This window comes from Prionailurus bengalensis, chromosome B4 (genome assembly GCF_016509475.1).
Source record: "Prionailurus bengalensis isolate Pbe53 chromosome B4, Fcat_Pben_1.1_paternal_pri, whole genome shotgun sequence".
NCBI classification, from domain to species: Eukaryota; Metazoa; Chordata; class Mammalia; order Carnivora; family Felidae; genus Prionailurus; species Prionailurus bengalensis.
In genome coordinates this window covers 83,241,859-83,354,096 of record NC_057358.1, presented here as the reverse complement: position 1 = coordinate 83,354,096, position 112,238 = coordinate 83,241,859, and the positions used below count along the sequence as shown (strand labels likewise).

The 112,238-nt window shown below is 48.2% G+C and overlaps 6 protein-coding genes across 11 annotated transcripts in view; 5 read left to right on the top strand and 1 right to left on the bottom strand.

The window, feature by feature from the left end:
• Positions 1-11,774: 11,774 nt before the first annotated feature.
• STAT6 (signal transducer and activator of transcription 6) lies at positions 11,775-25,768 on the top strand. Of its 2 annotated transcripts, none has more exons than XM_043564527.1 (22): positions 11,775-12,400; positions 15,088-15,227; positions 15,631-15,769; positions 16,078-16,161; positions 16,599-16,737; positions 16,856-16,908; positions 17,116-17,264; positions 17,823-17,954; positions 18,081-18,269; positions 18,581-18,668; positions 18,806-18,928; positions 19,511-19,603; positions 19,976-20,182; positions 21,416-21,510; positions 21,606-21,742; positions 22,071-22,217; positions 22,435-22,498; positions 22,604-22,714; positions 22,909-22,992; positions 24,043-24,108; positions 24,198-24,326; positions 24,415-25,768. In XM_043564527.1, exons 2-22 carry the CDS (start codon positions 15,112-15,114, stop codon positions 24,602-24,604), a joined length of 2,535 nt encoding a protein of 844 aa, XP_043420462.1. In that variant the 5' UTR covers positions 11,775-12,400; positions 15,088-15,111; the 3' UTR covers positions 24,605-25,768. The 2 variants fall into 2 exon arrangements, with proteins under 2 accessions (XP_043420462.1, XP_043420463.1); XM_043564528.1 differs by having other exon boundaries at positions 11,777-12,400; positions 15,091-15,227.
• Positions 25,708-31,791, bottom strand: NAB2 (NGFI-A binding protein 2). Of its 2 annotated transcripts, XM_043564529.1 has the most exons (7): positions 31,453-31,791; positions 29,135-30,008; positions 28,573-28,706; positions 28,195-28,246; positions 27,968-28,100; positions 27,571-27,762; positions 25,708-26,582 (listed from the first exon to the last, which is right to left on the bottom strand). In XM_043564529.1, the coding sequence occupies exons 1-7, from the start codon at positions 31,533-31,535 to the stop codon at positions 26,473-26,475; spliced, it is 1,578 nt and encodes a 525-aa protein (XP_043420464.1). In that variant the 5' UTR covers positions 31,536-31,791; the 3' UTR covers positions 25,708-26,472. The 2 variants fall into 2 exon arrangements, with proteins under 2 accessions (XP_043420464.1, XP_043420465.1); XM_043564530.1 differs by lacking the exon at positions 27,571-27,762 and having other exon boundaries at positions 31,453-31,776.
• Positions 31,534-63,177, top strand: NEMP1 (nuclear envelope integral membrane protein 1). The gene is made up of 11 exons (XM_043564279.1): positions 31,534-31,639; positions 31,734-32,263; positions 40,972-41,227; positions 50,658-50,782; positions 52,042-52,261; positions 54,004-54,076; positions 55,170-55,263; positions 55,719-55,833; positions 56,744-56,969; positions 57,761-57,934; positions 58,672-63,177. The coding sequence occupies exons 1-11, from the start codon at positions 31,534-31,536 to the stop codon at positions 58,850-58,852; spliced, it is 2,100 nt and encodes a 699-aa protein (XP_043420214.1). The 3' UTR covers positions 58,853-63,177.
• Positions 63,178-68,807: 5,630 nt separating this feature from the next.
• On the top strand, positions 68,808-87,397 carry MYO1A (myosin IA). 2 transcript variants are annotated; one of them, XM_043564526.1, is made up of 27 exons: positions 68,810-68,977; positions 69,105-69,220; positions 69,483-69,577; positions 69,770-69,874; positions 70,073-70,119; positions 70,255-70,318; positions 70,524-70,622; positions 72,919-73,022; positions 73,137-73,284; positions 73,888-74,006; positions 74,085-74,171; positions 75,952-76,017; positions 76,169-76,273; positions 78,247-78,309; positions 78,506-78,706; positions 78,874-79,100; positions 79,439-79,639; positions 79,900-79,993; positions 80,484-80,633; positions 80,946-81,014; positions 81,419-81,493; positions 84,736-84,870; positions 85,571-85,677; positions 86,047-86,179; positions 86,296-86,448; positions 86,626-86,753; positions 87,049-87,397. In XM_043564526.1, exons 1-27 carry the CDS (start codon positions 68,864-68,866, stop codon positions 87,170-87,172), a joined length of 3,129 nt encoding a protein of 1,042 aa, XP_043420461.1. In that variant the 5' UTR covers positions 68,810-68,863; the 3' UTR covers positions 87,173-87,397. The 2 variants fall into 2 exon arrangements, with proteins under 2 accessions (XP_043420460.1, XP_043420461.1); XM_043564525.1 differs by having other exon boundaries at positions 68,808-68,977; positions 69,483-69,874.
• A 5,187-nt stretch (positions 87,398-92,584) lies between these two features.
• TAC3 (tachykinin precursor 3) lies at positions 92,585-100,101 on the top strand. Of its 3 annotated transcripts, XR_006294714.1 has the most exons (8): positions 92,585-92,759; positions 93,347-93,465; positions 96,287-96,395; positions 96,590-96,619; positions 97,112-97,165; positions 97,562-97,636; positions 99,272-99,327; positions 99,802-100,101. XR_006294714.1 is itself a non-coding variant. In XM_043564524.1 (7 exons), the coding sequence occupies exons 2-6, from the start codon at positions 93,352-93,354 to the stop codon at positions 97,633-97,635; spliced, it is 378 nt and encodes a 125-aa protein (XP_043420459.1). In that variant the 5' UTR covers positions 92,588-92,759; positions 93,347-93,351; the 3' UTR covers position 97,636; positions 99,802-100,101. The 3 variants fall into 3 exon arrangements, 2 of the variants coding, with proteins under 2 accessions (XP_043420459.1, XP_043420457.1); XM_043564524.1 differs by lacking the exon at positions 99,272-99,327 and having other exon boundaries at positions 92,588-92,759; positions 96,290-96,395; XM_043564522.1 differs by lacking the exon at positions 99,272-99,327 and having other exon boundaries at positions 92,589-92,759.
• Positions 100,102-104,337: 4,236 nt separating this feature from the next.
• Positions 104,338-112,238, top strand: part of ZBTB39 (zinc finger and BTB domain containing 39) — an 8,033-nt gene continuing 132 nt past the window's right edge. Inside the window, exons 1-2 of the mRNA XM_043564521.1 lie at positions 104,338-104,489; positions 105,991-112,238. The exon at positions 105,991-112,238 is cut by the window's right edge and continues 132 nt beyond it. Of these exons, the coding sequence (XP_043420456.1) occupies positions 106,035-108,170 (2,136 nt within the window). The 5' untranslated portion in view covers positions 104,338-104,489; positions 105,991-106,034 and the 3' untranslated portion in view covers positions 108,171-112,238. The remainder of the gene's footprint in view (positions 104,490-105,990) is intronic.

Sequence of the window (112,238 nt, the reverse complement as noted above, 5' to 3'; positions counted from 1 at the left end):
ATTGGTTTTTTAAATGTTTATTTGATTTTGAGACAGAGCAAGCGGGGGAGGGGCAGAGAGAGAGGGAGACACAATCTGAAGCAGGCTCCAGGCTCTAAGCTGTCAGCACAGAGCCGGACACAGGAACCGCAAGATCACGACCTGAGCCAAAGTCCGACGCTTAACCAACTGAACCACCCAGGCGTCCCTGTTTTGGTTTTTTAAAAGTAGGCTTCACACCTAGCGCAAAGCCCAACACAGGGCTTGAACTCATGACCCTGAGATCAAGACCTGAGCTGAGACTGAGTCAGATGTTTAACAGACGGAGTCACCCTGGCGTCCCACTAACTTTTTAATGAATGCCTAGGTTGGTTCCTTCCTTACCTAGGACCCTGCTCCTAATACTGTGGTCCAGGTGAAATCAGGTGAAGCCGACTTCAGGCAGTTCTGAAAGGAAAGAGCTATCTGGAGTGACCATATGTATAGCCCAAGAGAGCTGTGAGGGGCATCTCATTCCTTCTTTCATAAAGGAATCTTCCTAAAATTGCTTTCCCTATGTTTCTTCCTGGCTGGCGAACCTCTCTGCTCAGTATCTGTAGACAACCGAATCAAATGTGAATTCTTTACATTGTGAAACATGGTAATACTTAGTTAAAAAAAAAAAAACTCAAAGAGTATAGAAAAGTACAGAAAGAATATAAGAAGTATAGGAAGGTGGGGGCGTTAAGCATCCAACTTCAGCTCAGGTCATGATCTCATGGTCTGTGGGTTCAAGCTCTGCAGCTGGCTCTGTGCTGACAGCTCAGAGCCTGGTGCCTGCTTTGGATTCTGTCTCCCTCTCTCTCTGCCCTTCCCCTGCTCATGCTTTGTCTCTCTCTCAAAAATAAATAAACATTAAAAAAAAAAAAAAGCCTAGGAAGGTGAAAGTAAACTTGCCATGCTCCAACATCTTATTCTTTAGTCCTGCTCTCACAGTAACCACTACCAAGAGTTTCTTGGGCTTCCTTTGGAAGGTTTAAAAAAATTTTTTATTGACAAAAAAATATAAATAGACATCCTTTAAAACCACAAATGAGCTCATACACTATATACTGTTCTGTAACTTGCTTTTTTCAATTAACTAATTTTGATCCCTTTCCACATTAAACATACACATCTAGCTCACTCCTTATATTGGCTGGTTGGAATCTCCTTGCTTGATTACTTCACAATCTACTGGGATTGTTGGGCTCTTGGGTTATTTCCAGTATGTGAACTGCTGAGGGTGTCTCTGTAAGATGAGAGAATGCATATTTCTACCTGAGCCTTTAATTATACTGTTCTCGCAGCTCCTCCCTACCCTCTTCAGAAAAGCTCTCCTGTCCTCTTCCAAGCTTGCACTCAACATAGCCTCAATACCTAGAATTTAGCACTCAATTTTGGGAGGTCTGTGCCCACCACCAGACCATAAACTCCTTAAGGGCAAGGATCATGTCTGTTACTTCTTTGCATCCACCCAATATGAGGAACTCTTGACTGGAGGAGGCTAACAGGACTGTTAAAACTAGGGGCGCCTACTCAAGGAAAGGAGACAGCCTAACCACTGTCAAATGAGATATGACTATTAACATCTTCTTTCCTGTATTTCTCCTATTGCACTCATTATTCAGTCCTTCTCTGCTTCAGCTTCTTTTCACCCCACTCTTATGCTTAAAAAAAAATTATATTCAAGTAATCTGTACTTCCAACGTGGGGCTCGAACTTACAACCCCGAGAGATCTAGAGTGTCATGCTATACCGACTGAGACAGCCAGGCGTCCCACCCACTTTTATTATTAAGACGTTTCTTCCATCTTTAAATCCTTGTGTTGGAATTATAACCCAAATATGGGAAATCAAGGAGGAATTCTCTGCAATTCATGATTGGGATACCTAGAATGGTGGCAGTAGGCAAAAAAGTTGGTGTGTAAAGAGGATATCTTCCTTTTGCATCTCCCAGCAAGTTATTAAATATCTCCTTTTCCTGCCTAAGATGGGGTATTAAAGAAGGCAGCTCTGGGACTGAATGTCAGGCCAGAGACTGATGCCACCTAGTGGTCAGTTAAAGAAGGTTAAAGAAGTGTGAATAGGAAGGGTGTCTCTGAAGGGTCTGGTGGAAGGTAGGAAGAGAACCAAGATTTACTGAGCACTTACCATGTACCAAGCCCACTCAATGTATTTTACATGGATTAAGTCACTTCTATCTCAGAACCACCTGTGGCATAGGTGTTATTTCCAGTTTGTAGATAGATATGGCGTTAGAGGCTCAAGGAGATTAAGAAATCTGCCCCAAATCACAGTGCAGATTGGAGCCCAGTTCTCATTCATTTAATCAACATTTATTAGGTACCTTATTTGTGCTGGACACATTTCTAGGTGTGCACAAGGGACAAGAGATGAAAGCACACAATCTCAGCCTTCAAGAAGTGCACAATTTAGTGGGGTTGCTCAACCTGATGATTGATAATCACAGCACAGTGCCTAATGCCTGTGATAAAGGAAAACACAGAGGGAACCAGAGCCAGATAACTATTCCAAATAAAGAGATCAAGGCAGAGCTGGGCGTATGATGCCAAACTACATGTTGAAGAGAGAGGAAGAAGATGACAAGCAATGACAAGAGATGCATGTTTTAGGCTGAAGGACAGGAAAAGGCATAGAGACATGAAGAAGTTTAAAACACAAATGGCCAATATGGTATGGCTGAAGTTCAAGATACTTGTTGGGCAAGGTAATGGAAGAGGTATCAGGGAACCTAATCACAAAGGGTGGTTTTGGCCACATGAAGTACTTAGAACTTTTTTCCTAAAAGTAGTGGGGAGCCAGGCAAGAAATTGATGAAGTCCTAATGTATCAGCCATAGAACTGAGGAGGAAGAGGACTCCAGACTAAGAAGACAGGATCAAGTATGTTAGTTGATTTATCATGTCAGCCTAGAGAATAGTGACAGAAAGCGAGGACTGGAAACTTTGGATCACATTAGAATGTTCTCAAAGTTCTCATATCTAGACTGCACAATAGAATAACCTGAAGAGCTTTTAAAATTCCAATGCTAGAAGACTTATATCACTTGGCTTCAAGACTTGTAAGCTACAGTAATCAAGACAGTGTGGTACTGGCATTAAGGGTCGACAAACAGATCCATGAAACAGAATAAGAGGGGTCAGAAATAGACTCACACTTAAAGGTCACTTGATTTTTGACAAAGGTGTCAAAGCAATCCACTGGGGAAAGGAATAGCTTTTCAACAAATGATGCAGAGAAAACTGAATACCTATAAGGAAGAAATAAGTGAAACTTGACCCCTCCTTCATACTATATGCAAAAATTAATTCAAAATGGATCAAAAGGCTAAGGCATACGAGCTAAAATGATAAACTTTTAGGTGAAAACATAGAATAACTTCATGACTTGGCGGTAAAAAAATTCTTAAGTTATAGAAAGCAATAACTATAACAGAAATATCAAGATTTAGGGGTGCCTGGGTGGCTCAAATGGTTAAGCCTCTGACTTTGGCTCAGGTCATGATCTCACAGTTCGTGAGCTCAAGCCCTGCATCCGACTCTGTGCTAACAGTTCAGAGCTTGCAGCCTGCTTCAGATTCTGTGTCTCCCTCTCTCGCTGCCCCTCCCTGCTCACACTCTGTCTCTCTCTCAAAAATAAATAAATATTAAAAAAACAAAAAAGAAATATCAAGAATTAAAACTTTTGTTTATCACCAGACGCCATTAAGAAAATGAACAAATAAGCCAAATAGGTAAGGAAAATACTGATCTGACAAAGGACTGGTATCCAGGATAGGTAAAAAAAAAAAAAAAAAAAAAAAAAAAAAAATCTATAACACAGTAATAAAAAGACAACTTTTTAAAAAATGGACAAAAGATTTGAACAGATACTTCACAAAAGAACATGTATGAATGGACAATAAGCACATGAAAAGTGTTCAGCATCTTTAGTCATCAAGAAAATGCAAGTTAAAACCACAATGGAAAATTTTCCACACTCATCAAAATGGTTAAACTTTTAAAAACTCACAATACCAAATGTTAGTGAGAAGTAGACCAACTGGAACTCACACACAGTGTTGAGAATGTAAAATGTACTATCGGTTTGGAACAATATGTAACATTTCTTATAAAAGTGAGCATATACCTATGACCCAAAAATTATACTCCTAGTTATTTATTCAAGAGAAATGAAAATGTATACAAACAGATTTGAAGAAGAATGCACACAGCAGTTTTCTTCATAATAGGCAAAAACTGGCTACAGCCAGGTATTTGTCATTTTTTAAAAAATGATAGACTACAATGAGATGCTACCCAGTAATGGACAAACTATGTTGTGTTACACACAACAACATGGGTGAGTCTCAGAACATTCACCAGTGAGTAAAAGAAACCAGACGTATAAAAGCACATCCCATTTTACTCCATTTATATGAGTTCCAGAAAATAAAATCAGAACAGTGGGGATGGGGTAGGGATTATGATCTATATCTTGAGAGGGGTTTAGATGTCACACAGAGGTGGAGTGGTATGGCAGGGATTTGAACCCAGGTGCCCTAGCCCCAGAGGCTCTGGTTTAAGCCACCATATTACATTGCTTTGCTGCTGGGATGCTTTAGCCTTGGGTCTGGATGAGATTACACAGGAAGAGTAGCCTTGTGAAGGCGGGACTGAGAAGGAGCACCTAGAGACATAGAGGGAGGACTAGGAGAGAGGAAGCAGGAAAACCAACAAGGGGAGGGCTTAGTCAAGAATGGCTAACGGTGTTGAATACTGCTGAGGGGTCCAGCAAAGACGGGGGTGGGCCAGTGTCCTGAGTACATAGGTAGGCAAAAATGACATGGGCCTGAACAGTTTCATTGGACTGGTGGGGGCAGCCACCGGTTGGCAGTGTCCTGAGGAGGTGAGGAAGGGAAGACCATGAATGTGAATAACTTTCCCAAGAAGCTTGGCTACACAGGGGAAGAGAGAGAGAGATAAGACAGTAGTTAAAGGGCCAGTTAGAGGCCTGGGATTTCCTTGCAGAGGCTCAATCCTGACCACAGTTGGCTCCGTCCAGGGATGCTCGCCCACCCACCAAGGTTGCCACTTTTTCTTCTGTGAGGTGAAGATCTATTGGCCACAGTAAGCCTCTGACAGCCCCAGGGCTCTATTTGGAAACTTGAGATCAGCTGACCCTACCATTGCTCACATCCTGTCATCCTTGGCAAGCCTCAATGGGCGTCTACCCTTCTCCACTTAATCCAGTGCTTCCTCTTCCTGACCACCCTTGCACTGCTCCCCATACCCCTCCTTGCACAAAGCCTGAAGCCACACTTGGCTCAGATTGTCCTTGCCCCTCTTTGCTTGTCTGCAACCTGCTTCTTCCCTGAGGACATTCTTCTTTTAATGAGCTATCACTTATTCTCCCAGGTGCATAAGATGGGTGGTATGGGAACATGGGCATTCAGATGTTCTGGGCTCTCCATTTCCAACAGTCACCTGGCTCCACTGAGGTCTCAGTTAGGGATACATCTAGAAGCAAGTAACACAAGACCCAATTAAAGTAAATGGAACAAGGTGGAGTTCTAGAGCAGATCCAGGGCTGGTTCGACAGTTTTCTACCTCTTCACACTGCTTCTCTATCCTAAGTGCTCTCCTTGGTCGCAACTGTTTCAGTCCTCACATATGGACTTAGCTTTGAAGAAGAACAGAATCTTTCCCAAGAACCCCCTAAGGTCCTAGTGGCCAGGGGAATGGGATTGGCTAGACCAATGAGATTCATCCCCTGAATGCATGGGAGGGGAACACCTGTACAAAATGCAGACTTTGCCAGCAAGGCAGAAGGGCTTGCTACTGAGGCGCTACCATAAGTGCTCACCTTGATAGTCCTATAAATCCCTCTACATTTTAAGGGCCAACAATTCCACCTTCCACTGAGAAGACGTGTAGCATACTGCTCCCGGGCAACAGTCATCACACCAGACTGACTGGGTCCAAATCCCAGCTCTCTCACTTGCCAGGCCTTTGGCTTTAGGCAGGATACTTAACCTTTCCACACTGCAGTTTCCTCATCTGTAAAATGAGGGCTATCAACGCTATCCGGTAGAACTTTCTGTGATGATGGTAATGTCCCATGTCTGTGCTAATATAGTAGCCATTAGCCATATGTGGCTATTGAGCGTTTGAAATGTGGCTAGTGTATCTGAGGAATTTATTTATTTATTTATTTATTTACTTACTTACTTATTTATTTACTTATTTATTTACTTATTTTTGAGAGAGAGAGAAAGAGAGAGAGAGAGAGAGAGAGAGAGAGAGAGAGAGACAGAATGAGGGGAACAGAGGATCAAAAGCTGTTCTGAGAGCAGCGAGCCAGGCTCAAACTCATCAACCGCAAGAACATGACCTGACCTGAAGTTGGACGCTCACCAGACTAAGCCACCCAGGTGCCTTATTTATTTATTTTGAGAGAGAGAGAGAGGGAGAGAGAGAATCCCAAGCAGGCCACACACTGTCAGCGCAGAGCCGCACGTAGGGCTTGAACCCATGAATCATGAGTTCATGACCTGAGCCCAAACCAAGAGTTGGACACTTAACTGGCTGAGCCACCTAGGCACCCCAGGAATTGAATTTTTAAATTAAAATTAAATAGCCACATGTGGTGAGTGGTTACCATCTTGGGCACATAGTTCTATCTCACAGTATTGTTGTAGGATAAAATGTACAGTGTTTAGAATTTTAGGTAGGAATTGAAGTGACACATAAGCTCTCACTAAAGGTTAGTTCTTGTTATTTTTGCTGTCATCCACTGATGATGTCACGATCACTTTTGCCCACACTCCCTGAAGACTTCGGCATCTGACCTACTGTATTCCTATCCACCTCAGGTCTTTGCAAACCCAGATGGCTTCAACTATGCATGCGGGTAGTCCAGCCAGCACCCTGGCTTCTTGGTTCCTTGCCCTCCTCAACTCCAATGACTCATCAACCATCATGTTGCCATAGCCACTCAGTCCTGGAGCCATGACCTACACGGTGTCCTCCTAGGAGAGCTGGCCTGAAATCTCATCCCCTTGTCTCCAACTGCAACACTCCAGGCCTCTAACTCGTTTTTCCTTTGCTCCCAGTAAGGCTACTCTTTAGGTCTGTTGAGACTTCCAGTTCCTTGACTCTGTTCTTTCCTTACCCACCAGTTCCTCGTGTCTTTATTTCTCCTCCTACCCAGCCTTGATTCTACAATGCTTCACTTCTATTCCTCCATGAAACGGTCTCCTCCTCCATTATTAGTAACCTTCTGAACTGTTCTGTCTTCAGACTTACACTTCAAATCCATTCTCTACACTGTAGCGGGTGGTCTTTCTGAGAAACCTCATCATATTACTCACCTGCCCAAATCTTCTAATGCTCCCCATTGCCAACTACCACCACTTTCCAGAAGGTACCATGCTCCCACAGTATCCATACTTTTACACACGCTAGATTCTCTTCCTGGTTTAACTCTCCTTTTGTTCTTTGCTTGAATAATTCCTATTTTTCCTTCAAGATTTAGTTCAGGCATCACCTCCTACAGGGAGCTCCCTGATCTCTCCTATCTGCTATCTAGTGTAGATGCCCCTCCTACGTGTCCCCATAGCACCCTGTGATTCACTGGATTCACAGCCCTGATTATCCTGTAATATCACTGTTTGCTAACTGATCTGACTCCCCCTGTCGGCTGTAAGAACCTGAGAACAGACACCAACAATTTTTACTGACTTAACTAAATACACATTCCAAGCATTGTCTTATATGTTTGCTATCAGTTCAATTTTACCTTTTTAAAGAAGGGGGGTGTTAAATATGTTGGTATATATGCTCAGAGTAAAGAGCTGTAATAATTAGAGAATGAAGTTGGAGATTTGGAGGATCAAAGAGACAATGAATGGAACAGTGCCTGAGGAGACAGAGGGGGTTCCTGAGGAAAAGCATACCTCAGGGAAGAGTAGGGATAGGGACAGGGGCTCCTTGTCCTCTGAGCCTATGGGGAAGGTGCAGTTGCTGATGAATATATGTGTTGGTTGACAGAAGGAAACTGGGGGAGTTTCCAATTTATAGTCTCTGTTTCATCTAATCTAAGTGTTGAGGTGATATCAAGGTGGATGAAAAGTTGGGGAGAATGGCAAAGGCCTGAGAGACAGAGGTGACTAAGGGTCCACAGCAGATTCCCATACTTCTTCTGTGACTTTTTCCTTCTTTCCCTCAATCCTCCACAAATCCCAGGACACTACCCAGTGCTCCGGAACACGGCAGCCACTCATCTTATCTGTGAAATGCACTGAGCTCCTGCCATCAATACATGACTAAATGTAGTCCTTCTATAAGAGAGTATCTGTAAAACATTTAGCCCAGCACCAGGTACCTAGTAAAGACTCAGTAAACAATAGTCCTTGTCTTCATTAGCAAGAATGCATGTTGTCTTTTCTAGCTGCATAGGAATGTGTAAGTATGATATGAATCCCCACCCTCTGGGAGCTTCTGTTCTTGTCAGAGAAGAAGGATATACCCCTAAAATAACTAAAAAGCAATGCAAAGTGATACATGATGTTTACCAACATCCAAATAGTGCTTTGATCTGTGATCCCAGTCTGCAATAAAAATTATCTTTTATATCAAGACCTGTAACTCAGATACTTATATAAAACTGAAACAAAAGTTTCATTAAACAATACTTACCCTTACTTTGTGTGATGCATTCTGATATTTTCTGTTCTATTTTATCCTACTTTGTTTTTAGAAAGTGAAGGGCGCCTGGGTGGCTCAGTCAGTTAAGTGTCCAACTTCAGCTCAGGTCATGATTTCACAGTTTGGGTCATGAGTTCAAGCCCTGTGTTGGGCTCTCTGCTGTTAGCGCAGAGCTCGCTTCAGATCCTGTCTCTCTCTGTCCCTCCCCTGCTCTCTGTCTCTCTCAAAAATAAATAAACATTTTTAAAAAGTGATGGTCAAGGCTCACTATGATGGATTGAACTGTGTCTCTCAAAGATTCATATTTTCAGGGGCACCTGGGTGGCTCAGTCAGTGGAGCATGCAACTCTTGATCTCCGGGTTGTGAGTTTGAGCCCCATGTAAGGCATAGAGCTTACTTTAATTAAGTTTTTTAAATTCATATTTTCATATTGAATTCATATGTCCCTCAAATATTCATATTCATTTGAGGTTTGCCCAGTACCTCAGAATGTAACCTTATTTAGGGATATGGACTTTACAGAGGTAATCAAGTTAAAATGAAGTCATTAAGGGTGTTCCCTAAGCCAATATGACGGGTGTTCTTATGTAAAGGGGAAATTTGGAGACAGGCTCAAATATAGGGGGAACACCATATGAACTTGAAGATGGCCATCTGACAAGCCAAGGAGAGATACCTCGAACAGATTTTTCCCTCCCAGCTCTCTGAAGGGACCAACCCTGCCAACATCTTGATCTGAGACTTCTAGCCTCCAAAATTGTGAGACAAGAAATTTGGTTGTTTAAGCCAAGCCAGCTTGTGATGGTTTGTTAGGGTAGCCTTAACAAACTAAAACAGTCTTCAGATTGCTTTTGTGACTCACTATTGGCTTGCAAACCGCCCTTTACAGACCACAAAGTTCCTTTTTCCTATGCTTTCTCTCATGTAATCTTTATGACCACTTGGTGGAATGGCAGGGCTTATGGGTGAAGCAAGCAAGGTACCCAGTCCCAGGGTCATGCAAGTGGGGTGCCATTACTGAAAGTCTAGCAGACCCTACAACTGTGCAACCTGAAGATGAGTGCCTCCTTAAATTTTTCTGAACTGTTGTCTCCGTTTGAGGGGTTGACACACAGTCACAAAGCTCTTAAGTGGTGTCGTACCCAAGCCGGATTGGCCTCTAAATTCTGGGTTCTTAAAAATCAGTTAATTAATTAATTAACTCTGGCTTATTCCCATGACACCACAGTGTCCCCATTGGTGCAATCAGTTAGAGAGGATGACAAAAAATATTGTTTCCCTACCAGTACTTGCTCCTGCCTTTCTACCCTGCAAAAGGACCCAAAGTTAGAGACTGCGTTCAATCCTCCCCTTCTCTTGCCAAAATTCGGGGAAACTTGGACCTTCTGAGACCCTTAGGAATTCAGCCACTGTCTGTGGATGTCTGCGGGCAGAGTGGGGACCTGGGAGCATGTGTCTTGAGCACCTATGTGCATACACTGCAGTCCCAGCATTGCTGGTCATACAAACCCACGGACAGATTCCCTACCTGCCATCTCCACCCATACCATCTCCTCAGTTCACTGCCTTCCAGACACAGTCAACACATAAGCACACACACCTCCAATATTTCTGTCTTTGTGGCAGTATTATTACCCCCAAACCTGGGGGCCCCTATATAGGAGGGAAGCCCTTCTGCCTTCCTCACACCTGGCTTATTCTGGACCATAAAAAGAGTGCCTAATATTTACTATGTGCCAGGCATTGTTTTAAGCCTTCACATATATTATTGCATCTCACTCCCACAACCTTATGAGTTAAGACGATCATTTGCTCCATTTTACAGATGGCAAACTGTAACACAAAGAGTAACTTGCCCAGAGTTGTGCAGTTCAGTTAGCAGTGTCGGAGGGATTTGAACCCAAGCAGCCTGTCTCCAGAGTCCCAGTTCTTTGTTTTTTTTTTTTTAATTAAATTTTTTTTCTAATGTTTATTTCTGAGAGAGAGAGACAGGCGGACAGAGTGCAAGCGGGGGAGGGACAGAGAGAGAGGGAGACACAGAATCTGAAGGAGGCTCCAGGCTCTGAGCTGTCAGCACAGAGCCCAATGTGGGGCTCGAACCCAAGAACTATGAGATCGTTACCTGAGCCAAAGTCAGACACTTAACCGACTGAGCCACCCAGGCGCCCCTCCAGAGTCCCAGTTCTTAACTGCTACCCTCTGCTGCCTAGCTGGGACCTCCATGTACATGTGCACTCTTGCACACACATGATCATCCACATGGGACAGGACAGGGAGGAGCTGGGCTCTGAGAATCAGTTTAAGCACCAGGGGGCAGCATAGGCCTAGCTTTGGCCCCTCAGCCCAGCCCTGTCTAGGGGAAGAGGAAGGGAGTTGAAACCTCCCATCTCCCACCACCCCCCAGAGACCACTCTTTCTATACACCTTGTCTCTCAGGTTTGGGGGCATGGAGACCTCTCTGGGTCCCTTGGCCTCCTTCGGCTCCTCCTCCAGCAAAAGCTGCAAAAAACAGCCACCAGTTGTGACGATGACTCAGAAGCTGAGCCAGCGTTGTGTATGTGCGTGTCTTATTGTGACTTGCTTGTTGCTCTGAGGGCTAACGTGTCTGTGAGCCTGCCCGCACATGTGTAAGCATGTGTGTGTGTGCGCGCGCGCGTGTGTGTGTGCGCGCGCGCGTGCGCGTGTGGTCTTATGGCCAAGGAAATTGTACATGTATGTGTTTGTTTCTGGGTGTGTCTCAGTGTTTACCACAGAAACAGGAACTTTGCCAAGGCTGCACGGCAGATTCCTATTCAAACTTGTCCCTTGGGAATGTGCAGGCAGCAACTCTAGCTTGTGTCGTTTCCCACAAGGGTCTGAAGTGTAGTGCCCTGTAAGGAGGGGGCTGAGATGATTTTCAGTGCATGAGACTCCTCTGGAGTCTTCCAGAATTCTGAGCTCTGGGGTCCCCTCCCCCACTCCCTCCCATCAGTAATCACGCGACCTCTAAGGCGCACCCCGCCAAGAAGGGAGGAGGACTTAGGAGTTCCAGACAGCACCCTGGCTGCTTTTCAGGGTCCTCCACTGGAGGGAGCGCAGAGCCCAGAGGGATTTGCTTTTCCAGAGGCCCTGGGGTGCCCAGTCCCTCCTGAGCCTAAACCGCGGGCCCCTTCACAAGTTTGGGTATGGGAGAGGCAGTTTAGGGCCGCAGGTTGCTGCTTGGTATTATTATTAGGTGACTTTCTGGAGAAGAGTTGATCGCTTTTGAGGGGGTATAATAAGTGGGGATCAGGCTCCCCTCCAGTCTGGCTCTAGGGCTCTGAGCCCCAGTCCTGGCTCCCTGGACACCGTGCTCCCCCACCCGGCACAGGAGGCACACACGCTCACCCCACTTTCTTCCTCTTCCTCCTCCAGCCCACTTTCTCTTCTCTGTGTCGTCAGAGCTCCAGGGAGGGACCTGGTTAGACGGAGAAGCCGGAAACAGCGGGCTGGGGCAGCCACTGCTTACACTGAGGAGGAAGGACGGGAGAGGTTGTGTGTGTGTGTGTGTGTGTGTGTGTGTGTGTGCTCTTTTTGGTGGTGGTGGTGGTGGTGATGGTGGATGTGGGGGGGTGCCAGCAGAGCCAGCCCTGAACTCGCTGGACAGAGCTACAGACCCATGGGGCCTGGCAGTGCCCGCTGAGAGGGAGAAGACCGCAGAGGGGTTGCCAAGGTGAGGGGATGCCTCGGAGGAGGGGGAGGGGGGAACTCTGATTTGGAGTGTGTGTGTGGGGGGGTGGATTAGCGGGGGTCCTCTCGGGACCCTCCCCTGGGCGGGGTGTATGGTCCCTGAGAAATTGTTTCAGTTGGTTTTGGTAGCTGGTGGTCCTGGGTTTGGGCAGGTTTAAATTCTCACAGAAATCTGGTATGGGTAAGGCCCAGAACTCCCACCTTCCCGCGCGGGTCACTTTTTCCACACCCCCCGCCCCCGCACCTCCAGGGGCAAGTAAAGGCACGGAAAGGAGGGCAAGGAGGTGCCCCTCTGCCCTGGGGGGAGGAGAGGTGGCTGCCCCTCCCTAGAGGGTTGATGCCAGAGGGAGGTGGGTCCTTGACAAGCCCCTATCCTGTCCCCCCCCAAAGGTTGCTGCTGTTCAAGGGTGTGGCTGGGGGTGAGCGAGCCCCAGATGTAGACCTCATGGTGCCCCAGAGGAGGGGGAATTTCCCCCCTCAAAAGTGCTCCACGCTTGGCTGCTGTAGACGCCGAGATTTCCCGGTGGCGGCGCGGAGTTAACCCTCCTCGTGCTGAACTGGCTCCACCTCCCCGCCCCCACCGCCACAAACACATATTGGGCAACTCAGAGAAGCTCTTTTGACTTTTGATCCTGTGGTCCCACGGTCAGAGCGCTGGAGAATGTAGGGATAGAGGTGATCGGGTTTAGGCCACGAAGCAGGCTGCCGCGTATCGTGGACGTCCGGGCTCGCCTTCCCGGTTGGGAAGTGTTGGGGAACACTGGCCCCGCCCCCTCGCGCCATGGCTCCTCCTCCCGACGCGTCTTCAGGGGGATTAAAGCTTCAAGTGCCTGAAGTCAGGGCAGGCACACCTAACCTGCTTTTTTGTAGGGTGGGGTAGGGGAACGTGTGGCCTGCCTAATGCCTGGGGATGGAGTAGGGGAGGAGATTTAAGGTCAGGGCCTTGCTGGGAGGCTGGTCACTCAACGAGGGTTTGTAGAGGAAAGCGGAAGGGGGGTGGGGGGGAGGGGAGTGGGGGGTGGGGGGGGCTGCCTTCTGCTTAAAGATTACCTCAGTCCCCAGTTGGGGTTAAAGGTGTGAGCACCATGAGAAACAGGAGAGGAAGAGAGAAGAGAGGAATGGAGCCCTCCCTTGAATTTGAAACACAGACCTAAAGGTGCTTCACTCCAGGGTGGGAGGTGGTAGAGAAAGGCCTATTGGAAGACCCTGAGTGAGGGAGGATACTGCCTTTGAGAGAAAAAAGCTAGAGAGGATAGAAGCTGGGGAGCACGGGGTATGGGGAACAAGAGGGCTTTGGAGCTAGAGTCTCTAAAAAAAACGGCCCCTCTGTTCTCTATCCCTTTAGCGGTCTTGGGAGAGAGGAGAGGCTAAAAGCCCACCAGGAGAGCTTGGGGCTACTGGGTTGGGGGAGCCTCGGGGAGTTTCCGTGCTCATCTTCTCTCATCTCTAGGAGAGGGGCATTATGGGAAACATGTGCAGAGAGACCCTTGGGAAAACACCAGTTGAACCTCCCCACCCTGCAGCCCACCCAGAAATGGGGATGCACCTCTCCCCCCTACTTCTCCCATCTCCTCCTTCCCTCTCTCCATCTTTTCTCCTCTGCCCTTTGACTCCAGCCCAGCCTCTAGCTTCCTCTCCCCAACTTCTAGGCTCTTCACTCCAGGCTTACTAACCCCACTTTTTCTCCAATCTCTCCCACCTTCTTCCCAAGTTCCCTCTGCTTTCCCCTTTCCTCCATCTCCACTGCTTCAGCTCTCCTCCCACAGCCCCTCCTCCTTGGATGATGGGATCTGGATCTGGAAGGGGCCCTCACAGCTCGATGTCGGTTACCCCTTGTATTCAAATCCTGATTTCTGAACTCACTTGCTCAGTGGCCTTGGCAAGTTAGAGAGCCTCTTTTAGACTCAGTTGCTTCATCTATGAAAGGGTGTAATCACTTATTTTAAAAATTATTGCAAAACTCTAATGGGATTATGAGCTTTGTGTACTGTCTCATACACAGTAACTGCTTAATAAATGGTAACTGTTATTGGTCTTCCATTCTCTTCTTCATCCATCCTGGTAGTTTTCAGATTATCTCATGGATGCCTGGGATTTTGAAACCTTTGGGTTTCTTCAGGAACACCTTTGGAGTCAGGAGGCTGGGAGAGGAAAGTGGAAGCAGTGGAGTTCCAGGCCAACCGCACCCGCTTTCAAGAGTGAAACTCCAATTTTATACCTTTTATTTATATAATTGCGATTCCACAGATTTAAAACCAAAATTGTTTACTACTTTAAACAATGTTGGAAAGTTCTGCACTTATCCAAGCCTCCTATTTTATGAGATGAGAAGGTCAAGGCTCACAGTGGGGAGGTTCCTTGCCTACAGAACCAGAGCAAGCTCAGAGCTGCAACCTGAGTCCTCTGCCTTCTCTCAGAGAGCTTTCTCTGTCCTCTCCACCTCCCCTGTCCTCCTCTGCCCGCCCCTTCGCCCCTTTGTCTACCACTGAAGGGATGACCTTGTTTCAGACTTTGACCAAAGATGTCCCTGGTTTGAGGTGGTCTGGCTGTGAGTGGTAGTGGCGATGGTCTCTGGGAGGGCCATCTGCAGGAGGTTGCTGGCTGCCCCCAGAACTTAGGCATAGGCCAGCTTTCTTGGGCACCTCTCAGAGTGGCCTTGTTCCTATCCAGCAGGCACCCTCCAAACCCCAGATCATGTCTCTGTGGGGTCTGGTCTCCAAGATGCCTCCGGAAAAACTGCAACGGCTCTATGTTGACTTTCCCCAACACCTGCGGCATCTCCTGGGTGACTGGCTAGAGAACCAGCCCTGGTGAGTCCTAGCTGCCCTATGCTGGTCCTCCCAGGTCCTCCCCCCCCCCCCATTAGATTTTCTCTGTCCCATTTTGGGACTTGAGACCCGTTATTCCACGTATGGTGGCCTAGATTTAACGGACAGTCTGTGCCACACCAACCAGATTATGCACGTTGACACAAGGAGTCCTCTGCCCCCTGAGGGGGCTGAGCTATAGAGGAAGGCGGTCAGGGCTGGAGCAAGGACACTTCCCACAGCAACCGGAAAATTGGGGAACAAAGGGCACAAGGATGAAACTGCAGAGGGCCTGGATGGAGAATAGAACTGGGAAGGAGCCACTGAGCTGTGTGCTGAGGGGTGGAAGGTCAGTAGAGCGAAAGAGGCCCTGACCTGAGGCCTCCTCATCCTGATCTTCCCACAGGGAGTTCCTGGTCGGCTCAGACACCTTCTGCTGCAACATGGCTAGCGCTCTACTTTCGGCCACTGTCCAGCGCCTTCAGGCCTCAGCGGGAAAGCAGGGGGAGGGGAGCACCATCTTGCAACACATCAGCACCCTGGAGGTGGGGGCAGGAGGAAAGGGGACAAGGCTGGGGTGGGGCTGGAGTGGAGCTGGGATGAGCATTGAACATTGGAAGAAATTGGACACTGGAAGCAAATTGGTGTTCCTGTAGTTAGTTGTTAGCTAGTATGCAAATTAGGTTTTAAAAGCATGCAAATGCATGAAAACTTCTGGAGTCTGCAGCTGTGCTGCCTTTTCAGTGTGTGTGCGCGCGAGCGCGTGGATGGAGGCGGGTGGCGTGGATTGGAGGGGGAGAACAACATGGGTAAGAGCCAGGCTAACCTAGTCCACCACTCTTCGTTTCTATAGAGCATATATCAAAGGGACCCCCTGAAGCTGGTGGCCACTTTTAAACAAATACTTCAAGGGGAGAAAAAAGCTGTTATGGAACAGGTATTGTCAATACCCCCGCCTCCCACCCCAACTCAACTCCCTGGGACTTCAGCCTGAGCCATGAGAAACCAGAAGGAATTTGAACTTGAGGAAAAGCTCAACGTTTTAGGCCCTGGATGACCAAAGGAGGCTCCCGGGGTCAGAGTGCACCCCAAGCCAAGCTCAGGGAAGCTTTAAAATGAGGGACTGAGGGTAGTGAGGTCCAGGGAGGAGAGAGCAAGGGGTGAGAAGCTGATTCTGCCAAGAGAGAGGGCTTATTCCCGGGAGATTCCAAAAGGTCAGGGAGACCCATCAAAAGAGAAAGGGAGCTAGACAAGAGAAGTAGTTTGTCTCCTTTTTGCAGAGCATAGCAGCAGGCACCTCTTTAGGGAGCCGAGGCCTAGTGTAGAGGGATGGACAGAGTATCTCACCTCTTGGCGTCTGTCCTGCCTGTGCAGTTCCGCCACCTGCCAATGCCCTTCCACTGGAAGCAGGAGGAGCTGAAGTTTAACACAGCCCTGCAAAGGCTACAGCACCGGGTCGGGGAAACTCGCCTTCTCCGAGAAGCTCTGCAGCCCAGTGCCGAGGCTGGCCAAGGTAAGAGGTTGGCCTGGCACCTTAAGAGTGTTCTGGGAAGTGTGTGGAGTGATCCCCTCGTGGACCTCACCCTTGACTCAAATCTGTCTGTAACCCTGATTTCTGCCCTCACCCTCAGTGTCTCTGCGCAACTTGATAGATGCTCCTGCCAGTGGAACTGGGCAAAGCGAGGTCAGTGACGGACTGGGAGGTGGAGTTTGAGCTCAAAGTGCAGTTCTTGAGGGATCTCAGTTCTGTGAAGGGATGGAGATTAGGCATCAGAGAGTCACACATGGTGGTGGGGTAGGGGAATGCCTGAGAGGTGAGAAACAGAGCCCTTCCCTCAGGGGCTGGGTGAGGAGACAGGGTGTCCCTGGCTCAGGCCTCCCCTGCCCGCAGGCCCTGGCCACGTTGCTGCAGGAGACTGTCGGGGAGCTGGAGGCCACCCAGGCCCTGGTGCTGAAGAGAATCCAGATTTGGAAGCGGCAGCAGCAGCTGGCAGGGAATGGTGCACCCTTTGAGGAGAGCCTGGCACCACTACAGGAGAGGTTGGGGCAGGGCTGATGGGATAGGAGGGCGGGCTGGGGGTGGGTGTCTGCTGTCCCTGCTGGAGGACCCACAGGTAGGAGAGAAAAACCAGGCAAGCAGGTCCTGGCATGGGCCGAGACTCAGAGAAGCCAGTTCCAGCAGAACTGTTCACACTGTTGTCAGGCGGCATCCTAAACAAGTATGCCCAGCGATGCTTTTCTTTTCAAGCCCTTGCCCAGAGGAATGGGAAGCCTTTTCCTATTAGGTCTATTGGGCGGAGGCACCTTTCGGTTTGTGCAAAAGTACCGTACATGCTGGCAGCTGACCTGGGTACCAGAGTCCTGGGGAAGAGGCAGCTGGGTTTCCACAGGGGTCCAGGTACAGAGAAAGAACCTCCAACCCAGAGTCAAGGCAGGTCCCACAGCCCTTTCAGCCCTGGTGCCTTGTAGCAAGACCCCCTGCCCATCCCACCCCTACACACACACTATCCTGCTTTCTTTCTGGGTTCAGGGCTAGAGGGGTTAGGCTGGAGCGGGCAGCCTGAATCCTGTGCCCCCTGACCACTGTCCTGGCCCCAGGTGCGAGAACCTGGTGGACATTTATTCCCAGCTGCAGCAGGAGGTGGGGGCGGCTAGTGGGGAGCTTGAGCCCAAGGCCCGGGCAGTGCTGATTAGCCGGCTGGATGAAGTCCTGCGAACCCTCGTCACCAGGTATGCCTCCGTAACCCCCCAGCCTGGCCTAGAGCAGACCCCCAGGGAAGGGAGAGGGTTGGAGCTGTGGGAAGGGTACCAGGAGGGACCCAGCCACTAACTGCCCTGTGTCTTCACTCCTCCCAGCTCTTTCCTGGTAGAGAAGCAGCCCCCCCAGGTTCTGAAGACTCAGACCAAGTTCCAGGCTGGGGTTCGATTCCTGCTGGGCCTACGGTTCCTGGGGGCCCCGGCCAAGCCTCCACTGGTCAGGGCTGACATGGTGACTGAGAAGCAAGCAAGGGAGCTGAGCATGCCCCAGGGCCCCGGGGCTGGAGCGTAAGCTGGGGCTGGAGAAGGCCTGATGGGGTGGTGGAGGCCAGAGGAGCCTGGGGAACTGGTACCACAAAGAACCAGGTGATGAGGAAGGGGGACCGTGGGGTGTGTGGACCCTGAATGGTCAAGGCAGAGGAAGGCGAGGGACCTAACAGGGCTGGAATGGGATGGGGAATCATGATTTGGCCAAGATGGGAACCCTCCTTAAGAACCCGAGCAGGGAGATGCAGATTTGGGGCCAGTAGTCCACGCCATTCACCCATGGACTGGCCCAGCTGGAATGCGCCCACTCACTCTCTGACCTCCCCTGGCAGAGAAAGCACTGGGGAGATCATCAACAACACCGTGGCCCTGGAGAACAGCATTCCTGGGAACTGCTGCTCTGCCCTGTTCAAGAACCTGGTGAGGGCTTTAGGGAGCAGTGGCGGAGAGGGGGGCAGGGGTCCTCAGACTCAGGGACTGTCCTCAGAGAGGATGTCGGGAATCCAGGAGAAGCCATCTCTGTCCTCACCCCTGCTCTCCTTCACCCCACCCTGCAGCTTCTGAAGAAAATCAAGCGCTGTGAGCGGAAGGGCACTGAGTCTGTCACCGAGGAGAAGTGTGCCGTGCTCTTCTCCACCAGCTTCACACTTGGCCCCAACAAACTCCCCATCCAGCTCCAGGTGAACTGAACCTCAGGCTGCCCAAGCTGGGGCCCCAGGTCCCCTCCATGCCACACTCTGGGGCCCTGAATCCTCACCCCTCACGATAGCTCCATACTTTGTGTGTCCGGTATTCGGGTGCACTGGGGCAAGGGTGAGTGGGAGGAGCAAGAGTGCACATGCCAGGGAATCGTGGTGTGACAGCGACTAGCATTTATTACACATTTTTTGTAGACCAGGGCACTATTTTAAGTCACACACACACAGTTTTCACAATAACGTTATGAGCTAAGTACTATTATTAGCCCCATTTTACAGATGAATCCATTGAGACACAGAGAGAGATTCAGTAATTTGCCCAGGTCACACAGCTACTAAGTGTTGGAGCTGGCACTGGAGACCTGGAGGTCTGCTTCCATAGCACTGACTTGTAACCACTTCTCTACAGTGAGGCCCTAATCGAGCTTCAGAAAGCATTTGGTAAATCACCGGGAACTTTTAACTATGTTGTGGGAATCCAGTAGCTTCCCTGCACTCTCAGAGATAGCTCCCCGAGGAAGCCCCTTGCTCCAGTAAGAAGATCCCCCTTCTCACCCCTGCCAGGCTCTGTCTCTGCCCCTGGTGGTCATTGTCCATGGCAACCAAGACAACAATGCGAAAGCCACCATCCTGTGGGATAATGCCTTCTCTGAGATGGTGAGGAAAGACCTGGAATGGTGGTGGAGGGGAAGAACAGAGGCACGGTAGGCTCTAACATGGCAGGAAGGGCCGGAGTCAGACATGTTCCAACGGGAGTGGCCTTCACTCCCTCTCGCGGACTTTTTCTGTCTCCTTCATACTCTCTAACCTCATGGTTTTGTACTTCTGACCTCTTTTCATGCGAGTCTTAACAGCTATCATGTTGTAGTACCCTAAACTACTCTTGGAAAAGCACCATCTTTGTGAGCAAGCTGAGGGGGACAATGGCTGGGAAGGGCAGTCTTGGGGAGGTGGGAGGGATGAAGGCCCCTCCTGAGGATGAACGAGGATGATAGCCTAAAGTGCCCTATCCTTCCCGCTTCACACCAGGACCGTGTGCCCTTTGTGGTGGCTGAGCGGGTGCCCTGGGAGAAGATGTGTGAAACTCTGAACCTCAAGTTCATGGCTGAAGTGGGGACCAATCGGGGGCTACTCCCAGAGCACTTCCTCTTCCTAGCCCAGAAGATCTTCAATGACAACAGCCTCAGCATGGAGGCCTTCCAGCATCGTTCTGTGTCCTGGTCACAGTTCAACAAGGTCATTCCCCTGCTCTTCGGACCTCACACCCCTAAGCTATTCATCCCTGAGGCACTCAGGACCTCCCCAACCTCTGTCCAGAGACTGACCACTGGGGTCTTCGCGATGCCCCCTTATGCCCATCAAGGAAGCCTCTGTCACAGCCCAAACTGGAAAACCCTCAGCCCGGGGGGTAAGCCCAGAGGATGCGTTCTCTGGCATGCCTCGTGTTTTGGTCTGGGGGCCCTCCGTCCTCCCTCTTTCCCAGTGATTTGCATGACTCATCTAGATTGTGTGTAAACACAGATTCAAAATGACTTTGACCCATTGGGAAAATAGTTCCTATTGCAAAAACCAGGATGAAATCCCACAGGGACATGCTCAGTAATACCAGCTACCATGTATTGACAGCTGACTATATGCCAGGCACTATGTTTAGCACTTTATGTATGTTATCTCACTTACTCCTCCCAACATCCCTTTGAGGTAGGTACTATTATTATCCCCATTTTACAGACAAGGAGCCTGATGCTCAGAGGGGTTAAGTAGTTTGTCCAACGCCTCACAGCAGGTGAGTGGCATGGCTGGGATGGAACCCCATATTTCTTGCTCTTAGTTAGCTACTACTATATTTTACCACCTCCAGATGAGGTGGCTCGGGACTGGATCTGTTATAAGAACAGGGGAAAAGATCTGGGTGTCTTTCTTGATGACCAGCTGGGTAAATGCAGTTATGTACTGCTCTCTTAGCAAAAAAGAAAGAGAAGTCTACATGACCAGAGAATGTGTTAGCAAAGGGAACAGGACACTCACACCTAGCAAAGACACCTTCTCTGGACTCAGCTTCCACCAGGCCTAATTAAGGACAGGTGGAGCACAGTGGTTATGATGGACCCTGGCCCAGACTTCCTGGGCTACATCCCGGCTCTGCCTCTCACCAGCTGTATAGACCTGGGCAAGTTATTTGACCTTTCTGGGCTTTCATTTCTTCATCTGTAAGTGGGGTATGTATAGGACATACTTCCATAGGGTTGTAAAGATCAGATAAATTAATTTGTGGAAAGGGCTTGGAATACTGCCTGGCACATGGCAAATGTGAGGATTGGCTATTGTCATCGATGAGATCTCAGATCCAGTTTGGTTCTTCAGCCCTGTGACTCTGCTGTGTGGGCACTCATGGCCCAGTGTCTATCCTAACCAGGCTCTAACTCCGGCCCTCCTGTGTTCACATTAGCTCCCCCCCCTGTTCCCCAGGAGATCTTGCTGGGTCGTGGCTTCACCTTTTGGCAGTGGTTCGATGGTGTCCTGGACCTCACCAAACGCTGTCTCCGGAGCTACTGGTCTGATCGGTAAGTCTCTGCCCCAGTGACCTGAGTAGCTGTACCTCTAGCTTCTTCTCCACAGCCAGTGCCTCTACCCCCATCCTCTCCTTCATCCTGGCCAGGCTGATCATTGGCTTCATCAGCAAACAGTACGTCACTAGTCTTCTTCTCAACGAGCCTGATGGAACATTCCTCCTCCGCTTCAGCGACTCAGAGATTGGGGGCATCACCATTGCCCATGTCATCCGGGGCCAGGATGGTGAGGTCACCCCAAGCCAGTCCTCTGTCTCCGTACCTGTGCCCTTTGGGGTTTCTTCTGGAACGGAAATGTCTTGGCCTTCCTTGGTGCCAACCTTGGTCTTCAGGAAGTTCTTCCTTAGATCCAACTTCTCTCCTCCCTTCTGCAGTCTGCCTTCTCACTGTGAGGTCTGTGAGAATGGAGACTGGTGGGTTCTCTCTCCCTCAGGGCCCCCACCCTCATTCTTCTCCCCCTTGCCTTGGTAGATTAAGAATGAGTCCTCTGGTGGAGCTGGGTAGGGGAAAGAGTGTCTGGACAGAGAGGACTCAGGGTCTCATTCCTATTGTAGGCTCCCCACAGATAGAGAACATCCAGCCATTCTCTGCCAAAGACCTATCCATTCGTTCACTGGGGGACCGAATCCGGGACCTTGCTCAGCTCAAAAACCTCTACCCCAAGAAACCCAAGGATGAAGCTTTCCGGAGCCACTACAAGCGTGAGCTGAAGCTGGCAGTTCTGAATCCTTCCTTTGCCCCTCTTTTCCGTACTCCCATTGCCCCTCTCCATGCACACTGTATGTCATCTCTGACTTACCTCTCCATTTTTGAAGCCCCATTTCTCCTACTTGCCCATCAACTATGCCCACCTTTTCCACATCCCTTTCTCTCCAATCCTGGGGCACTCCATGGTTCTCCTTTTCTTCCCCACAACAGCTGAACAGATGGGTAAGGATGGCAGGGGATACGTCCCAGCTACCATCAAGATGACTGTGGAAAGGTAAGTGTGGGGCTGTGGATGATAGCGGGGGCCCGGTACTACTTGCAGGAACAAGTGGTGGCATCAACTCTTGGTCAGTCACACATACCTCCTTCCCTCCTCTAGGGACCAGCCACTTCCTACCCTGGAGCCCCAAATGCCTACCATGGTGCCCACTTATGATCTTGGAATGGCCCCTGATTCCTCCATGAATATGCAGCTCAGCCCAGATATGGTGTAAGGAGCTTGAGGGACAGGAATGGGAGTGGTCTGTGCAGACAGGCGTTCAGCATGGGCAGCTGGGAAAGCTGGCATTGGGGGCTGAAGTAGAGAATTTTCCTTTCCATGAAAGGGATTCCCTATCTTGAGGGAGGGGCTAGGAGTGTCCGGGAGAAGGGCTGGCATCAGAAGGGTCTGCTTTCTTTCCCCAGGTCCCATGTGTACCCACCACACTCTCACTCCATCCCCTCATACCAAGCCCTCTCCCGGGAAGACGTGTTGCCAGCCTTCCAGGAGTAAGTGGAAGAACCTCTTGGGGTTGGGGCGAGTATATCCACCTGCAAGGGTGATGGGTATTTGCATTTGTTAGGAGAGGCTCCTCTGTGAGAAAGGGCAGCAAAAATCTAACACTCTGTCTCTTCTGTCCACTCCATTGAGGTATTAGCAGTTAAGATCCAGACTTAGCTAGGTTTGAATTCCAGCTCCACCATTTACTGACTTTGGGCAAGTTGCCTAGGTCTGGTGCCTCATCTCTAAAATAGGGAATACTGATAATAATACTAATGCTAATACTAATACTACCTTCCTCATAGGATTATTTTGAAGGTTGAGTTAGTAATACCTATAAAGCTCATAGCAAGGGCTGTGTTTAGTATTAATATTACCTCTCTTGTCCTTGAAACCCACTGTCATTTATCTGCTGTCTTGATTTTTAGTTATTCATCTGTTGATGAAGTAGCCTAGACATTTTTGCTCCCCAAGTAACACTCTTATTATAATAATTGCAGGTGATTATTAACTTTTTAAAATTTTTTTTAACGTTTTTTATTTTCTTTTTGAGAGAGACAGAGACAAGAGTGCGAACTGGGGAGGGGCAGAGAGAGAGGGAGACACAGAATCCGAAGCAGGCTCCAGGCTCTGAGCTGTCAGCACAGAGCCTGATGCGGGGCTCGAATCCATGAACCGTGAGATCATGACCTGAGCTGAAGTCGGCCAGTTAACCGACTGAGGCACCCAGGTGCCCCTGGTGCTTATTAACTCTTAGTCAAGGCAGGACATCTCCCCTCTTGGGAGTTGAGGTAGGGTGGAGACTGGGGGTGTTAGAACCACCAGAGTCCAAAGAAACATTAGACATTAACTAATTCAGTCCTTTCTCCTACCCCCACCCCAATACCCAACACATACACATTTTACAGAAGAGAAGACTGAGCTCACGGCTTACCTAAGACTATGCAGTCAGGAAAAGGGGCTGGAAATTGTTTCCTCATTCAGTGATCTTGACTTTGCAACACCATGTCCTTGCCTAGCCTTCCTTTCTCTGACTCTGCCTTCCTTCCTGTTTCTAGACCTCACCTGCAGATGCCCCCCAACCTGAGCCAGATAAACCTGTCCTTTGACCAACCTCACCCACAGTAAGTGGCAGCACTCCCTCCTGATCCCGTACTCTCCATTCATTTCCAGCCTTACCCACCCCTCTTATTTACTTTTCTGGTCTTGGCAGGGGCCTGCTCCCATGCCCGTCTCAGGAGCATGCCGTGTCCACCCCTGAGCCCCTGCTCTGCTCAGATGTGACCATGGCAGAAGAGAGCTGCCTGAGCCAGCCAATACGAGGGTTCCCTCAGGGCACCTGGTGAGTGGCAACCTGGGGGTGTTGGCTGGGTGGAGGTTAGAGGAGTGGGTGCCATACCTACCCTACTGTTTCTGTTTCCTCCTTGCAGGGTCGGTGAAGACATGTTCCCACCCTTGCTGCCTCCTACCGAACAGGACCTCACCAAGCTTCTCCTGGAGGGGCAAGGGGAATCAGGGGGAGGGTCCATGGGAACCCAGCCCCTCCTGCAGCCCTCTCACTATGGGCAGTCTGGGATCTCACTGTCCCACCTGGACCTACGGGCCAATCCTAGTTGGTGATCCCACCTGGAAGGGGAACCCAGAGAGACAGCTCTTCTACCCCCACGGACCTGCTCTGGACACCTGCCCATGCTCCTGCCAAGTAGCAGATGGGAAGGGTGTTCTCCTATCCCCACCTACTCCCTGGTCAGGAGGAAAAGACTGCCAGGAAAATGCACAGTGGGTGGAGCCTATCCACTCCTTCCCTCCTACCACACACCCCTGTCCTCCCCCTTCCAGTGCTGGAAGGGAAATTCAGGTTCCAAAGTGAGACACGCCCCAACACGCCTGCATACGCAGAACACACACACACACAGCTCTCCCTGGAAGATGGGGCCGAGTAGGAAGGAGGCCGGTCAAGAGCACAGGTTAGGGCACGGATGACTTCTCTGCCCACTTCGAGCCAGGGCCCAGGACACCCGTGTAGAAATACGCAGACACGTGCACACCTTTGTACTAGAGTCTGGGGACTGAGGGATGGGCTTGGGTCCCAGCTCTGGGCAGGTGGAGAAGCAGTTCAGGAGATCCTAGCGGGGAGAAGGTGGGGGAATCTGTACACCTGGGTTACAGATGTGGGTTATGCTCAGATTAAAAAACAAATTTCAAACAGCCCCAAATTCCTCAGATGGAGGCTTTTGGCTACGTGTAGGAGATTGTGCACAAGAGGGCTGCGTTTCACATACAGCTGTGTGAAAGCGTGCGTACCTGAGACACGTTAATCCACGGATGTCACACACATTAGTTGTTGTGTCCACAAAGAACATGTATCTATCTAACCTTGCCTGTGTCACGACACAAGTTTGGAAGTTTGAGACACTGCACAAAAGACACCAGCAGATGTGCTGGCTTCTCTGATACATGCTAATCTGAATGTACTCAGCTTTAGTATGTCTGTGGCCCCAGTGGGTCTATGTGGCTGTGACATCTGTATGTGGCTCTAGCTTTGGTGGTTCAACATGGCCAATCCTGCCCAGAGGCAGGGGGTGAGTCTGGGACCCAGGCGTGTGGTCCTCTGAGCGTATTAGGGGGCCCTACCTGCTGCTTTTCTACTTCCCCATCCACTGCCAGCCTCCCTTCACTCCCCCATTCCCATGCCACCCTTCTTCCCTCTTAGGGGCCATCGATCCTAAGCCATAAAATAAATTTTATTCCAAAATAACAAAATAAATAATCTACTGTACACGATCTGAAAAGAAAGACGCTCTAACTGCTCAGACAGGTGCTGCGGTCCAGCCCCCAGTTGAGGGAGACCCTGAGTCCAACCCAGGCCTCCTGAGGGGGCCGGTGAAGGGGACCCCACATCCACCCTCCCCCCCAACCCCCATGAGGGCAGGAAGGAAAAAAGTTGCTGAGGACTTGGGGGAAAGATGGGGATGGGTGGGCAAACTGCAGCACTTGTTAAATTAAAGAAACAAACTAGAAGCACAAAAATGGGGGAGGAGAGGGGAGAAGGAGCAGGTCCAGTGTTCCCAGGCCCCCAGTTCTGGGGGGAAGCATTGCTTTTAGATGTTGGACCTTACCAGGGAATTTCCCCTTTCCCCCATGTCCAAACTGAATCCAACTGTTCATACCACTGGTTCAAGCTACAGAGAATGGGAGTGTGTTGTGTAAGGGAGGGGAGAACCCCAAATGCCCTGGAGGCAGAGTCCTTGCCCCCTTGCTCTAGGCAAGGGTGAAGGGGCACCACGCACCCTCCTTGTGTCCTCTTGCCAGGCCCCTGCTCGTTATTGCTTGAAGCCCCATAGTTCAATGTCCATGGAGCAGGTGGGGAGGCAGGAGAAGGGCAGCGGAAGGATCCAGGGTCGTGACTAGATGCCAGGGATGGAGAACATAGGAGTCTGTATGAGCCAGAAGTCTGAGTCCCAGGTCTGAGGACACCAGGGTGCCCCTCACTGCCGGCTGGCCTCAGCCTCCACTTTTACACTATTCCTGCGACCTTCCACCAGAGCGGGATGAGGTCCTGGGGCAGGGCATCGGTCCAGCAGCCCTTCCTCGAACTCTGCCGGGAGAAGAGGTAGGTTAGGAGGCTGTGGGGTGAACGATGCAGAGAGGTGGCTGGACGGGAGACAGGAGTAGAGAAGACTGCAGAGGGGCTAGATTTGTTGAATTACTGCCTCCTGCCCGCCACACGTTTACAGGTGTGGGGGGGGGTTCCACACCCAAGTGTGTGTGCCCCCCTCCCCTTTCTGGCCTTGTGTAGCTCTCTCTCTGTATGTGTCTCTCTCCTTCTCTGTCTCTCCCGCCTCCGTTCTGCTGGAATTTCTGGTTCTGTCAGGAGCTGTGGGGGTGGCTTGGCTCTGACCTCTCCCCCTCCCCCCCCAGGCTCCGCTGCCCCCACTCCTCCCTGGCCCCCTCCCAGGCCCCACCTACCCTCCCATGCCCCTCAAGTTTCTTAGAAGCCAAATCAAGGGGAACACAGGAAGCCAGCCTCCCAGCTCCTCCCCCAAGAAGAGCCCCCCTTCAAGTCCCCGCCCCCACTTCCCACCCACGCACAGTTTAAAAATACCAAGCCAGGGTTGGTGGCTTTGTCTGCTGCATCACTCTCAGCCCAGCCGCTTGGCCCTCTGGCGGACTCCTCCCTTCCCCCAGCCACACACAAAGCATCCCCCTTTGGGCTCCTCTGCTTCCAAGCTGGGCAACCCCACCCTGACTCCTAGCCTGCTGTACCCTCCCACCTAGGTGGCAGTTCTGTCTCTGCTTCCCTTCTTGGTTCCTGTTCCCCTAGTCCCCCACTCTCTGTCCCTTTGTTCACCCCAGCTCCCCCTTCACAGATCTCCATTAGGGTCAGACCCTCCCCCGTGGGAACAGCCCTGCCAGATCCTCCCTTCCTCAACCCAAGGCCTGGTTGGCTAGAGCCCAACCATCCTACTGCCGGCCCCCTCTGGCGACTACATCCCTCTTCCTCCCACCTGGCCCCAGGACACCAGGATTGCTGGGTGGGGCCTGGGTGGTAGGGGTGCTTGGGGACAGCACTGCTGCTGCCTCACCTGCGAGAGGCGGCTTCGCAGGCACACAGGGGCTGAGGCGGCCCACGCGGTCGTGGGAGACGAGGCGGGCTAGCCGCAGCCCCTCATCCATCAGTGTCTGCTGCAGGATGTGGCGGCTCCACAGCCCATGGGCTGGCAATGCCAGAGGCAGGTCAGCAGGGGGCGGCGTCAGCCTTGGGCATGACCCCACAGCTGTGGGCATGGGCATGGATCAGGTAAGGGACTACAGTCAACGGAACCCCCACCCTCAACCGCAGAGCAGACCCATAGGCCCAGGCCCCTTTGCCCCCATCCAGCCAGGCCTCCCAACCCTGTTCCAGGCAGTTGCCTCCTGGCTCCTTCCTCCCACCTACTCCACCCCCACAGCGAGGAGAAAAGTGTTCTGATGCACACTCACCCTGCAAGTGTCCATCCAGACTCTCCCCAGACAGGCTGGCGCTGTCTTCCTCCAGGCTGGGGCGGTATGGGGGTGCATAGGACTCAGGGCCTGGGGGAGGCTGCTGGAGTTCAGAATGACTTTGCTCTCCAACCTGCGGATGCCCCAAATGGGGAAATGAGGACCTAGCAAGAGAGGGGGCTGGGGGAGACTGCACTAACCCCCTACATCCACCCTGGAAAACCTACCTCCTGTTTTAACTTCTTCAGCGGAGGACCTCCTAATTCTTCAGGGTGAAGCCTGCAAAGACAAGAGAACTAAGGAGGGAGGGATACACGATGGGAAAACACAGAATCTGGTGAGAAGCATGCATTACTTTAAGACTCTAGAAAGACGCTGGCTGAGCAAGAGTCTCCAGCTCAGGTACTACTGTTGGCGGGGGATCAGAGAGGACCTGAGACGGATAGGAGGAGGAACCAGACTGCAGACAAGCGGACTTGGCGCAAAGCAGGACATGCGGGTGGACAGGAAGCAGGCCTACATGTACCTGAACTGGAGGTTAGGCCATGACCCAGCTCCTTGGCAGGATTCTAATTTAGAAAGAACCTGGGAGAAGGGAGTCTCACCTGGAGCCCTTCAAGGAAGACAGGTAGGTGCTCTCTCGGGCCACTTGGCGAGACAGAGAGAAGAGCTCCACCCTCCGCAGTAAGAGCGTGTTGTCCCTCATGCAAAACTGGGCAGCAGCCTCATTGATGGTCAGCTGTGGAGGGGGCCACCAAAGCGGTCAGAATCCTAACTCCTCACTGCCTTGCCCAGACCTCCTCACACCCCTACACCATCAGACAAATGAAGCCCATCCATTAGATGCCTGCTTAGGATTTGACACTATACAGCTTTCTGAATGAGGAAGACAGAGGTCAGCACCCACAGCTTCCTGGGAATGCCTGGAGCCTCCTCCACCTGTGGGGTCCTGAGCAGTGTAGAGCAGGACACCTGGGCTCCTGCCTATATCTCTGCTTCCCCCTCAAATGGGGAGGAAAGCATTGCAGCGGCTGGGATTGGGGTGTATGGGGCCTGGGGTCTTGGTCAAGGGGCAATGAAACAGACCTGGGGAGTATGAAGATTCTCCAAAGTCAGTAGGTTGAGGCCTGGGAGCCAAGTGCAACGCTAGGAGAATGGGGTCCTCACCTCATGCAGGCTGAGCTGCTTGCCCTCCCGCCGCTTGGAGTCAAAGCGGCCATAAATGATGCTGTATTTGCGGATCTCCTCCTCCTTCTGGCTGTCATTATCGTCCATCTCAAAAATGTGCCCCACGCTCCGTGCCAGCTTCTTGTTCAGCTTCAGCAGGGACGTTACCTCCCCAGCATCTCCCCTTGGGAAGCTCCGGAAGATCCTCTCCACGCTCTCCACCACCATGCGTACCATCTCTGGCTCCAGTCGATCCGGACCACCCCCAGCTCCAGCTGCTGCCAGTCCCCCAGCCCCAGTCCCCTCAGGGACTCCTCCAGCTGCAGGTGGGGAGAAGGGGGGTGATCCTGCCTCCTCTTCTCCTCCCGCCCCAACGTCAGACTCTGGAGTGCTCCGTCCTGGCCAGATCCGGGGGTCCCCTGCCCCAGGTCCCCCAGGCAGTGGTGACAGCTTCTCTCCAAGTTCAAGGGGGCTCTTGGGGCTAAAACTGCGGGTACTGCCTGCCTTTTCCCCTGGGCTGCTGTGCCCATTGCTCATGCTCCCTTTCCGGGTGCCTGCAGTCTCGGAGATCTTGAAAAGTGGAATACTGGAGACAGGCACAGCAGGCACAGGCTGGCTGAAGAGCCCTGGATTGGTGGCCCATTCTCTCAGTGCCTTCTGCAGGCGCCGGACATGGAGGGGCTTGGTGGCCATGCCCACAAGTGCCATGATCTCCAGGAACTCCTCCTCACCGGCCTCACACAGTTGCTGCACGTCGTCCCCTCCCTGCTGGATGAAGGTCTCATAGTAGGAAAGGAGATTGGCGCGCTGTAGGACCCGGTACAGCTGCAGCTCCCCCAGTGTCCGAGGCAGTGCCATGGCTCGGGCACCGGGCCTGGGAAGGAGGAGCGCAGTAGAGAGAAAGGAAGGCAGTCAGTACAAGTCCCCCTGCTGGGTACCAGCCCACACTCGCAATTGTCCTCTCTTTCCTGCCTGCTTCTCTTCCCCTCCTCTGAAGGCACCCTCTGCCCAGTACCCAAGCCTGCGCACAGACTATGAGAATCAGGCATTACCCAGAGGCATAAACATGCCAGTGCCATCCCAGCCTGGCCACAAGTACCAAAAGCCAGCCCAGTATCTGCTGAAGTCAAAGGCTCTTCACCACCATTCTCAGCTTTTACTTTTCTGGACTGGGGCAAGGAGACCTTGAGCACTGAGGCCAGCCAGCACACCCCTACCATGGCTGGACCTCCTCACCCAGGACAGTCTTCACCCTCCACCCTACACACCCAGCAGTCTCAGCATTATTCAAGGTGACTTTCCACACTGAGGTGAATGTAAGACCCCCTGTCCTGCCCACAGTGGACACTTGGGACCACTGCTAGCCAGTTTCACTCCCTGGTGGCATCCTATCCAGGTGGCTGAGAGGGAGGGGTGTGGTCCTTTCCCACTCAGCAAGCCAGGTGGACTCCTGCTCTGCTCAGCTCCCCTGAGCTGTTCCCAAGGGCCTCCCCTCTCCTCGAGGACCTCCCCTCTCTTCCAGACTGTCCAGTGCCCCTTAGTTGGCTCCTCTCCCAGCAGTGACCTTCCCCACCTGCTGAGTAGGTAGGCCAGTCCCTCCAGCTCAAGCAGAAGGAGGAAGGAGTGCTTCAATTGTTCTGCTCTGGGGCCCGTTCCACCCACACACACTCCCACAGTAGCAGCGTCAGTGGGCGAAAACCGCCCCAGGGGCTCCCGCCTACCCTCCTCTCCCTCATTTTCCACCCACACCTCTAAGTGGAGCGGAGGTGCGGCTCAAGGCCCCTTGAGGGAGGGGCTGCACACCGAAACTCCCCTCCGCCGCGTGCTGCAAATAAAGCTACAGAAAGGAGAGGGACGCCTAAGGCTTGCCCTGCTTTTCCACAGCCCTGCTGATGCGCTTCCTGGGCTTGAAGGCGCCGGCTTCTCCCGGACCCTGGGGCCCGCGTACTCCTTACCAACGTTAGATAGAACCAGGGCAGCGGCCCTCCCCAGCCCTGTTACCAGCCAGAGTCCAGGGCTTCCCCTGGCTCTTGGGGGGACCCCATATTCTTTGCAGGGGGCTCACATGCCGGGTCACGCCGGCAGAGTAAACGGGGGATGGAGAATTAGGTCCTACTCTTTCATATCCAGCTTCATCCGCTCCCTACCTGCTCCCAGGGCCCCCTAATTCGAAGACGCACCCCCTTTTCCATCAGTCTCCACCCTCCACCCCCGTCCCGCTTCCCCTCGTTCTCTCCTCGACCTCCGCCCTCCGGACCCCTTTCCCGAGTCCAGCTCCACCCATCTCCACTCCCCGCCGCTTCCCTCTGCCCACTAACTTGGGTCTGGGCTGCGGGGTCCGGCGGGCGCAGTCTCCTCCGCCCGGCGGCTGCTCGGCTGTGGGGGAGGGCGCTCTGTGCATGGACGGCCAGAGGCCACAGGGGCTGCCCCTCTCGGTGCCCAGCCCTCGGCGCCTGGCGGGCGCTGCCGTGTCCGCCGCTGTCCGGGCTCCGTCCCTCCCTCCACGTCTCCTCTCTCCAAGCCTCCGCGCCTCTGTCTGTGCCTCTGCCCCCCCCTCCCCGGCTGCGCTTGCCGCCTCTCCGCGCCGCCGCCCCCGCAGGACGCACGGGGAGCGAGGCCCGGCGCAGCGCTGGCTGCCGGGCGGGCGGAGGGCGTGGGCAGCGCCGGGGGCGGGGGCCGGGGGCGGGGGGCGGGCGCCCGGGCCTCCGGGCCGGCGGTGAAGACGCCGCGGCTGAGCGACGGAGAGAGGCGGAGACTGGGGGGGAGGGGGCGTGGAGCAGGCGGCGGGGGCGGGGACTCGGGAGCGGCGGCGCCGAGCCGGGGACTGAGGTGACCGAGGCCGAGCTGTGGAGGGCGGGCTTGGGGACCCAGCGGGCGGGGCGAGGTCGCTCCGTGCCGCCCACGCCGGATGCACAGCCGGCCCTCTCCGCGCCCACGTACCCACGTGAGCGCCCAGCCGGCGACATTCCTACTCCCCCCACCACCCGCTCCTACCCCACAGAGCGGAGAGCCGAGTTTCACAACCACGCACGGGTACACAAAAACACGGAGAAGCGCACGAACGTGCACACGCGCCCCAACAACTACGCGGACGCCCGCTGCCCACACTCCGGCCTCGCGGTGCTGTACGTGTGACTGCTTGGAGTGAGCCGGGAAAAGTTGGCGGAGTCTCGGGGTGCGCGGCTCCTCTGGGGCGTGCATTCCCCTGTCCTAGAGTGTGCACTTAGGGCAGGTCTGTGAGCGTGGGGCTCTGCAGGAATTCCTTGGATATCCCAGCGCTCTTACCCTGCTGCAAAAGGAGTAATCTGAAGGGTCATTTCTCGGAAACCCAAGCTTCCATTCCTGCCTCGAGTCTCTGCCGAAGTTTGGGGTACAGGAATGGGCAGGTTATGCTAGAAACTACCGCGAAGATCAGTCGCGTCGGGTTGTCAGAGCATAGGTCAAGCAGGGATGGGAGGGGTACCCATCCTTCCTCTACTGGTCGCACTCTATTTGCTGAGGATGGGGGATCTGCTGGGTATTCTGTGTGGCCAAAGCTGGGATAGGAAGAATATCGCTTCTGCGGACGTTCGAGAGAGCCTAATGGAAGATGGGCAGAAGGCCGGGAGCGTCCGACGTGGCTCCCTACGGAGGAGTAGGAGGGAGGAGCTCCTTCAAGGAGCCTAGCCCCCCTCCGCAACCCAGCCCCCCCCCCCCGTTTGTTTCTCCTAGCCCCATCTGGTTCCCATTACACTCCCGCCCACGGCTGGGAGGGCTGGAGTTGGGGCGGGGCGGGGCGGGGGGGGGGGCAGGCAGGGGCTCTGAAGGCCCGGTCCAGCAGCTCCAGACCCTGACAAAATGAAGGCTGGGTAGAAGGGAAGCGAGCGGACCGGGAGGAAGGTTCTCCCCGAAGTCTGAAACCTCAGTCCCGCCCCGCCATTCCGCACTTCTGAGTGGCTCGGGGCCTGGCAGGGCGTGGGCGGCGGGGGCGGGGGCTGGTTCTACATTCCGGCTCGGTGAGGGGACCTTTCCATCTCCGGTGGGGACAGGAGAGGGGGAGGGCATCACTGGGTGGGATTTCGGTAGCTAACATTCTCCTCTCCTTCCCTTGAAGCCCCGAACACAGTGAGGGGGTTCATAGGAACGAGCAGAAATCCCCTTCCCAATCCCCAGTCCTGCAACTGGGGGGCGCGGCTAGACGGGCTCCCTCGGGGTACTCTCCCCGACCCCCTCTGAAATGTGTGGGCGCCCCCTCCCCCACTCTCCTCTGGTTATTTTGGAGCCTGGGCTGCCAGCCGCTGGCCCCGGGTTTCCACGTGCCTCCTCCCTCCCCCTGCCCACGCTCCCCGTGACGCACATCCTCCGCCCACACAGCCTCTGTTCCAGGCGCCCCCCTCACTCCCACCCGGGCCCCTTTGAGGCAGCGCTGAGCCCCCGGTCCGGAGACGCAGGCCCCGGGAAGAGGGCGGGGTAGGGAGTGAAGCCAGCGAGGGGCAACCAACTGGGCTCCGGGCGATTGGGTCCCAGCGCGAAAGAGGACGAAGGAGGAGCCGATTCTATGGCCTCCACTCTTCGGACCTGGGGCGGGTATTCGGCCGGAGAGGGAGGAAGGGAGACCAATCCAGAGGCCTAGGCTTGCCCATTCCACTAGGAGAGTCGGAAGGGGTCTCTGGGTACGAACCTGTGTGGTAGAGTGAAACTCCCGAGTGTTTGTATCATTGTTTTTTCAGGGTTGTCGTGAGGTTCAAATGAGAGGATGTAAATGAAAACTCTGTAAAGTGCCAAGCAAATTTAAGACGTTATTGCCAGTTTGTGTCTATGTATCCTGAGATAATGTATTTATATGTTTCTTTACATCGACTTGTGTATCTGTGGCTCTGTCTCTATCTAGGTTTGTATGTGAGCCCCTATGTGTGGATTTAAAAATACATACATTTAAAAAATCATTGACTTGTGAAGCCCCGCCAGAGGCCCAGAGCGCCCCCGCAGCCGGAGCTGCTGAGATGTCTGTTCTTCGCTTCCCTCCCACTCCTGCCACCCCCAACTCTCCTCCTACTCCCTTCCGTTGAGAACTAGGAATTTCCAGCCTTTTGCAAATGGAGAGACAGAGACAAAGAGACTGAGACTATGAGAAGCTATAGAAAACAAAGATAAAAGATTGATGGGGGGGGGGGGGGGATGATAAAAAAGAGGGTAGCACAACTACAAAAATCTTAATTTCTTCTCTTTTTCTCCGTTGAGCCCCATTCTCCTCAATGTGTCTCGGGACCACTTCCGTACTTGACTCACCTGCTTCCCTTCTCCCCCACCTGAGTGTTCTCAGAGGCACACAAAGAGCACGGCAACGGATTCCATTTGATGGAGGATTAATATATTGTCTACACTGGTCCCTTCCAGGAAGGGAAACAGTATTCCGAGTCCCAATTTTCCAAGAACAGGGGAAACGATTGTGAAGAAAGTGGGTGGAAGAGGAGTGAGGAAATTGCTAACCAGAAGGATTGTCATTCCTGGGCACGTGTAGATTTTCATCTAGCAGACTAAACTGCTCACATTCCCCTCTGCTCCTTTTCTACCGGGCCAAATCCAGCTCATGCAGTGAGGACTGGCTCAAATGTCACTTTCCTGAACCCCCTCCAGGCAGAATTAATTCCTTGCATCCATCAGTGGCCTTGTGGCCCTTTGTACACATTTCAATTATAGTTGCTTGTCTCACCCTCAGCCCAAGACTTCTCCAGGTTAGGTCTAGTATCTGGTGGGCCATCTGAAATGAATGTGTTGATGATGCTATTTCCCGGTCTGAACAATCTTGAAAAGGGCGATTCAGACATTTTACTCCCAAAGGGGCTGAACCTGGGCAAAACTGTTAGGTGGAGAGGTCTCCATTCTTGAAGTTTCCAGTGAGTCTCCCAAGTCTGGCTCTTTGGCCTTCTAAAACGTCCACTGTTGTGGGCGTCTGGCTGGGTTAGTCAGTAGAGCATTCAATTCTTGAGGCGGGGGGCATGAGTTTGAGGCCCACATTGGGCAGAGTTTACTTAAATCAAAAAATTAAAATAAAATGGCTAGTTTCTGGTAAATTAATTCATACCCAAATGTCCAGATGTGAAAGGTAGAGGGCTGCAATCCTTGCTAGTAACAGAAAAATATGAATATAAAATAATGATTCTTCTTTCCTCTTTGTAACATGTTACAATTAAATAGTCTAAAGAGTGTTGTCCTTCAGTTTAGTCATTTTAGAAGAGATGCTTCACCTCGCGAAGACAAATAATCCTAACCTCTGCCTTTAAGGAAGTAGGGATAGTGCAATAATAGGGGTGCAAATAATGACAGAAATATAGGGGGCAAGTGGTGTTTTCTGCCTCTGGTAGAAGTAGGAAACCAGTTTAGACGGGCATCCAAAGGACGTGATGACGTAGCCCAGGAGTTTGATGAATGAATAGATTTTCAGAAAAAAGGGACAGTCAAGTCAGGAGAGCAGAATGTAAACTTACACGGAAGTATGAAACATAATGATAATGTTTCCAAAACTAGAAATTATTTGTTATTGCTGGATAGGCTGTGGTGGTGGTTAAAAACCAGCCCAGGGAGGTGTACGAGGCCATTTTATTAAGTGTATTATAGACTATCACTTTTCTATATAGTAAAAGACCAATTCAAAAAATATCAACCTGGGGCACCTGGGTGGCTCAGTCAGTTAAGCATCTGACTTCGGCTCATGTCACCATCTCACAGTTGGTGGATTCGAACCCCGCATTGGGCTCTGTGCTGACAGCTCAGAGCCTGGAGCCTGCTTTGGATTCTGTGTGTGTGTGTCTCTCTCTCTGCCCCTCCCCTGCTCGCACTCTGTCTCTCTCTCAAAAATAAATGAACATTAAAAAATATTTTTTTTTATAAAATTAAAAAAAATTTCAATCTAGTGGCACCTGGCTGGCTCAGTCAGTAGAGCATGCGACTCTTGATCTTGGGGTTGTGAGTGCAAACCCCACGTTGGGTGTAGAGATTACTTAAAAAATAAAATCTTTAAAAAAAATTCTAATCTATTGTCCCCTACTTTTATAAAATACTCTACATGTGAATTATTAGAAAAGGGAAATAAAATCTGTATTTTTATTAGATTCATTAAATACAAAAATTTTCTGTTGAATTGCTGGAAAAGTTTCTAAATGCTTACATTTAACTTTGAAATGCTTTCATTACAGATTGGTAACAACCTTTGAATAGCATTGTTGTAGTTAGTTTCTTTACATCTGTGTTTTAGATCATACTAGGAACCCTGGGCTTCATCACCTGAGATGCTATGGAATCATAAAGACTTTATAACACGGGAGAGACATAGGCAGATCTGCATTTAAAAGTAGGATGGGTGAAGGGTTTTAGGGCTGCAAAAACAGCAGGGAAACCAGCTTGGAGTAACCCAAAGTGGTCGATGTGAGAGCTGGCAAGGTGCTAGATTACATGGCTGGCATGGGATGGAAAGGACACATTCACAAGAAAGGAAGTAAACTAAGTAGGACTTGATGATTGGCGAAGGGGTTGAGGGGGAAGAGAAGTTTAGGGTAACTCTTGGACTTCTAGCTTGGGTGACTGAGTAGATGGAATGGAGTGTCTTCATGAAATATTAATTGTCTGCAATCCTCTTCCTAAATTTAAGAAATTATGAAAACCAAAACTCTTTCATAACTCATTTGATACCAAAACCTAATCTGACCTAAACTTATTTTGTGGCGGACCTCCTAAACTTACAGGTTATTTATAGTTTCATTTATCCCTCTTTCATTTATCCCAATACGGGTATTTATGTCTCATTGCAGAAAAATTAATTTGTTTGATTACAGGGTGCTGTCCCAGGGCCCATTGGGATTGTTGCTTTATGTGTTCTATATGCACCATATTACCTTTCTAAAATCCAAAAATATTCTGAAGCACATTTACTCTCCAGATTGTCCACCCCATTTACTCAACAGTCTTGGCCTGAGTTCTTTTGGCTATTTGCATAAATCAGATCCACCTGCAGATAATGAATATTCATTGCATTGTGTGCTATAGCCTCTGAAGATGGTTGTTTTTTTTTTTAATTTTATTTTTAAGTAATCTCTACACCTAATGTGGGCTCAAATTTACAACCCCAAGATCAAGAGTCGCATGCTCTACCAACTGAGCCAGGCTGGCACCCCCTGAAGATGATTCTTAAAGTGTTTTGAGCAGTGTCCTCGTGATTAAAATAAGACTAAAAGCTTCTTCAGTGACTACCTTGAAGTGACAGAACTTATTTGGATGTTAACGTGTAATGTGTTTATGGACAGTAAAGTTTCATTATTGTATACCTCCTTTGCACATGTTTTTGTTTTTTTAATTTTTTTTAAGTTTATTCATTTATTTTGAGAGGGGGAAAGGGACTGAGAGAGGGAGAGAGAGAATCCCAAACAGGTTCCACGCTGTCAGTGCAGGGCCTGACGAGAGGCTCAATCTCACAAACTGTGAGGTCATGACCTAAGCCAAAATCCAGAGTCCAGCGCCTAACTGACTGAGCCACCCAGGAGACCCCTCCTTTGCACATGTTAAAAGTTAGTGGTCAGTGATCTACTGGCATTAGTTCCCAAATCTGGAATTAGTTCCTTTGTTCTCTGGCCTTTATTCAAAACCAAAGAGTGAACTCTGCATGGTGGGAATTTGGGGCCTGGTAGAAGTGAGAGTGCGTGCATGTGCACATGTGTGTGTGTGCACGTATACCTTTGCACATGTGTGTGCAAGTTTATTTTTTAAAACTTTTAGATTTACAGAAAAATTGAGAAGATAGTATAGAGAGTTCCCATATACCCCACATCCAGTTTCCACTATCATTGCCTTATATCAGTATGCTGCATTTGCTGCTATTAATGAACCAATATTCATACATTATTGTTTAAAATTTTTTGATGTTTTTATTTATTTTTGAGACAGAGAGAAAGCAGGAACTGGGGAGGAGCAGAGAGAGACAGAGACAGGAACTGAAGAGGGCTCTGCGCTGACAGCAGAGAGCCTGACACAGGGTTCAAACCCATGCATGAGCTGTGAGATCGTGACCTGAGCCGAAGTTGGACACTCAGTGGACTGAGCCACCCAGGCACCCCATACATTATTATTAATTAAAAGTCTACAGTTTATTCAGATATTCTGGGTTTTCAACTAATTTTTTTTTTCTATTCCAGGATCCCATCCATGATACCATGTTACATTTCGTTCTTGTCTCCTTAGGCTCTTCTTGGCTGTTAGGCTCTTTGTTTTTGATGATCTTGGTAATTTTGAGGAGCATTAGTCAGGTATTTTGTAGTTTGCCCCTCTATTGAAATTTATTTAATGCTCTTTTCATGATTAGGTTAGTTTTATGGGTTTGGGGAGAGGAAAACCATAGACATAAAATGCCATTTTCATCGCATGACATCAAGTATACATAGTATCAATGTGATTTATTACTGTTGATATTGACCTCTCCAGATCAGCCAAGGGAATGTGTGTGACACAGATACAGGGTTACTATTGCAGCAGCAATAGCCTAGACTTTTCTTTTTGAGGATGCAATTTCTTGTTTTGCCCATAGCTGAGACCCATTTTGACTTTTTTTTTAAGTTTATTTATTTATTTCTGAGAGAGAGAGAGAGAGAGAGGGAGGGAGGGAGAGAGAGAATGGGGTAGGGGCAGAGAGAGAAGGGAGAGAGAGAATCCCAAGCAGGCTCTGCACTGTCAGCACAGAACCCAATGCAGGGCTCGAACTCATGAATTGTGAGATCATGACCCGAGCCAAAATCAAGAGTTGGACACTCAACCAACTGAGCCACCCAGGCATCCCGACCCATATTGACTTTTTAAAAATACCTTGTTTGGGGACACATCTCTATCTCTATCTCTATCTATAGATAGGTATCTATATCTTGGTTTGAAAGCTTGAAACTTCCCCTGAAGTAACCTCCTTTCCTGAATTTCCTCTCCACTCACTAGACTCCATCATCTCTAGTGTTCCTACCCACCACTATCAGATCCTCTAAAAAAATTAATTGCTTCAATTTCTAGTAACATTAACTGAATACCTGTTTATGTGCCAGGCACTCTTCTAGGTCCTCACACTGTGTTAAATCACGTAATGGGAAGCAGCTTGATGCATAGAAAGAACTCAGTCTTTGGGTAAGACTTGGGTTGAAACTGCAGCCCAGCCCAAATAACTAGGCAATCTTGGGCAGGTTCTTTGTATTAGCCTTGGCTTCTTCAATGGAGATATTTGTCTCACAAGACGCTGTAAGGAATAAAAAACTTTCCCTTAATCCTCACATTCATTTGACTTCCAACTGCCATGGGCGCCTAGCTGGCTTAGTCTAAAGAGCAGGCGACTCTAGATCTCAGGGTCCAGGTTGAGCCCTATGTTGAAGGTAGAGATTATTAAACAAACAGACAAACAACTTTTAAAAAAACCTCAAAAGCCTCTGCCTACATTTTATTTTATCTTATTTTATTTTTTAAAGTTTATTTATTTATTGGGGCGCCTGGGTGGCTCAGTCGGTTGAGCGTCTGACTTTGGCTCAAGTCGCGATCTCAGAGTTGGTGGGTTTGAGCCCGACATCAGGCTTTGCACGGCCAGTATGGAGCCTGCTTTGGATTCTCTGTCTCCCTCGCTCCCTGTCTCTACCCCACTTGCGTACTCTCTCTCTCTCAAAAATAAATAAACATTTTTATTTAATGTTAAAAATAAAAAATTTTTAAGGTTTATTTATTTTTGGGGGTGTCTGGGTGGCTCAGTCAGTTGGGTGACTGACTTTGATTCAGGTCTTGATCTCCTGGTTCATGCGTTGAGCCCTGCATCAGGCTTTGCGCTGACAGCTCAGAGCGTGGAGCCTGCTTCAGATTCTGTTTCCTTTTCTCTCTCTCTCTCTCTCTGCCCCACCCCTGCTTGTGTTCTCTCTCTCTCTCTGTCTCTCTCTCAGAAATAAAATAAAAATAAACATTAAAAAAATTTTTAAATAAAAAGTTTATTTTCGTAATCTCTACACCCAATGTGGGGCTGAAACTCATCACCCAGAGATCGAGCCTCTTGCTCTTCGCTGTTTGGACTGAGCCAGCCAGGCACTTCCCCCCCGCCTCCCTCCGATTTTTAAGTGCTACAAAAATGCCTACATTTTTAAGCGCTGGTGTTTATTCCCATAAAATACTGACATACATTTTTTTTTTTTTTTTTTTTTTTTTGGTGACTTGTTTTAAATCACCTAGGGCTTTGGGAGACACATTGTCTTACTTAAAAAAAAAAAAAAATCGTCCGTCAGAACCCTACTTATAAAGCGTTTCAAGAGTAAGTTACCCATAACAAAAAGATCATGTAAAAAGGAAAGAAAGATGGGGTATCTAGGTGGCCCTAGTCAGTTAAGCTTCCGACTTCGGCTCTGGTCATGATCTCCCACGTTCGTGGGTTCCGGCCCCGCTCAGGCTTTGCGCGGACAGCACGGACCCTGGAGCCTGCTTCAAATTCTGTGTCTACCTCCCTCTCTGTCCCTCCCCCATTGTGCTCTGTCTCTCTCTCCCAAAAGTAAATAAACATGAAAAAAAATTTTTTTTTAAGTAAAGAAAGAGGACAGACAATTCTGACAGTTTCGAGGTTAATATCAAATTTGGTAGAGGCCTCGCCCATTCTGATTTTCTATTGGTTAAACTTACCATCAATTGCACCAGTTGTAAATAAAGTGGAGACGGAAGCATGTTGTTAAGGGGTGGGATCTTCCTGTCGCCATTGCTAAGGTGAGGGTCCGTTTTCTAATAGGCTGAAAGCTGCTTTTCCCGCCCTCTCGCAGCAGTTGCTAAGAGGCGGGATTATGGAGTCCGTAAAGGACTGAGTGCTCGAGGCTCCGCCCATCCTATTGGATGGTAGGGGGCAGGTCTTGAAGTGGATAGGCTGCTGGCCCTGCCTGTTCCGGCTAGTTGCTGGGGAGAGGCACGTGAAGAGGAGGCGGCGTGAGGCGACCACGGCGGGAGGAATGAAAGTGGCGGTCTCACCGGCAGTTGGTGCCGGGCCGGGGGGCTGGAAGGCTGGGGGCAATGGGGGCGGTGGGGCAGTGCGGCTGCTCCTGGTCCTCTCCGGCTGCTTGGCCTGCGGCTCAGGTACCGCCGGGGGCAGCAGCTGTCGTGGGGGCGGGTGTTGAGGGGATTATATTTAGAAAAGTGGGGAGTGTCCCCAGGGTGCGGACCGTTATTCTGCAGTGGGGCGCGGGCGTGGTGCCGGGGAAGCAGCTTCGTCTGCAGTGAGGGGTTAGGGCCCTGGGGAGGCCTGGGGGAGCTACCCAGAGTGGGGAGGAGTCTGGAGTCTTCTGGCAGAGACAGGAAGGGAGGCCTGGGCTGGGTGAGAAGCGGTCCTGGGGGCTGCGTCGCGCTGAACAGGCCTCGATTTTCCTGATGAAAAGTCAGGGGCCCCGAGTACCATTCCTGGTAGGCTGAGCTGCCACTGGAAAGGGGGGATCCCATTCATTCAGCAAATTAGCAACACCTTCTGAGCGTGTGCTCTGTCAGGGCACGGGTTGCTGAATGGATCATTTTCATTCAGTGAAATGGAGTGATTTCTGTGTAATGTCTTCTGTCCTTGTAAGATCTGGCCCCTACCGGCCTTATAGCAAGGACCTGGCGCCGTTAAACTCGCGTTTCCAAAAAGTAAAAAGATACAAATAACATTCACCATCAGATATGTTTCTTTTGGAGACTTGTTCACTTTTGAAGCAAACATTGATATCTACCTATTGCTGGATAATTGGCTTTGGACTCAAATGAAACTGTTTCCCTTTTCCCGCTGTAACTCATAAAACCTAGACTGTTTCTAAAAAACCTCCTTCTACCCTTATCAAATGCATAACAGAAAAATAAGTGAGGTTTCCAAGTTCCACTGGAGACCGTTGAAACTCACAGGGTTAAGGATAATCATATCTTGTAAACACATTATGCTCTCACCTCTCCCTTCCTTTGCTGCCTATCTCATGCTGTCACTTACAATTATCCTTAGCTGCAGCTTTAAGATTGTCTCAGGATCCGTTGACGTAGTGCCAAATTGTAACGTCCTCCTGAAATGTTTTTTGGGGGGAGACGGTAGGTATCCAGGAAGGTACTTTTCCAGAGCAGGGGCCCAGAGTAACATTACTACTACTACTACTACTACTACTACTACTACTACTACTATTACTACTACTCCTACTTATTATTATTATTATTATTATTTTATGTTTTAAGAGTGTAGTGGGTTTTTTAAAATGTTTACTACTTGTGAGAGAGAGAGTGAGCAGGAGAGGGGGACGGAAGATTTGACAGGGCTCTGCTCTGACAGCTCATGAGCTGTGAGATCGTGACCTGAGCCCAAGTCTGACGCTCAACAGACTGAGCCACCCAGGTGCCCTGAAGCTACCTATGATCTGAATGAACTTGGGTCAGATGGTTAACCTCTAAAATGGGGTTGTGGACTGTGGCTATGAAAGAGAAAATATATGAAAAAAATGTTCCTACCTAGTCAGCACTCAAACAGCAGACACTTTTTCCTTAATGAGAGGAACAGGGGCTTCTTAGCTTCGAGAAGGGTGAACTTGGGATGATATTCTGTGTGGCCTGGTAGATCATGTGTGTGGCAGCTACAAAGAGACAATCATGTTATAGGGAAGAACTTTCTAAAAGCCAGAGGCGGGGCGCCTGGGTGGCTCAGTTGGTTAAGCTGCCGACTTCAGCTCAGGTCATGATCTCGTGGTCTGTGAGTTCGAGCCCCACGTCCGGCTCTGTGCTGACAGCTCGGAGCCTGGAGCCTGTTTCAGATTCTGTGTCTCCCTCTCTGACCCTCAGTTGGTTAAGCTGCCGACTTCAGCTCAGGTCATGATCTCGTGGTCTGTGAGTTCGAGCCCCACGTCCGGCTCTGTGCTGACAGCTCGGAGCCTGGAGCCTGTTTCAGATTCTGTGTCTCCCTCTCTGACCCTCCCTCGTTCATGCTCTGTCTCTCTCTGTCTCAAAAATAAATAAACGTTAAAAAAAAAAAAAAAGCCAGAGGCACCTAAAGATAAAATACAGTACTTCAAAAGGTAGGAAGTTTTTTCTCATTGGAAGTGTTTGATTAAAAAAATAATGTCAGTTGATTTTAGACTATTTGGCAAGAGCAATTAAAGTATAAAGAAGTAGAAAAAAACCTTCACTGTTTATTCCATTCAGAGGCAATCCATTTTAGCAGACTTTCTCCTGGTCTTTTTCCACATTTTTTTTTTTTTTTAATAAAACTTTGGAGGCGCCTGGCTGGCTCAGTCCGTAGAGCATGTGACTCTTGATCTCAGGGTTGCGAGTTTGAGCCCCACGTTGGGTGTAGAGATTACTTAAAATCTTTTTAAAAGTTTTTTTGAATTGATAATATATTCATACACCTGTCAACAATCCAGTTCTTTTTCCTGGATCCAACTAGTTACTACTAGAGATAGTTTTTGGTTTTGTTTTTTTTTTTTTTTTAATTTTTTTTTCAACGTTTATTTATTTTTGGGACAGAGAGAGACAGAGCATGAACGGGGGAGGGACAGAGAGAGAGGGAGACACAGAATCAGAAACAGGCTCCAGGCTCTGAGCCATCAGCCCAGAGCCTGACGCGGGGCTCGAACCCACGGACCGCGAGATCATGACCTGGCTGAAGTCGGACGCTTAACCGACTGCGCCACCCAGGCGCCCCTAGTTTTTGGTTTTTAAAAAAAATCTTTAATGTTTATTTATTTTTGACAGAGAGAGAGAGAGAGAGAGACAGAGCATGAGTGGGGGAGGGGCAGAGAGAGAGGGAGACACAGAATCCGAAGCAGACTCCAGGCTGTGAGCTGTTGGCACAGAGACCGACGCGGGGCTCGAACTCACAGACCTCAAGATCACGACCTGAGCCAAAGTTGGATGCTCAACCGACTGAGCCATCCAGGTGCCCCTAGAGATAGTTTTCTTAATTGATTTTGTAGCATAAACATTTTTTATACCATTTAAAATTCGTCATAATTATTTTTATTTGTATTCTACTCTTTGGACAGATCATTCACTTAATGTTTTTGAACTAAACATTTGGTTGGATATTTGTGGTGTTTCTAGTTTTTCATCGTTGTAGATAACACTTTGTGAACATTTTTGCATATAAATTTTTTACTGATTATATTTTTAGGATAGATTCTCAGATTTATTAGATCAAATGCTAAAACATATTTAAGGCCCTTGAAACATCTTGCTGAAATATTTTCCTGAAAAGGTATTCTGGTTTACACCACTAGCAACACTATTTGCTTATGACCCATATGCTTGCCAGCTTTGGATATTCTAGACTATAACATCTTTGTTAATTTGATAGATCAAAAGTAGTGTCGGGGCACCTGGGTGACTCAGTCGGTTGAGCATCTGATTTAGTGTCCGTCTCTTGATTTCGGCTGAAGTCTTGATCTCACAATTCCTGAGATCAAGCCCTGCATCAGGCTCTGTGCTGGGGCATGGAGCCTGCTTGAGATTCTCTTTCCCTTTCTCTCTGTCCCTCCTCCCTTCAAAATAAGTAAATAAACATTAAAATTAAAAAGTAGTCATGCCCCAGAAAAAGACAAAATATTAATAAAAGAAAGTAGTGTCTTAATTTAGTTTGCATTTCTTTTTTTTTTTTTTAAGTTTATTTATTTATTTTGAGAGAGAGAGAGGATGCATGGGAGGGGCAGGAGAGGGAGAGGGAGAGAGGGAATCCCAAGCAGGCTCTGTACCATCAGTGGGGAGCCCCACGCAGTACTTGAACCCAGGAACCCTGAGATCATGACCTGAGCTGAAATCAAGAATAAGACACTTTACCGACTGAGCCACCCAGGTGCCCCAAGAATATATACATTTTTATAATCTATTTACTTGTTGAAAATTTTTCTTTAATTTGCTTGCTTTTACTTTTTTTATTGAAGTATAGTTGTCATACAATGTTATATTAGTTTCAAGAATACAACATAGAAGGGCACCTGGGTGGCTCAGTTGGTTAAACATCTGATTCTTGATTTTGGCTTAGGTCATGATCTCAGGATTCGTGAGTTCAAGCTGTGCATCAGGCTCTGTGCTACAGAGTGGGGTCTGCTTGGGATTTCCCTCTCCCTCTCTCTGCCCCTTCACAGCTTGCTCTCTCTCAAAAAAAAAATACATGAATAAACATTAGAAAAATACAACATAGTGATTTGGCAAATCTGTACATTACACAATGTTCACTACAATAAATGTAGATCCCTTTTACCTTTTTAAATAGATTTGTATTTTTATGTAGTCGCTTGATTTTATTCCTCAGACTTATTTCCATTGCATTTATGCTTAAAGAGTCCTCCAAAACTGAACTTATATCATTTTTATGGTATATTTTAAATTTTTTTATTTTACTTTTTAATCTATAATTAATGTCAGCATTTGGTATAAGGTGAGGTGAGAATCTAGATAGATTTTATTTTCCAAATAACCAGTTGTCCCAACATCCCATTGAATGATTCTTTCCTAAGTGCACTGTTTAAGATGCTTGTTTTCAGTAAGGCTTTAAGTACAAACTAAGTTATCTCTTGAAAGAAATGAACAGAGATATTTATTTATCTCTGTTTAAATATCTCTATTTAAGAAATTGTTTTTCATGACTTTTTTGGGTCTATTCCAGTCCTCACATATTATGAATCATTTTCACTGATTCTGCCTGTGGATGTTAAGTGATCAGTGCTGTTGATTAAAGTTTGTAATGATTGTAAGCAAGTATGAAGTTATTAACCTTTGAATACCTGCTTTATGGATAAATGCAATAAGCAACTAATGATTCACTACTTTCCATGAAGGCATTTTCCAAAATCTTTGGGCTCAAAGGCATTTTCCTGAATGTTTAGTTCATTCTACTTTTTAACATTCTGGCTAACTCACTTTAGGGGGGAGGGAGAAAGGTGGTGTATATCCTTTTGCTACAGGAAGCACAAAATTTTAAATGCGTATTCTGACAACTTACATGTGTTTAAGGTCGTTTGGTTTAGTTTTGTGTTCCTAACAGTTTAAGCTACAGTTGGAGTAGTGGTTGTTCCACAAATTATCCCTTTTGGCTGAATTGGTGTAGTTCACCTCTCAATGAGTTTACAGAGATGTGGCTGGCCAAGGTGCTGATTTCCATAGGAGGTTGCTATTAAAGACATTTATTTATTTATTTATTTATTTATTTATTTATTTATTTATTTAAAATCCTTTCCCTTGAGTGTTATGTAACTTGGGAAAAGGAAGAACTAGATTTTAAAAGATGTTGCTTGTTATAAAACCATTTTATTTCTTTAGGAAAATGGCATCAGAGAATTTTAAAATTAGTTTCAAAACAATAATGCCTTTTCTTGGCATTAAGTTTTTCAAATGTCCTCTGCTATTGACATTATTTGTATCTTACTATCTTCTTGAAAATAATAGTGGGCTTAAAAAGGTATAGTGCTGGGGCACCTGGGTGGCTCAGTTGGTTAAGGGTCCGACTTTGGCTCAGGTCATGATCTCATGGTCCGTGGGTTCTAGCCCCTTGTCGGGCTCTGTGCTGACAGCTCAGAGCATAGAGCCTGCTTTGAATTCTGTGTCTCCCTCTGTCTCTGCCCCTCCCCCACTCACGCTCTGTCTCTCAAAAAATGAATACACATTAAAAAAATTTTTTTGTTGTTAAAAAAATAAAAAGGTGTAGTGTTCTATTACTTGGTGCTGTGGGAGAGAAGGGGTTAACAAGTGTGACTCTTGTTTTTGTTTTTTATTGGACAGGTGCATGTTTCTACTTCAGGCTTTGTACATAGACTGGATATTCTTTTAAGGAAGTGATAGGTTCTTGTTCAACAACTTTTTTTTTTAATGCTGCCCAATGTTTTTGCATACCTCAATGAATTTCTCAATACAGTAGTTTTAGCATTCACATAACCTTACTCACTTATACTCTCCAGAAGAAAGTAAACTTTTTTTTTTAAGTTTAATGTATTTATATAATCTCTACACCCAACATGGGGCTCAAACTCACAACCCCAAGATCAGGAGTGCATGCTCTTCTGACTGAGCCAGCTAGACTCTGCAAGAAAATAAACCATATTTGTGAGTGGATATTCTTTCAGTACATTTGTGTGCTTGCTAGTGAGACAGATGTTAACAGGATTTTGAAAAGGTTTCACTTTATGAAAGATAGGCTAGGAGGAAATCCCAATTACTACTGGATTAAACCGTAGTGAGAAGCTGATAGATGGGGGTTCAGGGCATGCTACCCCAAGATGTAGCATCTTGGCATATTATATATTTTAAGCTGAGGGAGTTTAAGAAAACATCAGGAGCAGGAAGGTCTCTTTGACCTCCCCATCTTACCCTTCTCTGAAACAGACCATAAAATCTTGTGAGAGTTGCCTTCCCTCCCTCCCTCCCTATACCTTGAGGAATTTAAGACAAAGGGATATTGAGAGGAATCTAAGCAAACAGGCCTTGCTTGCTCTGTTTCCCCCTAGTTTACTACAATTGCCACATACTCTTTACCGTATCATATTCCTTCACATCTGTCCACTCTTCCTCAAACGTAGCATAAAAGTACGTAGCTCTAACTGTTTCTTTGGGTCTTCATTTCCTTATGAAGTCTTTCGTGTCACGTAAAACTTTTATTAAATGTCTATGCTTTTCTGTTGTTAGTCTATCTTTGTCAGTTTAAAATTTCAGACTCAGCCAGGGACCCTAAGAGGATCAAGGAAAAATTTTTCCTCCCTTACAATATTAAGAGTGAATTTTTTTTTTTTTAATTTTTTTTTTCAACATTTATTTATTTTTGGGACAGAGAGAGACAGAGCATGAACGGGGGAGGGGCAGAGAGAGGGAGACACAGAATCGGAAGCAGGCTCCAGGCTCTGAGCCATCAGCCCAGAGCCTGACGCGGGGCTCGAACTCACGGACCGCGAGATTGTGACCTGGCTGAAGTCGGACGCTTAACCGACTGCGCCACCCAGGCGCCCCAAGAGTGAATTTTTTAAAAAATTGAGATGTAATTCATGTATAATAAAATTCACCCTTTCAGTGGTTTTTAGTATATTCACAAGGTCGTGCATCCATCATCACTGAATTCTTGAATTACCAGAATATTTTCATCACTCCAAAATGGAACCCCATACATCTTAGCAGTCACTCCCCATTCACTTTTCCCAGATCCTGGCAACCACTAACATCTACTTTCTGTCTCTGTGGATTTGCCTGTTCTGGACATTTCATACAAGTGGAATCATTTGATATATGCTCTTTTTGGTCTGGCTTCTTTCCTTCAGAATAATGTTTTCAGGGTTCATCCATCTTGTAGTATGTATCAGTACTCCCTTTTATGGTTGAATAATATTACACTTATAGGTGGATCTATCACATTTTGTTTTATCCATCAGTTCATAAGTTGATGGACATTTGTTTGTTTTCACTTTTTAGTTATTATGGATATTGCTGCTGTGAACATTCATGTATGAGTTTTTGAGTGAACATATGTTTTCAGTTTTCTTGGGTATATACATAGGAGTGGAATTACTGGATCATAGAGTAACTCTATGTTTAACTTCTTGAGAAACTGCCAAACTTTTCCAAAGAGGATGCACCATTTTACATTCCCAGCAACAATGTTTGAGTGTTCTTGTTTCTCACATCCTGGCCAACCCTGCTTACTGTCTTCTTTTTGATTTTAGCCTTCCTAATGAGTATAAAGTGATATTTCATTGTGGTTTTGATTTGTATTTCCCTGATGGCTAATGGTGTTGAGTGTCTTTTCATATGCTTATTGGCCATTTTTATATCTTTGGAGAAATGTCTATTCAGATCCTTTGCCCATTTTTACAATTGGGTTATTTCTCTTTTTCTTGTTGAGTTGTAGTTCTTTATATATTATGGGTAGTAGACCTTTGTCAGATATGTGATTTGCAAATATTTTCTCCCATTTTGTGCGTTAATCTGTTTACTTTCTTGATAAGGTGCTTTGAAATACAAAAGTTTTAAATTTTTATGCACTCTGATTCATCTGTTTTTTCTTTGGTTGCTTATGCTTCCATGTCGTATCTAAGAAACCATTGCCTGGCATGGTCATGAAGATCCACCCCTGAGTTTTCTTCTAAGTGTTTTATAGTTTTTGTTCTTATGTTTAGGTTTAAGAAGAAATTTAACTTCAAAATTGGTCTTAGCTTCACCGTAAAACCATTTTGGACTGGCAGGCATCATTGCCTTTTTTTGTGTGTGTAACTTTGCTTTCTTAAAGTTTTGTTTTGTTTTTTAGTTTATTTAAATCTATCCATCTTTTTACCTAGACCAGAGTGATAACTGCATTTCCACTTAGAGTAGCACTTGATAAGTTGGTAAGTACAATATAGAACCCAAGGAAAAAGTTATTTAACTGTTTTGTGGTAAAGAAGGTAGCTGGTACAAACTTGGGTGGGAAGATATGAGAAAGTGGTCGCTTTTAAGCCTTGAATTGGCTGAGATTGAATACAAACTTCTGAATGGAGAATCTTCTGTCTTGGCTGAATGAAAGGGACTGCGTATGTTAATTGACTGCTCTTAAAACTTGAAACAAGACAGTTGGAAAAAACGATTTTGTGATCTTTTAGCATCTTCTTAAAGTACTATATATACAAAAACATTGTCAAGTCTGTTTATCCTATTCAGGAGAAAGAGAAAATAAGTAGATGGGGTTACTTTAGCTCTGCCTTTATAAGGGAAGCAGGACCTGGGTGTGAATGTCAGTTAAGCTATTCACTGGTTGTATGACTCTGGGCAAATTACTTAATCCTTCTAAGCATCAGTTTTCTATTTGTGGAATAGCGATTATGAGAGTGCTTGACTCATAGCATCGTTGGAGAGTTAAATGATAGACAGCATACTATCTTAATAAACACTTAATAGTAGTTTCTATTACTGCCTTTTCTGGGTTAGTTGCTATTTATAACATTTAAATGATTATATTTAATGGAAATAAGACTGCCTTGTTTCTCCTCTTGTTTCAGTTTTCTCTTTTTTTTATTAATTTTTTTAATGTTTATTTTTGAGAGAGAGAGAGAGAGAGCACGCGTGCGTGCGCACAAGTAGGGGAGGGGCAGAGAGAGAGAGAGAGAGAGGGAGACACAGAATCCAAAGCAGGCTCCAGGCTTCGAGCTGTCAGCACAGAACCTGACATGGGTCTCCAACCCATGAACTTTGAGATCATGACCTGAGCCGAAGTCAGCCACCCAACCAATTGAGTCACCCAGGCACCCCTCTTTCAGTTTTTCTTGTTTCTCAGTCACTGACATTTTAACCCTAGCTTTAAAAAAAGTGGTCCGTTTCAATGGTATTGTAATAGCATCATAGGGTAACAGGTGGTAGCTACACTTGTGGTGAGCATAGGTAAGGGATAGGCTCCTGGAATCACTGTATTGTACACCTGATGCTAATGTAACATTGTATGTCAACTATACTTCAATGAAAAAAAAAGTGGTTGGTTTAATTCTTTTTATGTAATAGGTTGTAGTTATTAGCTTGTCCTGTTGTCTTAATCCTTATTTCCTTTCTTTGCATAAAGCTGGAATTGACATAAACGTGGTCATGCTTCAGGAATCCCGAGTTTATAATATGAGTGACAGGCAACAGTTCTGTTATAAAAATGTGCTTATCCCAAAGTGGCATGATGTGTGGACACGGATACAGGTAATAATTTGGAGGCCCCTGGCTGGGGCAGCTTCTGTGAATATCTGTCTGTGATCAGTGAATACTTTGACACATTTTCCCCCTTCACACACAATTGGAAAAAAAAAAGTATTGTCAACAACCTTGTTAGGGCTCAGATTATCCTGAATTGTGTTTTCCTCAGTACGCATTTATGCTTACTTTGCATTCTTTTCTCTGTTCCCTTAAGTAACTTATAATACTTGACCCTGAGGTAACCTTCCTTCCTCTTTTTCCCAAAGAATCTTCCTTCTCTTCCTTCCTCTCCTTTTCGTATACATACACATATGCACTCGCACGCACGCACACACCCCCCCCCCCCCTTTCATTTAAAGGCCTTATGCCTTCTTCAGCCAGGAAACTGTTGCGTGCCTGTCAGGATGTAAACTCTTTTGCCTTGCTGTTCCTCTTCTATTTTGATTCTACACGAAATATTTCATAAGCCCCCTGCCTGAAGTTTCCCTTTGATAGGATGACTTTCATTTCATTCATTTCATAACACTATTAAGCCACCTGGCAAGCAAGAATGTCTGGCCGTAATAATGATTGAACAAAATGAGTCCTTTTGGAAAAGCTGCTCCTGCTATAAGCATAGTTACTGATAAGGGCATTGTTGTCCACATCATAAACATAAGGGTGGGCTTGTGGGGTTTTTAAATTTTCTTTTTTTTATTGTCTGATATAAAGATCATATTCCATCTGAGACACATTATAACCAACATTTACCCATAATCAGTGATTTGTGACAGAGGGTTGACCTTCTCATCCTGTCATTATGGGAAACATTTTCAGTTTTCTGGCGTGGCTTTTGCCTGACAATTCTCTCTCTCTCTCTCTCTCTCTCTCTCTCTCTCTCTCTCTCTTTCTTCCTTTCTTTCTGGCTTGGCAATTTTCTTAATATTCTGGATCCTTGTTTTGTATGCTTTCTCATAAATAGCTCTAGTGCTAACCCTTTCAGCTTGGAAGTCTTTTTTCCCCCCCTGTGTTGTTCTGCCTTAATAGTAGATTCAGCTCATGTTAACAAGACATTCTAACAGCTGCCTGTCTGTACCATGTGCAATATTATTTGCTCAATTATGTTTTAGTTCCTGTATCTCTATATTTCTTATAAGCCTTGTGGAAAACTGGCACTATTACTGATATCTACTCTAGAGTTATTTACTCTAAAGTTTTTTTAAATTGTATTTATGAAAATTTAAAATTTCTACTTTTTTCTGATCCTGATTTCACTTGTGTTACAGATCCGGGTAAATAGTTCCAAGCTGGTACGTGTCACCCAGGTGGAGAATGAAGAGAAACTGAAGGAGTTAGAGCAGTTTAGTATCTGGAACTTTTTTTCCTCCTTTTTAAAAGAGAAATTGAACGATACCTATGTTAACGTGGGTCTATACAGCACAAAAACATGCCTCAAAGTTGAGATTATAGAGGAAGACACCAAGTACAGTGTCACTGTGACCCGGAGTAAGTCTTACCTGTTTTTCTGTGGATTTTATAGTGAAACGGGACTGAGCTTTGGAGAGTGTAACTAGTGAGACAGGGAAGTCAGCCCAAGACAACTAACTCCCTTTTGGTTCTGATTATAACCTGAGTATACCACTGCTCCAGACAGTTGAGAGACCCTCTCCCACATAAAAGCCTTTAGGCCTACGATAGAGATTTCACCTTGGGTCATTCTGAATATTTCCTTACGGACATTTGCGAAGACTTATGTTCCCTATACTCCCAGTGGCCCTGAACTGATCCGCTTAGTGTTCTTCAGAGTAAGATAGGTTTATTCCTGCCCTCTGGGCACTTCTAGACAAAGTTAGATGTCCTGAAATGTATAAGCCTACATTTGAAGACATGAATGGTATAAATAATAAAAACTGAAGAAAGGTAGAACTGAATATTAAGGCTTCAGAAGTAAAAAGATTTGTGGAATCATAAGTCACTATGAAGATCACTCAGTTTATTTAAGGCTTATTCAGTGGAACTGGAAAAGTTTTCCCTTTTCTGAATGTGTCTAAGAACGTTTCACAGAGAACTGGAATCGTCATCCTGTTTTATTTTCTTACTTTTGGTCTCTCCTTGGGTACTACCCATGATTTTTGGATGTTGTGAATAGCAGAAACATTCCTGGGTTTTGCTACAAAGCCCTAGCGTTCCATAGGTGGTTTTTTTGTTGTTGTTGTTGTTGTTGTTGGTTTTTTTTTTTGGTTGTATAGGATTTGCCTTTTTTGGGGGGAATGGGGGTATTCCTTTTGCATGTACTGATTCCTCTTGCTCCTATTCTGTTTGTGGACCTCCCCTAGACTTAGAGCTCTTGAATGTGAATGCTGTGGGAGTATCTGGTATGCCACTGAGGGGCCTCCACTTGGGCCCCCTGGTCCTGGGTGAGATGTGTTTGAGTGTAGGCTTTTCCAACACAGTGCTTGTGTACCAGAGGGAAGTAGGTGGTGTTGGGCAAGAAAAGCAGCCAGTTAGAGAACAACAGAGGGCCTGGACCCAAAGTTCTAGGCAAATCTGCTGAATCCGAACCCATGAGTGATTTAAGGCATGAAAACCAGAATGGTAGAGACCCCTTGTGGGCAATTACATGAAGCACTGATGGTGTTATGCCTGGCTCCCTCCAAAGCAAAGCTTAGTTTCTTTTAGCTTTAGCATAGGTAACCAAAATAAAAATAAGATCTCCAGAAAAGTACAGGTTAGAGAGACCTACTTATATTTTCTATTTGGAAGGGTTCCCAGGCTTTGTGTGGAATTTACAATGCTGTTTAGGTGGGTTGTTTGCATTTACAGGGGTTGGGGTGCTGGCTGATTTACCCCTTCCCTCCCCAGTTGAAAATCTGCATATAACTTTTGATTCCCCAAAACTTAATTTCTAATGGCCTACTGTTGACTGAAAGACTTACTGATAACTTAAACAGTTGATTAACACACATTTTGTATGTTGTATGTATTATATGCTGTGTTCTCACTATACAGTAAGCTAGAGAAAAGAAAATGTTATTAAAAAAATCATGGGAAGAGAAAATACATTTATAGTACTGTGATGTATTGTCAGAAAAAGTCTGCATATAAGTGGAACGGGGCAATTCAAACCCATGTTGTTCAAGGGTCAACTATATTTTATTAGCTGACCAATAATGCCAACATTGCCCTTTATTCTATAAAGCGTTAAACTGTTTGTTTTCCTATTAAACAGAAGTCTTTATTTATTTCAGGATTTGACCCCAAACTCTTCTTCATTTTCCTGCTTGGACTTGTGCTATTTTTTTGTGGAGATTTGTTGAGCAGGTAGGTTCCCAGGCTAGAGTGCAGAATGGTGAGGCTTAGACCCACTCTGCTTGGCTTTTATCATGAAGACTAAGTACTGCTCTTTCCTCTTCCATGAGCTTTATGGCCAGGCCATTGCCTGCTTGGAAAATATTTTTAAATACTTTAGTAGGTGTTAGGATTTTTGCTATTTTCTTACATTGAATAAGATTGGCAAGAATGAAATTCTCCCATGAGGTTGAGCCATCATGGGCTGGGATTTAGTCAATATATCACCACCCTTTCCATCATTGGAAATAACGTGTTAAGTCCTCATTTTTACAGGGCCATGAGTTTGTTGGTGAGTTTTATACCAATCAGGGGTAAAAAAAAAAAACCCCACAAATACCAACCACTTATTCATTTCCTGCCTTTAGGAACCTACTAGCTAAGCTAAGTGTAACTGACATGTACAACTATAAAGAAAACATACAGATAACTAAACAAACATTGAACAAAGGTAGAATCAACATTAACTTTGCACACAAGTGAAAAGAATATTTCTGGAATAATGAATGAAAGCTTAACAATTGGAGTTTGAAGTTAGGCTGGAGTGAGATTGATAGAACTTGTTCCTAATTTGGGAGGGTCCTGAGAGAAACTCACGGTGGGGGAGGAAAGTCTGGTACAAAGAGCCTGGAATAGGAGCAGGAGCTCTCTCTTTTCCAGGCCCTGTGTCTGGTTATCTTTCTGGGTAATCAGTTCAGTTCCAGTTTTCTGTCTCCTCTAGGACAGTATCCTTGCACCTTCCTTTTCCCCAGTGAAGCTGTGCAGTTCTTCTGAAGAAAGACTCTCATTAAAAATTGGATTAGGGGAGATGCTGCAATGGGAGTGTGTGACTAAGCAGAGGTTTATTGTTGGGACGTATTTGAGGGCCCTCACTGATACCAGTCCTCATAATCTGGCAGCAGTTACATTGTACCAGTCCCATCAGTGTTGGCAAGTTTTAAACAAATACCTGCTTTAGTCTGAGATTTTTTTTTTCTGTTTTTTGGCTGGGATAGTTGTTCTAGTTCGAATGGTGCCATATAGGAAGAATACACACATAGTCATGAAATAATGTTTCTCTCTGCAGAAGCCAAATCTTCTACTATTCCACTGGGATGAGTGTGGGAATTGCGGCCTCTCTGCTAATCATCATTTTCATACTGTCCAAGTTTATGCCCAAGGTAAGTAGTGGAATCTTCAAATGCAGTCAGGACAAGCTTGGATAGTTAGTTGAGGGACTATTTTGTTGAATAATACAGCACTGAAAATTTGCATTGGTGGTTGATAAGTATATGTCCTACTTTTTCCTTGATTCAGGAGGGTACTTTCCATGATGGAACTTGGAGTCTGATTACGTACAAACTCCCCCTTTTATTTAAAATCCTGTGCACAGTGGGGAGTTAAAGTCTCCTTCCTGTTTGCTAATCACATAGCCAGGCTTTTAAGTTACTCAGCACCTCATTTTCCTAGTGTTCTTTGCAGACTATACCATTTTAAATATAAAGGATGTCTTCTTAAGAGATGTGGTTTTTGTGTATTTTAGTAGGTTGAGTTTTTTTAAATCATAGTTCCATTTTGTTTCTTTTATGTATGGAAAGCCTGTTGTAACTTTGTTTTCACTTCTACTCTGTTTTAGAAAAGTCCCATTTACGTCATACTGGTGGGAGGCTGGTCCTTTTCTCTGTACCTCATTCAGCTAGTTTTAAAAAATTTACAAGAGATCTGGAGGTGTTACTGGCAGTATCTTTTAAGTAAGTGTTGTCGGTTTTGCTTTCCTTTTTATATGTTTATGGGTTGTTTTAGTTCATTTGATCATGAAAAGGTGTTGGCTGCTTACAGGAGCTAATAGTTCATGCCATTTTATTAATTTTTAAGAATTGTAGTTCTTTATTTCTAACGCTGTGCAGTTGTCACTTTAAATGAAAATGGTGCTGCCAGGGAGAAAACTTTATTTGGTTGGTGTTTATAAGTACACCTCTCTTTACACAATAGGCATTTTCCTGAAAAACTATACATTGACTATATTAATATAATTGTATTTTAAATACAGTTGAAGACCTTAAGTAAAGGACTCTACATGAATCTTTCTGTAAGGTGAAGATCCTTTGGTTTTACAGATGGTAACCCTTAATCTATCTTTTGAGAGGTAATTAATCTGGATTATCATATGTTAGGCTTTTTTATTTAAAAAAAATGTTTTTAATGTTTATTTTTGAGAGAGAGAGCATGAGCAAGGAAGGGGCAGTGAGAGGGGACACAGAATCTGAGGCAGGCTCCAGGCTCTGAGCTGTCCGCACCGAGCCTGATGCGGGGCTCAAACTCATGGACTGTGAGATCATGACCTGAACCAAAGTCCGACGCTTAACTGACTGAGCCACCAGGCGCCCCTAGGCTTTTTTAAACAGACAGTTCTAGTGTTGTTCAACATGTAGCTTTAATCTTCCATTTGAACCAAATAAACTTGGGAGCAACAGAAAGGGTAGAAACTTAAAGAGATAAATATATTTGAGTAATGAAAAAAGTGTGAATAATTGAGGAAACATCTTGTCCATTTTCCTAATTGAATAGGTGCTATATAGTGAATGTATTGCTGCTCCCTGCACAAATTATTTTTACCAGTTATAGATGAAAAAGAACGTTTTCTGATAACTCTTCTCATAGGCTATGTCCTCACAGTTGGATTCATGAGTTTTGCAGTCTGTTACAAGTATGGGCCCTTGGAGAATGAACGAAGTATCAACCTGCTGACCTGGACCTTGCAGTTGATGGGCCTATTTTTCATGTATTCCGGTATCCAGATACCACACATTGCCCTTGCCATTATCGTCATTGCACTGTGTACTAAGAACCTGGAGTACCCTATTCAGTGGCTGTACATCACCTACAGGTGACTGAAAGGCAATATAACTTTGTAATGAAACATGCAATGTGGGATGTAGTTGTGGCAAAAGGGTACAGAGGTGTTGACCTGGGAACCTCTTTGTTAATGGAGATTTATTGTATTATGCTTCTGCTTTTGTTCCTTCCAAGTCTTTCTTTTTAGACTGTCTATAGGCATTTTTATAATTTTATTCTAGCCATTTTATATAAAATAAAAGCATCCAGTAAAGTGTCATGTGTTCCTGTGACCACTAGGTGGTGCAGAGTATATCACTTTTATACCACATGCCTCAGGTCACCAGGTTTCAGATTATTTCACATTGGCTCTCAGATCGCTTTGGGAGTTCTAGTGTTCAGATGTATTTGAAAGCATGCTATCATCTTGCATAGTGAACATGGAATGGTCATAGGTTCTGAGGTTATCAGTGGCTGTTTTATTAGATAGTCATGGTGATGCCTTCAGTTTGGGGAATCCAAGTTAATGGACCACAATGTTATATCATCATTTTCTTGTCGTTTTTCCACTTATTGGAAAATAAATATTTTGTCTATCATTTATTGGGAAATAAGTGAATTTATCCACATTAGTGAATAATATTGATTACTCTGACGTCTTATTCCTAGTCTAACATGTCAGGAGTATATTACAAGTCAAGGTGTCTATAGAAGAAAGGTGGGAATGATGACTCATAATGTCCAGGCTCTCTGCTGTATACTTGGCTCACTGAAGCGAGCTAGAGGGCAGGCTGGATAAAAATTACCGATTAATGATTCATGATGTTATTTTGGTGAGCACAGAAAGATGTGTAAAGCAACAGAAAAGACTGTCCCCCCTCGTCTCCTGACAGAAGAAGAATATCGGATACAAGGAGAGGTGGAGACCCGAAAGGCTTTAGAGGAGCTTCGAGAATATTGTAACAGTCCAGACTGCTCTGCTTGGAAGACTGTCTCTCGAATCCAGTCTCCAAAGAGGTAAACCCTTGGCCAGCTGTGCTAAGCAGCTATCAGGGTAATTGTGACCTTGAGTTTTAACAGAGATCATACTTCTAGATAATCATTTTGTATTGGTGGCTATGTTTTCCTGTTCACCTAGGAGTAGTTGACAGAAAGATACATGTATCATCATATGTTAAGCAGTAGCCTGTTTTCTGCTGCCTCAAGGAACTGTCTACTCTAGATTTGATTGTAGCACTGAGAGGAGAAGACCATATTAAGTTTCCCCTGTGATAGTTTTGCATTGCTCTCCGAGTCTGATTATTTTTTTGGGGGGAGGGGTCCTTTTTATTTGGGAGCAATTGTACCAATAAGTATATGAAGCTTCAGTTTGGAATCTTGATGGCATACAGTTCATAGAGCCATAAACATGAATAAATGTGTAATGCCCCCTTAATCTTCTCTTATCAGGATTACAGATGACTAAAAGAACCTTGGCACTTTCCTAACTAAAAAAAAAAAAAAAAAAAAAAAAAAAGGGGGGATAGGCTAGTGCTTATTAAGCAGGATGCCTGGCATTTCAGGAGATATTGTCTTATGATCCCAGCTTTCCCTTTCTCTTTATTTCTTGATTTAGTCTACTTGCCTGCCAGAATAAGGTTAGACTTATTATAATTTGAGTTGTAAGTGTATCAGATGTTTTAGTTCTTATTTTGAAAGGAAACCAGAAAGGGCAGAAGGCAGGTTCTTAAAGAGTATTATCTTCTTTTTTCCAGATTTGCTGACTTTGTGGAAGGTTCTTCTCACCTCACACCAAATGAAGTTTCTGTCCATGAGCAGGAATATGGATTAGGGAGCATTATTGCCCAGGATGAACTCTATGAAGAAACATCCACTGAGGAGGAGGAGGACTCAGATTCTCGGTACCCCACTGTCACACAGCAGATCAACTCCTGACTTAGGTGGTGGTCGGTTATTTTTATGTGGACTGGCTTGGGACCTCGATGGTCCATGTTGTATGTGTGTGCAGCTGCTTCTCAGCTCTTTGAAACGGGGTGAGATAGTACAGAAATTCTCCCACTGAAATTAGAGGTCTGAGCAGGCCTCCCTCTGGCAATGGTCCTGGTGGTCTCTGTGGGATCCCTGAGGAAGGAGAGTGGATAAAATATTGAATGCTTCCCAAAGCTTCCCATTGGTTGTGGGCCCACCTTTATGTTTCAAAAACCAAAACCAAAAAAACAAAACAAAACCAAACCCCAAAAACAACCAACCAAACAAAAAAAACTGGATGGCCACAGCTAGCACAGCATTCTAGCTCTTCTTAAAAGTTCATTTGGTGGTGGCATTTCTGCCACCATAGCTGGCACTCAAAAGTGAGAACTATTATATGTGTGCAGTAATGCTTTCAGATCACAGGCTGCATCTTCCAGAGAGAACTCCACGCATCTGAGCCTCCTTCACTTCTGTTTTTATTTGTCTCATTTTTTAAATGAATATATATTTTTAAATGTAACAGATTCATGTTCCAGAACCAGCAAGTGCTCCAGATTGACAAGCCCATAGGCCCCTATGTTTATTAATATGGATTATCCGTTAAAGCCTCAGAATTGTTGTGTTGAACTTTGAATTCTCAAAATACGATATTCTAAGTCATGCTTGCTCTTGGGAACATGCCTGTAAACTCTTCTGTAGGGGAGGTCTGCAGGCTTTTTATTGTATCCCAACTTTTAATTGTATCTTAAAAAGACGTTTGCATTCTTTTCTTCCCATTCCTCCTTGCCCCCTTTGCCCTTTCAGGAAGTGTCTATTTCCTCAACTGTGAAGTATGTACAATTTAGAGTTTGTTTCATTTCTTATATTCTCTCCCTCTTGGTTTGTAGCATTATATCTGCTAGTTGGGAGAAGTGATCATTTTTAGAGAATTTAAATGCTTTTTACAGGTTCTTCATTTTTCCTGTCAGTGGGACACATATCTTTGAGTTGCTGTGGAACCAAGAAACTTTCCTTTTCCTTTCTCTTCCTTTGTCTGCCCATTCTGCCTATTCCTTTCAGCCTTTCCTTAGCCCCTGTACACCCCCCATCTCCCAATTTGGCTAATTTGTAAGCTCTGAAACTTGTCTGTGAAGTTTCCTTGATACAACATATAAATTGCAGCTATGTAGCTGCCACAATTTGCATTGCCAGGAAACAGACCTCCAGGTAACCTTCATGCCTCTGGATGTTCATTCACCCATCAGGATCAGACACATTTTTCCATGAACTTAGTATATTTATTTGCAGTTCCATTTCTGGCTAGAGATTCATGCTGCCTTTTATTACATTGGCATTAGTTTCACATTCTTTTGCCATTGGAAAGTACCCTTATAAACCAGCAATGTCATTTATGAGGGAACAAATTCCCAAGTCTCTGTCATTTGCTTGGTTCTGTCTTTATGATCTTCACCCTCGTACCTTGTAAGAAGCTATAATTACTCTAGCCAGGAAGCTAGGCACTGAAGTCAGGAGCATAGCATCAGACTCACTGTTTACCATGATCATGGAGAAGGCAGATGAATTTTTAAAAAGCTGCAATGACTCCTTCAGACCAGCCACTCAGCAGATAATCTTGAAAGACCCTGGGCTCATTACTGACTTCTAAAATGTCAGCGCTGAGACTCCCCGCCCAGGTGGCCAGTTGACTATTACCACCAGTGTTTCCCACAGCTTTACACTGTCCTAGAGTGACAACTACCTCAATTGGCAGCAAATGTACATAGAGTAGAAAGTGAAAAAGCAGTATTTGGGCAGCTGCTGTGGGTTAAAGTTGCAGGGCAAAGGAATTTTATATCAGGAAACCTTTATGCCTTTGTAAATTAAGTACATGGTAAAATTTTATTTCTGTGTGAAGAGCTGTTAAGACCTCTGGGATATATTCTTTTTTGCTCTATTTATAGAGATCAAGATCTAGCATATTTGAGCATAAGTTAATTTGAAAAAAATAGTTCATCAGTACAAGTGGTCTCAGGATTACCTGGAGACTTTGGTGCCTTCCCTCAAATAGCTCCTTAAGGAGGTGGTAGCTTGCCTCCAGGGTAACTTTTCCTGACTCTTTATTTCACTGAGAAAGCACTGTGAAGCAGGGAAAGAGTCTCCTCTTTTTCTGTTTAGTTAAACTCCTGTGAAATATAGTTTCCATCTCCAGACCAGTTTTTTCACCGTGTTTGAATTTGGGGTAAGCTCAAACTCAGTTTATTACTCCATGTCTGGTCGTCGGAGAACTGAGCTGTAGGCAGTGGAGGTGACAGCAGATCCCACAGCATGAGAGCTGCTCTCAGACAGTGAAGGACGGTGCCCAGTGCCTTTGGCGTGCTGTGTGTCCTTGCCCTGCCTGCCTATATGGCTCTGCCCCAGATGCTTCAGAGCCTCTGTGTGCCTGAAGATTGTTTGACTCCATAAACCTTCTCCAGGAACTTCTGTTGTCTCTCTCTTGGCCACTTAGTCTGCTGGCTCAGTCACTACTTGAAGCCCCCATTTAATTTTCTCTGGCAGTTACAGCTCTTGCAATTCAGCATAGTCTCATCTCTCAGACTGATCTCATCAAGAAGGATTGAAGGGATAACCATGGAGTGAGCTGGACATTGGAGCCACGTCTGCTGCCGCGTCAGCGTTTTGCTTGCAAATATCAAGCTGTAAATTGGCCCTCTTTAGGGCCAGGGTCTCTTTAGCATCGGAAATCTATCGCCTCTAATTGGTCTGACCAAGTTATGTAGAGTATGACTGCCATTAATGGGAATATGAAAGCCAGCTGGCCTAAAACATTTCCCCTTCACTTTCCCTCTCAGATTGCTTTCTCGAGACCAATGGAACCAGTCACCAAAAATGAGGACAGTTTAGCAACTTGGATGTCTTCTAATAAGAAAGTCCTATCAGCCACTTCATCCCACCAAAACTAGTTTATTTCCTTTTTTTTTAATTAAAAAAAAATATTTCTGTCAGCGCAGAGCCTGTTGTGGGGCTCAAACTCACGAACCACGAGATCATGACCTGAGCCAAAACCAAGAGTCAGACGCTTAACCGACTGAGCCACCCAGGTGCCCCAAAGCTAGTTTATTTCTCCCCCCAAATTCATGACTTTTTGTCTGTTACAAAGGGGATTTTGCTGATCATAGTGTTCGGGCCCCAGTGTTCTATTTTGTGCTGTTACATCCCATTCAAAACCTAGCCCTCTCCTTACTGATGGTGTTCCCTTCAATCCAATTCCCACCTGGCACTTAGGTTAGAGAGTTGATGAATGAAAGGGCCCAAATAGGCCAGATAGTCCTCCCTGGCTCTGACATCCATAAAAAGCTTGGGAATGGATTATGCAATTGCCCTCAATCTTTTTGTTCCAGAAAAAAAGACGGGCTCAGATGGATGCCTGCGTAAAAATGGTTCTTAGCTGTGTACTCATAACTTTTCTCTGAATTGAGTAGTGAAAGTTGAAGTAGGAGGAAAGGAAATTAAATGTCCTTCTAGTATTCCTTTGGACTCAGGTCTGACATATGAGATAATAACCTATATTGAAATGCCAAGAACTTTATCTTAACCAAGGAGAGGGCAGTTTGACAGATTTATTATGCCTTCATGTTACATAGGCACTGAAACTAAGTAATAAACACATAAAATAGCCATTTGCACAAGACAAAGGCACCTAAAACCTTTTATGTTTTGATGTAGCAGAAATTGATTATAATTTTTAGAGAAACCTATGCAATTATGGTGATCCAGTGGTGTCTCTTGGTAACTTAGCTTATGGTTTCAGTTGCTGTGGAGTTGGATTCTAGATGGTCACTACCTTGAAAAGGGTGTTTGGTGCCTTATGTGTTGGGAGCCAGAGCCTGCCGGAAATAAAAGTAGATTCATGTCAACATCAACACACACCTTTAGTGGGGGTGGGAATGGCACACAGCCTCCCCCAAATTGGGGACTTGGGCTCCCACATCCCTGCCCATGTGTGTCATCTTCCTCTTTACACTCTTGACAGTAACTTGAAAATGGTGAAATCATCTTCTCTGAACTTTCCTATAGTATGGGCGACATTCTTATCATGTTAACATAATAGATAGCTCATAATGTGAGTGTTAGAACTGTTACAGCCTGCAGTTGCCTCAGTTTCCCATGTTTCTAGAATTGATGGTGAAATAGCAGGGGTAAGGAATTACTTGGTAAGTTTTAGCCTGTGGGTAATGCCTTAGTGTTATTTAAAAGATTTGTCATTTATATTTAAAATAAATGTTCACGAATGTTTGAAAGGAACAAAACGATCAGGGATGGCTCTTTGCCATGGGTCTCATTTTCCCTCTTTTCTGTAAGAAAAAATAACAGTGTCTTATTATATATTTTTTCATTTTTATTGTACAAGTTTGTAAGTAATCCAAATTTTAATAAAGTTTTATAGACTATAGTGGTTTCTCTTAATGAACATGTACTTTTCTTATTTGGATCTTTTGAAACAATTAGCTTCTAAGTTCCATCTTTCTGATGAAGTGGTGGTGATGCCATCTATTTCCTTTCTTTCTTCACCACCACTGCCCAACCTGGGTCTGTCTTGGTCTATTTCCATCCTGGGACTGGGTGATTTGCCAGAATGCCAGATCTCTAAGGGGTATTCTTGCAGGAGGCACAGGTTGTACTACCATGTTGTCTCACAGAAAAAAAAAAAAAAAGTATAGGTTATTCCTAGTCCTTGTACTTTAGTTCTTTATTTTTAATGGCATAAAATATCTCTTGTTTTTCCACTGGGGTGAGGGGAAGACCTGTGCATCCAGCTGTGGATATCTGCCAAGAGCTTTGTGTAGGGCGAGAGAGGGAGCAGGGCTGTAGTGCGTATCAGGGGCCATGGAATAAAAACTTCAGTTATGTCTAGGCCCAGCTTCAGTAGGAGAAGGCTGGTACTTTCCACCTTCTTTTATGTTTTAGCTACTTTCTTTGCTCTGTGGATCCGTTATGGCATTTGCATTAATTCTGTGCCTGTGTCCTCTCTTCTCAGTTATTTAGACTACATGGAAATCTATTGTCCATTTTTCAGACCAGTCATTGAGAGGAAGAATCGGGATGTAGACCATATGTAAATTTATGTAGATTAATGCACACTAATGGCGTTTTTTCTCCTCTCCCCCATCTTTTTTAAAATTTATTTATTTATTTTGAGAGAACACGCACGAGTGGGAAGTGGCAGAGAGAGAGGAAGAGAGAATCCCAAGCAGGCTCCACATTGTTAGCATAGAGCCTGATGCAGGGCTCCATCTCACGAACCATGAGATCATGACCAGAGCCAAGGTCAATAGTCGGAGGCTTAATGGACTGAACGACCCAGGTGCCCCTCTCCTGTCCCTTCTATAACTATACTAGGTAAATAAGAGACACTGAATTAATAAAAACTTAAGGCATAAGTGCTAGATGTGCAACATTGTAGGGTTTTAATGAGGACAAAAAGAGATAAAGTGTGGGGCGCTGGGCTGGCTCAGAAGAACATGTAGCTCTTGATCTCGGGGTCATGAGTTTGAACCCCACATTGGGTGTGGAGATTACTTAAATAAAACTTAAAAAAGGTAAAGTGTGTAAAGGCGTTCTTCTCAAACTTGAACATGCTTAGGAATCACCTAGGAAGCTTGTTAAAATGTAGACTTCTGATTCAGTAAGTCTGGGTTGAGGCCCAAGATTCTGCATTTCTGATAAACTCCCACATGATTCCGATGTGGGGTGTGGACCTCACTTTGAATAGCAAAGATGTGAAACACTTAGCTTGCTTGCCTGGTACACAGTGAGTACTTGATCAATATTGTTACTAATTAACAGCAAATAATTTATGAGAGTCAAGAAGACCCTCTACCACCAAGCATCTTCACCAAATCTGAAAACTTCTGCATTTTTATTGTGTGGCATTTTTAAAAAAGGAATATCCTTGGGAGGACTTCTGCATGTGAATTACGTTTAATCAGATTACTGCCTTCCCAACTATGTTAAAAATCAACACTAAAGGATCTAGAATTGTTTGTTTGTTTGTTTGTTTATTTTGAGAGAGCAAGAGAGAATGAGAATCCCAAGCAGGCTTCACACTGCCAGCAAGAAGCCCAATGTGGGACTTGAACTCATGAACCATGAGATAATGACTTAAGGTGAGATCAAGAGTCAGACGCATGTTTAACCAACTGAGCCACCCAGGCCCCCCTAGAATTGTTTCTTCTTCTCCTCTTCTTCTCCTCCTCCTCCTCCTCCTCTTCCTCCTCCTCCTCCTCTTCCTTCTACTTTTTTTTGGCCAGCTGTTTCAAAGTATAATTTATATGCAATAAAATTTATTTTAAGTTTTGCCCAGTTTTGACAAATGGAGTTGATTGACACTTGTGTAACCACTACCACAGTCTGATAAAGAGCATTTCCATCACGCCCAAAGTTCCCTCATGCCCCTTATGCAGACTAGAAATGTTAGTGGGGAGAAGAGGAAGGGGGTTTCAGAATCACAGTGGAGGAAGACCAATAAGCTCAAGTTACTTCAGTTTTGCCTGGGGATCAGAAGATCACAGTCTTGCATCCTCCCTGCCTCCTCCCTCCCCACCCAGGAATGCTTTGCCAGACCTTAAAATCCCCACTGACTTGGATGTGTGCTTGTAGCTCATTAATTCAGAGTGACCATTCATCCCAGTTTGCCCAGAATCTTCCCAGTTTTAGTATCCCAAGTTCCCGTGTTCAGACATCTCACCCCAGGTCCCAGACAAACCAGGATGGTACGTTGCCCTAGCTGTGATGTTTATGCCACTGTTTCTCAGTCTGAGGTTGCCATCTCATTTTTTAGAATCATTTTTCTTGTGTGAGCACATAGAAGGCACTCAGTAAATGAGTGTGTGGGTGGACACACAGATAAACCCCAAGCTGTAGGCAGCTGCGGATTCCTGGCCTGGAGAACAGGAGACCTGGGTTCTGGTTCCAGCTTTGCCGAGTTTGCAGTCATGTGATCCTGGGAAAGTGGCTTCTCACCCCAGGTCTGTTTTCTCCATGTAAAATAGGGGATCTGTAGCCCTTTCTGCCTCTGACACAGATACTGCTTCCATTTGTACATGGGGTTGTGTGCCAATGGCACTTCCACTCAGCTTGCTCGCTCTCTCCTTTCCTTGCCTTTTTTCTCCCTTCAGATATATATAGTAGATCAATAAATCATGTAAGGGCAGGTTGATAATGGAGCTGCTGATGGGTCAGGCGTATGCAGGCGTATGCAGAGTGCTTCTGCGAGAGCAGTAGAGTTTGGACCTTGAACCAAGCAGCTGTGGCCGGTAGTTGGAGGATCGAGTCTATCTTCAGCTAAGTGTGTGTAATGACCCGATTCGCTCTTTGTGCATGCCTGGGAGAGAGGATGGTGGGCAGAGGGAGCCTGTTGTTTAGGAATTTTCCTGGGTGGGTGAGGGGATGCCCTGGAAAATAGGATAGCATAAGTTTCTTATCTATTGGAGGCATCTATTTCTAGCTGTGCCCAGGAAGCAGCGTCTCGGGGTCTCATTCAGGTTTCTCGCACAGAAGGATTAAAATCAGAAATACCAAGACTTGGGCTGAAACCTATGGCTGACTTAGAGTCAGGAAGCTGCATTCTGTTTCTGGTTCTGCCATATACCGTCTGTGCAACCTCTCTGAGCCTCAGTATTTGCCTCTAATTTTCCTTTTCAATGGAGTGAGTAGCTGCACTGCCTAGCTGACAGGGTGTTGTGATTCAGTGAGATGATACAGGTGGGAGTCAATGAAACTGACATCTATACAGATGCCAGGTGGTATTACTAACTTTAGTCTTTGGGTCTGTTTGTGGGGGCTGACTTATGGGGGGAGGGAATTTGGGGATTTTGTCTGCTTAGTTCTCCAAATAATGTCATTAATACCCTCTGACTCTCAATGAGATAGGAAGGTTTGAGGGAAGTACTGTTTCTTTCCTAGGAAGACACTCCAGCCTACCTTCCTTTTTGACAAAATTCCTGACTTTTTGGAAAGCTTTTCCTTAGCTATAAATTCCACTCCTGCTCTTACTTCCAAATTTTGGGGGCAGTGGAGCAAGAACTCTACCTGAGCCTCTCAGCTAAGCCCAGCCAGATACCCTTTCCTACCTAGAGTGGACTTTCTCATGTAACCGAGCATCTCCCTCTGGGCCTTCAGGCCTGTGAAGGGTTAAGTGAGCCACACCCTTAACAGGAACAGCCTCGGACTTTGTGCTGAGCAGCCGTCTCTGGCCTCTCTTGGCTTGACTGGCACAGGGAGCCTGAGCTGGAGGAGGCAGCACAGTGGAAGGTCAGAAGAGTGGACACTGGCAAGAGGAGGGCAACCTCTTTCCTGGCCTGCCCGACACCATGGACAGCTCCCAATAACGAAGGCATCTCTCCACCCTTGGTGCCTTGGAACTCCTATGCCCCCTTCCTGTCAAATTGGGATTTCATCCACCATTTTACAAGGGACACTGAAGTTACACCCTAGTTTGTTCCAGTGTTGGGTGAGTCTTGCCTTGACCTGTCCCTGTTCTGCATCTTTTGGGGTGCCCTATCTGGGAGCTGCTTTGTTTTTCCCTTTCTCACCTCCAACCAATCACATTCCCACTCCCCTCAAATCCAAATCCAAAGAAGATGGCTTCTTCCAGCCCTATTTCTGTTTCTCACCCTTGCCTGCCAAGTTACTTAAAAGTTTAACTTCTGTTTTTTAATCTGGAGCATGTGGAATAGTAATAGTTTCTACTTTGTGAGGATACTGTTTGTAAGCATCAAATGAATTAGTATATGTAGTGTTTAGAGCTCTGCCTGGCCCATGGCACCTGATTGTTTGCGATTGCTACTGTCAGTATTCTTATTGCTTCCTCAGTTGTGTCCTTCCAGGAAGTGACAAGTGCTCTCATTTTCTGGAACTTGGGGGAGGCATAGTGAAGGCTGAAGGCAGTCTGTGTTCCCCTCTTGCCCCACCTTCAGTTCCTGCTTCCCTCCCCTCCCCCGCCCAGGTTCAGCATTGCTGGAGACTAGGAGGATGTGGCTCTTTTATTCCTGTTAGGGAGTAGCCCTGACCATTGTACTAATAATTCTGTCCTGCTCCAGGCCACCCCACCTACTCGGTCCCACAGGCAAGACTGAGGAGGGCTGGGCTTCCTCCTTCGGTTACACCTGCCATGTGCCCACTGCGCAGGGGATGAGCCCCACAATAACTCTGTTCCTCCTTGCCCACTCCCACCAGCTGCTAAAAAGCTGGGTGTGTCCCTATGGGGCAAAGTCCATGCCGGAAGGTTACAGCAATGGGTATAAAAACTGGAGATAGAAAAATAGATACATCCAGAGATCCTGACAGCTACTTGATGTTGGAGAAACCAAACTTTTATTCTCTTCAGGGTATTCTAATCTTTTATGGAGGAACTTCTGCCTCTGTTCCTCTAACTCATCAACTTATCCCATTTAAAAGATGAATCTTGATGTGGCAATGAGAGGGATCTTTGGAAGAGCTTTTGCAATGGTTCTGGGTGGACTGGGTGACTGAAATAGAAGCTGTGAGAGATAGAGAGTTGAGAAGGAGAACTGGGGGCAGAGGGTCAGGGAGTCTGGACCCTGGCCAGGGCCTCAGCGCAGGACCGAGCAAGTTTTCAGAGTTAACCTTTCCTCTCCAGCCCTCTCTCCTGCAAGCACAACTGTGCTTCCCCAGGTGCTACCTGCTGGGTGCCTTCCTTACCCTGGTCAAAGGCAGATGGTCCTGTCCCACCCCTGCCCCTCCCCGCTGGGGAGAGTTTCTGCAGCCTCCCACAGTTAGCTTTGACTAGTCCAGAGGACCCCTAGGTTGAGGATTGTCTCTAGGGCCCAGAGTTGGAGAAGGCTCTTTAAGTCCTTCTGCCCTCCTCACACACCCCTGCCCCCCCCCCCCCACACACACACAGTTACTGGCCCCTAAAGCAGAGCAGACTTCAGCGAACTGACCTCCTTACTCCCAGGACCAGCAGAACCTCTGGACATGACTCTCATGGAAGACTCTGTGGGGGTGGGGGACCTTGTGCTCCTGGAACCCCTGGAGGAGGAGCCTCTGCTCAAGAACCTCCAGCTGCGCTATGAAAACAAGGAGATTTATGTGAGTGCATATGCGTGCCCCCGGCTCTGGGTATGTGGTCAGAGTTCATGTGCTCCCACTCCCTTCTCCCCTCTCAGCCTCCCCTAACCCCACCGCTGCTCATTCTCTTTACCTTTTTTGGCTCCAGACCTACATTGGGAATGTGTTGATCTCCATGAATCCCTACCAGCAGCTGCCCATCTATGGTCCAGAGTTCATTGCCAAATACCGGGACTATACCTTCTATGAGCTGAAGCCCCATATGTAAGTAAAGGAACTGAGGGAAGGCTGATAGGGCCCTAACTTCTGACAGTGAGACACCCTAATTTCCTCGATCCTTTCTCCTGAAGGAAGTTCTCCGGCTTCCCCTTCCCCACTGGCCCCAGGAAGACCCTTCCTAGGCCTATCACTTACCTCAGTCTAGTCCAAGTGAGGAGGGTGGATGACTCTGGAGGCTGGAGATTGAGTGGAAGGTAGTGTCTTGGATTAGCCCCACATCAGTCTTCACCTGCTTCCTCCTCCCAAGCTATGCTTTGGCAAATGTGGCATACCAGTCACTGAGGGACCGGGACCGAGACCAGTGTATCCTCATAACGGGCGAGAGCGGAGCTGGCAAGACTGGTGAGGTGCCTGGCTTGGGGAGGCTGTGCAGTCACTGCTGGAACCACCCCCTCATCTCTTTCCGAGCCAGACCTGGTCTTGCCCCACCCCAGAAATTCCTTCCCACTTTTTCTGATTCTGAGGGGTATGGTGCTGGAATGACAGGAGTTAAGGAGAGTGGTGGGGATCCATGTGAAGGTTTCTCTTGCACAGAGGCCAGTAAGCTGGTGATGTCTTATGTGGCGGCTGTCTGTGGGAAAGGGGAGCAGGTGAACTCTGTGAAGGAGCAACTGCTTCAGTCAAACCCGGTGCTGGAGGGTGAGTATCCCAGTCTCTGCCCTCTCCACCCTCCACCCTGCTGGCCCAGAGACACTCAGCCCTACACCCTCTTACCCTGTTCTTGTTCAGCTTGAAAACTCTGAGATTGGCCTGATGACTAGAAGACGTCCTTCCTTCCCCTTCTCTCGAGCCCCTCTTCTTCCCTCAGTTACCTCACCTTCTCTCTCATCTCTGCAGCTTTTGGCAATGCCAAGACCATTCGCAACAACAACTCCTCTCGATTTGTGAGTGACCATCTCCCTGGCCTGGGAGGAGAGGGTGTGGGGGCTTTAGAAGGAGGAATGCAGCACAGACCCCTCCTGGGTGGGGTGGTAAGAAGAAGAGGAAGCAAAATCTCTTTCTCTCTCTGGTCTCTGTAGGGAAAATACATGGATATTGAGTTTGACTTCAAAGGATCGCCCCTTGGTGGAGTCATCACAAACTGTACGTGTCTCCCCATTCTGCTTACCACCTCTCTCTTCTCCCCATCCCACAGCGTCCCTTTCTGGTGATTTGAAACTGTAGGAAGGAATAGTAGGCTACCAGGAGGCTTCCCTACTAGTAGGAACACCAGCGAAGAGGGCAGGCTTAGAGGGAAGCCGTGGAATCTCCCTGAGCTCTAGGACATTATTTTCTAATTCCCTGCCAGACCTGCTTGAGAAATCCCGAGTGGTGAAGCAGCTCGAAGGAGAAAGGAACTTCCACATCTTCTATCAGCTACTGGCCGGAGCAGATGCACACCTGCTGGGTACGTGCCTGCCCAGACACATGGAAGAAGGTCCCCAACCTCCATTTAATCCCTAGAACCTTTGGGCCCCTCTGCACCCCTGCAGCCCTCTTTCCCTGAGCCCTCAGGCTCCTTCCTACATTCCTCACACTGAATTTCATCCACTCATTGTTGGAAACAATCCCCTGACCTCTGTGTTCTCCTCTTTTTTCTGGGATTGTATTGCTAGGAATAAACCTTCTTGTCTCTTGACCTGCTCTTATTCCTCTGTCCTGCTTGGGTTCCTCTTTTCCCAGGCTGGCTTCAGAAATGGGACACTTATTTCCACCTACCATTCTTTCCTATCTTCAATTTAAGGGACTTAATCACTAGCTCAGCAGAAAATCAGACAGGATATTTAAGTGTTAAAGAAATTTTGATGAGCAGTAGTTGAAGTTGTTCTGGGTCTACATCTGCCTCACCCAGCCCCTGTCCTTGATTTCTTCTTCTTAGATGGCTTGATGGAGGTTTCATGTATTCATTCATCAAATATCTCTTGAACACCTACTATTATCAAACATTGTGCTAGCCTCTAGCAATGCAGAGTTGAATAAGATAACATGGCTCTTGTCCTCGAAGAACTTAAGGTCTTCTAGGGATAACAGATATGTTCAATAGGCCTGTGTGGGTGGCTGTAGGAGCAGAAGGCATGGAGACCTCTGCCTTGTCCTGGGGAGCCCTGGGTGCTGGATGGGCCTGAGGTGGTTCTGGGTGGGCATCACTGCAGAGTCTGGTGGGACTTCGGGCCCTGCCAGAGTTTGCCTCCCAATGCCCCCTCTAGCTGTGAGCAGTGTGGGTGTATGGCCCCCAAGGACCTGTCCTTTTGGTTCCTGGTTATTCTCTGCTGGACTTGTGCCTATCTCTTTTCCCCTCCTAGGGATCTCCATGGTTCAAGAGCCCCCACAGGTCTCATTATTCCTTCCTAGCTCAGTAGTCTTGGTTGTGCTCAATTTGTTCGAATCATAGGCACCAGTATCTTATTCTGTCTGACTGTTACCTATTGGCTTAAGCTAAGTCTGGACAGGGCCTCCCGGTGTCATCATCCCAGGGCCTTTCTGACTCATTCTTTGTCCAGACACCTTTCTTTAGCAGGTTCCTCTTTCAAAATCTGTGTCTCAGGGGAAGCTATCATTAAACTCTAGTTTGAGGGACTTTCCCTGATTCTCAGATCATTTGAATAACAGGTCATTGATATCCCTCAAGCTCCATGCTTAACCTACTTCTTCCCATCTCAGGTGAACAGCTTGGATCATAACCTTGACTCATTTATTAAAAAGAAAAAAGTTTATGTATGCCAAGCAGGCACACAGAAAACAAAGATGAAAAACACAGTCCCAATGTGTTGTTCATTTGTGGGAGAGACAGAAAAAACAAAACCTAGCCCATGTGTTATGGACTGGGATAGAGATCCACCATGGGGGAACACAAGAGAGCCTTTTGGCTCAGCCCCACAATGTCCAAGGAAAGTTTCCAGGAGAGGGGTCAGGATTAGGGAACATAGTACCTGCAACTTTGTTGGTGCTTACTGAACAAATAATGAATGAGCCAATCCAGGCCTAGGGTGAGGTGTTGAGGCTCTGGGTGGGTGGGAGATATGTGCTCACCCGTCTTTCCTCTCTGAGCCACTGAGAACTGAGTAGGATGGAGGGTTGGCTTGTTTGTTTTTATTGTTGAGAACCCTGAGGATGGGAAGAAGAGCAGAATGAGTCTTTTCTTTCATCAAAGTTAGGAAAACCCCCACAATTAAGAATACCCAAACTCTAAATACTGCTTGAAAATTTAGTCTATTATAATGGGAATTAATGATCCCAAAACAAAGGAGGCAGGGGACGAACCGAAAACAAAAATGCCTCCTTCGAATAAATGAGTAAACCAAGCTAGGGCAAGGGCTGTGAGAGTCAAGGCCGGAGGACTCCTGAGAGCTTGGGTACTAACCCTCCTCCCAAGCACTTTAACGTTTTCTAGTTGCCAAAGGATATAAAGTACATGATTAAATGCTAACTCCCCATGAAATCATTGCCTTCCACATTCAGCACAGGGATCCAAGCCTGCTTTGTTTGATGGGAAAGGCCACTACAATTTACTGGTCATTTAAAAGTAGAATTTCTGTTGCCTATAAGAATTAGAGGGAGGTTTATACCCTATGATGCATATAGACAAAAAACCTATCAAAATTCATTATAACTAGTTTGTGAAAATAAAATGAAAGCACATAGTTAGAGTTGGTGACTTTAAAAAGATTGAATGTTGAATCAGATTCTCATACTGACCCTTGCAGAGGCCCTGAAGCTCGAGCGGGACACAAGTCATTATGCCTATCTGAACCAGAAAGTGTCTAGAGTTGACGGCATGGACGATGCCTCCAACTTCAAGTCTGTACAGGTGGGTGCCCAGGGTGGGCCTTAGGCTACCCCCTGAGCCCAGGCTTTGGCTTTGAGAAGGGAGGCATTGAGCTGGCACCACAGTTCAACTTCTCATTTCTGCTATCTCCTCCAGAATGCAATGACTGTGATTGGGTTCTCGGAGGTAGAGATTCAACAGGTGCTAGAGGTGACGGCCCTGGTGCTGAAGCTGGGGAACGTGGAGCTAGCAGATGAGTCCCAGGCCAATGGGACATCAGCAAGTGGCATCCGTGATGGGAGAGGTCTGCACCGCCCTGCTGGTACCCTCTAAGCCGCTCCCTGAATCTCCTACTACAATTTCTGTTCGTCCACCATCTGCTGAGTAACTGACTTCATTCCGATTCAGTCCCACTCAGCCATTCCTGAGTTCTACCCCAAACACACTCATTAAGAATTCCTAGTGAGGCATTTTGGAGTGAGGTTATGAAGTTAGACCTTGGTTCTGGCACATCTCTGAGTCTAAGTGGAGTCTTTGCAAAGAATTTCAGGAGATTCTCCTATTGAAGTAGATAATGCAGGGCACTTGGGTGGGTCAGTCAGTTAAGTGTCTGACTCTTGATTTCAGCTCAGGTCTTGATGTCAGAGTTGTGAGTTCAAGCCCCACGTTGGGCTCCACTTTGGGTGTGAAGCCTACTCAAAAATAAAATAAAGTAGATAATGCATTTAAAGTGTCCGCAGCTCCCTCTCCTCTCTCCAGAGTTTCCTCTTGGGCCATGTTATGGATGGGCTGCAAGGATATCCCCAAGACCTTGGGAGACCAGTCTCCTAGCAGTGTCACTTCTCAGCCCTCCCTCCCTAGGAGATAGCTCTCTTTCAGGCCATGTTGTATTTCCTCATCACTCCAGGAGTCCAGGAGATTGGGAAAATGATAGGTTTGAATTCAGAGGAAATAGAGAAAGCTTTGTGCTCAAGGACCATGAAAACAGCCAAAGAGGAGGTGGTCACTACACTGAACTTCACCCAGGTAAGGGCCTTATGGGAGGGGGCTGATTTTGAGACTATTCTGTGGCTGCCATCCTAACCAGCTGGCTCTGCCTGACAGGCTCAGTATGCTCGGGATGCTCTGGCTAAGAACATCTACAGCCGCCTTTTCAACTGGATAGTGAATCGAATCAATGAGAGTATCAAGGTGAGAGATTGCTCTCCTCCCCCAACACTCTCCTGTCTGCCTCACTTTTCTTGTCCCGGTCACCATCCCTATACTTCGGGTTCTGAGATGAAGAGAGTAAGAAGGATGAAGGGTAAGGTACAGTTCCTTCCAATAGTGTGTTGTTGTGGAAGCATCTCTGGTTTTTGAGTTTGACTGTCTGGATCCCCTGCTTACCAGCTGTGTGGCCTTTTAGTTTCACAGAGATTCTGAGCCTCAGTTTCCTGATTTGGAAAATTGGATGCTAATGCCTACCTCCTTCATAGTGAGGATCAGATAAAATTATGGACATGGTTACCATATAACCCAGAAATTCCACTCCAGATATAGATCCAAGAGAATTGAAAACAGATGTTCACGTAAAAACCTGTACCCAAATGTTCATAGAGGCATTACCCATAATAGCCAAAAAGTGGAAACAACTCAAATGTCCATCAGTTGATGAATGGGTAAATAAAAGTGGTATATCCATACAATGGGATATAAATAAATAAATAGGCCATAAAAAGGAATGAAGTACTGATACATGCTCAACACAGACAAATCGTGAAAACATTCAAGTGGAAGCAGCCAGACACAAAAGGTGATTCCATTTATATGAAATGTAATAGGCAAATCTATGGAGAGGGTGGTAGATTAATGGTTAGCAGGGGCTTGGAGTGGAGGGAGAGGGGAAGGTGGAATGACAGCTAATGGGTATGAGTACAAGATTTCTTTGGGAGATCATGAAAATGCTCTGGAATTAGGTAGTGGTGATGGTCATACACTTTTTTTTTTTTAAGTTTATTTTGAGAGAGTGGGGGAGGAGCAGAGAGAAAGAGGAAGAGAGAGAGAATCTTAAGCAGGGCCTGCGCTGTCGGCGTAGAGCCTAATGCAGGGCTTGAACTCATGAACTGTGAGATCATGACCTGAGCTAAAACCAAGAGTTGGACACTTACCCGATTGAGCCACCTAGGCACCTCCATATGCATTTTGAATATACTGAAAAATCACTGAATTGTATACCTTTAAAGGGTAAATTTTATAGAATGTGAATTAGATAAAAATAGAGTTATTATTTAAAAAATTTTGTGCATGAGGGGTGCCTGGGTGGCTCAGTCGATTAAACATCCGACTTAGGCTCAGCTCATGATCTCACGGTTTGTGGGTTCGAGTCCCACGTCAGGCTCTGTGCTGTCAGCTCAGAGCCTGGAACCTGCTTCCGATTCTGTCACTCCCTCTTTCTCTGCCCCTCCCCCACTTGCAGTCTGCCTCGCTCTCTCAAAAAAAAAATAAACATTAAAAAAAATTTTTTTTAATTTTGTACATGAAAATGCCTTCAATTCAGAAGCTACTATGGAAAGGCAACAGGGGAAAATGGGATTTAAAAATGCTTAGCCCCTTTGAAATTTGATCTGTCCATCTGTAAAATGAGAATTATCACACCATATAGGGTTATCATGAGATTTAATGAAGTAAGAACATAGAATTTTTTCTAAATTGCTCTACAAATGTACGAGATGGTTATTTTCCTCAGAAGATTTTAAAGTCTTTCTACCTCGTCCCCTGGGAGCACCATCCTGGAATCTGCTTACATCTCCCTCCTCCTCTCCTCCCTCTGCTTGGCCCCTAGTGTGTAGAGGAGGAAGGAGAATAAAATCACAACTGGTCAAGCTCACCCGAGTTCTGTTTGCCCTCTGCTCCAATCACATCCGCCCCAGAAGGGCCTGGCCTGGTGTGCAGAGGGGGCCCGTCCTCAGATTTATCTTTCCCTCCTCTTCAGGTGGGCAGCGGGGAGAAAAAGAAGGTAATGGGGGTCCTGGATATCTACGGCTTTGAAATTTTAGAGGTGAGAGAGCTTCCCCCAACCGCAGCCACCCTGCATCCCTAGGGTTCGGGTGCGGAGGCTCAAAGGGAGGGGCTTGCGAGGCGTGGGGCTGAGAGGGAGGAAGGGTCTTGGACTGAGCTGCTCTCTCTCTAACCTGGGTCCCCTCCTTCAGGACAATAGCTTTGAGCAGTTTGTGATCAACTACTGCAATGAGAAGCTGCAGCAGGTGTTCATCGAGATGACGCTGAAAGAGGAGCAGGAGGAATATAAGAGAGAGGTGCGCGGAGCCTTCCCCCACAGCCCCTCTCCAAAGTGACGCTGGTGTGCGCGCCACGTCTGTCTTTCTCCTCAATCCCGGTTTCCTCTCACTCGTGCCCAGATGGGAACACAAAGGACAAAAAGTTCCCCTTTCACTGCTCAACAGTGCAGCATTACCAAGAAGCCCTAGTTTTTGCTCTCCACCCCCCAGTCCCCTGCTCCCACCCCAGGCCGTGCCAGCAAGGGGCAGACTGATGGAAGGCTGTGTGGGGGGAGTCCTCACAAGGGTGAAGTGACAGCTGTGCGTGGCCTGCAGCACACTGTGAGCCTGATTTAGAAGGGACATTTCTCCCAGGCTTGTCACCCCACCACATCCATTTTGGTGCTCTTCTCTGACACCTCACAATTCTTTGTCTCCTCGGGCCCTGGCTGATGTCACCATCTCCTCATGTAGCACCCTGATCCCAGACTTCCTCCCCAGAAGTTCCCCATGGCTCAACATTTCCACACTCCTTCCCCTGTTCAGCAAGAAGGCTTGCTTTCTATGGCTAGGTGTTAGAAAAGCTATCTGATTGAGCTAATTCCCCCCAAAGTGTGAATGGCTGAGAGTCTCACTCATCAAAACGCTGCCAGGGATGCTGCCTGTGAGCCCTTGGGAATCTGCTGCAGCAGAATTTCAGACAATGTGGTCACAATGTGTGGGAAAGGTTTTTTTTTAAGTTGTTTTTCATGTTTTTATCTTAAAATTTTAAATGATCAACTAGAGAATACATTCCCATGCCTCAAAATTCAAAAAGCTTAAAAAGGCATATAAAGAAAGGGCTCTCTCCCAGCCTATCCCCAGCCTCTTAGTTCTCCAACCATCTAGAGGCAACTAAAGTGGCCCTCTTTTCAGAGGTCTTTTATGTGTAACCAGGCAAATGTAGAAGTTTATTTTCCCACAGAATTTTTTTCAAATGGCAGTAAATATGCTCTGCTCTACCCCTTGCTTTCATCAATTAATGAGATCTTTCCATATTGTATATAAAGATGCATCTTTACAGCTACACAGGGTTGTAAGGATATCATACTTCATTTAACTAGTTGGGGAAAGTATTTTGGGGATGAAATGGGAAGGCAACTACTTAATTCCACTCTACATTCCCTGAAGATCTGTGAGGGGGTGTGAGAGTGTTCCCCAGCCACACCCCCACACCTGGGAATGGTCTGAGTCTGGGAGGGCTGGCCCTTGGGTGGGATCAGAAGCTATCCTGTCTGCGGCTACCCCTAAGTGGGGAACGATTGTCTTTGGGTCTCCTTCTGTACCATTCTTGCTTAAAACAAAAACAAAAACAAAAACAAAAACAAAAACAAAAACAAAAACTATACAGTCCCAAAGTATCAGGTAGATTAGTAGTTCTTAAAGTGTGGTCCTGGACCAGCAGCATCCCTGGAAAGGTGTTAGAAAGGCAGATTCCTAGGCTCTATCCCAGACATGCTGAATCAGAAACCCTGGGGATGGGGCCTAGCAGTCTGTTTTTACAAGCCCTCTAGCTGACTGCCATGCAAGTTTGAAAAGCACTGATGTAGGTCTTTGAAGATGTATCAAGTTAGGTTTGTTGCTTGATGAAATTCACTCATGTGCTTTGGTTTTATTGGTCGTTGCCAGAACAGTGTGGCCTTTGCTCTTGCACACGCTCAAGGATCCTTCCTCACACCACAGTGGGGCAATCCCTACCCCGATCTTCACCCCACACCACCTACAGGGCTCTCTTCAGCATCTCCCCCTCTCTCACAGCTGCTCTGGGTCCTTTCATGTGTCTCCCACCCCACAAATTCTCCATCAACCTGGAGGGATGGGAACCTAAACAGAAGCCACACCAAGGACCCCTCTTAATTATAGGGCTTTCTGAGTCCTTTGTGGGTTGGGTGAGAGGGAGCCTGAGTCTGGTGAGGTCTTTGGAGACTTGTCTTGGACCTGCTCTTGTAACCTGTCATGCCTCTTCTTGCCAGGGCATACCGTGGACAAAGGTGGACTACTTTGATAATGGCATTATCTGTAACCTCATTGAGCACGTGAGTTATCTTTATGTTATCTCTGAGACCTCGTCTTGCAGACTGCCTGAATATCCTTGTCCTTCCCCCTCCCCTTGCCCCACTTGGTAAGGATGGTGAAGTGGGCAAAGGATGAAGGGGCAGAGGGACAGCAGTGAGGATGTGGATATCTCGGAGGATCAGGTCTAAGTTGGGCTGATCTTGTTCCCCTGACCAGAATCAGCAAGGCATCCTGGCCATGCTGGATGAGGAGTGCCTACGGCCTGGGGTGGTCAGTGACTCCACCTTCCTAGCGAAGCTGAACCAGGTCTTCTCCAAGCATGGTTACTATGAGAGCAAAGTCACCCAGAATGCCCAGCGCCAGTATGACCACACCATGGGCCTCAGCTGCTTTCGAATCTGCCACTATGCGGGCAAGGTGACATGCAGGGCTGGAGGGTAGAAATGGGCCTGGGCATGGGTGGAAGGCAATGGGGGAGGACCTGCGGGGAGATGAGATCTGGGAATACTTCACAATGAGATTGGGAGTGCCAAGTGCTGGGACAAGGTCGTGGACCCTCCAGACCCATAGCTATTCCTCTACAGGTGACTTACAACGTGAACGGCTTCATTGATAAGAACAATGACCTACTCTTCCGGGACTTGTCCCAGGCCATGTGGAAGGCCCAGCACCCCCTCCTTCAGTCCTTGTTCCCTGAAGGAGTTCCCACACAGACATCTCTCAAGCGCCCCCCAACTGCTGGAGCCCAATTCAAGAGTTCTGTGGCCATACTCATGAAGAACTTATATTCCAAAAACCCCAACTACATCAGGTGACATGCTGGGTACATGGGGAAATGCAGCATATGTGATGGCAGATGCAGGGTCCAGCACTATAGAACCTGTCCATTGTTGGGGGGAGGGTGTCTCTGGAATAAGAGTATCAGAAGGCCCTTCCCTCATAAAAAATGAGGAACTGAGAATCCTGTGGCAGGGAGAGCATCAGACTTTAGTAGGAACCACGCTATAGTGAGTGAAGCTGGGAAGGCCAGTGTGTTCACTTCCTCTGAAAATAACCCTCCAGAATAGGGTTATAGAGACCAGGATGGTTCACACTTGCAAAGGTGAAGCTCCTCATGCCTGTGCCTTGCACCTCTCCCCCCACCCCAAGGTGTATAAAGCCCAATGAGCATCAGCAGCGAGGTCAGTTCTCGTCAGAGCTGGTGGCCGTCCAGACTCGGTACCTGGGACTGCTAGAGAATGTGCGGGTGCGTCGGGCGGGCTATGCCTACCGCCAGAGGTATGGGCCCTTCCTGGAAAGGTACCGATTGTTGGGGCGGAGCACGTGGCCTCGCTGGAATGGGGGAGACAGGTAAGACTCCTGGGGGAGATGGGGGAGCAGGGAAGGGCAGTGCAGGGAACATCTGGGTGGTGGGGAGAACAGACAGTGCCATGTAAATTGCCAAAACTCCATGAATGGATACTTGGGGAAATGAACTGATCACTTTGCAGAGGCTCTGAAGTCTGTTCAAGCCCTGAACTCCTCTCCCTGGGTATAAGAGGTTGGGGAAAGGTGAAAGAGGATCCTTCTCTGGGATGCCCCTTGGTAGCTTTCCCCATCTGCTCCTCTAGGGAGGGAGTTGAGAAGGTCCTGGGGGAGCTGAGCTTGTCCTCAGAGGAGCTGGCCTTTGGGAAGACGAAGATCTTCATCAGAAGCCCTAAGAGTGTGAGTTGGAGGGTGCACTTGTGTTTGGTTGGGGTAGGAGGCAGAAGAGTTGGAGGGTCCATGAGTGAGAGGCTGGGGCGGAGGGGAGCATCTATAACTTGGGATGGATGGTGGGTGAGGAAGTCTGCTTTCTGCAGGGACTTTGTCCCTGGAAGCTGAATCCTTGGGCTCCTGCCCCACCCTGCTTGCATGGCCCACTCTGAGTGCCTCTACCTGTAGCAGAACTCCTGAAGATCAAGGTGATGTGCCACTCATGTCTAAATTTCCAGACCTCGCACGTGCCTCTGACAGAGTTAGAATTCAGTAGGTTTCTGTTAAGGTGAATAACACTTAACAGAATAATAATGAGTGAGCGAATAAATGAATGCACTAAGAAGTCAATGGAATGAATAAAACACTGGCTGGGAAGCCCCTGGCACCTGGGCTCTAGGAGGAGAGAGTGCTATTCCCCTAGGCCAGCCTTTCCACCGCACCTTCCACCTCTCCACAGCTGTTCTACCTGGAAGAGAAGCGGCGCCTGAGACTGCAGCAGCTGGCCACGCTCATTCAGAAGATCTACCGGGGCTGGCGCTGCCGCACCCACTACCAGCTGATGCGCAAGAGTCAGATCCTCATTTCCTCCTGGTTTCGAGGCAACATGGTATCAGTTGCCCCCTAAAGTCCCATCCCTTTCACTCCAATAAAAGAGTCGGGGGCGCCTGGGTGGCACAGTCAGTTAAGCATCCAATTCTTGATTTCGGCTCAAGTCATGATCTCCTGGTTTGTGAGATCAAGCCCTACGTTGGGCTCTGTGCTAACAGTGTGGAGTCTGCTTGGGATTCTCTCTCTCTGTCTCCGTCTCTGTCTCTCAAAATAAATAAACATTTAAAAAAGAGAGAGGGAGAGAGTGGGAAGTAGGAGAGGTGGTTCAGGGGATGGAGTTTTTTCTAACAGGCCTATTGTTTTTCTGCAGCAAAGGAAGCGCTATGGGAAGATAAAGGCATCAGTGGTGCTGATCCAGGCTTTTGTGAGAGGGTGGAAGGTAATGCGGAAGGGGATAGGGGTTTCCTCCGCACACATGGGTTCTTCCCCCACATGGTTTCTCCTGGATTGTGCCAGCTGCTGGGAGGAAAGAGTAGCAGAAAGCAAGTTCTGCCCACACCCAGGGCATACCTCTGTGTGATGGCATGCCTGCATCTGGGTGTGTGTCTGGGAGTGTGGGTGCGTACTGGGGAGATGTGTGTATACACCTGGGTGTGTCCCTGACTTGGCTTTGAGTGCCTTCCTCATTGCCAGCTTGTCTGCCTTTACTCTCCCTCCAGTAGAGTCTCAGCACTTTATCTAACTGTGCTCTTTGTATGGTTGGAAAACAGTAGAACCTCTGTCTCCTTATCTTCTAGGTCTGTCTATCTTTACTTTGGCTCCTTTCTCATGTATCCCTTCTAGGCCCGCAAGGATTATCGAAAATACTTCCGGTCGGGGGCTGCCCTCACCTTGGCAGATTTCATCTATAAGAGCATAGTAAGTGGTAGGGGTTGAGGGTGGAAGGTGGAGGGGAGGTTGTGGAGGGAGGGTCAGGTTTGGAAAAGGAAGATGAGGGGTTTGAGAAGAGGTGATCAAAGCTTTCCCTGGAAGGGTTTCTTTGATCTGCATGTACTTAATTATTAAGTCCTAGGGTAAGAAGGAATGGGGCTTTGGTGCCTCAGGGCCCAGGGGCAGAATCAGAGTGCACTCCGGAAGGAGTGGACACTGTGGGCAACCTTGGGGCAGGAAGGGGTCCCAGCACACCCACTGACTGGTCCATGATGAATAGGCCCGAGAAGAGACGGGCTGGATGGCTGACAACAGTTTGAAGAGACTGAGCCTCATGGAAGAGCAGAGTGAGGACATAGGGTTACCTAACTCAACCTTCCGAGATCCATTTTACGGTAGGGGTGAAAGTGGAGGGATTGTATCTTTCTTCCGGCTCTTCTGAAGCTATAGCAAGCAAGTCCACAATGAAATCTCAGGAAAGATCTTAATTCTGGAGGACTTGGGACTTTTTTTTTTTTTTTTAACTTTTATTTATCATTTTCGAGAGACAGAAAGAGAGCACAAGCAGGGAAGGGGCAGAGAGAGAGGGAGACACAGAATCGGAAGCAGGCTCCAGGCTCTATCAGCACAGAGCCCAACGCAGAGCTCAAACCCATGGAATGTGAGACCATGACCTGAGCTGAAGTCGGACACTTAACTGACTGAGCCACCCAGGTGATCTGACCCCAGAGTTTTAATGCCTGCTGAAGACTGCTTCCCCACACTGTCCCCCCACTCCCCCTAGAGACCTACTGGGGCAGGAGGGCTATATAGGGAAAGGAAAGACTTTCTAGATCTAGAAAAAACAAACAATTAAGAAAAGAAAACCTTCAGAGTTTCGACATCAGTTAGCACATGAGGGATTGGAGGAAATGCTTAGGAATGTTTATTGAATTAAATCAAACTAGACCTGACCAAGTCCCCTTGGGGACTTAAACCAAGGTGTGAGGTGATTAGACCAAGCCTGCAAGATCTTTGTAGCAGAGGAATCAAAGAGCTTGGATAGTTCCTGGAGAATTATAGCAATATACTGCATACCCTCCCTTTTCCCATTTTAATTTTTTTAACTTAATGTGTTAGTAAGAAGTTTTCATAAAAATTCCAAAAACTTGGGGGCGCATGGGTGGCTCAGTCAGTTAAGTGTCTGACTCTTGATTTTGGCTTAGGTCACGATCTCAGAGTTTGTGAGTTCGAGCCCCACATCAGGCTCCATGCTGACAGTGCTAAGCCTGCTTGGAATTCTCTCTCTCTCCCTCTCTTTCTGCTCCTCCCCCACTTGCTCGCTCTCTCTCTCTCTCAAAAATAAACTTAAAAAAAAATCCAAAACTTGGAAGTACTCAAGATCAAGCTATTTTCTATACCTTCAATAATTCTACCCCACAAACAAACAGGGTGCTGGGTGTTCCCTGGGATATAAAGACTGGAGAGTCCTTATTCTAGATTGGGGGAGACTAAACAGATGCCATGGGTGATACTTGATCCGATCCTGGAACAGGAAGAATAAGAACAAAGCTACAAAGGGCATTTTTAGAAGTTTATAAAGGACATTAGGAGAAATTTGAGCATGCATTGCTGTTGGATGAGTGTATCCAATTACTGTTTGTCTTCTTAGGTATGGAGGTGGAATTATGATTTGTGTAGGAGAATGTCCTGGTTCTTGGGAGATGCGTGCTTAAGTTTTAGGGAAAATGCCATGACTTCTCTAACCTACTTTAGGATGATATGGTAGCAAAGATTTATATATGTGTGAGTGTGTGTATGTATTTATTTATGCCCATTTGTATACATGTGTGCATGTGTTAGAAAGCCTGCAAATATGGCCAATTGTTAACATTATCAGTTGGTGGATTTAGGTAAGGAATATGTGGCATGCAGATATTCACTGTAATGTTTCTTCAACTTTTATGTAAGTTTAAAAACTTTCAAAATAAGACAGTAAGTTATATGAAATAAAAAAGAATGTAAGGCAGATTATGTCACTCTTCCCCTTAAAATCCTCTAATGGCATTCCATTTCACTCCCAATAAAAGCCAGTGTTCTTACCTCAGCCTACAAGGCCCTTCATGAATGTACTTGACCAACCAATCCTCTGATCTTCTTTCTTCTTGCTCGATTTAATCCAGTCTCACTTTCTTTTCGTTTCTGGGATATGCTACTGCTCATTTCTGGTCTCAGGGCCAGCTTTTTTGCATCATAGCATATATAATTATCTGACCTTACATATATGTTTGTTTGCTGTGGGGTTCTTCCCTACCCCCGGTAGAATATAAGCTCAGTGAGAATAGAGATTTTGTTTGTTCTGTTCACTGCTGTGTATCCATACCGAGAACAGTGCCAGGCACAGAGCAGACACTCAATAAATGTTGTTGAATGGCAGGGGAAAAAACAACAACAAGAACTCAGCTTGGGATCCAGACTCCCAAGGACTCATTGTCTAGAAGAGGGAAAAGATTTCCACACAGATAATAGTAGTACAAACACAGAAGTATAGACAAAGTGCTGTGGGGCTTCAAAGAAAGGAGAGACAGCCCTGGCCCAGGGAATCAGGGAGGGCTTCGAGCTGTGTCTGAAAGGATAGGTAGAATCTAGATGGGCAGAGCTGAGTTGAGAGCAGGATGGGCTGAGGCACTGAGTGATCATGCCTGGGCTAGGCAGAGGGCTTGATGAGGAACACTACCTGAGAGGTGTGCTGGGATCATGCAGGGGATACTGGGGCATGAGATTGGGCCCTAAATAGAAGACTTTGAATGCCAGGTTGAGGCATTGGGCTTGACCGATCAGGGAGGTGGGGAGGTTTGGTACCTGTCCTATAGCCAATGCAGACAGTGGCAGCCAGCTGTAGGCAGCTATGAACTGAGACAATAGGAAGTCACAGGAGCAAAATACTGAGGCCAGTTTTCATCTTGGTTGCTCTCACCTCACTACCCTGGGCAGCAGGTCTCTGCTTGGAACTAACCCTTCCGTCCCTCCCTCCCAGTCTCCTGTTCACGCTCTCACTGCCCAGCCTCCAGTGAACACTGGACCCACAAGAGATCCAGGAGGTGACTCCCTTCTGACTCCTTGCTCTACTTGTTGCTTCTTACTCTGGGTGGCCTCCGTCCTTTCAGGTGGCAGGTCCTGGATGAGAGTTTGCCTGTTGGGAGGTCTGTCTTCTCATCGGTCCACTCCCAATCCCCCTGCTTCCAATCTAGACGCAGAAGTTCCTGCTGGGGCTGAGGAACAATTTGCCGTCTACCAACATCCTGGACAGAACGTGGCCAGCGGCCCCTTACAGATGCTTCAACACAGCGAACCAGGAGCTACAGCAGCTCTTCTACCGCTGGAAGGTGAGTGGGGCCCAGCACGACTCCTCTCATTTGTCTTTTTTTCCTCCTCCCTCTGATTTTCATCTTCTGCCTCCTTCTTCCACTTTTTTTCTTCATGGTGAAAACAACATACATCACAAAATTGGCCATCTTAACCATTTGTAAGTCCGGTGTCATAAAGCACGTTCACACTATTGCGCAGCCGTCACCACCATCCGTCTCTGTATTTCTTTTTTATCAGCCCAAACTGCAATCCTGTACACATTAAGCAGTAACTCCCCATTCCCCACTCCTGTAGCCCCTGGGACTTATAATCGACTTTCTCTGTGAATTTGACTGTTCTCGGTACCTCATGGAAGTAGAATCATACATTTGTCCTTTTCTATCTGGCTTATTTCACTCAGCACAGTGTGCTTCCATTCAGGAAATATGTACTGAGCACCTGTCTAGAGTAGGCCTTGCTCTGTGTGCTGGCATATAGCCCTCCTCCTGGGGCTGACACATTTGATTGTTTCCATCCCCCTCTCCCAGAGTCCCTTTGAGGGGGGGCAGTGCTCCTCCAGCAGCTGCCCTCTCTGAAGTGCCTAGAGCCTATTCTATTCCCTGTCTCTCCTCTTCTCCAGCCCCTGCCCTCCTTCCACCTCTCAGTGTTCTCCCAAACCCCCACCCCAGGCCTGCCCTCTGCCTCCACGAGCTTAGCCCCTGCCCCTCCCTCTCACAGTGCAAGAGATTCCGGGATCGACTGTCCCCAAAGCAGGTAGAGATCCTGAAGGAGAAGCTCTGTGCCAGCGAACTGTTCAAGGGCAAGAAGGCTTCCTACCCCCAGAGGTGAGGGCCCCGCAGACCCTGCACAGTCAGTTTCATCCAGAGCAAAGACAGGATCCCCCAGGTGGGATAGGGCAGTGGTCCCCAAACTAGTGTGCATCAGCACCACTTGGCAGGCTTGATAACACCCAGATTGCTGCACCACCCCCTGCCCAGAGTTTCTGATTCAGCAGATCTGGGGCTGGGGCCCAATAATTTGCCTTTCTAACAAGTTCTCAGGGGATGCTGATGTTGGTCCTGGACCATGCTGAGATAGAGGATATGGTGGAGCATGGGGGAAGGGATATGGGAACTCACTGTGGGGAGGCTCAGGGCCTTGGGGGTCAGTGGTGAGGAACTTGTCTCCACCACATACCTCCTGTGTGTCCTCAGTGTCCCCATTCCATTCTGCGGTGACTACCTTGGGCTGCAAGGGAACCCCAAGCTGCAGAAGCTGAAGGGCGGGGAGGAAGGGCCTGTTCTGATGGCAGACACTGTGAAGAAGGTCAATCGTGGCAATGGCAAGGTGAATGCCTGCACCCTGGACTTCTGCCCATGGCCTGATCCAGAGCCTTGGGACTGGTAGTTGGAAGGGTGGGGTTAATCTTCACCTTTCCTCACATTTTCCTTTTCTGTCCTTAGACTTCCTCTCGAATTCTTCTCTTGACCAAGGGGCATGTGATTCTCATAGACACCAAGAAGTCCCAGACCAAAACCGTCATTGGACTAGATAGTGTGGCTGAGGTGTCAGTCACCAGCTTCAAGGATGGGCTTTTCAGCTTGCATCTGAATGAGGTATCAGAGCTCTGTGGGTGCAGTACCTCATGTTGGAGAAGGTGGTGGGCATCACGGGGCTGGGGTGGGCTGGAGGTGATGAGGACCAGACCTCTCACTCTGGGCCTTCAGTGCCTCTCAGGCTGCTCCTGCAGAGGGAAAAATGAATCCCTTCCCCACTTTTTCCCCCTTCCTAAGATATCATCAGTGGGCTCCAGGGGGGACTTCCTGCTGGTCAGCGAACATGTGATTGAACTGCTAACCAAAATGTACCAGGCTGTGCTGGATGCCACACAGAGGCAGCTTCTAATCTCCGTGACTGAGAAGTAAGGCCATGAGCTGGGGGTGAGGGCCAGCCTGGGGGCAGATGACCAAGCTGTTGGTCATTGTGACCGGGAAAATTCATGTAGTCAGAAAGTGAAGCATATTCTGTCAAGGCAAGGTTTGGAGGTGTTTCTTAGTCTCCCCACTCAGGTTCTCTGGGGCCCTGAGTCTTCTGACACGAGGGGAGGAGAGATGTACTTCCTTTAAGAAGGAGAATGGAAACCATCATGAAAATATGGGAGTAGAGATGAGAGGATGAGGGTACCAGCTTTACCCCTCTGTCTGTTTCCCCTCCAGGTTCTCAGTGAGGTTCAAGGAGAGTAGTGTGGCTGTCAAGGTCATCCAGGGCCCTGAGGGTGATAGGAACGGCAAGCTAAAATGCAAGAAGAAAGGGAGCCGTTGCCTGGAAGTGACTGTATAGTGAAGAGGTGGGGGCCTGATGCAGAGACAGCAGCTTCTCTGGACCCGTGCCAACCCCACCCACCCATGTTTGCAGGAGGATCTGATCGTGGTGTGGGGCTCAGAGATTGAGGAACCCTTGAAGAGGACCTTTCTTCTCCCAAACTCTTCTGGGCCTCTCTCCCTTAGAACTTATCCTCCCACCCTCAGCTGCTTTGCCCACTAATAAAACAAGTGACTTCCCAAATATTCGCTCAGTGTGGGTGAGTCCCTGATCACCCACCTTCACAGTGCTTGTACTTCGGCTACCCCACCCCCTTTCTCCTCCTCAGGTTCCTTGGAGCCAGCAAATGCAGATAATAAGAATGGAAAAGAAGGGAAATTGTCTCCGGGCTCCTTGACCGGCTGAGCTCTGGCGGTTTGGAGACACTGGGGTGGGGGTGGGGCAGCCAGCGATGGGGCTCAGGTCGCAGGTGGCCAGTGGGCTGATTCATTAAGTGTGTCCCTGGAGGGAAGAAGTGAGGATCCCTGTCTTGGCGGAAACTAGGATCCTTTGGAGATTTAGCCTAAAAAGAGGCCCCGGGCTGGAGGGCTCACGTGAGCTGAAGAAGCTGGGTAATGCAGCGTCCCCTGCACCCAGGAGCTCCATTGCCCCCTCCATCCCCAAGCTCATTGCTGGGCTTTGTCACATCTGCCCCCCCAACACCCCCTTCCTTTCCATACACCAGAGATGCCAGGCTGCTCCTGCCAACAGTTATCTTGCTAATCACTGTCCCACAGCTGGGGCCTGCAGCTGGTGGCATTTGACAGGGGGAGGCTCCCTGACCCAGACTCCCCCACCCCTATGACTGACCCTCTCCCCCTTGTCTTCATTTATTTTCCCTGTGTCATCACCATTATTTTCTTTTTCGATTTTCAACTGTCTCACACCATCTCGTTGTCCCCATTTCTGTGGACTCTAATATTAATACATAATATTTTGTATAATGCTTTAAATATCTCCCCTCTCCCTTTATATCTGTTTCCTCATAGACTGTGTTGTCTCAGCCTCACCCATCCCGGTCTCTACCTTAAGGGAACAAGGAGCTCCTATGTTTGCAGTAAAACGTAGATATGTGCTCTGTGAGAGCTTACAAATGGCTGCCTTTGTTCCTGTCTCTGGATGTCTCTCCCTCCTTTCACGATCCCTACCTTCCTTGCCTCTTCCCTGTCTCCACCACTGAGCTCACTGTGCCTCGAGGCTGGGGTTTCCCTCCACCTCGGTGCTTCCACTGGCTTTCCATCGGCAGGCAGCTCACGGCCCCAGGTAATCATGCCGGCGGGAGACCTGATTAACTTCTCCTCTTGCCTGCAGATCAGTCTTGCTCTCTGAGCACAAGCCCGTGTTCTGGCACACCCTGCTCTGGGCTGGGAGAGGGCCCAGGGAGTCAGTTCTTCCCTGACGGATGGGGGGCTGTGCCCTGAGTGAGGGTAGCTCAGGCTCCCGTCAGCCTTCCGTCACCCCCCACAGCTCCCCCCATCCTTGACTTCTCAGAACCGGCGGAGGAGATCCTGTCTGGCAAGAGGGGGCTGGTTATCAGAGCCTGACCGCCCCCGCTCTCTGCCTCATCTCCTGCTCCCAGGGCCCAAATTGTCGTCACTTTCCCAGTGAAGTGTCTGGTCATTTTCAGAAGCAATTTCAGGAGAATATGCAGCTGCTGCTCCCCATCCTGCTTTTCCTTCCCCAGGGCTGAAGGCACTGTCAGCTCTCTGGACTGGGGAGGGGATGGGATGGGGGGGAGGGCTCAAGTCCTGGTCTCCCTCCTGTCCCCCCTCCATCAGTCATGTGCTAGTTTGAGGACGGGGCTTGGTTGCCCCACCTGTGCCATGGTGCTTTACAGGGCTCCATCCTGACGGGAGAGGCTGAGGTTCTGCTGCCTCCCTGCTCAGCCAGCCCAGCATTCTCAAAGTCTGGGTTGTTTTTCTGAGGGGCACAAGCCACCCTGGAGCCCCCTAACCCCCATGAGGAGCCATTTTAGCACGTCAGCTCATACCAGCTCGAGCTAGGTCCTCCTGGCTCAGCTCATTTCCTCTGTAGGCTATGAGGGGCTCTTCCAGTCCTCGCTCTGAGGGCTGGCTCCCATCTGGCTCCTGCCTGCGGGACTCTGCAGGATGCACGGGTTGCCATCCTTCCATTCTTTTCTAGTATCTCCACCCAGTGTCACCTCCAGCCCTGGCCCTTCCCTCCCCACCCCGCAGCACCCCTCCCAGGATGTTGAAGGAGCCCCCATGCTGCACCCCAGTTGTGTACATGGTGGGCATATGCGGGTCATCTTGCATACACAGCATCCACTTCTACCCCCAAGAACAGTCCACAAATTCAATCTCAGCTCAGCTCAGTGCAACACACATTTTCCTCGCCCCTCCCCCCACCCCGGCAATAAAGGGGAGGAGCTCCAGAGTGAGGGTCTGCTAGGGACCCTCTTCCTCTAGGCCAGTGATAGTCCTTGGAGAGGTGGCTCAAATCAAAAGTGTCAAAGGAAAAAACCCCCACGTGCCCTGTAGCTGCAACACCCACTTTACATGCCATTTGCATATGGTCTGTGGGCAAGATGAAGCCCTGCCTGCCTGAGCCCTTCAAAGCCTCCCTCCTTCATCACCTCTCTGGCTTAGTTTAGCATTAGCTCTTTCAAGTCTTTGCTACTCCCAGAGATCAAGGGGTGATCAGTTCTCCCTGCCATTCCCTTGCTCCCCCCATGCTTGGCTCCCGCCATCCTCTGTGAGATGCTGCATCATCAAAGGACATTATTCATGGTGAACCTTTGCTGAAGCCCTGTTTCCCTGATGCCAGAGCTTGGGGGCAGGGACGGGTGGGTTGGGGAGGAAGAGAGAGTCTGCCTCAAATGGGACCCAGGAGGCTTTAGTCCTTAGCCCTCAGTCTAACACTACTCCTCTTGCACCCCCAGTTCCCTCTAGCCTCCCTAGCTTGGACTTCCTTCTCCAGATTGGTAGGGGGAGGAGAGGAGGTAGAAGATGGCTACATCCAGTTGGGATCAGCACTTGATCTTCTCAAAGGCATGAACCTGCCATGTCATTTCCATGTAGACAAGCTCCAGCTTCTTACCCTCTTCCCACCAAAGGGTCCCAACACTGGGTCCTGGCCCATGATTGGCCCAGACAGCCCTGTAATTAGCTGGGTAATGGGAAGCTTTAGATGAAGCCCCACCAGCCTCTCACATAATAAAGGAGCCTTGAGACCCAGCTGCTGCCCTCCCTCAGGGGTGAACGGGGGGCCATGTGCAGGCAGACTTCTCTCAGTATGGACCAAGTCCTAGAGTGGGTGGGGTGTTGAGAGTGTGGAGGGGAGAGACAAGCATTTCAGGACCCTAGCAGCACTTGAAAGGCTCTATGGAGGATCCACACTGTGGGCTGCAATACAAGAAGGAAGACTCAGGGTTCCTTTTTTGTTTTATAAATACATTTTTATCGATCACCTATTATATGCCAAACATTATACAGCTAGGGATTCATGGTAAACAAAACAGACAAAAGTCCTTGCCCATGTGATGCTGACTTTCTGGTGGAGCGTGGGGGTAGACAGGCTATAAGTAAAGCATTTAGCATGTTGGATGTAATAAGTGATGAAGAGAAGAAACAGAAGGGGGATATGGGCTATAGAAGGGTGGTCATTTTAAGTAGGGTGATTGGGGAAGGCACTGGTGAGTCTTTTTAGTAAGTACCCAATTGCTGCGGTTCTCTTCTCAACCCACGATGTAGTAGAGTGTAAGTCCCCAAATCTCCAGGTCTCTTAGAGAGGGCACTAACTCTTCCTCTGGGAGAGTTAACTGCTTCCTTATTGGTCAAAATTCATAGCATTGCAGTAAAATGAAAGGGAAGTTTGGAGTGAAAAAAGCCCAAAACTGAATTTGTGGCTCTTCTCCAGAAGCTATGTGTCATGGAGCACAAGACTGAATTTTTTTGTAAGATTTAAAAAAAAAATTTTTTTTTAATGTTTATTTGTTTCTGAGAGACACAGAGAGACAGAGTGTGAGTGGGGGAGGAGCAGAGAGAAAAGGAGACACAGAATCCGAAGCAGGTTCCAGGCTCCGAGCCATCAGCACAGAGCCCTATGTGGGGCTCGAACCCACAAACCGTGAGATAATGACCCGAGCCAAGTCGGACGCTCAACTGACTGAGACACCCAGGTACCCCAAGATTTTAAAAAAATTTTAAGTAATCTCTACACCTAGTGTGGGACTTGAACTTACAACCCCAAGATCAAGAGTTGCGTGCTCTGCCGAATGAGCCAGCCAGGTGCCCCAAGACTGAACATTTTGAGCCTCAATTTCCTCACCTGAAAAATAGGAAATGCTAAGAGTGACACATAGCTCTGAAGCTGCTTTCACTTCCCCCTACGCCCCACCCCTTTCCCTTCAGCAGCATCTTCTCCTTCCATCCCTACTCTGACTCTCCCCTGGGGTTCTACCTTAGGAATGAAGTGAGCAGTACAAGCACCCTCAACAGAGTGGGCCATTGAGAGGCTTGAAATGTCTGGGGAGAAGATGCCTGGGCCACAGGGAGACAGACTAGAGTTGGGAAAACATGTAATTGTGAGAAAAAAGAAGCAATTAAGAGATCAATGCTGGGCTGGGCTGGGCTGGGCTGGGCTGGGCTGGGCCTGGCCAGGCCAGGCAAGGGTTTGGGGGCAGTTCGGCCACAGTGTTCTCTTCCTCCTTTCCAAGATTATAGCAGAAGGGATAGAAGTTAGAACTCTGAAAGAATGCAACTAAATCAGGCTGATTCAAGGGTCGAGAGGGAGTGGCGTGGGGAGACGCATTCGCACTGAAGTGCTGGGGGGAGGCAGACACGGGAAGTTTCTGCATTCAGTAGCAGGGGAGAAGTACTGACCCTCACTTGGCCTGAGGACCAAGGTGATGGGTCAGCTGCAGCTGGGAGGAGGACAGAGGGAGAAATGAGAATGGGACTGGATGCCAGACTCACCTCCCAATGCTCAGGGGCCTGAACCTAGTTGTCCTGGTGGTGTGGAAGGGCCAGAGAAGCACCTGCCCGATTTTTTTATGGCCTGGCAGTTGAGTCTGAAGGTTTAAAGGGTGAGGAGCTGGTGGGTGAACAATGAGTAGAAAGAGACTCAAGGACCACACCTATTGAGCTAGATCCCGCATCGGAATTTTGGGACAAAGCGTATACAACATCATTCCTTAGTGTGCCCAGCTCAGGGGCTGTTGGAAAGTGGGCTGCTGGATAACTCCAGCTGACTGCAGGGTTTGTGTGGTTGTGTGTGTGTGTGTGTGTGTGTGTGTGTGTGTGTGTGTCTGCAGCCTATATCCTCCTTTTTCTCCACCAGCCTCCCCCCTCCCCTCCAGCCACCCTGGGATTGGTGATTCACAGCCCCTCCTCCGGCTCCCCCAGACCCTCCCAGAGCCTTTATCAGGGAGCTGGGCCGGTGTTCCTGCCACATCCTCAGATCCCCTCCACTCCCTGTTTCTCTGCACGGAGGGAGGCAGCGGCACTACCAGCGGCACTACCAGCGTGTGGGGAGTGGGCACTGCTGCCGACCAGCTCCCTGATCCTGCTGGACCATCTGTCCTGGGCTCAAAGCTACTCCACAGGTAGGCACGAGTGGGAGAATGTCGGATGGACTGGAGTTGGCACCAAAGGACAGAGGCCAGAGTTAGGAGGGAATAAAGGAGTGGAGGGAATAAAGGTGGCAGCTTTTGATCTGGGAGCAGGGTAGTGGGAAGGTGAGCGGAAAGCACCGATAGGGTTTAAAAACCAGTAATGTTTGGAGCCTGTGGGTTCAGACTGATCCTTCCAATACTAGAAAGTTTTTGCCTAAGTCTGGGTCACCTAGTGCTGGAAAATAGAATCCAGGATCCCTTCTCAAGCTATGAAGACAGACTGGTGCATGTCCCACGGATCTATCATCTTCCCTGGAAGACTAGCATCTGGCACTTTTGCAACATTGCTCATTGCCAGGTGCTCAGCCTGGGGAGATGTGTGGTGGGGGAGTGGGGAAATTGAACCCAAAGGATGGCCCTCCTGCTCAGAGATACTCTCCCCAGAACAGGGCTTGGGGGGTGGATCTGGGGGCTGGGGAAGCAGGATCAAGCCAGGCTGCCAGTTGCATAATGTCTCCTGCATTTGCACCCATGCCGCATCCTCCCTGCACCCCTGTCCTGTCCCTCTGCCCTCCTAGGCACCATGAGGAGTGCCCTGCTGTTCGCAGCCATTCTGGCAATTAGCCTGGCTCACGGTTTGGGGGCTGTCTGTGAGGACTCACAGGAGCAGGTGGTGCCCGGTGGGGGCCACAACAAGGTAAGGCGCCCCCTCTGGTTGTGCCCACTCTGGCAGAGTCCTGGGCAGCATCATGAGAGCCAGTGCCCTGCCTGTTCCACAGCTGTTGAGAGGAAGGTGGGGTGGAAGTTACCCGGGTTATCCATCAGAGGGTGGGTTTCTCTGACTCTCTGGCAGTCTCCCGTTCTCAGTGTCTCTAGGGATGCCTCTAAGTGTCTCTCTCCCTCTGCGTGTCTTTGATAGCCCTGTACCTAAAAAGTGCCCTACCAATACGTTGTTTGGTTGGTTGATCGGTGACTTAGGGATACTGTGAAGGGTAAGCTAGGGTGGTCCAGCTCAATTGCTATCCTTCTACAGGGGGCAGATCCTTTCCACTCCCTGGATGGTATGAAATATACTCAGAATTTCTCTCCCAAATGGTCATTTATATGCTATTTTACCTATCAGTTACGTGTATTATTTTATTTTCAAAATTCAAATAAATTCCTATATGCTCTGCTCATCCACCCCCAGTAACCTCAGGTGTTCCTAAGCCCTAACCTCTTCTTTCCTTTTCCTCGCCCTGCTCTAGCCTCTGCTTAGTCAGGATAGGAGGTAAAATCTCCACGAAACAGACCAGGCCCCAATTTCCAAAGTTTCTCTAAGAAAAAGAACAGGAGTTGTCAGGGAAGGGGTACAGGGGGAGAGCAGGGAGGGAGTCTTTTCAAGGTTTTGAAATGGCAGCAATTACATTGGTACACATGCTTTTAAGATGATTATAGGTGGAACTCATTACAAATTCAGTGTGTGAAGCCTAACTGCCTCTCCAGCTCAGATCTGTTTAGCATCTCATTACAGGAGGTGGGCAGAATATTTGAACAATTTGGGAAAAGTGGCTGCCTAGGATGTCGTGCGCAGGGCAAAGAGAGAAATCAGTCTTCATCCATATGTGTCGCGGGGCACGCCAGGCTGGCAGCCTTGCAGGTGGCAGCCATTGTACCAGATCCAAAAGACCAGAAGCAGTTCAAAAATATAAAAAATACACAAGGAGTGCCAAAAATGGGCTGGACACTGTGCTCAGAGCCCACAGTTCCAGCTGGAGATGGTCAGAGTATCTGGCTATATTTCTTTAAAGTGAGCTTGCTTCAAGACCTTGGGCCAGAGGTCACGATCTCGCGGTCCGTGAGTTCGAGCCCCGCGTCAGGCTCTGGGCTGATGGCTCAGAGCCTGGAGCCTGTTTCCGATTCTGTGTCTTCCTCTCTCTCTGCCTCTCCCCCGTTCATGCTCTGTCTCTCTCTGTCCCAAAAATAAATAAACGTTGAAAAAAAAAATTAAAAAAAAAAAAAAGACCTTGGGCCAGGTGGTCAATGAAAGAGAGAGGTTGCCATCTCACCCCTTTTCCCTGAAGGTCTGTGAGGATGAGGGAAATTGGGGTGAGATGAGGGTAGGGTATATGTGTGCCCGGGTAACTGGTTGGTATATGCAGGGTGCATCTGTGTAAATGTGCTGTGTGTGTGTCTGGGAGCCTAAGGACACCTGGGCTCTGGAGAGAGAGGCACCGCTGAGATTCAAGGTGAGAATCTCCAAACATGATCATTGTCATTGTCTCTCTGCAGCTGCAACTAACTGGCTGTGTGGTATGTGTCCACCAACCTTCCTGCTGTGCCCAGGCTGCTTAAAAAAAAAAAAATCAGCAAGACAACGAAGAGCCCCTGGTCCAGAATGGGGTTCAGTTGTAGAGGATAGGAGGTGTCATTCTGAACGCACTGTTTTCCAGGCAATCTAAATTCAGTGTAGAAAGGAGAGAGGGAGAGACAACCAGAGGCAGAAATCTATGGAGAAGAAAAGAGAATGAGAGGTGGTGGGAGCCATGGGCAGAGAAACATCCACGAACGTACTGCAGAGTAGGGGAATTTCAGGATTGCAGATGTGCCCCTGCTGCCTACGGACACCCATCCCGAGGACTGAGGAATGGAATACAGAGGATGCTTGCTGTGTCCAATGGGCCTTTCTTGGGAGTGGCGGAAATCATGGCTCACTCCCGTAGTGGGGCAACCACATCCTTGGGCAAACTGGTTTCTGATGTGCCAAGAACAGAACCAATGGCCCTTCTCACTGACAGGTGGCAGGAGATGGGAGAGAGCCCTAAGGGACAGTCTCCTTTGAGCTTGCGAGACAGTGACCAACTGTCCCAGTTTTCCCGGGACAAGCGTAAGCCCCGAAAGCCCCACATCCCAGGGAAGCTCTTAGTCCTGGACAAAGCAGGACACTTGGTCTGCCTACAGGGATGCCCACTGTGTTCTCTTTACCAGCGCTTCTCAAATCTTGCTGTGTATATGCGTTGCCTGGGAGCGTGGTTAAAACGCAGATTGTCTTTTTTTTTTTTTTTTAATTTTTTTTTCAACGTTTATTTATTTTGGGGACAGAGAGAGACAGAGCATGAACGGGGGAGGGGCAGAGAGAGAGGGAGACACAGAATCGGAAACAGGCTCCAGGCTCTGAGCCATCAGCCCAGAGCCTGACGCGGGGCTCGAACTCACGGACCGCGAGATCGTGACCTGGCTGAAGTCGGACGCTTAACCGACTGCGCCACCCAGGCGCCCCAAAACGCAGATTGTCTTAATAGGTTGGGGTAGGACTGAGATTGAGATTAAGTATTTCTAACAAGCCCACAGCAGTGGTGCTGCTGTTCTGTGGACCACAGTTTGAGAGCCCACTTCTCTTCCAGTGTAAACCAGAGGAAATCCTGAAGGAAACAAAATGTCAGGTTTAGCTGTGATGGGCTCAAGAAGAGGTTGTTCTTTGTGGGGAGGGGTAAGAGGATTAGGTGTGAGCCTCAGCCCTCTTTGTTTCTGTCCCTTAGAAGGACTTGGACCTCTACCAGCTGCCTCCATCTTTGCTCCGGAAACTCTATGACAGCCGCTCAGTCTCTCTGGATGGATTGCTCAAAATGCTGAGCAAGGCTAGCGTGGGTAGGAAGCAGCCTTGGGGGAAGTGTGGTGGGGGGGGCAAGATTCTGACCATTAAATAGGCTTGGGAGGAGCCTTCAGGTGGGATGGAGACTGGATATGGCTTGGTGAATAATTGAGGGTTGTGACCTGAATCCCCTCTAACTGTCACTTTCCAGATTCTATTCCCCAGTTACACATTGTTCTTGCTTTCACAGATCCTAAGGAATTGCCACTTCCCCAGAAACGTGAGTAGCCTCTTGTCCCTCCCTGTCTCTGCTGACTGCTTGCTAGCGTTCCATGGGCGTGGGGCCCAGTGACCATTCTGGCTGGCCCCGTCTCAGCTGGCACAGACAATAAGCCAGCTGCAACTGTTCAGCCAGTCTTTCCTGGATGTGAGAGGTCACTGGGAACCAGGAGGAAGCAGGTGTGAGGAGTGTGGTGGACTTTCCCTTCGTCAGCTGGTCATTGGGAACCAAGAGGATCTCTTGGTGGCTGTGAAGATTCTAAGCCAAGCACCTGTGGGGGCAGAGAATTCTTGAAGTGTGGAGGAGGGAGAGGTGGGCAGAGAGGGTGAGCTTAGGGGATAGCCTGTTCCCCTAACTCGGGGGACAAGCTGTGGCATGATAAAGAACCAAAGATCAGAAACCCGATTTCAGAAGTCTTGACACATCTCTCCCCCCTCACCCCACTCCCACTGCCCATTATCACTGTTGGCAATGTTGGTCCTTTTTCTACAGGTGACATGCACGATTTCTTCGTGGGACTTATGGGCAAGAGGAACAGCCAGCCAGGTAGGAGTGTGTGGAGGTACAGTGGGAGGGTTTAGGGTACTACTGGCAAAGATATGGGAGAAGTCAAGTGCCTCATATTCGTCACCAGAGGGAAAGACAGGACTTTTCTTAGCTACAGTGAGGGTTCCTTGGCCCTTCTACCCAATCGGGTTGGATCCATGGTCCAGCTCTCCCTAGGAGCACAATGGGGAGACCTTTATAAGATAGTTCTGCTGCAGCTGGGAAGGAGTTGGGGGAATCTGTTTCCTCCCTATCTCCCAAACACAATGTGCTTCTTGTTCCCGACTCTGTCTTCCAACGCTGTCTTTCATGGCTAGCTAGCCCTTCGCTGTTGGGTCAGGGTGAAGGTCACATTCAAAAACATCTCTCCTAACAACACTGTTTACTTTACCCCAGACACTTCTATTGATGTAAACCAAGAGAATGTCCCCAGCTTTGGCACCCTCAAGTATCCCCCCAGTGTGGAATGAGGTAAGAATTGTTGGTTAGGAGAGGAAAGGGACTGTGGGAGCGGGGAGGGGGGAATGGGGTTACCACAAAGGCATTTCCTCTGATGCTACAGGCACTAATACTCATAAATCTGCCTTAAAATATACTGCCAGTGCCCAGGACACTGTTGGCCAAACACACCATCACTTAGAGGTGCATACTGGTCTGAAAGAACATGCACACTCACATGCACACACGTGCTCACACACACACACCCTTCTTTCTTTCTTCTTCCCCTGTATCACGGACCCTGGCTGACTCATGAGCACGCATTAGTGGTGGGGAATGGGGAGAGAGGGGCTTCTCCTGTGGCTTCTCTGATGGGCAACTTCTGTTGTTTGGACTCCATTCTCTTATTATCTACGTATAAGATGAAGAGACCATCATCTGAAAATTACAGGCACAATAATTACAATTATTACAATTCGTACGTAAAATGTTCTGCCTCTTAGGTGGGCTAAAACCTTTCAGATCATTCAGAATCTCCAGTGACTGGGTCCGGCGTGTAGTTCTTCACAAGAGTGCTTTAGGAAGAAATGCAAGGAACTCTGAAATTTAACAGGGTGTAACTAGCTTGGTTGCTTTGTGTAGCAAAATGGGTATGAGCATAGCCTGAGTTTAAATCCTAGATCTGCAGCTCACTGGCTGTGTCCCCTTTGCCAAGTTATATAACCCTTCTGTGCCTCAGTTTCCTCATCTGAAAAGTGGGAGGGATATTATTTTGCAGGGTTGTGCTTTTGAGGATTGAGCGTAGGTAAAGTCTTCAGAACAGTACCTGGCACACAGTGCATAGTGCTGTGTGTTGGCTGTGTTAGGATTACTGCCGTCTGGGAGGCATGGGTAATGTCCCAGTGTCCCCCCTGCCTGGCTCTGGCCTGTCTGCCTAGAGCTGGCTCGGCTGGACCCTGGGCTTGAGTGGGCTGACAGATCTCTCCCTTAGTGTTCGAGTATGAGAGTCTCCCAGGGAAGCGTCTAGTCAAAACACAGAAACTACCGTGTCAACCCCATCTTCCCCCACACGGCAATAGCGGCCCAACTGATGGATTTCTTTGCATTCTGAAGAAAGACGGTGTGGGGGGAGAAAAAGAGAGGCATCGGGAAGCCTCTGTGAGCACAGAGAGACTCCTGTCCCTGTCCCTGTATCCCTGTTACCCGCAGTCACCGGTCTCAGGGGAGACCAGAGGAGCAAGAGCTCTCGATGGCTCTCGATGAAACTGCCTGTGCATGGCTCCCTGGGCCTGGAGACTAGGTCTAGCCCCCCATTCAGTGTTGGGTGAGAGGGCACAAAGAGCCGTAATAACCGTAACTCGCTGATTACATGGTACTTACCGTATCATTTTGCTCTCATTAGACGGTTATTTCAGTCCTGCCGACCGCCAGATAATTATACGGGCAGCTATATCTGGATGACATAGTCTCCCCCAGCGTTATGCATCGGCCATAAAGATAATTACAGTGCAATTTTGCCATAGTATTTTATACAAATGGTGGAAACAAGTGCATTGTGGAAATCTACTTTTAATGCTCGCTGGTGAATCTAGGCTCTTTCAGAGGGGCCAGTCTCATAATTACAGCCTTCATAATGTCACCACTGATGGAGCATTCTCAACCTGTTAGGTGCCAGGAAGAATAGCACATAAAGTCCCCGGAGGCTGGCATTTAAAGGAGATTAGGTGAGATGGATCAACACAGATCATTGTGTCATCTGATTTCATTCATGTGAAACTGCTAACAAAGGAAGTGATCCCTGGGCCTCTTCTTCCTCTGGGAGGTTTCTGGAAAGAGGAGGAGGGACTGGGGGACCCTGGGGAAGCATCAGCACCCAGGCACGTTGAATGGGGCTATAGTTTGCCTGACTCATGGGATGCTGAGCACGGGAGCCTGCTTAAGATTCTCTCTCTCTCCCTTTGCTCCTCTCCCTCTCTTAAAAAAAAAAAAAAAATAAGTAGCATGGTAAACTTGCAGCTGGGAAGGAACAAGCTCCTGCGGCTAGAAGAGTTCAGTCCTCCAGTTCAAAGGCTACAGGGAGAGCTGAGGGCTGAGACTTCTGTTCTCTTTTCCTCCCTTACATACCCCACTGCTTCCCCGACGAGTGGTCGGTGGGAGTTTTACAGGATAGAAGATGTGATTTCATTTTTGCTCCTCAGCACTCCACTTCTGGACTCGTGGGCTGCATCATGAAGACACCTGCCCCCCACCTCCCAACCCCCAGCTGCACGTGCTCTATTTCCCTTTCTTCGCCCCCCACCCCCCCCCACCTTGTAACACTCCTGTGCTTTGACTCCTTCCCCATCCCTCTACCTCACCGTGATGGAGAAACTGCAGAGTGAGCACCCTCAATCCTAGTGGGCATTGACCCTAGATCCCCTTGGATAATGTAAGTGTCCTACATTTAAAACTATGACATCTCTTTCCATTCCTCAACAATAAAAGATTTTCACATATGACCTAGAGTGATGTATTTATTTGGCTGGTGGGTGAGTTTTTCTCTTCCTTGACTCTTCGAGCTACGTAATATACACATACATGTATGCACACATACATATATCATATATAAATGGAAGCATCTTTATTTGCCATGCATATCAATTTTCCCAACAGTGCCTTCAGCAGTCCTTCATACAATTAGTATGGGAGATTTATTTAGTAATTAAAAAATAAATGAAGGGCGCCTGGGTGGCTCAGTTGGTTGAGCGTCTGACTTCGGCTCAGGTCATGATCTCGCGGTTCATGAATTCCAGCCCTGCATCCGGCTCACTGCTGTCAGCACAGAGCCTGCTTTGGATCCTCTGCTCCCTTTCTCTCTGCCTCTCCCCTGCTCATGTTCTCTCTCTCTCTCTCTCTCTCTCTCTCTCTCTCTCTCTCAAAAAATAAATAAACATTTAAGAAATAATAAATGAATGAATTTGGAAGATGGTTTCTGGTGGTCAAAGACTTTCACAGACTAGCTTCAGATAAAGGAAAAATATATTCTCAATGGCTTGTCTGTATTTCTAGGATGAGCCTAGGAGACATCAGTCCCTGCATCTGACTCTACTTAGAGAAGGAGAGGGAGGTCAAGGCTGTGCAAGGACCCAGCCACAGAGGAGGATGCATCTATTGAATTGTACCATTTTTCTGTCTCCAAATGTCGAGCATGGATCCTGTAACGGTGACCTATACACATTGTTTATAGTGGAGCCAGCGGTGGACAAGCAAACAACGCTTGGTCTTGCCAGGATGGGGTGTGGATGGGGAAGTTACTACGGAGGCCAAGAAAGAAGGGAGCAGGTATCTTCAGTGTCAGCTGGCCATTTCAGTTATTATAAAGGGAAAACATTTGTCTCAGACTCCTCTACAATGCAACTGACACCAGCCCCTGTAGCACTGGTCTAGCAGTCCACAGAATATGTAAGCCCAAGGATCCCAAGGAGGTGTTCTGTACCCTAAGGGAACAGTCTGGGAGATCCTCAGGCTCCGTATTTTAGCCCAGTGCAGGGCCTGGCAGTACCCCCTGAACTACCCTGCTACAACATCAACGCTCCATTCCCCCAAGGCAGTGTAGAGACAGGGCCACGGAGCCAGAGGTCGCTTCCTACAGTTCCTTCACCCCAGTGAAAGTTCTCTCTTCCCAGAACCTTAATGGGGCAACTTTGGACCCACAGCTGAACGGCGGGGATGGGGGAGGAGAGAAAGCTCAACTCAGCATCCCTTAGGTCAGGTTTATTGCTACAGGTCAAAGAATGTTCTTACCCCAGAGCCTCAAGCCTTTCTTCAGTGACTCATCATGTTGGCTTTTCAAAATGATCTATCTAGGTTTTAAAGTGGGGTAACTTTTGCAGAGTCTGGGGAATTTATTTAGGTCATGAAAGCTTCAAGAGTTGTTTCTGCTCAGACTTGGGAGATGGGCGTGTGTGCTGAGATGACACAGTGCTTTGCCAAGTAGGAGCATAAATGCAGAAAGGTTGCTCTCTGGTGGGGCTGACAAAAACTGCAGTCCTTGGGATTCCAGGAAAAAGGAAGCCAAATTTTAAGTCAGATTCCTGTTTTTGTACTTGGAGAACGTGTGAAGGAATACTGGCCCTCCTCTTCCTGCTGTAAAGAGGTTGGTGCCTAAGGAGACCTGACCAATAAGACCTTGACCGGATTTGTGGCTTCTCCACTTAGCTGTGTGTGTGTGTGTGTGTGTGTGTGTGTGTGTGTGTGAGACTGGGATTGCATGGTGATTTTTACTTTAAAAAGATTTCAGTCTTAAAGTTTCTGGACTAATTCCAACGTGTGTGGAGGTGTGGTTTCGCCACACTAACAAGCAATGCTCTGACACTGTCTACCCAAAGATAATATCAGATTCCACAGGTTAAGAGCTCAGTCCACTGAGACTGCCCCTTGCTTGGGATGCCCTCTCATGTCCAGGTTGTTACCTGTGTTATGACCTACAGGCTCTGGTAATGAAATAAAAAATATATATATTTCTTATTATAAATCACAATATCACAACTATAAACAGTATAAACTTTAATCTACACCTTTAGGGTGGTTTCTTAGCTCGTGAAGTACATTTACTAGGGTCAACACTCCCCCAGAGATAGTTAAGGCATTTGGTTAGGAAGCTTGAAGAGGCCCCAGACTTTTGCAGCCTAACGTCTCAGAGTCATGCTGGAGGTGTGGAGTCTATCAGTTGTGTGAGGGTCCACTTTAGGGGCACACTCGGTCACCTCGTCCAACTGTGGGGGTTGGCCTGCCACTGGAACGTGTATCAGCTTCCAAGTGACCCTTTCGTGAGAGAGCTAAGTGGGATTGTCTGCCCCCCAAACTACAAGAGGGTCCTATGACCGTTTTTGTATCTCCTTGCTAATAAATATTACATGATTGGTGTCATTTGGTAGAACACTTGTTTTTGGTATAATCTAACACCAGTTAGTGAGGTTGTGGAACGGGGGACACCCAATCTCCCACATGCGTCAAGATAACTGATGGTTACTGAATAGCCAAACTGTCTTAGATCACTTGGCAACTTCCAGCGCATCCTCCTCTTCCCATTCACCCATGGAGGAATTACTGAACTCTACCGTGCGCCTGCTCTGGGGGGGTGTTGTGCCTGGCCGCTTTCTATCATCTGGCAGTGGACAGAATGTGCTGGGAGAGAGGCTGAAAGAGAAGGGTCCCAGAGCCTGAGGGGTTCCTATGTATTGAGGGGAGAGGATGGGATGCCCATGACCGCTAATGTCTTCGGTGGTAATGGTGGTGGAGGGGCGGTGGCAGGGAGGGCAGGGAGTTTTGGTTTGATGACAATTTTTGGGCAGGGGCATCTGAGGAGAGGATTTGGAGGGTAGATGCAGTGCTAAGGGAAACGAGTGGATAGAAGCAGCACAACTGAACTCTAGAAACAGTTGAAGATATAATGGAAGAAAAATAATTTTCCCTCAACCCTTCCAAGTTCTTGGCTGAGACCACCCTATAATAAAAGACTGATTAACAGGAGAAAAACAAACAGAAGTTGAGTAGCCTCAACAGTATACCTCCTGTATACATGGGAGATGTCCAGGAAAACAGAGTCACTCCCTAAAATGGCCTAAGCCATCACCTTAAATACCATCTCTAGCTAAAGACCAAAGAATATACTGGGGGTAGAGAGCCAGTTATGGAGGGTTTTCAGGTCAAGTATGGTAAATAAGGGTATGGTCGTTAGGCAGATTTAAGTCTTGCCTTCTCCATTGATAAGAGTTTCTGGAGATTTAGTCATTTTCTCTTCCTCGTACAGAGAGGGAGACACCCTTACAAACGGAGATTTCCCTTATAAATGTAATTTCTATTCTGCTTTCAGAGCTTCTCCTGTGCCTGCCCTTTCTTAAAAATAAGCGATCTAAAATAATCCTTATGCCAAAAAGGCATATTTGGGGTGGCAAATTCTGCTCGCCTTCAGGGAGGACAGACTGCAGGAAACAGGCTTGGGCTCCCAAGGTGGAGTGGGATCCTGTAAATTCCGTCCTTTGGCCCCTAGGTGGGAGGAGGGGCATCCTCGAATTTTCAGAAGAGCGTGTACCAGGGGCCCAGCCCTCAAGTTCATTCAGTCAAGCAGGCTTTATTAAGCACCAATCATAAGGACCAGGAAGTATGTGGTAAGCACTGCATTGAGTAGTTCTCGAGAAAGAAAGATCCCTGACTTCAGAAAGCTCTCAGCCTAGCTAGCTCACAGCCTAATGGAGACTATAAATTAATCAAATAATCTTACTTTCCCCCCTCTTTTTTGCAAAACCACAATAGTGGAAGTTTTGAGAAGCTTCTGGGACTAGGAGACCTAGGTCAGGGTAGAGGATGAGTGTAGAGTCGGGATAGGTCCGGGTCCCAGGGCGAGGAGGGAATGGTCCTCCACCTGGTAGATCAGAACATTTCAGAAAAACCAGGATCAAGGGAGTTGGAAACTTCCCCGCAGCTGCTCGCGCCGCGGCCGGGCCCGCGGTCCCAGGGCCGCGCGGGGGCGGGAGGTGAGGCCTGGGCAGGGGTCCCGCGGCGCGCGGGGGCCCTGCCGGCCGGCCGGCTGCTGGGGGCGGGCGGAGTCTTGGCGGCTCCGGCCCCGTCCACCTGGCGCCCGGCCCCGCCGTGGGGGGGCGCTGCCTCCTCCCGGGCGGCTGGGGGCGCTGCGACCAAGCGGCGGGGGGCGCTGCCTCCTCCGGGACGGCGGGGGGCGCTGCGGGCCGGGCGGCGGGGGCGGCCCGGGCCGGCGCGGCGAGCGGCGCGGCGGATGGAGAGTCTGGCCGCGGCCGGCGGCGCCGCCTCCTCGTCGGGCCGGGCACGGCGGGCCGGGGCCTTTGTGTGAGGCGGCGGTGGCGATGGTGCTCGGGCCCCGCGGAGCCGGGTAAGCGCGGCCGGGCCGAGGGCTGCCCCTGGCCGAGGCCCGACCCCCCTCCCGGCCCTTCTCTCGCTCTTGCTGGGCTCCCTCCTGCCGGCTCCCCTGGGCCGGACCCATCATTCCCGGCCGCGCGCCGACCCCGGCCGGTCCCGCCGCCCATCCCTTCTATCCCGTCCGGCCCGGCGCCCCGGCCCCCGTCCGGAGGCGCTCCGGGGGATCCCCCGCCGTTTGAGGAGGGACCGAGGTGCTCGGTGGCCCCCAGATTGGAGCACCCTCGCCCGATCCAACGCCCTTCTTCCTGGATTCGACCCTCCAGAGGGGAGACTGCGGCGCCACGAGATTGTTGGGGTGCCTTCTCGGAAGTTCCCAGTCTGCCTCCCTCCCACCCCCCGACTCAGGCTTTCCGGTGCCCCGACCTGCTGTGTGGCCACCAGGGCCCGGGAGATGCTTGACTGGTATCCCAGCAATGCGCAGAAGCTTCTTGGACCCCAGCAAAAGTTGGGAGTTAGTAGGAGGTGGTGAGGTGGAGAAAGGGGCTGTGTCGCGCGGGTGGTGAGACTGAAGGAGAATGTAGCTAGCTTGTCTTCCTTAGGCATGCAGTACTCGAAAGGGGGGAAAAGTGGGATCTGGGAAGCCTTTAGGAGTCTTACCTATATAATTAGATGCCTTCTTAGAGCATCAAGTACAGATCTGGTAGTTCTGGTCAGTGTATGCATAAGTCCCAAAGAGGGTGGTAAAAGGAAAAAAAAAAAAAACATTTAAGTAAGAGTAAATACCACAGTGTATTCTACTTTGCTTTATTTCTTTGGGTCCTGAGTGCTTTAGCTTCATCCACAGCATACAGAGAAGGTGACAGAACACTATCTGGATGGCTCTGGGCTATGGCGAGACAAGAGAGTAGGCAGGTAGCAGGGAGAGATGGGAACTCGTGAATGAGCAAGAGGTTTATTGGACTGAAAAGACACAGCATTGATAGGAAACTAAAAGAGCAACCTTATCTTGCCCTCAGTGGCTAATGGAGCTTTGGTAATTGTGTCCCAAGATGTATATGGCATTTGGCAATTGTAAGAGAAGTGAATGTACTCAATGAGATAGGAAAGCTTGTATTCAGGAAGAAATTAGAAAATTAATATGAGTAAAATCTGAGCCGTGGCTCTGGTAATGAAATAAAAACGGTGTCTGAGAGGGTGCCTCTGGCTTGGCTCTGAGGCACTAGCTCCTGTCCAACCAGGCCTACAACCTCTCTTACTGACTCTTAAAGACCAAGCTGTCAGATTTTTTTCAATACTTTTGGATTTTGTTAGGACGACTCTGTGACTATGCAGGGAGAGGGGTCATTGTCCCGTCATTGCGCCCAGCAGCATAGACCAGCTCTCCACGTCCATTTTCTCCTGCTCTTCTCCACCCAGGGCTTGGAAACACTCAGACGGGCGGTATTTTCTTCCGCAGAGCTCCTCGCCTGCAGGGATGTGTGTGGCCATCCATCTCTTCCTTTTGCTATCCGTAGGTGAACCGTGCTGATACAGAGGCAACTTCACAGGAGCTGCTAAGATGGGCATGAGGATCAAACTGCAAAGCACCAACCACCCCAACAACCTGCTGAAGGAACTCAACAAGTGCCGGCTCTCGGAGACCATGTGCGATGTCACCATTGTGGTGGGGAGCCGCTCCTTCCCGGCCCACAAAGCCGTGCTGGCTTGTGCAGCTGGCTACTTCCAGAACCTCTTCCTGAACACTGGGCTCGATGCCGCCAGGACCTACGTGGTGGACTTCATCACCCCTGCCAACTTTGAGAAGATTCTGAGCTTTGTCTACACATCAGAGCTCTTCACAGACCTGATCAATGTTGGGGTCATCTACGAGGTGGCCGAGCGCCTGGGTATGGAGGATCTCCTTCGGGCCTGCCACTCCACCTTTCCTGACCTGGAGAGCACAGCCGTGGCCAAGCCCCTGACTGGCGCCAGTGAGAGCCACTCTGGCGCCCAGAGTTGTAGCTCGGCAGAACCTACCTATCCCCTTGGAGACCTCCGGGCTGGTGGGGAGCACTTCGGTCCTGATAGGAACTACGTGTTACCTAGTGATGCTGGAGGAAGCTGTAAAGACGAAGAGAGAAATGTTACCAGTGACACTAACCATAGCCTGCCTCTGCCACAGCAGCCACTGCCGCCAAAGACAGAAGACCATGATGCTCCTGCTCCTTTCACTTCCGTCCCCAGGATGGCGACTCCGCCAGGCCTAGGCACTGTCAGCATGGGCATCCAAACCAGCACCAGCTGCTGCCAGCCATACAAAGTTCAGAGCAATGGAGACTTCAGTAAAAACAGTTTCTTCACCACTGACAACGCAATTGACATGACCACTGGGACCAACTCCTGTCTGAGCAATAGCGACCACTCCAAAGATCCAGGCTTTGGGCAGATGGATGAGCTCCAGCTGGAGGACCTGGGGGATGGTGACTTGCCGTTTGAAGACCCCACTGAGGAGACAGGCACGGCCGAGGAGGTGATCGAGTTGAGTGACGACAGTGAGGATGAGCTGACTTTTGGAGAGAGTGACAGCCGAGAGAATAAGGCCATGCCCTGCCAGGTGTGCAAGAAAGTTCTAGAGCCCAACATTCAGCTGATCCGACAGCATGCTCGGGACCACGTGGACCTGCTGACAGGCAACTGCAAGGTCTGTGAGACCCACTTCCAGGACCGAAACTCCCGGGTGACCCACGTCCTGTCCCACATTGGTATTTTCCTCTTCTCCTGCGACATGTGTGAAACTAAATTCTTTACGCAGTGGCAGCTGACCCTCCACCGACGGGATGGGATATTTGAGAACAACATTATTGTCCACCCCAATGATCCCCTGTCTGGGAAGCTGGGTTTGTTTTCAGGGACAGCCTCCGCGGAGTTGAAATGCGCTGCCTGTGGGAAGGCACTGGCCAAAGATTTCCACGTGGTCCGGGGGCACATCCTGGACCATCTAAACCTGAAGGGCCAGGCCTGTAGCGTCTGTGACCAGCGCCACCTCAACCTCTGCAGCCTCATGTGGCACACGCTGTCCCATCTCGGCATTTCAGTCTTCTCCTGCTCTGTCTGTGCGAACAGCTTTGTGGACTGGCATCTCCTAGAGAAGCACATGGCCGTGCACCAAAGCCTGGAAGACGCCCTCTTCCGCTGCCACTTGTGCAGCCAGAGCTTTAAGTCGGAGGCCGCCTATCGCTACCACGTCAGCCAGCACAAGTGCAACAGTGGCCTTGACGCCCGGCCTGGCTTTGGGCTGCAGCACCCAGCTCTCCAGAAGCGGAAGCTGCCCGCGGAGGAGTTCCTGAGTGAGGAGCTGGCTCTGCAGGGCCAAGCTGGGAACAGCAAGTATAGCTGCAAGGTCTGTGGCAAAAGGTTCGCCCACACAAGCGAGTTCAACTACCACCGGCGGATCCACACGGGCGAGAAGCCGTACCAGTGTAAGGTGTGCCACAAGTTCTTCCGAGGCCGCTCGACCATCAAGTGCCACCTGAAGACGCACTCGGGGGCCCTCATGTACCGCTGCACGGTCTGTGGCCACTACAGCTCCACCCTTAACCTCATGAGCAAGCACGTCGGCGTGCACAAAGGCAGCCTCCCGCCCGACTTCACCATCGAACAGACCTTCATGTACATTATCCATTCCAAAGAGGCAGAAAAGAACCCGGACAGCTGACTGGGTCCCAGCGGAGCTAGGGGGAGCTCCCAGGCGGCAGCCAGGACGTTGATTTTCTAGTGGCTGTTGGTCCCTCTCCAGCCGGAGTTTCAGTTTGGCCTTGCTAGGAATTCTGTTCTGTCCTGTGTTTAAAGAAGAAAAGAAGAAGAAAGAGCACACGAGCTGTTACTGTATTTGAGAAGCGACGGCCCTATCATGTTTACCTCCTTACCTGTTCTTGCCCAGGAAGGGCTGTGTTTTTTGATTCTTTTGAGGCCGGTTTGGGGATCTGGTCAGGCAGTTGGCGTCAACTAGATCCCCTCTCCGAGCCTCTCAAGTTTTAGTTTACTGATAGGTTTTATGCTGCTAACAATCCAACCAACGGCCTCACTGAACAGAGGAGGTGGAGAGAGGGCTTTTCACTGTGGGTGTTAGTACCAGATTTCCAACTGGGACGCCCAGCTGTGAGAGAGATTTTGGAAATGTGGTCGTTCGGAAAAGACTAGTCAGCAGGGCAGCTCACCTCAGGTTCCCGGCCCAGCCCTCAGCAGGGAAAAGGCAGATGGGATGGAGGTGCCTGCTTGTTGCGACACTCTAATCTGCTGATGGGACAGTAAAATCTTTTGGCAGCTAGATCCAAACTGGGGACAAAGCTTTCTATTTAGGTCAGAACGCTTTGGGATGAATCCTTGCCAGTCAGAAGAGGTGGCCTGCGGTGCCGCCAGAAGTGGCAGCCGGGATGGACAGGAAGGGAGGTTTCTCCTTTCTCCTCAATTCCAAAGAAATACGGTTTTATGGAGTTATAGCCCAGGTTGCTAGGCCTTCCCTGTGGGGTAAAGAGGACAAGGAGCCACTTTGATACAGTCACCTGTCATCTGGCGGCCTCCGTCGAGCTTGAGTTTCCTGGTGGAGAGGTGGGGATGTCTCTGACAGCAGCAGCCTTGCCTTAATTTACATCCAGTCTCCCACCTAGAAGTGTGTTTGACCTGTGGTGTAGATGAGAAGACCCCATGAGGTGGCAGAGTGATGGACTGTGAGCCCTTCAGGATTGAAGGGACCTGGGTAACGTGGTGTGTAGCGGGATGCGCGCTCTGTCTGTCCCAGTCGGGTAACCCGTTGTTTACTTTGTACACTAACTGGCCGGGAGCCTTGGCAGCTCACCTTTGACCTGCTGGAATTTATCCTGATCTGTCATTGCATTGCCACCAGGGGGCGCTATTGGAGGGCAGCTGGTTTAGGCCCTCCCTGGGTGGCTGTGATGGAGTCTGCCCAGTCCTTGGGGCTGGTTGGCTCCGTTCTGTGGCTTTTGAGGGGTTTCTGCCCAAAGAAGGCTTGAGGGAGAGGGCCCTCGGATCTCGCATATTCACAAGGTAGCACCTCAGTAACTCATACTACCTCACCCTGCTCAGGCGAGCTCTGGGAGTCCCTGGCCGAGGCCCTGACACTGCCCTTGGTGGGACTCAGCCGCACCCCGGGCTGTTTCACAAGCAAGTGGTTTTAATTCACTCACAGAGCCTTTTTGGACAATAATATTTATTTATTTTTGCTTTTATATACATATTATCCAGCATCTCTTTTGGATTAGTGACTTCAGGAAAATGAGTTTCTCTCCAGCAAGTAGCCATATTCCAGGGGACAATCCTGGCCAGAGATTTGGGAAACAGGGGCTAGAATAGGGGAGAAGCTGTCAAGCCTTTAAACAAGCAAATTCTTTTCTTTCTCTCCACATGGTCTCTTGCATTACCCTTTAGATAATGGATGTAAGTTCTAGAAATTTGGGGCCTATTAAATTCCTAGGCCTTTTATCCCTCTTCCTTCCTGTGATTGAGTAGATTGGGGATTGTGTTGAGGGTAACAAGTTATATGAAGGACCTTTTTGCACATTTTCTCATCCTTCCTAAACTTGGGAAGCTATGTTAAGATATACAGGCAAGCCAAAGCTCCGTCCTTGTTGGACTTGCTGTCTCTCTCCCTAGCCCTAAGTTGATAAAGCCTCCCAGTTAGGGTGCATGACTCTCTGGTGGGGTGACTGTTACACGAAGAGATTTGTACAGTGGCCACTTTTCACCATCTAAACCCAACTTGTTACCTGTTGCCTCAGGTCATTCTTGTCAGGAGAGCAGTGCTGAGACTTTTTTTTTTTTTTTTTTTAGTTTATTTATTTTGAGAGAGTACAGTACAAGCAGGGGAGGGGCAGCGAGAGGGAGAGACAGAATCCCAAGCAGTCTCCATGCTGTCGGCACAGAGCCCAAGGCGGGGCTCAAACCCACGAACCGGGAGATCGTGACCGGAGCTGAGATCAAGAGCCGGACGCTCAACTGACTGAGCCACCCAGGTGCCCCAGTGCTGAGATTTTTCACCCCTGGTTGGCTTCTCCCTTTCTTCCCCATGCTGACCATTAGAAATTTAAGGAGAACGTGCAAAAGGCTACCGTCTAGTGTCTGCTAAGCTTTTCAAGGCTGGGTAATTCCCAGACTGTTGATGAGGACTGATTTTTGAATGGTCAGATTTGAGAGAGGTGGTACTTACTGGAACCCAGCCAGGTAGCTGCGAATGGATCAGTGCGCTGGAGAAACCCTTTTCCTTAACGGAGGGCATCATGGATGCTGGGTAGTCTGTATACTTAACCTGAAACTGTGAAGTTTTCCCTTTTTGCCAGTAAACCAAAAAGCAAATCCTTGAAACTTTGCCCCTGAAACACTAAACAAAAAACTGCGTTCCCTGATCCTCCTGAGGTCAAGTGGTTGATCAGGGTGGCCCGGTTGGTTGCAGTTAGACATGTAGCAGGGTCAGTAGCTCATGAGGCTCACTGACCAAACCCTGTTCCTCTGCTTGTCCCCATATTCACACCTGACCCCTCCCTCTGTTTGGAGTCATGTTTGCTGCCTCCAGCTCACTCTTTTCTGAACTGTTTTACTTGAAACTCTCTATTGTGGCAGAGGGCATCTGGGATACCTGGTTGAAGGTATTCATTTTCTTTTGAGTTTTTTTATTTTTTTTCAACCTTCTGTTCATTTGATTTTGTTGCCCCCATGCCCCCCCTTCCCCACCGCCCCCCCTTCCCCACCTTGGAGCCCAGTTTAGCAGTCTGCTGTATTGTTCTGAGGTTCTCTTTGACCCCTGAATGTCTTTTTTTTTTCTCCCTTTTTCCTTTTTCTTGTTCTGACTCAGGACGAGCTACGTAATTTGCAGAGCCCTTTGTTTAAAAATGAAGAATTTCGAGATGGCGACTGTAGAGCATTAAACCAGGCATGAGGCTATTCCCAACCTGTTTCTTAAGGGAAAAAGGTAATACTTGTATGGCACATTGGAAGAAACAGCAGAGGCTGCTTGTGGCCAGAGGAGGCGATCTGTATCCTGCTTCTCCTGTGACTCAGTGATGGCTCACTGATGCCCACAGCACCTGCTGGGAAGCGCTGCTGTATTTTAGTATTTGGTCCTAAATTTTAAGGCCCCAGGGAGTCTCTATAGTTCATGGCTAGCTGGAAAAAAAAGAGGTGGGAGTTGGGCCCACGTGACCTCTAAGAACCAGGAAATGGGTAAAAGTTCTTTTTGACTTTCTTCCTTTCTGTTCAGCATCCCTTGGTCTCCAGGACAAACCTTTGGGCTTAAATACCTTCTCCCCAGTCAGGTTTTGCTACTGATGAATACTCTTTGTTTTCTGGCCTCTTGCTGTGCCCTATTCTTGAGACTACTCATCTTTGGAAGCAAATTCAAATCCTTTTATAGATGGACACTGATTTTGTTGGCACGGGAGTGGGCTGTGTGGAGAAGTCTGCCCATCTGGAGGTCCCCACACATCCTTTTGCCTCAGTCCTGCACTGAGTGAGTCAGGAAGCACAGGCACACAGCATTGATTTCATTGTGATCACGCATCGTAAGCTGAACACCCGAATGGAAATGAAACTGTTTTGATTTCAATGTTTCTTTAACACCCCTCCCCCTGTCCAGTCTGCCCTCCCCTCCCACCTCTGCTAGCGAAAGTCTCTTACGAAACCAAGAAGAGTTGTTGACGTCTAACTTCCTTCCATTAAATTAATAAGTACTGACCTCCTAATATTTAAGTGTTTACTATCTATTGCTGTAAAG

Coding starts and splice junctions, on each gene's coding strand:
- NEMP1 (XM_043564279.1), top strand. CDS start 31,534: ATGGACGGCCAGAGGCCACAGGGGCTGCCCCTCTCGGTGCCCAGCCCT. Junction 31,640..31,733: donor GGCTCCGTCCCTCCCTCCAC/GTCTCCTCTCTC, acceptor CCGCCCCCGCAG/GACGCACGGGGAGCGAGGCC. Junction 55,834..56,743: donor TTACTGGCAGTATCTTTTAA/GTAAGTGTTGTC, acceptor CTCTTCTCATAG/GCTATGTCCTCACAGTTGGA.
- NAB2 (XM_043564529.1), bottom strand. CDS start 31,535: ATGCACAGAGCGCCCTCCCCCACAGCCGAGCAGCCGCCGGGCGGAGGA. Junction 30,009..31,452: donor ACCCCGCAGCCCAGACCCAA/GTTAGTGGGCAG, acceptor CCTCCTTCCCAG/GCCCGGTGCCCGAGCCATGG. Junction 26,583..27,570: donor TGCGAAGCCGCCTCTCGCAG/GTGAGGCAGCAG, acceptor TTCTCCCGGCAG/AGTTCGAGGAAGGGCTGCTG.
- MYO1A (XM_043564525.1), top strand. CDS start 68,864: ATGACTCTCATGGAAGACTCTGTGGGGGTGGGGGACCTTGTGCTCCTG. Junction 73,023..73,136: donor CCAACTTCAAGTCTGTACAG/GTGGGTGCCCAG, acceptor TATCTCCTCCAG/AATGCAATGACTGTGATTGG. Junction 73,285..73,887: donor TGGCATCCGTGATGGGAGAG/GTCTGCACCGCC, acceptor TCATCACTCCAG/GAGTCCAGGAGATTGGGAAA.
- STAT6 (XM_043564527.1), top strand. CDS start 15,112: ATGTCTCTGTGGGGTCTGGTCTCCAAGATGCCTCCGGAAAAACTGCAA. Junction 15,770..16,077: donor AACACATCAGCACCCTGGAG/GTGGGGGCAGGA, acceptor TCGTTTCTATAG/AGCATATATCAAAGGGACCC. Junction 16,909..17,115: donor GTGGAACTGGGCAAAGCGAG/GTCAGTGACGGA, acceptor CCCTGCCCGCAG/GCCCTGGCCACGTTGCTGCA.
- TAC3 (XM_043564522.1), top strand. CDS start 93,352: ATGAGGAGTGCCCTGCTGTTCGCAGCCATTCTGGCAATTAGCCTGGCT. Junction 93,466..96,286: donor CCGGTGGGGGCCACAACAAG/GTAAGGCGCCCC, acceptor TCTGTCCCTTAG/AAGGACTTGGACCTCTACCA. Junction 96,620..97,111: donor ATTGCCACTTCCCCAGAAAC/GTGAGTAGCCTC, acceptor CTTTTTCTACAG/GTGACATGCACGATTTCTTC.